This window comes from Melospiza melodia, chromosome 16, assembly GCF_035770615.1.
Source record: "Melospiza melodia melodia isolate bMelMel2 chromosome 16, bMelMel2.pri, whole genome shotgun sequence".
Lineage (NCBI taxonomy): Eukaryota > Metazoa > Chordata > Aves > Passeriformes > Passerellidae > Melospiza > Melospiza melodia.
This window is the reverse complement of record NC_086209.1, coordinates 15,869,983-16,012,662: the sequence shown is the minus strand read 5'-3', so window position 1 is coordinate 16,012,662 and position 142,680 is coordinate 15,869,983. Positions and strand designations below refer to the sequence as shown.

Here is a 142,680-nt window from a genome sequence, read left to right as displayed (position 1 = left end):
TATAAACAGAAGCTCTTTCACAAAATCTACTAAATAAAAGTCACAGCTCTTGAAAACCAAACTGATTTTAAAGGAAAACTTGATGTTTCCCCTCTGATTTTCCTATTGATGTTTAACAGTAGCATCAGGCTGGGTCCCTGGTGCTCCGTTACCATGTGGCTCTCTTTTATTATAACAACAATAATGCAATTCAGCTGCAAACGTGTGGTAAAACACTCCTGGATTTTGTGCACACCTTATTAATTATCCTAACTGCAAAATGATGGGGTCTTTGACAATCATTTCTATAAACTCTTTGGGTTTCTCACGTGATGGACTACCTGACTGGAGGTGGTGCTTGCCTGGCTGAGCAGGCGGCGTTTGGGGAACCAGGGCTGCTTGTGAGCCTCGTGCTGCTGAGCATCTCTAAGCCAGCTCTTCATCCCTTTGCTGAAATAAAACAGGAGAATAAAACCAAATCCACGCCAGGTTCTCCTCCCTGCTCAGGGTTTTCTACCCAAGGGCAGAACAAGCTGAGCTTCCAGCCTGGGATGAGCCTGTGCACGGTCTGTGCTCAGCCTCTCTCTCTGCAGGTCCTGCTTCTTCTCTTGCAAGGTGCAGCCTCAACAAGGTGTCCCGGGCACTGTGCCATGCTCAGGGCTTCCACAGGGCTTTTTCCATAGGATGAAAGCACCCAGGCAAAGCAGTGCACCCCCATTGTCACTCTGAGGGTGACACTGATGATGTGGCCACCAGTCACCTCTTTATGGAGTGACAGGAGAGCAGAGGAGTTGGAAAGTCTGATTCCTTACAGATTTTGTGTGCTTGTGCCATTGGCATTTCCATGTCCAGGTGGAGCGGTCAGGCAGGGGTTTGTGTGGCTTGCAGGTGCAAATGTGTGAACTAAATATAAACTGAATTACGACAGAGTTGTGACCTCTCCAACAACACCCATGTAAATTTGTTTGGGAATTTAGGGACATTATTACCGATGGATTTCCCTTTGCCCGTTGGCCTTTCCAACACTACACTTTTAACAATTCCCCATCACCAAGAGCTTGGAAATGATCAGTTTGGTGTCCCCTGATAAAAACAAAAACCAATTACTTGTCTTCTATAGCACATCCTCAAAGATCCTTATTTTAAACCTTTTCCCTGAAAACTTGACAGCCACATATTTATTATTTTATAAAAGAGAGCTGAGATCAATGGAGATCATATAGATACCATAAAGAAACTTCAGTACCTGGCTTAGAGATGCACCGTCGCCATCTTCTCCTGGTGTGGCCACCCCAAAGGGACAATTGTAGGGACAGTGGTGTCCAGCCCAGGGCTGAGATTCCAGGAGTGGCAGTCAGGACAATATCTGCCTGGAATATTTCTGCCTGCCTGCATAATCGTGCACAGATTTCTATTGTTCCAGGAGTTACTCAAGCATATAATAGAGTTTCAAGGAGTTCAAACCTCCTGTTTTAGATGGTGTTTTAGTGAGTTGTTTTTCTGCCTCAGCATGGATTAGAACTTTTTTCCCCTCCCAGTGCATGGAGAGAGTGTGAAGAAAATCCTGGATTTTAAATGCTGACTGCGCAGCTGTATTGTGAATTTTAAACTGTAGGAAACAAAAATATTACCTACAGTGCACCTTTGGTGTTATTATTATTGGTGCATTACCTACAATGTCTTCTGTCTGTGGTCAGAAATAACCTTGGGCCTCAAACACCTCTTGCCATGCCCAGATCCTGCATCCACAGGTGGAATTCCAACCTGGTGCAAAGGGATTTGTGAGCAGAGCCAGCAATTCATCCAGGGAATGGCAATGCCAGACAGGTTTTGTACCCTGCAGTGCTACCTGGGAATTTGATTGCAGATCCATAGTGATGCTTCAAGGAATCTGTTCAGTTTTGCTGGGATCACATAAATAGTCATGGGCAGAGATGCTGCATCTAAAGGATTCTGTCTCCTGAGATTGTGCTGTGTCCTCTGGGTCAGGTGCAATGCAGAAATTGCAGAAATCTATCATTCAGGGGGAAAAAAGGCTCAGAAAAAGAAATTTAGAAATCCATATTAACAAGGAAAAAATATTTAAAATAATACAATGACTGGTTTTGGACCTTTTTTGCAGCAAGTATTTTTATTTAAGTACACAAACAATTAATTCACATGAGGCAGGAATGGGAACACGGTTTGTGAGCCAGCTGAGGGAAAATCCAGTGGGGTGAGCTGATGGCATCCCCCTCTGCCAGCCTGCTGGTCCAGGGCTGTGTGCTCAGGCTCCCAATTCCTCTCAGCCAGGTTGGTTTAAACTGTTTGCATTACTGGTCCCAGCTACCCCCGCTGATTTTTTTTTTTTTTTTTTTTTTTTTTTTTTTTTAGTATTATTTTTTTTTTCCCCTGCCTGGAGAGAGTTAAAGTGCTCATTTGAACTGCTTTGCCAACAGATCTGTTCAAAACCTGCAGCAAGCAGCTTTTAATGAGCAGCTGGGGGAGCGACTCCTTCCTGGCACAGGCTGCTCCTAAAGAGCCTATCCATGCATATCCTTAAGACATTTGAAAAGACTGCGCATTTTCCTACCCTTAAATCACAGGCAAAGTGACTTCAGGTGTTGCAGCGCTTGAATTCGCTCGGTTCCTGCAGCCCGGTGGTGCCCACGCCCGTCATTAGCAAATCCTTTCATCATCAAGGCTGGGCCGTTCAAACGAGGCAGGGTTTGGGTCCCTTTGGGAAGCCAGCAGGACAGAGCTGAGCACACCAGTCCTGCTGCTTAATTAGATCCCAAAATCTCCAAGTAAAAACCAAGTGATGCTTTAACCAATTCTTGTATAATTGCTGTCTTGGTTAATTTATTTTATTTTTTTTTCTTGAGGATTTTCGACCTGGATTTAGGAGATTAAATCAGTTGTGCACTTAATATAAATGTGTAAATAACTTTATCTCTGCACGGCAATAATTTAGGCAGCCGTTAAATCATAGGAACGCTTTAGGAAAGGAGGTGAGTGTTTAAAGGTTTGCTCAACAGAGATCTAACATTAAACAGGTATCGTAAGCCTTAAAATGTAATTTAAGTAGATGGGTGTTCCTCCTAATGACCGTGATAAGATCAGTGAGGGAAGGCAATGGCAAAGTGTGTCAGATGCAGTGGAGGCTCTGGAGAGTGCAGGGATAGATTAGAAATTTCTCATCTCTCTTATTTTCCTTTTTCATGCGCATAAAAAGGGAACCTCATCCTTTTCCTCAGGTGAGTAAATGAAAAGGGCTGCTCTCCAAACAGCTGCACACAGCTTCTTTCTGGGCATTTGGTCACTAGGACAAACAACTTGTCTGGTGGGCAGATGTTTGAGAGACTTTTCTAAGCTTTCTCAGAGGGGAAAAAGTTTAAAAATAGGAATAAGCTTGCTAAGGGCTATATGATGAGTGGTGGTTTATTAGCCATTGTTCTGGTGGATGAGCCAGCTTTCTGCCTTAATCCATGCAGAGCAGCAAGTTCCTGTGGCTGAGGAATCGCAGACCTGGGCTGCTTGTCCTGGTCTCTCTGGTGGGCAGCATCCCATTATTGTCACACTCCTGGTTATGTTTATTGTGAGGAGGATACAAGCACTTTAAAAAAAAAAAAAAAAAAAAAAAAAAAAAGTCACTTCAGTGGTGCTCTCTGCATTTCTATTCCTGAATATTAAGTCCCAATTTTTATAGCCTTAGCTCGATCTGGGGCTTCATAAAACACCATAAATTGGAGCTTAGCTTTACAGGCAAGCAAGATGATTTGATAAGCATGGGATTGCCCCTACTACATCAAATCATGTTTCCTCTCTGAGCATCCCAAAGCCCTCAGTTATGGCTCTGACTCAGTAGCCAGCCAGGAGATGGAAGAAGCCCTCTGCAATTAACTCTTTGTAGTTTTGTAGTTTGGGGTTTTGGGTTTTTATTTTTTCTTTTTTCCAAGGGGAAAGAATGAGAAAATTTCTTTAACCAGGTATTTTCTTCCAATTTTACCTCACAGCAGAGTCAGCCAAGTGCAACCCCTTGTCAGCAGAACCATTATCTATAATTTACATGCAGGAAGCAACGAAGTTTTAGGGTGAAATGGCTCCAAACCCAGGAACCTCTGCCCATTCCATCATGCAGCCCTGCAAGCACAGGAGCTGTGTCAGTGACAGTATTAAGGGCTATTAAACTGGCTTTGATGTATTGCTGGGGTTTTGGATGGTTTTCTAGTTTTTATTATTCCTCTGACTGTCACTTGCTATTTTTAAATGGAATCTGCTGTTATGGGACACAAGGAGCCCGTCCTTCAGAGGGGACTCTGCTCCAGCAGCCCTTGTGCTCGTTGCTGCTGGGGTGTAGAGGGGACGCTGGTGATTCTCTGGAATTTGGGGGTCACAACCACCTTCTGTACAATTTATGATCCACAAAGGTTCTCTGCAGGCTGGGAGCAGGCACAGGAGCTGCGCATGGAATGGTTCTGCTCCTGCAGGGGTTGGATTTGGGCTGGTCTCCATCAGTGCCACCAAACTGGCTCTGCCCCAGCAGCTGCTGTTCTCCCCAGATTCTTCTCCTTGCTTCAATATTATTATTTTTTAACATCCCACCTCCCTCCATCCATGGTCAGGCAGCACTTGCTCAGCCACAGATCTTTCATGGCTCTGCAGCAAGAGCTTCCCGTGGAATTACAGAATCACTGGTTTGGGTTGGAAGGCACCTTAAAGACCAGCTGGGTTTTTGTGATGTTTTTCTACAAAGCCTTGCAGAGTTTTAGAATCACAGAAATCAGAGAATATCCCGAGCTGAGACCTCCGGGGACCAAGGAGTCCAACACCTGGCTGATTTTAAGGCTAATTCAATACCTGGGTGGCAGGTAGTGGTGAGAAAAACAATGAGATTGTTGAGAAAAGAATTGCATTTAATGAGCACTGAAATGTATTATTCCCTTTTTAACAGAGCTGCCTAAAAACTATTGATTTTGCTGCCCACAGATTTCTAATAATAAAAAATTTAAAGCCTTGCTATCATTCCCCCAAATCAGGTTTATTTCCAGCATGAGTGAACTCAGAAATTCTCCAGTTAGAACTATGGGAATTGGATCCTCCAAATTAACAAATTCCTCTTCCAATCTAACAAATTGTTGTGTTCATCTGCATCCTTATCCTGGGAGCTGGCACTGTTTGGTGAGAAAACTCAAAACTGGTTTGTCTTGATGTTCTGCTGCTTTTCTTTTTCTCTCTGGCTCAGCCACCTCACTGAACCCCTCCCTAAGGATATTTATTTTTTATACCTTAATTTATAAATATTTTTGACCAAAATTAGCAGTAATAATTTGTTTTATCCTTGCCTATCTCTTCAGTTAACCTCAGGTTAAACTTTTTAGGTCAAATCTGAGCTGCCAAGTCTTTAGATAGAATATCAAAGCTCTTCACCTGGTCCTTGAGCTCTGCTGTTGCAGCTACATCTGTGTTCATTTTTACTGATAATTTGGCTTTTTTTGGTCTTCATTTCACCACTGATAAGATGCCCACAAACACTTTTTGGCCAAGCTGCTGGTTTTCCTTGCAGCAGGGTTATCCAGTGTATTGCTGGCAGTGCCTGTAGGGGGAAATATATAAGTTTGAAATCAAGCTTCCAAAAAAACAAACAGCACTTCTGATTAGGATCTCATATTGTTATCCTTCCTGCTTCATTTGTTTTCCAGATGGGCGAAATAAAGGTCAACAACCCTAGGGCAATGAGCTGATTTGAAAGAAATGTGATTTCTAAAAGGGAAATTTGCAAAAAATAGCCATAACCAAGAAATGAGAAACATTTTAAGAAAGTGGCAGTTCAGACTAATCTTCCACGTAGTTTATCTTGGTGAATTGGTGATATTTTATTGTCCATGCAAATGTGCTGATAATCTAGTCCTGCTCTTCTTGTGGCGTTTGGAAAAACCATTTTTCTTTATTGGAGTTGGGGTACGACTGTGGCCATGAACAAGGGGATAAAGAGACCCGTCATGCCCTGGGCTGACAAAGAGGCACATGGAGGGCTGCTACAGCCACATCCTCCCAGAGGGAAAAATTGGAGCTGCCACATCCCCAGCTGGGATGGGAGCTGCTCTTGGCAGCATCCATCCCCTCCTGCATCCCAGGGGCTGCTCCTGCATCCCTGGGTCAGGCAGGGCTTCCCCAGGTGGTTTCTCTCTCCCAGCATCCCGCATTCCCCGTGGGGCGAGGAGCCAGAGCTGAGACCTGGAGCATCCCTTTTTCCCCATCCCTTTTTCCATCCTTTCCTCCTGTCCCTTTTTCCCCATCCCTTTCCCCCGTCCCCTTTTCACCCACCCATCCCCTTTTCCCTCATCCATCTCCTTTTTCCCTCATCCCTTTTTTCCCATCCCTTTTCCCCCATCCATCCCCTTTTTCCCCCATCCATCCCCTTTTTTCCCCATCCCTTTTCCCCATCCCTTTTCCTCCATCCATCCCCTTTTTCCCCCATCCATCCCCCTTTTCCCCCACCCATCCCCTTTTCCCTCATCCGTCTCCTTTTTCCCTCATCCCTTTTTTCCCATGTCCTTTTTCCCCCATCCATGCCCTTTTTCCCCCATCCATGCCCTTTTTCCCCATCCCTTTCCCTCCATCCATCCCCTTTTTCCCCCATCCCTTTTTTCCCATCCCTTTTCCCCCGTCCATCCCCTTTTCCCCCATCCCTTTTCCCCATCCCTTTCCCCCCATCCATCCCCTTTTCCCCCCATCCATCCCCTTTTCCCCCATCCCTTTTCCCCATCCCTTTCCCCCCATCCATCCCCTTTTCCCCCATCCATCCCCTTTTTCCCCATCCCTTTCCCATGGCTCTCCCGGCCGGTCCCTCCTGGATGCGGGCAGAGCCTCCTCCCAAAATCGGGGTCATGTCTCCCTCTAGGGGCTCTCGAGGAGGATGAACCCCCCCTTCCCCTGCTCCCGGGTGCTGAATCAAGGTGTTCCAGCTCCTAGGGGCTGGGACGCGACACAGACCCCGTGTGCCCGTGGAAAATGAGGCTTAAAAGTTAAATTTTAATAACATTTTCTGGAAGAAATTTGCTTCCTGCCTCCTCTCTGGGCGAGGAGGAGGCTGAGCGCTAAGTCTGTGTGGATGAAGGATGAGGGTGGTTGTGTCTTTGTCCCCAGCCTGGCAGGGTGACACTCCTCCCTCATGGGTGCCTGTCCCTCTCCTCTGCAGCATCCTCAGGCCTTTTGGAGGTGGCTGATGCTGCCAGCTGGGCAGAGATGCTCTTCCAGAGGTGCTGCTGGGTCTCTGATGCAGCTGCAGAGCAACGGCAGGGATGGGGACACGGGCATGGTCCCCAGAGCCGACCGCAAAGAGGAAAATCAGGTGGGACATCAGGCTTTTATTTCAATGTTAGCTGAAATGGGAAACCAGAAGTGTTTAATGGCCATAATGCAGCATTTAAACATAACTCATGAAGATGAATTTTGAGTTTGTTTAATTTGATGCCTTTGTGGACTTTCAGGGTAGTTTGTGTTTTCTGTTTTTTCCAGTAACAAGAGCAGTGGGAATTTGCCCCTGTTTAGTGGCCAGGCAGCCATGATAATCATTCTGCGCCATTGTTGACCTGATATTGATCTGAGAGTCTGGGAAGAAAAGAAGTCTAATAAATAAATATAAATCAATAAATTCAATCAAAATATAAAGGACAGTCTTCCAAGAGGCACAAGTGGGAATTGCAGGAATTGAAAGGCAGCCCATGTAATTTGAATGACTTGGCTGGTTTTGTGTGAGGACTCAAGTACAGCTCTCAAAGATCTCGTTTTACTTTGGGGACACAGAGATTCATTTCACCGATTTCAACAATCCAAAATTTAGGCTGAGGCTTCCTCACAGTCAGCTGAGAGCTGGGATGAGTCATGTTCTGGGGGAGGGTGTTCATTAGAGGCACTACATCATCGCATGGGACGTCAGTGCCCAATTTTGAGCTGGCCCAAGTTAGGAGCAGTTCATCTCATCCCTCTCAGCATCCCTCCCTTCGTGGGCTGCTGCAGCCTCCCCCCGAGGGGAACAAAGAATCCTCTTTACCCCAGCAATTATTTACATTGTGATGATTTCCCATTGCCCAAAACTAACTCATCTCTTGGAAATTATGGCTCTTCACTCAGCAAAGCCAAGGATCTCTATAAAGATTTCGTGGCAGTGTTGCTGAGAAAAATCTAAAAAAACCTGTGAAAGAGCCCAGACCAATTTGAATACAATTCCTCTTTGCTGCACTGCAGTGTAAATCAGGAATAGCTCCTGAACCCCCAGTTCAGGTCCCAAAGGCTTGGCTGCAGTTTGTGTAACACCGATGTGCCTTTGCCTCTTGCAGGATGAAATCACTGATGAAACCAGGATAAGTCAGATACACATATATAATTAGTAGTTGGTTGCTTAATTAACCCTAATTAGGGGTGGGAGCTAGATGATCTTTAAGGTCCCTTCCTACTCAAAATGAAACTGAAGCATTTGGGTGATTTGGGGTTTGAGGATATTCACACGGTCAGATTTGGGGATGTGCAAAAGGATAATAAACACAAGCCAGAGAGAAGGATGCTAATATTGCTTTAGGGATGCAAAGTGATTTTAAATGGTTTTAAATTCTTATGTTTAGTTACAGAAATTCAGGGTCAGATCTCGTGAAAGGTTTGGTACCTAAGCTGGGCTGTCCCATCTGATGGTGACATTTGCATTGAGGCCACACAAGGACAGTGCTGGGTGCCAGCATGGCAAGGGGACCCTTGTGGTCCCTTAGACCCATCAGGGACAAAATCAGCCTCTGGTTTCAATGGCAGCAGAGTCCCTGGGACCTGAGGAAGGTGGCCTGAGTTCAGCTGTCTCTGGCGGTGTTTTGTGGCTGCTGTGGGTGCTGGCTCAGATTTTCTGCTGATTATGCTGGAGCAATATTGCAAGGAATTTATGCATAATGGACATAAATCTCGCTCTACGAGCCACCTGAGGGGCAAGAAAAATGGTCTCTGTCAAGGATCTACACACAGAAATACATTAACCAGGAGCTCTCTGCAGAGCAGGAGCTCCAGCTCCAAATGCAGGTTTGGGGGAATAATGAAGAATAAAATTAGTGCTTTGGTAATGCATTAAGCCTTTTGGGGGGGTTTCACTGGCAGCTTTTTACAGCCTGAAAGGATAAATGGTGCTGATAATAAATTTTACTAACTTTTAAAGCCATCTTCCAGTGGAAGGTGCAGACAGCTTTTCCTGCACAGTTGTGGAGCGGGAAGAGCTGGGACTGCAGCCCCCTGTTGGAACTCCCAATTAGCAAAACATACTGGGAAAGAGCTGCCTGCGAGGATGGGAGGTTTCTGCTGGGTGGGATGGAGGGTTGGGCACACCACAGTCACAATCCTGCCCAGGAAATGAGTGGGGCTGGTTGTGAGATGTCCACACGAGCTTGGCCCAGCCGCGGTTCCCATCGGATTCTGTGGCTGCTCGTCCTCCCTTCAGCCAGGATGGTCTGTCACCCATCTCCCCTTCAGCCAGGGTGTTCTGCCACCCATCTCCCCTTCAGCCAGGGTGTTCTGCCACCCATCTCCCCTTCAGCCAGGATGGTCTGTCACCCATCTCCCCTTCAGCCAGGATGGTCTGTCACCCATCTCCCCTTCAGCCAGGATGGTCTGTCACCCATCTCCCCTTCAGCCAGGCTGTTCTGCCACCCATCTCCCCTTCAGCCAGGATGGTCTGTCACCCATCTCCCCTTCAGCCAGGCTGTTCTGCCACCCATCTCCCCTTCAGCCAGGATGGTCTGTCACCCATCTCCCCTTCAGCCAGGATGGTCTGTCACCCATCTCCCCTTCAGCCAGGATGGTCTGTCACCCATCTCCCCTTCAGCCAGGCTGTTCTGTGAGGCTGAGAGCTGCCCATTGGTGTTGATAAAATGAACTCAAAACCAACCCCACAAACCAACCAGGTGCTCATTTCTTTCCATGTATTTCAGGGCCAAGGGGAGCAGGATGTGATTAAAGACTCTTCCCTCCCATCTCCGGGGCTCTGGCTTTGTTATCCATATTCTCATGAATTATTTTGTTGCTATAGCAATACTTTTCTGTGGGCCTAATCCTTTCTCATTTACAGGGAAGCCCTTTACTTCGCTCTCTCAGTGCAGTGGGGCCTTCACTTTGGAAAATCACCTCTCAAATTACAGCTCGGGGTTACTTTTGCTTTTCAGCACTAATCTGGATTGGGGAATTCTTAATTTGGGTTAAAGTGGATTTGGAAATTCTTAGTAAAATAAGTGCCAAAGAATCACATCTGTGAAACTATAATATATATTGTGTGTGTCTGCATCTTTGCAATCATGAATCTTCTCACCCAATTAAATTTCCTGTATGGAGAGGAAAGTGGTGGGGGAAACAGAAATAAGTAAAAAACTGTATGCTACATGTTTGCAGATTTCTGAATTCCATTTTCATCATGACTCTTCTCAGCACTCGAAAAGTATCTCTCAGTCAAAACTTTTATTCCCAACTCTGTGGCAGGAGGAGAGCAGGGACATGGAGGAATGGAAGAGGCAGTGAATTCCAATGGGTCCCAGCACTGGCTTTGCTCCAATCCATAATTTTTCTTCTTTCTGTTTAATTTCTTCAATTTTTCTATTTTTGTGTGTACGTATCTACATATATGTGTGTATGATTTTGAGGTGTTCTTGGAGCAAGAATCTGCTGTCCCTCATGCTGGGTCATTGCAACTCTCAACAATGCTTTGCCCTGTGGCTTGTGGATCAGCAAGAGGGTTAAAAGGTTTAAATGACAAGATTTAAATGAAAAAATAGTTATTTTGGAATGTATATGTGGATGGAAGTCAGGTTCAACGTGGAAAGATTAACTTGTTTGCTTTGTATTAGTAATTCATATTAATTCATGATCTGTTATATTAATTTTTAATGGATATATTTAAGAAGGAGACCAAATTTTGGATAATCTTCCCTTAATACCCTATGAGAGTAATTAAACCTCAACTACATTGTCACAAGCTTGCAAAATCAGTAATTGGAGAAGGTTAATATATATAACTGGGGTTGCTGAGCTGCTGTTGGAGGGCAACAATGCTGGATTTAGATACTGTTACTTCAAATTTTTTAAATCCATTTGAAGTCCAGCACTGAACTCATTGCAAAGACTGAAATTCAGCCTAAGGGTCCTGGACTGCTGGCAAAGGGTGGCTATTGGCACACCTCTGAACTCACCCCAATCTATTCATGGCTGCTCCTACAGGCAAATCTATCCAGATGCATCCGCTCTCTCAGCTATTCCCATTTAGGAGCAGCTTCCAGCTCCTGCAGCCTTCCCAGCTGACACAGGCAGCTCTTCCACTGCTTCCCATGGCTTTGACACCCTTCTGTGCTTCTTTCCTTGTGGGTAAGATCATTCCTCCCCTGAAGTGAAGCCCTGGTGTCTCCCTGTGGGGATGCTCCTGGGGTGGGATGGATGGGGTGAGCGCAGGGAAGAATAATCAATTTATCAGATTTTTTTAAGAGATAGAAAGTTACAGAATAGTGGGGGTTCTTGATTATAGGGGGTTTTCTGCTGAAATCTGTTGTTTCTGGCTTCCTCTGACTTTTAAGAATAAAACCCCACAACATCTGTGGATAGGGAAATTATTTCCTTGGTGGCTGCTGAGTCTACACCAGTCTGTCCCACTGGAGCTGGGTCTCAGAGATTCAGTGGGATTGATGCCTTTTCTGGCTTTAATTGCAATTATTTGTGTGCCTGAACATTTCACAGATTTATTTTTTTTTCCCCAGGATCTAGCATTTCTTTTTCTTGCCCTTTCAAGAGACTCAGCTGGGATTATCCTGTCCTTATTTTCTGTGCCTTTGTTTTTGTTCACATTCCATAACAAGTGATGCTGGATTACAAAACCCACTTCAGGCTAATACACAATTGTCCATCGTTTTCCACTGAGATGGTTTTTAGTCAGTCCCTTCCCTCTTCCAGAACTGAGCTATTCTTGTGGCAGTCCCACGTGGAATGTCCCTGAGTCCTTCTGCAAGGCAGGAACTCCTCTGGAGCCACCACAGCTTTCTCTGGAGAGCTCAAATTTTCTTGACTTCAAAAGTCTATTTGTTATTTAAGGACACAGGATGTTCTCCCCATGTTTACAGAACACATTGTAACACATTTTAAGTGTAATTGGAAGGAAAGATCTTTGATGTCTATTGTAATAATTTCCCTCAAGGGCTGCAGGATTGGTCAAAGTCTACACCAGTCTCTGGATATTTCCCCTTTTTTTTTAACCCTCAAGTAATGTCTGGTTTTTTAGTTCATAAAATCCAAAACTGTGGATGTTTTATATAAGATTTAAATATTGGTTTAGTTTTGGGAAAAAAATGTCTACACGAGTATAAAAATATTCTGTATTAATATTTCAGAGGAACTATTTTATTTGTCTTCATTTCCCTCATGATGATTTTTCAGACTTTTTCTTCTGGATATTTCATAAATATATATTTAAATGTATACTCTGAGCGGGGGAGCTGCAGGGACCAAATTCCTTCTGAGAGTTGGGAACAGAAGGGAGGAGGAGTCTGTGCCTTGTTCTGAAACCTCCTAATGACCCAAAGCCCTTTCTGACATGAGAAAAAAAAAAAAAACAGCTTAAGCAAAAACCCACCATGTTCTGCTCATACCTGAAGTCCTTTTGTTAAATCCCTGCCCGAAGTTTGCAATTCCTGAGCTCCCATCCATCTCCATCACCTCACTGATAGCTTGGAGAACTTGATTGCATTTCTAGAACATTTCCAAATCTACATTTTTGGTGGCTGTTTTAGCAGTCTTCTATTTTTCATACTGAGTGTTCCTTGCTTTGAATACTAATTTTTGGTGACCAATTAATTTTTATCATGGTCATATCACTGAACTAAGATAAGCATCTTTTTTTGTTGTTTATTTCCCAATGCAACAAATCAATTTTACATTTTGAGTAGGAAGAAAACTAACTGAAGCTGGAAGAAATATAGATAACTGTGTGTCTTTGTTATGCCCCAAAAATAAAAGAGATCTCACAGCTTTTTAATAATGGATTCTCGAGGTCTATATTTAATATCTGGAATTTAGCATCATTAATTTCATAACTAAGTTTATCATCAAATTCATTAATTTTCATCAGAATGCAAGTGATGTATTGTTCTGGATAAATAATCATCCATCTATGCCATTGTTGAGAGAACAGTCCTGAGCTGGGCTTTGAGGAATTGGGAATCCTGTGTCCAGAGAAGGGAATGGAGCTGGCAAAGCGTCTGGAACATCAGGAGCAGCTGAGGGAGCTGGAAGTGTTTGCTGTGGAGGTAAGGAGGCTCAGGGGGAAATTTCTCACTCTTCACAACTCCTGACAGGAGGGTGCATCAGGCTCTGCTCCCAGGGGACAAGGGGACAATGAAAGACAAGGAAAAATGGACAGGGGAGGTTCAGGTTGGGCATTAGGAAAAGTTTCTTCACTGAGAGAATGGTCAGGCATTGGAAGGGGCTACCCAGGGCAGCAGTGGAGTCCCCATCCCTGGAGGGGCTCAAAAATGAGCGGACACTTCATGTGGCACAGCTTCCTGATGACTTTAGTGGCCACGGTGGGATTCATTGAGGGCTGGATTTGATGACTTTGGAGGCCTTTCCAACCTTAATAACCCAAGATTCTTCTTGCATGCAGGGATGGCTTGCCCAGCAGCCATCCCTGCTGCCACCTGGCACATCTGGCTGCTCCAGGCAGGTGCTCTCACACCTGGCTGGACACTGGGATGTCTCCCACCAAACCAGGGGAAAACCACCCGGGGCAGTTGGAGCCATCACAGCAGAGCTCCCTTGCTGTGATGTGTGCTACCTCGGAGCAGGGAATACATATTTATGGAGCATTATTTACTCTCAATCAGCAGAATATAGGCCAGCTTTGAAATGCAAATGAGCTGCTTCATCTCCAGCCCAAGCCTGCAAAGGCTGAACCCACCCAAATGCACCATTCCTGCTGTTCCAAAGGCCGAGCTCACCCAGCTTCAGCACTTTCCCTCAGGAGGTTTTGCGGGGGAAGAACAACCTCTGCTTTTCATTTGCTCTCCTGATTTCGAGGTTTCCTCCAGGTAGCCTTCGGTGCTCTCTGTTTATCAGCAAACTGATCCAGGTTCTGTGGGCAATCCCAGCCATGCTCCCTGGAGTCTCCATCCTCACCGAGCTCCTGAGCACTAACAGCTTCCAGCTGCTGGGACAATGTGTGCTGCACATGGCCCAAATTGGGCCTTTTCACACAGCCATCACATCTGCTTAGCAAGAAAGTTCCTTTCCTCCCCAGCAGAAACACCCCAGCAGCCCTTCCAGTGCCATCTGGGAAGAATAACTGGTGCAGCAGGGTAATTCTGTTGTCTCTATGCATCCAGGCAGAATTCCCAAGTTATTCCACCTGAAAACGTGTCTCCTGCAATGGCCATCAAATGGATTTCCAACATGTGCAGAGGAGCTGTAAGTGCTGTTTTGATTCCAGGCTAGCTTGAGCAAAGAGTGAGGGAATCCAACAGAGAGGGAAGGTTGTCTTGCTAACAGGAGTATGAGAAAAGAGGGAAAATATATCCAGGAGAGCTGATGAAGATGGATTATGAAAATGCTAGACTTGAATCTCCTCCTGGCTCAGTGGTATAAGAAAAGAATTGGCTCCTCCCATAAATATTTTCACTCCCCAAATAAAATTATAACTCAGTATTATCATATCAATTTATATTGATATGATAATAGTGAGTATATAATATATATATCATATTATTTACTCCCTAAATGAAATTATTACTCAGTATTATCATATCAAAAATAGTAGTTTCATAGGCGCATCCCCAAATGCTTAATTTTCCAGTCCAAATTTTTCTGCTTTTAAATGCTACTTGATGAAAAAAATGTAAATATTTTATATATATTTATATACATAAAAACTACTTTCTAAAATAAATTAGAGGCAGCTTTCTCAAAAAACCCAGTTTTTATAGTGCTTTTTCCTTACCATCCTTTATCCTGGGTGGTATTCTTGGCTGGAATTCCCAAAGAATGTCACAATTTAGTTGTATTTACCTTTATCATTCCCAAACTTCCCTCTGTAAGAGTCCAGCTGTGATGCCAGATCCTCTGCTGGGTCTGCCCAACACCTGTGCGACTCCAACAGGAAACACATCCTTTCCTCACAGGTGGCAACCCAAAAATGGGATGAAGAGAAACAAACTGGGTAACGTTGCATCACAGCACTTTCCTACTAGAAATGAAAATTCTTGGCTGTTAGAGTTAGAAAAGGAATTAAAGAATGCAGATTTATTAATCCCAGTTGTTCAAATTCCAGCTCACATAACAGCTCTTTTCCCATGAGCAAAGTTTTTATGCTAAAATTCCTCTTTTGGAAGTGTCTGGAATATTTTGCTATTACTTAGTTGCTCATGCTGAGCAATTGATTTTTTTTCTTGGCTCTAATAAGATGTTATTGCTTTCTCTTAATTTACTTTTATGGCTGTTTAATGAAGGCTGCTCCTAAATGGTGGAAAAGAATCCAGAGGATTTAGGGAGCTAGAAAAGCTCTTGGAATGTGATTTGTGGTGCATTTCAGGTAGGAGGGAGCAACTCTTGCTCTCCATCCTCCACCAGCCTGCCCAGCTCTGCAGATGAGATCATTTAGTCAGCTAAAAGTCGTCCCAAAGCAAAAACAACTTCCAGATGTTTCTCTAATTTTGCAGGACACTGAACTGTGAACAGTCGTTAAACTTTATCCCTTTTGCTTCCGGAGTTTTCCAAGACAGAAACAGATAAAAGAATGGAGGGGGAAAAAAAACCCCAAACCACTGCCAAGGGATAATTGTGCAAAGGAAAACTCTGGAGTAAATGTGTTTATTGTGGGTATGGAAAAGAGAAAAGGAGCAAAGTGCAAGGGCAAGGCTTGGAAGCTCAATCACTGTCCTGGAGGATGGGATCAATCCCAGTGCCGGCGGTGTTGGGAAAGTCAAGTGTTGGAAACCTCCCTGCAGAGAGGGATTTGTTTGACAGTTATCACCTCCCTAAAACTGGCTCTGATGGAGACTGAGAGCTTGAGATCTGTCAGGAAAAAGGGGTTTGCTGTTAAAATTAGTCTTTACTTGCTGAAGATGAGCTCCTGACTCGTCATCCTCCCTAACCCTGCATAGCTACAGTGAGAATCAAGCATATTTTCTCCTAAAATCCAGGACTGTGAATTAAATCCTCCATAAAATTTTGATAAAGATCTTGCAGCTTCAACTTTAGAGAGCATGTACTTATTAAAACTCCTCCGACTCGATGTTTAGTACAATATTGACACCCAGTAATTAGTTCATCCATGATATCCTTCAGTTCTTTTCTGCCAATTAGTGCTGCAGTTTTCACTTTTGCCTGGCATAGAAATAAACAGAGAAGGTACCCATTAGATTTTATTCTATTACTTTTTTTTTCTTTTTATGGTTGTTTTCCCATTTCTTTTTCATCCATTTAATGCTGGAAGATGTGGAAATTTGCCAATTGCCCCGACATCTATCCTGCAACACCTCTTGTTCTAGGGAGGAACAATTCAGCTCTGATCTCTCCAGATGATGCTGTCCATAAATTAAGGCAGGCTCGGTTTGAGGGACTTGATCTTGCTGCTTTCATTTCTCACGTGACACTTGAACAGAAAACCAAGTGGATTTTAAACAGCTCTAATTTGTATTTCCCAGTTAAGAACCAGTAAGATCAGTTGATGTGGTTGCAGCATTATTTGGAAAAGACCCAATACAGCCTTTTCCTATATTTTCCCTGTAAATGGTGTCATTTTACATTAATATCATCTCTGGTTTTGTGGAAGCAGCTCCTGTGTTTTTTTGTTGGTTCTCTGGATTAGACTGGCTGTTATGAATTTGACAACAGTTATCAAATCTCCCCTGCAGCAGATTGACTGTCAAGGATATGATGGTCAAATGTTTCACATATTGCAATCAAACCATTTGTGTTTGGTTTGAAGAATTCCAAAAGAAAGCTGTCAGCTAAGAAATGAAGTTGAAGTAGCCTGAAGCTTTTGGAGCATGTTGATCCAATTATGATGATCCACTCATATCCTTCAGCTTTTTTTTTTTCAAAATCAATTTTCATTTTAGCTCAGGGGACGGGTTTTTTTTGGTAATGCAGAGAAACATCTGTAAGGGTATTTCAGATGTGTTGTTTCAGGAAATTTCTTTTTTTGTGTGCAAGAGACCATTGAACTCCACGCTGATTTTGCAAGTGGCTTTTGTCTCCAGCGCGCACACATTTATTTTATACATTGTACATACATGTATAGAATGCAATATGTACTAACCTGAATGGGAATTTTAAATGAGTTTACACGTGTTTAATCTGGTTGCTTGAACCTGAGGAGAAAAAACTACAGCAAAACCCTGAGGGCTTAAACTGCCAGCACATAAGGATGGATGTAAAGAAACCTAAACCGTGAGCATTGTGGAAGAGATTCCCAGCTGGTGTTTACCAGGAAAGCTGTTTGTCACCTGCAGGGCTCTCTCCTGGACAGACTCTGCTGCCATGACGTGTTGACACAACAAGTCAGTGGTCAGCTCTCTCCTTTCACTCCTTCAGCTGAAAAATACCAGCTGAAACCACCCAGTATTTGTTATTCTGCTGCCAGGTGCTGTTGCTGGTGAGTTGATCCCTGTCCCTTGTGCAGCCCGTGGGTGACACCGAGCTGTGACAAGTGTGAGGGTGAGGACAAAGCCATGCCCACCCACGCCGTGCCCTGCCACAAGTGGAGCTTCAGAGCTGATCCGAGATTGCTGTGCTCATCCCAGACCAAGTGTCGACAGTGTTCTTTTCACATCCCACGGTGAGTATTTAACAAATGCCATTAACTAAGGAGATAAGAGTTACATCTGGGTGGTATCAACAGGATGATGGACACTGTGTTTGGGGTGATGCCCTCCAGAGTCCAACAGAGGCACAAATTCCCTGATGCTGGGAGTGGAGAGAGACCCAAACCAGGACCCTTTTGGTCAGCATTCCTGGTAGATCCAGCATTCTGGAGATGCCTACAGCCACAAATACCCACCATTCCCATAGCCTGGTTCTCTTCTTGCACAGGAGCTCTACAAATTCTTCAAACTGGCAATTAATTCACAATCCATACACCCACCAAGCTGTGAGTCTGATGACCTTTCAGAGAGCCATAAATGCTCTTCAGGAACCTCCTCTATAAAATCTCCCCAGCTTTATCCTTTTTTTACTCTTGGGTAAGTCCTCCAAATCCCCAGGAACTGAAATTTTACCTTTTCCTCATGGTCAATCTCCAAGCTTTATTTAATAATGATTCTGCTAGGAGAACACACTACCCTGAGATAAGGAGAGGCAGCCTGGCTGTTACAGTAAGAAATATTTCCAATTTTACCAATTATGTTCTGAAAGAGAAAAACTGTCTTAATTTTAATCACGACTTGTTAGAACCAAAGGTTTTTTGATGGGACTAGGTGCCCAACCACCACAAACATTCTGTGGTAGCAAGATCCATGAAAATATACTCCTGATACAGCTGGTTTGGGGGCAAATAGTAGATATGGCAGTTCTTGGGGCACCTGATTCCTTGAGTCATCTGACTATGGTGGCATAAAGTCTCTTACACTATTTGTCACCAAAGCTAAGGGACACCCTGCTCGTTCACTCAGCACAGTGAGCTTGGGACATGTTCAATTGGCTCTTTTGTCTCCTGAGCTACTGAAAGACACCAAAAACTCTTCGTTATTATCAGGTTTATTGAGGGGTTTAAGATCTTAAATGAGATGTTTATGGAGAAGTTAATCTTCTTGATTTTTGTGCCACCATACCTAGAGCTGAAGGGCAAATTTAACCACACTTTCAACAGTGTATTTTGTTAAATTGGGATATTAATATCGATTAGATGGCTGATTCTTTCCATGGTATAAAATAAGTCAAGGCATAACTGATGGTACTTAAATATCTTTGCACCTTGCAATACTGGATTTGAGAAATTATATTGACGAAATGCTGGTTTTCAGCAGAAATCAGGTTTATTTTCTTTTACTTCTGAAGCCCTGGAATTTCTCAAGGAAATGAAGAGTTTATTTGATATATCCCAAATATCCATGAACAGACTCTAAATGCTGACTTTACCAGAACAGAGCTGATTTGCACCAGTTGAAACTTTCAGCCCTTTCTCTCTCAAAATTTGCAGTAAGGGCAGTGCCCAATTCCCTGATGATTTTACAGGGAACTGGATCAGCTCCATAAAGTTACCTGGAAAGGAACAGACCCACAGATACTGAACACCTTGCCAAGCATTTTTATGAAGTGATGATGGAGAACCACACCAAGATCAGAGATCACTTTTCAAACCTTTTGGCCTAAATGTACTTTATCTTGGATTTAGAGTGTATCCATCAAACTTTGAAGTTAAAAAATGAACCAACTGGGGTTTTTTGAGTCCTTTCACACTGTACAGTAGCACTGCTGTTTGACAGAATTATTCCAAAATCATTCAAGGTTTTATTTAACTGTAAATATTTATTTTCCATCAAAGGAAGGGATTCCCAGAGGTGGCCAAGGCATCCAGCTGGCTGCTTTTCAACAATATATTAATTTTTTGTACACCCTTTTCCAAGCTGTGCAGTCAGCAGGAGTCAGGAGCTGTTGAAGACAAGGTCTCCTGCAAAGGGCACATTTCTCATGGATAAACACAAAGGGGCATATTCTGCTCTAGAAAGGATTCATCCTCATTTTCTTCTCCCCCTGACCAAGGGTTTGATTTCAGCATAAGGCAAAGCAAAACATTTGTTTCCAGTAAAAGCAAAGCATTTTGTGGGCTCCTGAATATTTCATTGGAGAATCTTTACCTAATTAAGGTAAATTTTCCGAATAGTTTATTTTTACAGTAGGACAGGAATGGAAGCTGGAATTTGGGGCTCCTCCAGGAGAAACTAAACCTCTGTGCTGGCAAACATGAGAACAGCACTGCACAGATGTTCCAGACAAGGGTGGACCAGCATAAACACAGGAAAAAACCCTGTCCAATCTCTCCAGATACTGAATTGTACAAGGAGCAAAGTACACAAAATTAATACGGCTCATGATACTGAAATAAGGAAAATGCCAGTCAAAGTTATGATAATATGGAGTGTCCCAGAATCCCAGGATTTGGACAAAAACCTGTGTCAGCAGTTAATGACTCACTCGCAGAATGGGGTGATTTATTATTTTTCTGTGTGACCACCCGAGGATGCTTTAGCTGTGGCCTGGGATGGATCTGTGTTAGTGCTGCATGACAGCAAACTCCAGTCCAGGATGAGGGACTGGGCTGTAATTAGCATTGTACAAGAAAATACCGAGCGAAATATTAATTGCCTACACATCGTAAATTTGACCCACATCAAATCATTCTGTGGCCATGCCAAGGAAGGAAAATTTCACAGCTGGAGTTAAAGAAGGATCCAGTCACTCTTCCTACATGTGTAGGGTTATTTGGATAAATGGAGAAAATAGGTTTCTTGAAGCTATTGGCATCCCAACATTGAACTGGGTGAGGTAGAAAAGTTCAGAGTTTGACTGGACCAGGTCCTCAGCATCCTGCTCTGGCTGTAAGCGGCAGATGGGCCTGGGTGGCACCTGGGGGTCCAGAGGGGTCCTGAGGAGACACAAAATGCTGATGGTTTGCTGATGGATGAACAGAGAAGGACATGTTTTAGTTGTATCACAGAGGGGAAAAAAATCTGGTACTTCAGCATAGCCTGGAGGCGTAAACACAGGGAGATTTGCAAGTGGATGTAAAGTGAGTATTGCTTAAAAACAGGCTGAGGAATGAAAAGGCAAATAGTGTGGTGGTATTTTCCACAATGTTTAGGTACTCATAAGTCTAATCAACCTGAGGAAGGAAGATGAATAATTCCCTTTAAATCACATTGAATACCAGAACAGGTGGCTACACAGGACTAGACAGACCAGGAGAGAAGCAAGATGAGCAGAAGGACCATGTGAGGTTGAGGTAAACCCACCTGACCACCACTGGCTGAAGCTCAGCCCCAGGATGTGTTTTTGCACCACAGCCGTGATGATCCAAGCAAACGTTTTGGGGCTGTCAGTTGGTGTTATCTCCTCTTTTAAAGGGAGAGGGAGGTCCTTGACCCTTCATGTTCTCTGCTTTAAGCTTAAACCCCCTTATCAAAACCACGCAAAAACATTATGCAACTTTCAGAGTTGTGTTTAGCTGCTTAAATTTCCAAGCTGAGCAAAAAGAATAATGTTATTTGTTTATTTATTTATTTATTTATTTCTCCCTGCACCGCTGCTTGGGGGCAAATACATCAAGATGGAGCATTTCCCACCGGAGGCTTTTGACTCCAAGTTTAGAGGAGTCATTAGTCACGTCACACATGCCAAGTCTGGTGGAATTTGGCAGAGCTGCTTAAACTTTAACGAGGGTGAAGGGATGAACCTTCACCTCAGCTGTGCCGATGGTTACAATGCAATGATAATTCATCAGGAGTTTAGTGCTCAGCTTCCTATTAAAACACCCCAGTCAGGCAGGATCAATCCCTACAAATCTGCCAAGAAAGATACAACTTGGATCAAACAATAGCGTTTTCACTCAGGCTGCACAGACACAGTTTGGCTCTGATGTGTTTTCCCGGGCGAATTACAAAAGCAGGATTTGGAGATTCTTCCGTCTCGGGAATTAAATGCTCAGAACTATTGGCTGTCAACTTGAAGAATGTTAGATCTGCATCTCTCCACAATTGTCTTGAGTTTTTTGGAATGGAGCCCAGCTATTAGCAGGGGGTAAATAAGACAAAAATTGACAACAATGTGCATTATAGGGTGAAGCGTGGAAGCTGAGGTTTAGATGTGAATGGTTAATGGATTTCTTAGAACTGTGGTATTTGATCTGAAGCTTACCATGTTTTTCAAGCAGATTCACCTCAGCTGATCTCTGAAACCTTAAAAAAAAAGAGAAGTATATTTTATTCCATTTGAACCACTGCAAAAATACAAGGTAGTGTTTATTAACATGGTATGATTTTGGGACTTGTGCAGAACTATTCTATGATGGTTAAAAATATGTTTTAAATGTGCATGGTTATAAGTTTGTGTTGGTCAGACTCAGTTTGGCTGTTGGCACAGACTACTACAGTAAAATGAATTCTGCTTGGTGAATTAGGAGTTAAATATCTGTTATTTCCAAGTGTGTTTGTGTCATTCCCAAACTCCAACTTTTGTTTTTACAACATACAGTGGGTACAAGGTTGTGAGGTCAGACTGGGAGTGATTCTGCATTTTCAGAGAAGTGGTTTTTGTTTTATTTTTTTGCTGCCTTATGTGTTTGGACCGTAAGAATGTTTTTTTCTCTTCTGTGGCATGAGCTGTGCTTTTTACCCTACAGCATCTTTACTAGGGATGAAAAGGCCCAAGAAAAAGTGATAATTTTGCCACAGATCCAGTGAATGAACAGCACAGCTAAAATAGGGCAAACTTGTAAAAGACCCCATTTCAACAAGTTTCTAAAGAGCACAAATACAAATACCTCCACACAGGCTGCAAGCAACATAAACAAACCTAAATACACATTGAAGCTCAGTTCAGCCAGGCACCTCAGCCTGAGGTTATTGAGATGTGCTGTAGCTCTCCTGAATCCACAGGTTTATTTGCATCCATGCACATTTATGGGTGTAAAAACTCTTTGTCCTGGCGAGCAAAGCCAAGCCTTTATTTCGTTCTATTTTGCCTTTATTTCGTTCTCTTTATTTTCCTGCTGAAGCAAATTTTTCTGCCTCTCCCTGGACTTGCTTCCTTGTGAAAACACACTCTGTGGTGTTTTTTCTGCAGGTTCTGGATGTGTTTGTGGAGTTTCAGTGAGTTCCCCACCCTTCCCCATGGTGGTGCTGCCTGAGCTTTTCTCCAAGCAGCTGATGATGCTTTGGGAGAGCTCAGCTGCCTTTGCACCAGCCTGGATTCCTTCCCGCTGACAACACCAAGTTCCTTGGAGACTGAGGTAGGTTTCTACTCAGATAAATCTGCACATAGCAGTGATGAATTTGGGCACACAGATTGTAAAAATGCATGCATATAATGCCTTCAAAAATTGACTTTACTCAGTTGGGAAACATCAGCCCCCAGCCCTGTCCTGTTTCCAGTAACTGTTGTTATGTCCCAGTAATTTCATTTTATATCTGGAAACCTCTGTTGTTTTATTTATACAAACAATTCTTCATTTTGGAATGAATGGAGGAATTTTTAAACTTTGTGTTCCCACGATTGCAGGTGTGTATAATGGCACTGGAAAGGAAATTACTGCCATGTATTTATGGCTGATGGAGGCTGTTCAGGGGTTGTGATGTGCAATGAGAAACTCCCAAAAACTTTGTCAGGACATGAATTTAGTAACAAACATAAACCTGAGCTTGAAAATGAGCAGCTGGGTTGTTCCATTTGGTGAGATCACACAGTCAGCAGGAGTTTGGCTGAGTTGGAGTGACTTTGGGTCTTGCTTTTAGCAAAATATCACCCACTTGGGCCTAAGACCCTGTACCAATATAAACTAATAGCTTAGACTCAGTGGTTTTACTATTTCCAGGTCATTGGGTAGAAGAAAATGCTAAATGGAAATAATTTGGAATATACCAGCAAGTCCCAGGAAAGTGGGAGAGCAGAAAGGTCCAGTGCAGCTTCCCCAGGATTCCTGTAAATGAGGAGTTTCCAGCTCCCATTGATCATTCCTCTTTGCACCATGTGTATAAAATAGCAATTTGAGGTTTCAGGAGTGTCATGTCTGCATGATGAGTCCATCAATTTTCTTTGGCTGCAGGTTTCCCTTCAGTGGCTGGGAAGTAAATTATGAGAAGCTGAAGGAGAAAGCCGTAAATTATTGGGCTCTGCCAACTTCAATATCCGCAGCCTGACGGAGCCTTGATTTGACAACAATCTGCTTGTCAGTCTCTCTTGCAAAATATTAACACGCTCAATTATCAAATGTGTTATCCAACTGTTAAATCTCACGGATGGAGCAGTCCAAAGTCCAGGGTCAGGCTCCGTTTCTGCTCCTGCAGCAAAGCATCTGCTCAGGCTTGGGAGCTGCTCCTTCTTGGCCCCTGACAGCAGCTTTCTTTAGGGTTAGTTGTGTTTTGTTAGGGAATTCAGGCTCTTTCTGTGAGAAAACTGGATAGAAAGGCACAAGTGTTGTTGCTTGGTTGCCCCGGGTGCAGTTGGAGTTTCTGGGAATAGTGCTCCCCAAATCAGCCACTTTGAAGAGGCAGAAAGCAAATTATGTGTTTTTAAAAGCCCCAAGTTTTGGAGGAAGCACCAGCTTATCTTCATGTAAGAGCATTTCACTAAATCGAGTGTATTCTAATCGCCAGCAAAAAAAAAATCTTTTCTTTCTCTGAAAGACCCTTTGGGAAAACCCTCCCACTTCAGTAGGATTTTATCCATCCTCCTGTACTTTTCCCAGGCAATGGGGATGAACATTAGTCTGTCTCCTCATGCTGTAAATTATGATGGGCCACTGTAGATAAGGGGTTTGTGCTAAACATTAAAAACAGTCACCTGGAAACAAATGAAAGCATGAGTAATAACCACATGCAAATTTCTCCCCCATTTATAACTTGCTAGTAAATGCTGACATTTGGAGAGAGGGAATGCAGTACAGGAGGAGGATGTTGGGTTTTGCAATTACAGTCCCAATCCATTCTCAAAAGATTAAAGTTTTACACAGTGGTTGTTCTCGGGAAATTTGCTGAATCCTAATATTTAAGATGAAAGCATAATGAAGGATGGCTTTTTTTTTTAAATTGTCTGATAGGCTTGATTTGCCTGTTCCCACTGAAGCAAAACTTTCCTCTGACTTCAATTATCAGTAAATTGTGTTGACCTCAATAAGGGTTTTTGCAGAACTGGACCCGTAGCATGAATAGGCTGTTCTGTGCAGAAAAGTGACTGCATGAAAATGGCATCTTCTTACTCATCAGTTCTGCCTCCCGAGGGCACACGAGCTGCTGTGTCTGGCTTTAATGACAGAAATGAGGTTTTGCTGCTCTTTCCTCCTGTGAGACCTCCAGAGCTGGTGGAACCAGGCTCGGAGTTGGTGCAAGAATGGCAGAATTTAGGTGGGAACAACTGTGTCCCCTTGGTCCTCCACACCCTTGGGCTGCACCCCAAAAAGGTGTGAGCCCCAAGGCTGTCCCCCAAAGGGGTGACAAAACCCAATCCCCCTGTCTGCACACGACAATGAATCAACCATCCTTTTCCCACTGGGCTACTCCAGACCGGGAGCTTTAAACGCTCCCTGTTTGACATCCTCCTGATTTATTGCATTTGTAAAGGTGACCTTAAATATTTTAATGGTAATAATTCTTTCAAGGGTTTAAATCAGTAAATGTGCTGTGTTCATATTTTGGCATTATATACTGTAGGCAATTTAATCCATATAAGCAGTTTCAGTGATATTAACACTGTAGGCAAACTGATACTAAAGTTTAAATGTCAGAGAGAGTTTCCATATTACATCTAGTGCAAACAAAGCATTTTTTCTCCAAGTACTGAGGCATAAAATACCAGGAGATAGTAAAGACAGAGAGTGCCAATGAGTCTGAAATAAATAGGAGGTGAAATTTATAGCATTTTCAAATATGTGCCCTAACCAAGGACTGCTGCAGCTGCACAGATCTATAAAATTAGAGATAAGAGAAAAACCTTGTAGCACTTCACAATAAATGCAACTCCACCAGGGTATCTATCAGGGTTTCTGTAACTCCTTGGAGATTTACTATTTCACCTTGGATTTATTTCCCACTGTGCATGGCATGGAGGGTGTTTCCTGTTTCCTCCATTGCCCCACTCGTTATGCAGTGGCAGGTCCCAGCTGAAATCACTGGGCAGGGATGTGGCACCATGAGCTCACCCCTAGCAGGAGGGTGCAAACAGATTTGGGCTGGGATGACCCCACCAATATTTACCCAGTGGTGCTACAGGAGCTTGGGATCAGGCAGATTTCCATCCCATGGCCCCCAGGCTCTGGGTTTCTTCTCACAGTCAATGGGTAGTGAAGACTTTAACTTTTGGGGGCAAAAAAGGCAAGGATTGGGTACGAAGAGGTGCCTTCCATGGTTTCCAGTTTGTGGTGAGGTGCTGGGTGCTGCCCATGTTGGGATAAATGATGCTGTGGCTCTCCAGGCCCTGGGAAGGTGCATCTGAGCCAGCCAAGCACGGCTCATAAAACCTGTGACAAATGGTCAAAAGGTTTATTGGCCATGTTCTGCTGTGCATGACCCCATAAACCAGCAAGGATGTGTGGAAACACGGGCTGTTTGTTAGGATGTTTGCTTGTTAAATAACCTGACCTGCTCTGAAATCTCCTCTGGCATCACTGGGCTGAAAAAGGGGGGCAACTCAGTAAAAATAAGTAAAGCAACCCATGAATGATGTGTAGGAAGTCACAGGAGGAGAAAGCACAAGTGCTGCCAGGGAGGATGAGAATGGAAGGGAATAACCACTGAGAAATAACGTTTATGAGCTAATTATGCTCTTTTTTCCTAAGGATCCTTATCCTTGATTTAATCCCTCTGGAGGTCTGGCACAGCTTTGGTGACCATGACTCCTGGGAATGTTCATCACCATCACTTAGGTGGCAGGACTATGGTACAGGCCTGGCAGTGCCTCTTTATCTCAAGGAATTTTGAAGGTGCTTCAGGCAACTTTAGGAAATTGGATATAAGGGAGAAAATCCTGCTCCTGCTGGGATGGTGGAAATCTCCTCAGCCCCCATCCTTCCCTTTCAAGCTAAGCCCTGCCAGGCCTTGATGAGATGTCCCAGAGCACACAAAAAGATCTCCAGACCCTATAGGAGGAAGGGACAGCCTCTGCCATGAGGAGTTTCTTTCACTATTCAGAAAATTCAAACACAAATAACACCTTCCCAGCTGTGTCATTGCAGCAAGGTGAACTTTCAGTGCTCCAGGCTGAAGGATTCCTCTGGAACAGCACTTCTTCCATCAGGAGCCCCTGGCAGTGTGATGTGACCATCACCTTCCCTGGCCACAGCTCCTGGGTGAACAAGTGACCCAACGCACGACTTGCAAACTCCAGAACCTGTCAAAGTGAGGGAAAAATGAATGTGCTCAAGATCTCATTGCAAATCTGCTGTAACAGAGCCAAGATCTTTAATTCATATTCACATCCCTAATCAATATTTCAAGAAAATCAAAGTGTAAAGCTCAACCTGTATAATCGTGGCTCTGCCTTCATCCTGATTGCACTTAATTTCATCAGGGTCACACTGAAGAGCTCAGGCTTGTTTAATTCTAAACTCCAATGACAGTCAGAGGAATCCAATTTTAGTTGTGGCTCTGTAAGATTTTTTTTTTATTCAAAAGCAATTAAATGGCTTTCTCTGGCCTCCTTAAATTACAAACCCTTATTTAAAAACTGTAAATGAGGGTTGTTTGTCCATAGGAAATGATACCACCATATTTAAAACCTATATAGAATGACTTGTAATAACTGCTACTACCTCAATAGATGATAAGCCAATAAATTAAAGTAACAGCACATAAAATGATGAATTCTGGTAGACTTAAGGTGATATAAAATAATTGGAGACTTCACTGCTATTTCCATTTTTAATGGGGTTCTGTGGCAGCACGTTCTGGCAGAGGGGCTGGAAAGGTAAATTAATCTTTATGCATCATCATCAAGCAGTGTAAACACGGCCAAACTTAATTAGGACATAATAGATTGTTAAGAGTCTGCCCCTCAGAGGTGAGATTGCTCTGGCAAGTGATTACAGACTCTCAGGCAAGGTCTTCTTTAAAAGACTGGTGGTAGCTCTCCCATGCCTCTGACAACAAACCCCATGAAAAAAAAAAGCCCTGCCAGAGAGGCAGCTGTCCACAGTCCCAGGGCCAAGCACAAATCTGCAGTGAAATATTGATGCAATGTGGCCTGAGGTTGTACTGCTTTGGTTGGAAAAATCCTTGGTTTACTGCAAAAATACCAACAGGAGTCACTGAAATCTCCACCAGGATGGAAATGCTGGGCATTCCCAGCTCTGATTCCCACAGCCATGGGCACTCCATCCTGCTGGGCTGGACAAGCATGGAGAGGGGAACTGGGCTGAAGTGGGTGCATAAAATAGCAAAAATCTTACTCGGCATACTGTGTTTTAGACATTATTGCACATTAAGTAGAGAAATGCAATGTAGTCTGTTTTTCACTTCTGATACTGGCTTTTGTCATTAATCCATTCCTGTGTGATTTTCTGAGCCTGTTGTACTGTGACCTCTCTTTCCATGGCAGCAGTTCAACTTACACTTTTATATATCAGTATTTATTTATACTTTATACACATGCTCTTGCTTCTTAAATGGACTGAGTTCACTAATCGAACACAAGGTGATAATTTCTGGTTTAAAAGTAGCTGCAAAATGTAGCTGAGAAATCTCAGAGCTCTTTGTGAGAAATACTGACAAAAAAAAAATCTGAAAAGAAAGTACGTTTTATTGAACAGTTTCAGTCTGGATTCAATGTCTGTACAGTGTGGACAGCAGAAAATTCAGGCAAGAAAACATATTGTAGACTCGGGGGAATTTTAGTTGTGTCTGCTTTAAAAGTCATTTTGTAGGATGGGTTTGGTGTGTCAAGGTCACGCTGCACAGTAGCATGAACTGGCCAGATGTGGAGACATTTTTCACACTGCCAAATACCAAAAGGTGTCTTAATAGCTGGGAATCAAACTGCAGCATCATCTTGAATGCCTTGATTACTCCAAGGCTGCTTTTGGAGTTCAGCATTCTTGATTTTATTTCCTGATAATTGTGTTAAGAGTTTTCTGCTGCTCAATTGCCTCAGGAATTAGGAGATGGTTTTGAGAGCAGGGGAAGGACTCCCCTGCTATCACAACTCTCCAGGGCAGAAAACATTTCTCATTATGGAAATTATCATGGATATTGTATGAAAAGGGGAAAAAAACAATTTCAGAGCTGTAGGAAAGGTCTAGTGCAGACCACCACACTGGACTCATCTTGTTAATCAGGATAAAAACAGCAGAGAAGACAAAAACTTTGAGTTCTCAGCTTTATTTGATCACTACCATCCTTGCAGAGGGGTTTTATGTACTTTAATTTCTATTTTAAGTCTTTAATTCACTTTTTAATTCCCTCTTTGCTAATTTAACATGTTTTGCTCTTTGTTTGCACCACCTAAAACTAAACCAGCTTAATCCATGTATATCTCAGAGTCGGACTCCACCCCTGCATTTGCTTTTGCATTTCCACTCTTTGGTAATAGCTTTTACAAGCAGACCAGTTTAAATTCTTAATTTTGTCTAATTCCTCTAAATGCACAATGATTCTTCAACTGGAAAGGAAAGAGAGCAGCTCAGAATGATCCATATGTTGAAGTACTGTATTTTCATCATTTAAATGATAAACTTCCCATCAAATATCCACAAATGTACATTCATGACTCCCATCCAATGATCCATTGGCCAGAGGCACATACATTGTTTTAATTTATTTTGGAGTAAAGGTGCTTTCCTGCCGAGTTCGGATAAGCTTGCTATGCACCAAACAGATGTTCAATAAAAGAGACTTTACTGAATATGACAGAGAAACTCAGGGAAAGAGGATGAAGGAGGGAAAATTACAGGATGTATGGATTCCTGGTTCATCAAACAAGAGGCCACGCTTTTAATCGGGGCTCTTTTATGGATGGAGCAGAGATGGAAGAGCAGGAGCGGGGATGTCTTGGAAGAAGGTGACACCAATGTGTTGCTCGTTGTGGAATTAACTTTGGCAAACCCACTGCAAGAGCACACCAAGTCACCCCATCCTCTGATGGGTCCAGTTCCTCCCATCGTGAGAAAAAAAAACTGCAAAAATTCAATTGCAGGATCTGGGAGAATTACAAGGTCTGGAGGTGGGCATGTGAGGGTTCCTTCCCATTGTGTGAAACACCCAATTTTGCTCTCGGAAGGAAAAAGTGATTCTTAAACCACCCAAGCCTTACATCTATTCAGGCTTTTCCTATCTGGAGAAAGGTGCTATTTGAGGAGGAGCTGAGGAGCACAAAGCCAGCCTGATTCATCCTGAGATCAAAGAGGGAATGCTGCCTTTGAGATAAAGATGGCTCTGCTTTGAAGGGTTTCTCCTTTGTTCAGGGATGTCCACCCACCACTGGGACAGCTCCTCCTCAGAGGCACCCACCAGGAGAAAAGCACCTCCCCTGCCTGCTCCAGGGAGCTTCACCTCCAATTTTTGGATGTCTCCATCAAAGAGAGAGTTCATGCCTGACCTTCTCCCTGCCTTGGAGCCCAGCAGGGATGGGTCTCCATTTGGGACAGAGAATTGACTCCACAATGTAATTTTATAACCTGGAAAATTTTAACACCACACTGGAAACTTTCTTATTCACAAGATGGGGATCCCAATCTTGATTTGCCAGGAAAGGGGAATTGACATTTTCCACCCAGCAATCTGCTATGCTTGTCCAGAGGCAGTTCATAGCCAGCTTTCCTCATTCTACCTTCCATTATGGATGTGTCAACGTGGTGAAAACTGGAAGTATTTAAATATTTTTGTGGGCATTTTGGTAAATTCTGATGGTATAGAAGGTGGAACAGCTTCTGCAGGTGCAGCTCTTCCATCAGTGCTCTCCATCCAGATTATTTGATGTTTTCAAGCTCAGTCCCAATAGTAGTGGAAATGCCTTGGAATGTGGTGTAGGGCAATCAACGAGTGACCTGGTTTGGCTGCTGAGGCTTTCACTTGGTTTAATGGAATGGAGAGAAAAGGTAACAAGGGGTTTCTGGAGAAGGGACCTTCATAATTGAATTTCATAAACTTTCATTCAGGAGGTTCTCAGCTTGGCTTAACTCTCCTACATTCACTTCTTTAGAAGGAACTTCCTTTCCACAACCTACAAAATGTGTATTTTCCTGTAGACACGAGCTAATAAAAGTGAGTAGGATATAAGGGGAAAGACAGCAAAAATGGATGGCAAAAGAGGATCTGAGGGAAAGAAAAGGTCTAAGTGGTAACTTGCATCAGACCTAACTTTATTTTTTAAGAAGCTGCTGAGATGCTGACCTGAATATTTACCAAGCTCTTCCCGGGCAGAACTTGCTGGTTACCAGCAAATTGAGATGAGAAATTACCTCAGCTGTGGGACTGTGATGGGCTTCTCCAAAATACACATTGAGATTTGTGAATATGCAACAGGGAAGCAACACTGTCCCTTTAATAATAAATGCTTGTATAATTTATTATTAAAACCACCAGCCATTCAGAACCAACGGTGAATAAACAGCAGTTTGCAACATGAAGTAGGATCCTGTGTAGACTTTCTGAGCCATTACTACGTGTGAGTACCTACAACCAGGAGCACCAAGTCTCCACTGCTGCTGATGAATTCACACATGATGCTGAAGTTTCAAAACACTGAAGCCTGGACAATATTTTTCACAAGATGGATTGGCATTTTTAATAATTCCCAGATCCCAAACACATATGAAATGAGCCCTTGATGAGAAAGGTCTGATTACAAATAACCTGCAGAGAGATGAAAGTTTGTTTTTAATATCTGCCTTTGACTTTCAAGAGGCTTCAAAAGAAGGCAAAGACTAGAAAACAGTTTGATTTAATACTGTTAGATGTGTGAAATAAAATGCTGGACAATAAGAGATGTAAAACAAGCAACAAGTGCAAATGACTTAAATCAAATTAAAGAGCTAATTGAAAATAATGGAATTAAACCCTTTTTTTTTGGTTATTTTTATTCATCTGGTTTTCAGCACTGTTTGCAACAGCATTTTTTTTTTATCTTCTATGCTTTGAAGAACAAACTTTCTCTGCCATGAAAGACAATGATTTTAATCAGGCTGTGAAATGTCATTCTCTGGGGATGTGGCTGTTAAATGCCAGCGAGGAAGAGAAGCTCCATCAACACAAACCAGCAGGGCAGCCACGGAGTGGAGCAGCCTCGGTGTGTGGAGCTCTGATACAACATCCTGATACTGAGCTCCTTCAGCTCCCATCTCAGTGATCCTCACCAACACAAGCTTGCTCTCATTCTCTCTATATCTAAAGGAATTCTTATTTTTGTAACACAGACGCTCACAGCTTCAACTGAGCAGACCTCGGACTGCAGTGAGGAACCACGAGGTGTCTGCTGGTAAATCTCTGTTTTCAGAACAGATGACCCAATGTGGAGTGAGCTTTTGTTGGTTTTGTTTAAGCAGCTGAAGGGAAATGGGGTTTGCATGAGGGTATTTGGGCGTTTTGGTACACATTAAAGCAGAGGAATGACCCCTCTGCAGTGGGGTTGGTGCAAACCTGCCTGTGCTGCTCATGGCTGCTCCTGGGAGAGGAGGAATCCCAGCAGGAGCACGACTGTCCTTGTGGTTCCTCACTGTCCTTGGGGCTCCTCACTGTCCTTGGGGCTCCTTGCTGTCCTTGGGGCTCCTTGCTGTCCTTGGGGCTCCTCACTGTCCTTGGGGCTCCTCACTGTCCTTGGGGCTACTCATTGTCCTCATGGTTCCTCACTGTCCTCAGGGCTCCTCACTGTCCCTGGGGCACCTCAGTGTCTTGTGACTCCTCTCTGTCCTTGTGGCTCCTCACTGTCCCTGTGGCTCCTGTCTGTCCTTGTGGTTCCTCACTGTCCTTGGGGCACCTCAGTGTCCTTGTGGCTCCTCATTGTCCTCATGGTTCCTCACTGTCCTTGTGGCTCCTCACTGTCCCTGTGGCTCCTCACTGTCCCTGTGGTTCCTGTCTGTCCTTGTGGTTCCTCTCTGTCCTTGTGGTTCCTCACTGTCCTTGGGGCTACTCATTGTCCTCATGGTTCCTCACTGTCCTCAGGGCTCCTCACTGTCCTTGTGGCTCCTCACTGTCCTTGGGGCTCCTCACTGTCCTTGGGGCTCCTCACTGTCCTTGTGACTCCTCTCTGTCCTTGTGGCTCCTCACTGTCCCTGTGGCTCCTCACTTTCCCTGTGGTTCCTGTCTGTCCTTGTGGTTCCTCACTGTCCTTGGGGCTCCTCATTGTCCTCATGGTTCCTCACTGTCCTTGTGGCTCCTCACTGTCCTTGGGGCTCCTCACTGTCCTTGTGGCTCCTCATTGTCCTCATGGTTCCTCACTGTCCTTGTGGCTCCTCACTGTCCCTGTGGCTCCTCACTGTCCCCTTCTCTCACCCTGCCTTGCAGTGCCAGGGTAACTTCTCCTTCCTCTTCTCTGCCCTCTCCAAAGCTGCCTCCTCATCCTCCAGCTGGGTTGGAGCTCCAGGGCAGGGATGGCTCAGGTGCATTTGCCCAAAGGGCCTGAAGCTTTCAGTGCTTAGAAAAATCCTGCTGAGCAGAACGGAGGATTTTAAGGGTTTTATCAAACTTAAATGATGATTCTGCGATTGCAGAGCACATCTGCAGGGGGATGTTACCCACAGACCTCGAATGAGACTTGGCTTTGCAGAGCAAAATTAAACCTGTTATAAGCATTTTGTACAGAAAATTCCCCCATAAAACCCTGTCATCAGCGTTCAGAAAGCTTCTCTCTTTTTTTGACTGCGTCTCACAGAAATAACTTCCCTGTGGAGTTCAGAGCTGGGCAGCACAGCAGGCTCAGCTGCTCCTTGGCTTTAGAGGTTATTTTTGCTTTACCCCATCCTGCACAGCAGCAAACCACACTTGGAGGAACCTGCTCTAGTGGAAGGTGTCCCCTGGAATGAGATGATATTTTAATTCCTTCCAACCCAACCCACTCTAAGATCCTGTGATTAACTTTTCTGCCTTTCTCATGGGCAGCTTAATTTTAAGACTTGCAGAAGAACAAGGGGAAAACCAACTGAGACAACACGAGGACAATTCCCCTGCATGTGGAAATGTGGGTTTTTTTAAATGAAATTATTTCCCCTGTGTACTGCTACACTGCCTCTTCATTAGAGGGACAGGAGAAGTGTGTGCTTGCTCAGTGCTGAGCTCTCATGGTGTGCAGGAATTGCATAGAAAAAATCATTCCTGGTGCTAAAAACCAACCTGACACTGCTCCTTGAGTTTGGTGAAATATCCAATCAGTCTCGGTGGGTTTTTCAGGAAAAGGAATAAAAAAAATAACAGGAAGAAAAAAAATAAAAAAAAAAAGAAGGGGGGAGAGAAGAGAGAAAACCCACCAACCCTGGTGTGTTCCCATAATAAAGGGTCTAAAAATGCCCCACTCATTGATGCAAAATTACACTTATTGTTTATCCTCCTTCTACTTCACACAGCTTTATACAATACACACGACGAAAAATACAAGCAAACAACCGGCACATTAGTTAAGAGACCTTCCATTTTACTTTGGCAGTTCACGATAATGGAATTTAATTGTGGAAAAAGCTGAATAATTTTAGCTGAATGTCATTTGGTTCATTCAAACTGGGAATCAGGGACATTTTTAACAAAGGTTTTCAAACTTCTTTTGAAATCAGGAAGCTGCTGTGCACAGATAAGGGGAGAGGTTTGAGGATTCTCTATCAGAAATTTCAAGGTTTTTTCCATCTGCTTTTTCACATTAACTGGTAATTATCCAGAAAGGCACATAATAGTGCAGAAATGACAGAAGCTGACAAAGGTTTTCCTAAGATATGTAAATTGTCAGTGATAGGCAAGGTGCAACAGAAAGGCTTTCTACAGCACAATTATTTATGCCAGTTTCATTTGCTTTTAGGTAGCACTGATGGTTCTACCCCACTGCCGCCTTTATCACAGGCACTGCACATTCCCTCACCACCAGCACACAGGGAAGGTGGCAAAAACTGAGCTTGGAGCTTGGTGGTCTCCTCCAATGCCTCTATTTTCTATTAAATACGTGCACAAGGGGCTGTGTGTGGAGATATTTCTGAGGTGGTTATAACCTTCCCCTTCATTCCTCACGCTGCTGAAATAAATTAAGGATGTGATCCTTCGCAGTGAAGCAGCTCCCTCATGGTGGTGGTCTCAGAGCCCACCTTCCTCACAGCAGCTGTTTGAGGGAGGAGGTGTTAGAAGGGACACTCAGCTGTTTGTCTCCGAGGTTCATTAGCTCTCTCGGCTAATTGCCTAATTGCAGCAGACAGATGAACCCCTCAGAGCTGCCCAGACAAAGCCCCTTCCTCCAGCTCTCCCTGTGCAGGGATTCTCCTGATGGGGTTGGAAAGGTGGGTGGTGGGACCATCACTCCTTTTGCCTTTGGAAGATCATTCTGGGAATGTAGAATTGTGGAATAGTGTGAGCTGGAGGGGACCTTTTGAAGGTCACCCCTCAATGAGCAGGGAGGGCTGATTTGGGTACCCTAGGTTATACTCCTCAAGGGAGGAAAAATCCCCTCTCCATAAATTGTCCACTCAGCCTCAGGAATTATTACCCATGGCATTACAAACATGCCATCCCCTTGCCCTGTCCCAGCAGGTCACCAGGCTAGGCTCCAGTTCCTGAACAGGGCTTTACAAGGATATTTTAAATTCTGTTGTACAGGCAGAGGGTTTTGATAAATGCCCCTTTGCCAAAGGAAAAGTTGGGCTGGACTTCTCAGCCCTTTTTGGAACTTAATTCTTATTTAAGTAGAGAGTAAGGGGCTGTGCTGGGAGAAATTCCTGCCTGACCTCCCCCTCATCCAGCTCATACCAGAATTACAGGTTTTAATTAACCTTTCCTGGAAATGGGACTTCCCATATAACTTCACATGTACCAAGAGTTTGTAGGATCTTTAATGGATGGAAGGACTTCACCTGCTGTAGTGGCACCAGAGGTGTTATGGTGGGATAATCCCTTCCCATCAGCACCTAAGTGATGTTAAAGTGCCCTGATGGGAGGAGTTTCCGTGTGTTTGTGGGGGTGGAATTAATTTTCTTTATGGTAATAGTCCCTGAAGTTAATGGGTGCTGAGAGAAAGGAAACAAGATGCAACACAACAAATTTGTATTTAAAAAAAAACCAACAAGATTGCATTTGAAAGTCAATGGGCTTTGTTATTAACTCTAAGGACCTTTTCTCCTATCTGGTGCTTTGTTTTCCCAAATCAGGGAGGTCAAACTCGAGTGAAAGGCTTTGGGAGGGATGGAGAGGAAGGATTTCACCACCAGAGCCTTTGGGCTGCAGCTGCTGCCCAAGGTCTGTCCCTGCAGGAACCAGCCTGGGGTTACTTGTTCTCCTTATTTTAATTGATTTTTTTTTAAAGACAGATTTTCTACCAGGGGCTTTTATGCCATAAAGATTCAACAAAAAATTCCAAGAGCTTCTTAGTCAGTGCTGAACTCCACCAGGGTGTGCCAGCTCTGAGGGTTTGGATGAAACATCCCAGCAGCCAATTTTGGAGGCTGCAGCCCCAAAATCGCTCCTGTGCTCATGTCCCCTTTTGTCCCCATTCGTGTTAATTCCCAGGACTCCTTCCTTTCCCTGTGCAGCCCCTGGTAGTGCTCCAGCTGCTGACACTGGGCTGTAGCTCCTCTGAATGCTGTGAAAGCAAAAAAAAAGGCATCAAATATGCCTGGGTTTAAGCAGAAGTTGATAAATTATTAATTGCAAAGGAAACCCCAGCTCGTGCTCAGGGGAGACCCCAGGACAAAATGAGGTGGGGAACGAGATCCCAAGCCCAGCTGGAAATGGATTTTGGGAATATGCAGGTGAATTAAAGGAGGTGTGTGGGCCAGCAGCATCCTGCTGATGTTCACACAGAGCATTTAGCATATTAAAAATTTGCCTGAGTGGTAATTACGTCCTTAAACTTTCTGGATTTCCTTTCATTTTACTTTTTTTAGGTTTCTTTTTTTAAAATAAAGTTTAAATTAGATCAAAAACCACCAGGCCTGTGAAGATGGTCCCGGGTGGTTTGTGCACAGCAGAGCTGAGGACTTTGGAGTTGTCATGCACAGACGTCAGGTGAAGGCTGGCAAAAAGCACTTTGAAAAGGCACAAAGGCACTTAAGGACAGAAACCCCAAGGATGCTCAATAAACAATCACAGGAACGGTGCCTGTGCCGTGAATGTGACTTTGTCATTGTTGCACATTTCTGCTCCTGTTTGTAATGACATTTTGGCCACTGTCTAAATACACAGAAATGGCCTGAATGCATCATCTGGATTATCTGATGTTAGTTTGTGTTTTTGGAGGTTTTTTTCTGCAGCCTCTTGGTAGACTTTGAAACAAGAAAAGGGAAAAAAAGTTAAACATATTTCAGAGTAATTGAACTGTGTTCACATTAACTTACACTAAAATTATTTTTAATTAAATGAACTTCCCCTGTTTGTAGCTGGAAGGTACTTGTGTGAGATAAAAACTCCATTCTAATAACGCTGAGACTCACCAGCACTTAATTAGCATCACAACTCAAGGCAGAGGGAGCAGGAGGGTGTGTCTGTGCTGCTGGGTGGGATTTTGGGAAGGGATGCTCAGCCCCCATCCCAGAGCCCACCCAGCGCCTCGAGGAGCACCAGGAGGGGAAATCACACCTAGGATTTGACACAGTTTGTGGCAAAAGCAATTATAATTAACATTATATTAAATATTAAGTCAAGATCATAAAATGTTGATTGGTACTGATTAGCTGCATAATCCATAATTAGAAATCACTGCACCCTTCAGCAGGTACTGTAGTGCCTTGCCTGTGATTTCACTGCTAAATTAAGCGAGAGTGATTCAGCTTTTGCCTTGAGTTTGCTCCTGCATTTCATTTAGGGCAGAAGCACATCCAGGTAAAGAAAGCCACAGGATCTGTTAGGACTCTGTCTGCTCTCAAATCACCCATCCTAAGGGCCGCTCCCCACCCTTCCCATGCCCATGGAGAAGCCATGGCCAAATTGCCCTTGACCACTCTCAGCTCTGCTTTGGATGCCTCTAAAAGATGTCGGGAGAAGCTTTGGAACTGCCTGGGATTTGTTGGAGTCCCCATCCCGGGAAGGGTTCAAAATCCACGAGGATGTGGCTTTTGGGGACATCGGGTAGTGGTGGCCTTGGCAGTGCTGGCGGATGGTTGGTCACAGTGATCTTAGAGGGTTCTCCCAACCTAATGGTTCCATGACTGGATGGAATTCTGTATCCTCTGAAAATTCCTTGTGTATTTCTTCACCCCAAACAGGGACTGCAGAAGGTCAGTCTGAGGCTGTGCCCTCCTGGCCCAAGCCAAAGTGAAGCAGCATTAGGCAGCTCCAAGATAATGATTTCTTTATGGCCCAAACTCAAAATACACCTCAGGACACCTCAACAAGGAGGGAGCAAAAATATATTCTTTATTCTGATTTGATTTTAGAAGACCAAACCCATCTGTGCCTCACTCTTTAATGGGGTGGAAACAGGGACCCTGTGGGGAGGTTGGTGGCTCTGGGCTGAGGAGCTGCTGCAAGAGGGTGAATTATTCGGGGTGTTTTCAAGGCTTCCTGCAGCAGCCCTGCTTTCCCCTAATTTTATGGGTCCATTTATCCTGGATATCCATTTGCAATGGATAAAGTCATCATCACACACTGGGAAACGCTCGAGTTTTGTTGAAGTAAAGAACAAAGTCCCCTAAACCATGAGGTTTTATGTCTTTCCTGATAATTTCAGTCACCGCCTTGGCTGGAGACCCAGCTGTGATTTTCCACAGTAGAGCTGGATTAAAATAATAAAATTTGGTGGATAAAATCCCAAGCCCATGGAGCTCCAGCAGCCTCCTTGCAGCTGAGCTGATCCAGAGGGACCCTCGGAGGCTGCGCCGGGCAAACCCAGGGCAGCAGAGAGAAAACACATTGTGGCAATTTCCTCTTTTCCAAAGGCACTTTGGAGTCCTAGGGATGAAATCTTTTCATTCCTTCTGCTGTTATCTTTGGCTCTGATTAGCAGTGCCTGGGAGTGGGGCTGAGGTTCTGGGCAGAGCCTCAATCAATTCAATCAATGCGGCCGTGACGCTCCAGCGATTCTCCCTAACCAGGGCTGGGTCTAAAGGAGGGCACAGGGAATCACAGGGAATGTGTGCAGGAAAGCTGGGCTGAAATCCCTGTTCCCTGTGCTGGGTATCATGGAATGCAGCCCTGGACTGCCTCAGGGAGGTACTTGCACTCATACAATCATTCCCACAACATTTCTCCCTATTGTATTAATGACTATATTTTTATTTCAATCAATATATTTAAATATATATATAAATTTTAATATATTGATATATTTCTATATTATATCTATTGTATATTTTAATATATATTTATATTATATATGTGTGTATATATATATATACATATATACATTTTTATTTTAAATTAATGAGATGGCACAGACCATATATATATAATATATTTCTATATTATATATTATATATTTTAATATATATTTATATTATATATGTGTATATGTATATATATTTATATTATATATATGTATATATGTGTGTATATATAGCTATATATATATATGTGTGTATACATGTATGTATATATATATGTGTATATATGTATGGGTATATATATATACACACATTTTTATTTTAAATTATTGAGATGGCACAGACCATATATATATATAATATATTTCTATATTATATATTTCAATATATATTTATATTTTATATATATGTGTATATATATATACACATTTTTATTTTAAATTAATGAGATGGCACAGACCATCTCCATTTTAAGATCTATTTTTGGCTACTCCAGGGAACCCTCTGCCCAGCCTGAGCTCCTCAAGCAGCCATGTATCCTAGGAAGATCTTTGCCCCATACAAAGCAGCCAAACACCTCTGACATTCTTCCAACAACCTGGAGACACCAGCAAGCACCAGAAAATGCTCCCAAACCTGGTGTGTTCTTTGCTGAAACATTGAGAGTGTAGGGGCTACCTCTGGCTGAGCAGCTAAATAAATAAGTTCAAAAATTTAAGAAGATTCCCATGCCATGACTATCAAAATCAAGGTATTTCCACTCTTTTGTCATTTTCATTTTAAAAAATAAATATTGTGTAAAAAAGTAAAAGCAGAATGTCCTCTCTCTGTCACCCTTCCCTGGGCAGGAGTGCAGGAGGTGCTGGGCACAGGGTGCTGCATTCCCAGTATAAAACTGGATTTGCATCTCCTGCCTGGGATGTACAGCAAATCCCCCCATCCAGCAGACAGCATTTTGGCTTCTGGAATACTGAAAATGTCTCTTTTTCTGCCAGCAGAACCAATGCATTAACTCTGAGAAGGGGCAGCAGAAGGAAAGCCTGGAGCTGGAACATCCTTTGAACAACAGCAAAGCAAGAGAAAGCAAAACCACCCCTCTAAGATGTCTGCAAACAGAAGGTCTCTGCAGCCCCTCCTTAAACACTGAAGATATTTTCATTTAAAATATCTACTTAAAGGCAGGTTTAATCTCAAAACGGTATTTTCCACTTTAAAAAAAAAAAAAATCACATGCACACAAAAAACCCCCACCTTCAAAAATGTCTTCAGTTATTTCTCCTTCAATTTTTTTTTCCAATTAAATTAATTTAAACAGAGTGAAAAATGCTTTATGCCCTGAGAGGCTGAAACCTCTGGTGTCAGCTGAAACGGGCACTTGTGCTCTCAGCTTCAGCCCTCGCTGCAGGCACCTCTGCTTTGAAGCCTTTGAAGTGTCTGTGGCACAGGAAGAGGCTCTCCTCAGAGAACACCAGTTATTTTACAGATATTTAATGTGTGAAGTGTGTGTGCCTGTGTTTGGGTTCGGATAACGGGGCTTTCACAAGGCAGGTGGGAAAACAGGGACGGGATCCTGACTTGCAGAGCAAAACTGAGGGGAAAACCACCCTGGGAGCATCTCTTCAGCTGCTTCCAGCCTTCACCAGCACCGCCCTGAAGATGCAGATGAAATTATGAAATTATCTGACCTTCAGAGGGACCAAAATATTTTTTTAGTGTCTTTAGAACTCAGTCAGTCTCCCAGCACCAGGATTTCCTTTAGAGGAAAAGATGCCACCAAAAAAAGCCTGGGGACACCAGGAGCAAGGGGCTGGGGGTGCCCATGCCCACAGGGCAGCTGGAACCACCCCTGAGCTTATTTTGGGGCTGTGATGCAAAAGTTTTGCAATAAATTTGATTAATGGCTTTATTTTTTAGTTAATTATTTAACTCACATAATGACCTTGCTTGTGATTTCAGAGATAAAACCTCTGCCTGAATTTCAGGGGGGTTGATGCAAAATCTCCACCTCAACACCCTGCAGGAACAATTTTGAGGCTGATTTGTTTAAATAGTTTAATTTCCCTTCTTTTTGTGGGGCAGGGATGCCCAAAGGTTGATGCCTCTGCTTCAGAACAAGCCATATTTATTCACTGTGCACTAAAATTATTCCAGCTTGCAACCAATGAGGTTTCATTAATATTAAAATTTTAAATCAGCCAGCCCAGCCAATGTTATTTGAGCACTGATGGTCTGTTGAGTATCTTCTCTCATGGACTGGTATTTAAATAGAAGAAAAGACAAAAAAAAAAAAATTCTTATACCTGAAATGGAAAAACAATTATGTTCTGTGACTTTGCAGAGTTATTTTTGAGGACATGTAATATATTTTTGCAGAGTCCCTGTTCTAGGAGAGGCTCTTCCTTCTTGGTGTTTGTTGCTTCTCTTAAAGTAAACACAAGGAAATATTGGGCAATGGATAGGGAGATAGTAGATAAGGAATATAGAATAAACCCTCTCTTGTTCAAACAATTGCCCTTCATGCTACTTTATTTTTAATTTTTCCAGCTTTGCTGCAGCTATCCTTGACTCACCAAGGCCAGGTGAGATATTTTTCCTTGTTTGCAGATCCTAAAGTTTATAAAGCTTCAATCTACTTTTCCATAACCAAATGTTTAGTACCTACCTGTTGTTTTCCTTTGGTATTTCTTTTTTCCAGTAGTCCCAGTCTTTAACCCACTGGTTCCTTTGGGTTGAACCAAGGGTTCATCTGATCCACCTGGAAATATCAATTTCCAGGAGATGAGAATATCACCTGCCCTCCTGACAATTTTCAAACTAAACGCAGTGCAGAATCTTGGCTATATCTAGAAAATAGGTGATTTTTCTTTTTTATTTAAAGAGGAGGAGAGAATACTTGTAGGAAAAAGAAAAACAAGATGAGGAGGAAGAGAGAAGATCAGTGAATGTCCAGCATTGATTTAGAAACAGGCTCTGCCAGGCAGGGGGAGAAGGAGCCTTTCCCAATCCATTCCATTTATGGTTATTAGTATTGATATTGTACTTCTCTTGGCTCCCAAAAGGAAAAGTGGGGAATGAATTAGGAAAAAAAAAAACAAACACTTTTCTGTAAATAATTTTTTCCCAATTCAGATGTTTTTTAGGAAACGAGGGGGGGAAAAATCTGCTTCTCAAATGTCAAGGACTTGAAAGACTAAAAATACATCACCGGAATAAATAAATTAACCCAGAAGACAGGACTGATGCTCTGCAGGCATCAGGGATTAAATAAATTCACTAAATTCAAAGTGGTACTGCAGATAAGAGCTCTTTGTGCTGCAGCATGTACAGCTTATTGATTCTGGGATTGAGGTGCTGTGCTCTCTTGTAAAGGGGGCTCTGCCTGATCTGGTGCGTCCTGCCCCAGTGCAGAGCGTGGAGCCCAATCCCCTCTCCCCATTTGTTTCAATTTGGTCTCTGCCTTCCTTTGCTGCTCCACATCTGTGCCTCCCGCCCTGCACTGCCTGGAGGTGCTGAGCCAGCAGGATGGGGCTGCTGCAGGAAAGGAGCCGTGGGCATCTTCCATAGGGAAGGAACGCCCAGCACGTCCCCTCTCCAGAGGGTTTTGGGGGCACTGAGAGGACAAAGGGTCCTTAAGGAGCAGCTCCAGAGGGGATCCAGGTTCTCCACACTCACATTTTTTTACAGGAGCCACCAAGGAATGTGCCTGACCAAGGTCAAAACAGGACCTGCACAGATAAGATGAGTTTTTCCGGACAACAAAAATAAAAAGTGGGAAGGTTTGTAATAAATCCCAGAGGGGCTGTTGCACACCCAGCTGGAATGAAGCTGGGAAAGTACCAACTTACCTGTTTTCCATGGCAAAGGGTGTTTTCACCTCCTTGGTCAGATGCTGAACTGTCAAAGCCACTTCACACGAACACAGAAGGACGTTTAATTCCTCCTTTGGAAGCTCACCTGGTGCTCAGCTCAGGTTTCCTCCACAGGTTGCTCTGAAGGGCCAGCAGAGCTCTCCAAACACAGAATTTCATGATCTCCCAAGGAAGAGAAAGACCTCCAGGCCTCTGGAGGTGTGAGGAAGCAGCTGGGCAGGGCAGTGATGCTCTCAGGGTGTGCTGGTCCCCTGTTCCATCTCTCCTTGGGTGAGGTGGAGCCAGCACCAGCACCTTCCCAGCCTTGGGGCATCCTTGGGTGCTGGCTTCCAGAATCATGGCAAAAAGAGCTGATCTGACCAAGGGGAAAGACCTTCCCAGCCTTGGGACATCCTTGGGTGCTGGCTTCCAGAATCACAGCAAAAACAGCTGATCTGGCCAAGGGGAAACACCTTCCCAGCCTTGAGGCATTCTTGGGTGCTGGCCTCCAGAATCACAGCAAAAACAGCTGATCTGGCCAAGGGGAAACACCTTTATTATTAATTGTTGTCTCTTAGGTACGAGGGAAGAGCTCCATGGCATGAAAGAAGTTGCCACGGGGACTTTTGGGTGACCTCTCCAAATTCCTGCATCTCCCTCAGGTTTGGCAAATCTCCCAGTATCTTTCACCAAAATCAAGCTCTTAATCTCAAGACACCTCTCCTACGTCAGGCTGCCTCCTGAGCACGATCCACAGGGCCCGTGTTTCAACACCCAGGATTCATTAATATTTCCTGCAGAGTGCTCAGTAAGTAGCAAATAAAGCAGGAAGTGTCCCAGATGTTGGAAAGAAAAAATGGAATTATTCATTGCTTACTAACATCAAATGCTAATGTGAGAAAAGCATCCTTGAAGAAATCCTTGACTAAAATTCATCAGAGTGATGTGAAATCACTGTTTTAATTATGCATTTTGAATGTATTTATTAGTCCCGGTTCTGATCTGACTTACAGATGTTTAGCAGTGATAAGGGTCTGCTGCAGCCTTCGGAATTACTCATGATTTATAATGACAAAACTTGGATCAGAATTAGGTCCTTGTCACTACTCTATAATATCCTTTCATCAAACTTCACATTCAACAGATGAAAGCGAACGTGGTTTCTGCAATTTCCAACTCTACCACTGAGCCCATGAGTTCCTTTTTTTAAAATTTCTCCTACAGAAGTGATGACTCTAACAGCAAATTTTGTCTGCTTGAGTTACACTAGCCATGAGAAAGTTGAGAGCAAAGGAATTGGAATCTTTAATCCACCAAAATGATGTATTTGGCCTTGTGCTGGCTGTAAACATGGAATTTTAATGGAAGAGTTAATTGCTTTAATTATGCAGCTCTACAATCTCATTCTTTCTTAGTGCTGTGACTATTAGATATATACCAAATATTGAGAGATTTTCCAAATCTTTGGGAAATCCAGGGATTTGATGAAGTTATCCAAAAGCTCAATACCAGACAACAATTGGATGTGCTCAATACCAGATATTTAAAATAAAAAACCCTCTGTTCAAGAATGATTCAAAGCCATGTGGTTGATTTCCAAAGAATGATGGAATTTTAAACTATTGCTTGTTCTAGAGCTGATCCAGAAAGAGCAGGTCTCCAGGGATGCTTTACTCCCCAAGGCATGAATGCATGATTAAGCTAAATGTATTCCATAAATGCCTTGATGACATTAAACTAAATTTTTTAAAGAACAGATGGAGAAAGTTAATAAATATTTCATTCTATAATATAAAACTCACTTCTATATTCACAACTTCAGGGATCCTCAGCTTCACAGATATCAATAAGTCTGATGGATTTCTTGCTGCATTCTCATTCTTCTGCCCTGGTGTCTCTTATGGGATCATCATTTCTGCATGCTTGGATTGTTTTATGGGATCAGTGAAAGGCAAGTGACTGTAAATCTTGACCTCTTCTGCTCCTGGATTGTATACTTTTATTCTTTGTGACCATAAGTGTTCATCTCCACATTGAATAGATAATTAAATGACAAAAATTATTCAAAGGGAATTTGTAGTGAGAAATTATACCTTGAAGAACTGATGGGGAACAGAGTTAACCCAAGGAGAATCAGGAAAAAAAAAAAAAACAGTTTAGAATGGCTAAATAAAAGACTAAAATCTCTGTGTATTTGGGAATGTCATGAAACATCCGTTCACTGGGAAAAAAAAACATTATTTTTTTTACCTGCACATCCCAATTCTATTCAAACAAAATTTCTGTTAAGGGAAAACAGTGTGGATATTGCTAAAGAACTGTAGCCCAAGCCTGTTATTCATATGAAAGAACTAATCTTTACATGGGGGAATTACAATTCCTCACTCTGTGTATGCCATGAATCTTGTAAAAGAATAATTAGAACTTGCTCCGAAAGGAAAGAAACGCCAGACTTGAATAATATTTTAGGAAGAGCATTAACAAACATTTTTACACTGCCAACAATCTTCAGCGCTTCCTAGCAGAGATTTACATTCCATTATTAATTAACTGCACTGAGTCAATAGTGTGACATAAAGCTCAGGAGATGTGAGCTGAGCACAAACTCTGACATCCACGAGAACGGCGCGGTTTGAGAAGTTTGATTTAAAATTTATGCAAATGAGCTCAGCAAACAAGGACCCAACAAACTACTTCAAAGCACCACGCTCCAGCCCAAAAAAACACGACGAGATCAAATCTTTGTCATTTCTCAAGTGTCTTTACAAACCTCTGCCTATTCAGGACAAACTATTTCACCCCCAGTACACCTGGATAGTTTGGTGGAGAATTAGGGGGTGATTGCTCTTCACAGGGTCACTGCCACATCAGCCTGGATGGCTGCAAGAATTTAAATGTACTTAAATGCTATATAATTTGTCATTTTAGATCTGACTCTTGTAGGTGTCCATAGAATACAACAAGGTCCCAGCTGAGCTGCCTGATAGAGCTGACCAAAACAAAGACAAAAAAATAGCAACTCTATTGTCCCCATTCCCATTCCTCCAGCTCCCACCATCACTCCACTCTTGGGCTGAGAAACTTCTCCAGATTGTGTCCTGGGAAAATATTAAATTCAGAGTAATGACAAAAACTATTCAAAACAAATTTATAGTGAGAAATTGGCATGTGAAGAACTGATGGGGCACTGGCACAGCCCAAGGTGATATCACAATATCATGCTATTGTCCCTCCTTTTCCCTCAACCAGGATCACCTCTCAGTTTTTGGGTTGGGAATCCCCACAAAACTGCATCCAGGGAAAATATTAAATGCAGAGTAAAACATTGCTGTAAAGAAATACTAATTAATTCATGTTATGTTTCAAGCCACAAAAGTTAGTTTATTCCCTTATTGAAGGTTAGGTTAGGTCCAGGTACATTTGTATCTTCAGAATCAGGGCTTTTAAGGAAGAAAAAAGTTTCTCATGTTTCCCGACATCCCATTAAAATGGTTGTCCTTTGACGTCAATTAGAGCTGGCCAAGGAAAAAAAATCATCCTTAATTGCTTTTTAGAAATAGACATTATTGCTTGCACCATCACAGCCAGATTCGATTTCCTTTTACAAGAAACCAGGATGCTGGGAATGCTGTAAACCTCCAGCTCTGCTGAATATGGATGTGGAGCTCTGCTGACAGAGAGCTGCTTTCCCCTGGGCTGCAGAAAAAACTGGTGCAAACCCCACCAATGTGCTGAAATATCTCCAAAGTGGAAAAAGGCTGGAGCTGGATCTCAGCTGGGGCTGGTTTGGGATGGGCAGTGGTCAGAGTCAGACTGGGAGGGCTGGGGGTGCTCACCTGGAGAAGAGAAAGCTCCAGGGAAACCTTCCAGGGCCTAAAGGGGCTCCAGGAGAGCTGGAGAGGCACTTGGGACAAGGCATGAAGGGACAGGACACAGGGAATGGCTCCCACTGCCAGAGGGCAGGGATGGATGGATATTGGGAAGGAATTCCTGGCTGTGAGAGTGGTGAGACCCTGGCAGAGGGTACCCAGAGAAGCTGTGGCTGTCCCATCCCTGGAAGTGTCCAAGGCCAGGTTGGTGGCTCTTGGAGCAACCTGGGATAGAGGAAGGTGTCCCTGTCCATGGCAGGGGGTGGAACAGGATGGGTTTTAAGGTCCCTTCCAACCCAAACCAACCCTGGGATTCTGTGGATGCTCAGTGCTCCATCCCTGCCTCCCCATGAGAGCGAGTGTAACCTATCCCCACAATCAGAGCCACAAAAACAATCAAACCCTCAAAACTTGGGTGTGTTTCTTTACCAGGAGCATCACCAAATTTTCTCAAAGCCTTTTCCACACTTGTCTTACTGCAGGGAATCCATAATGTCTCTGCCCACCAGGAAGAAGAGGAGTCCAGAGAGGAGCGCCAGGGGCACCCCGGCGGCGGCGAACATGAAGGACCAGCCGTAGTAGACGTGCACGGGGACACCATCCAGGCACCTCTCGCTCCTCTCCAGGAGGATGTACCTCTGGAAGTCAGCTGCAAACTCCTTCCACATCACAAAGAGAAACACGAGCAGGAGAAACAAACCTCCTGGGGAGAGAGAAAAAACTGAGTTATTGTCTGTGCAGGGAATACAGGAGTAAAGGGGAGAAAAGACGGCTGCAGCTTCTCATCCGTGCTCGGCATCAAAGCTCTGTGTGGCAGAATTTCTGCTCCTGATGTTGCTCTGCAGGTTCCTGGGGAAGCTGAGGCCACCGGCCGTGGACAGCCGCACACCACAGTGACCAGTTCCTGCCTCTGACACCTCCTGCTTTGACCACCAGCACTTCTGAAGGCTCTGCTTTGGCAGGATAAGGCCATGGAGAAACCACCGAAGCAGGGCTGATGTTCCCAGCAGGGAGCTGCCTTCCTGTCTCCAAGGTGGGATCTTTCACCTTTCTCCTTTTTAATTTCTCAGAGATTAATGAGGAGACACCAAAACTTACTTCTTCCTTTTTTGTATCTACCTTTGCAAGCAGGGTCATAGTCAACCCCCACCAGGAACACAGAGATGCCATGATCAATCCTGGTGCTGATGGAAAAATTTTGGCACTGTCACCCCCAGAGCCAGCAGAGCCTGCAGGGCCAGAACATTATGGGGTGGGAAAGGCACACAGCCATGAGATATTAATCTTAGGTGGGCTACTAAATACCAGAATAATAACAAGAATTATTACAGCAGCTTATGCTATGAAGATGAAAACAGATGACAAAAATTATAGTGGCCCAAATCTCATTTACTGTGTATCTTGAAAAAATATATATTTCTATGGTGCGTTTTAAACTCAACATCTATTAAAGCTAAATAGTGATGGTGTGTTGACAGGTCTGAAAGCAGTTCAGAAATATCTGATCTTGCTACTTCACAGGTAGAAGCTGCTATTTTTAAATGGTGCTGTATAACATATAGATATACACACACACACATATGAAAGAAATACATCACAGCTTATATTATTTTTATGGTTGAAGTGAACTGCTCGAAATTAATTTAGTTGACAAGTTACCACACAGTTCTGTGGATGTGTTGTGTCTTCTGCAAGATTTAATTTCTCCCCTTGCCATTTTTAAATCAAAGGTAGTTGTGGTGTATTTAATTATTCTTTCTGGCAGCTTATGCACTCCAAAATCCAGCTCTTGTGCTAAGGAAAGGGGTAAAGATTGATGTTGATTCATCTGCTTAGGGAGGCTACTGAATCTTCAGTCAGACAAAACACGTCCGTGTTTTACTGTGATTCTGTTTATAATGGTTATAAAAACATCTCAGAGACAAAAATAAGACTCACATGAAGGTAAGAGGCTTCAAAGTCCTCACTAGGAGGGAGATAGAAAAGTTGCAGTTCCCCACCCTAAGCTGTCACATCTACTAAACTGCCTCCCATGCCCTAAAAAAGATGCAATCTTACCAATCAAAAATTGGTGTAGCCATACAAATATTCTTTACATCACCCAACACTGAAATTCCAGCCATTCTCCCTGACGTGGAGGAGTCCTTGTTTTTCCTGGAGAGGCAGGCAAGGAGTTAAGCAGCAGCTGCTGGAACATTTGCATGTTCATTGAGGTTTTGATACCACTTGAAATTAAGTGCACAAATAAATATTTTACACTTACCATGATAGTTGTATGCTTAAAATACCAATTATTCTACTATAAGAAAGCGATGGTGTGTTCAAATTGTCGCATGTCCTTTACAAAATACAATGTATTGATAAGAAGGCAATTAAGTCTTTATTACTGATGTAATTTAAAATTAAATTAATTAGATAGCAACTGAACCTTGAAAAGTGCTCCTTTAAAGATCAATTTCTATTTCATTAACTTATAATACCTACCGTAAGAGACGCAAATGAAAGCGCAGCCCCGGTGGGATGGAGGACGTGGGTATGGAAATGTACTTTGGAATTCTGCTTTAAATAACCAGGAATTCTGTGCTGATTTCTCCCAGGACAATTTATATGGCCTAAGTCTCGTTTTTTGAAGTAATCAGATCAAAACCTTCCAGTTCTCACTGAGGAGGGTGTGGGAAGTCCCATGTGTGGGTGGCGCCATCCCCAACCTCTTCGGGAGATAAGGAATGGGAATTGGTCCCTCCTCTGGCCTCAGGAGAAGCTCCAGGTCCTGGCATGGAAGGATTTATTATTAAACAGGTACTGGAGGTGATGGCATGGCCATGGCATCTAAATTAAGAATGTTTTCACACTCTGGGCAAATGACAAGAATATGTAAAGCAAGCAGTCTTCTTCCCTGGAATAATTACAGCTGAGTGATGAAGAATCCCTGGGATTTACACGATGTTCTCGGTGGGAAGAGAAAATCAGAAGGGCAGGTGCAGGCAAATGATGGTGGGAGCTCAGGAAAGGCAGCTCACCAAAATCTGCTCAGCCAGAAATGCTTGTTTGGAGCAGTCACAAATGTACCTGAATCTGCCTAAAATTTGTCACACACCAATCAGCAGCCTCTTCATCATGAGAAAATAAGGATGTTTCATTCCTATGTTACCAAAGCGTTTGGCATTTTTGTTTTAAAATCTTGTTGGATATGGGATTTTTCATCTGTTGAACGAGTTTCACTTTACTCCCTCCTTTCTGGGGCTTTTGGACACAGCAGAAATTATCTTTGTTTCCTGACAGCTTTAGATGTAGAGACACAGATTCCTTCCTGCTTTGGGCAGCAAAATGAAAAACTGAAAAAATGTAATTTTCTGTCTGAAACAGGACACTGTCTTTGGCACCCACACCCGAGACACAGGGTGTGTGTTGGGTTTGGGTAAGTGAAGATCTCACCAAACCTCATCCCCATGCTCCTCTCAGCACCCTGTGCTTTCTCCACCAGAAAATTACCTGAGTGATTCCTTTCATTGCCTCCTTCTCCCTCTTTGCCTCTGTTCATCAGGGTGGTACTGGGAAAAATTAACTGCGAAACTCCATCTCCAGACTGATGAGGTCAATGGCATCTTCTGGGGAGGGGCTAATTGCCAGAAAATTGCAGTGGGGCATTAAATCTGTCTCCTTTGTGCACTGCAGATCTGGGAGCCTGGAGCTCCATCCCCCTCTCCCAACGGAGCTGCGTCTTCTGTGTGGGCAAATTGAAGTGGAGCTTTTCCTTTCTCTCACTTTATTTCCTTGTGACACCTTTATAGCTGCTAATTGTGGGGACAGGTGAGTGAACTCAATCTTTAACTCTTATTCTGGGGAAGCTACTGAATTTTTGTGTAATCTGCTAATTAGGAGAATAATGAACTTTGACTCGTTCTCTCTCCCGCTCGTTGCCTCTTAGGGATGTTAATAACAGCGAAATGGAGGGGTGACCTTCAGATGCCCTTCCATAACTGTCAGCCTTCCCTGCACGTGGGGAGCCTGAGACTGCCAAAGTGGAGCTGCTCCATTTGGGAAGCAGAATCTGAGCAAAAAATCCAGCCCTTTAACTCACAGGAGTGGGAAATCTGCCCTTTTTTTCCATGCTGTTGGGTCATGCTGAAGAACAGGTTGGTCCCACCATGGGCAGGGATGTGTCCCCTCATCCCAGGGTGCTCCAAGCCCCATCCAACCTGGCCTGGAGCACTTCCAGGGATGGGGCCTTCACAGCCTCCTTGGGCAACCTGGGCCACAGCTGCACTTCTAAGTTTGGTCTCTAAAATACTCAAAGGAAAAGAAAACTGAGGAGCACAAGGTAGGGAAAAAATGAAAGACCATGAGTAAAGTTGTCTCAGCAACTCAATGAGCTTCCAGAAGCTGCAGCACAGAGCTCACCCAGCCCTCTTGGTGACATTGTAGTGACAATTAACCAACCTCAGGCTACTGAAACAAAGGGACAATCAGGCACCAGGCAGGATCTGCACCCCTTGGAAGCACTGAAGCTCATTCCACAATGGCAAATGCTGGGAGGAAAGCAGCACACTGGCTACACTGGCTCTTGCCTCGTGTATTCCAGGTGCTTTAGGGAGAAGGCCGGCAGGGAAAACTGCTCAGAAAATGGCCTCAGCTGCAAAGGCAGCACCAGCAAATGTCAGATTGGCTTTGGCTCTTTCCAAAGCCACCCAGTGAAGAAATTCCAGAGAAATTACTCCAATGCTTTCAAAAGGCCCTCAGAAACACCTCCCAGAGCAATCCATTGTTTATTGGAGCTGGCACAGTCAGATTTGCCCTCTGGAATGTACAGTAAATAAAAGGCATCCCAGGGGGAAATCCAAAGGGATCCAGTTGAGCCATAACAATCCTCACCCTTTGGCACTGGATGGGACAGATGGACACACAACCCTCCTCAGGCTGGTCATCCATAAATGCCTGGGAATGCATTTGCACCTGTGGGGCCTTTAGAGCCTTTTGGTGGGAAAAGTGACATCATTTTGCAAGGAATAACCACAACTTCTCCCAAAAGCAGGGAGGTGGTGGGCAGAACAAAGCTGCTGGTGAAGGGTTCCCTGCCAGGCTGGGACATCCCGCAGTCCTGGTGCTCCATCTCCCATTCCTGCTGCCAGACCACATTCCCACTCTGCAGATTGCCAGCTTTTTCACACTTCCTCAAGGAGAGATCCTTTCTGCAGGGGAGGTTAATTAACACTGACCCGCAGGCCATGATGAGAAGACAAGAGGATCTTTCTCCTGCATCATCCCTGCACATCCCCGCTTCCCAAAGGAAAGGGATGGGCTGGGGACTCGAGCCTCTGTTAAATCCATTGTTCCTACTGCTTAGTGCAATTATGCTAAATATTTTTAGAAGGGATAATGAGAAAATAACCATGGAGGCATGCAACACAAATCCATCCAGAAGCCAGGGCCAAGCAGGATCCAGAGGTCTGAGATCAGGATAAGCCCCCCGAACAAAAGGATCAGTTGAAACACTAAGGAAACTTTGCTGAAAAACACATTGAATCCTTCTGCTATCATTTGAGTGGAAAATATAGCAGGAAGTGTCTTCCAGCTGAACTCATTCTCCTGAACGACTGTTAATAACAATGATTGCTGTTCAGATTGAAGCTGCATTAATACAAACTTCAATTTTAACAGCAGCATCTTTGTCTAATGCCAAGAGGTTTATGTGATGCATAATCAGCTCTTCCAAAAAGTGTCACATTCGAAGCCCCAGCCTTTTAATCAAGGAGTAGTCAAATAAAGTGGAAAAGCAATGAAGAAAAAGGAAAAGAAAAAAAAAAAAAAGGAAGACAGTTGAGTATTACTCAGCATCCTTTTCTGTGATATTTCTGCCCAATGTGCAGGCTGGACACACTCCTCAGGGACATCTGCTGCTCCTGGGAGCCTGGACTGCAGATGGGAAGGGAAAGCTTCCTGCCCTGGTACAGCCTTTGGATTATCCCTTATGGGATCACAACAACCCCATGGAAAACTACAGCCTTGGGAATCTGTTTGTGGAAAAGACACAGAGGGTGCCAACAGCTGGACATGAGCCCAGGGTTCCCAGGTGGGCAAGAGGCCAATGGCACCTGGCTTGGGTCAGGAATGGTGTCCAGGGGATCAGGGCAGTGCTGTCCCCTGTGCTGGCACTGCTGGGGCACCTCCAGTGCTGGGCCAGCTCGGGGACCCTCATGAACAGAGGGACATTGAGGGGCTGGGGTGAGTCCAGGGAAGGGAACGGAGCTGGGGAGGGAATGGAGCCCAGGAGGGGCTGAGGGAGCTGGGAGGGAATGGAGCCCAGGAGGGGCTGAGGGAGCTGGGGAGGGAATGGAGCCCAGGAGGGGCTGAGGGAGCTGGGAAGGGGCTGGAGCCCCAGGAGGGGCTGAGGGAGCTGGGAAGGGGCTCAGCCTGGAGAAAAGGAGGCTCAGGGGGGACCTGGTGGCTCTGCACAGCTCCTGACAGGAGGGGACAGCCAGGGGAGGCTCTGCTCAGGGAACAGGAACAGGACAAGAGGGAATGGCCTCAGGCTGGGCCAGGGGAGGCTCAAGTTGGAGATCAGCAGGAATTTCTCCAAGGAAAGCATTGTCCACCTCTCTCACAGGTTGCCCAGGGCAGGGATAGAATGACCATCCTTGGAGGAATTTAAAAGTTGTGTAGATGTGGCAGCTGGAGACATGGATCAATGTCAGAACCTTTGTTAAATATTTTCACTAATGTTTATTGTGGGGCAGCAGGAGCTGGCGAAGGATCTGCAATTAAGCAGTGGTTTTTCACAGAAAGACCTGATTTCATTACAAAGTTCTTCACTTGGCTCAGCTCAACTGAGTTCCAGCCTGTGGCTGCTTGAGTCATAAAAGAGCTTTTTTCTGAGTTTGAGTCACTGGTATAAATCAAGTATTTCTAATATTGAAGCCAGTTATAACTCTCAAATACAGAAAAGGAAAAAGCCCAAGTGATAATTCAGTGGAATCATTGGTAACAGCAGCGGGAAAAATGAATAAATGCCTATTTTTAATTCATTTTCCTGCAGTGCCATCGTTTCATCTTTTCAGGTCTCCTTAAGCCAGCCCTCCCATTTTGGATCATGGGGTTTGCCTTTCATCCCTCCGTGGGTTTCCAGCTCTATCAAAGCTAACAGCAGAGGAGCAGCCCAAATGCAAAGCCTGACTTTGGGGAACTGAGCAGGGCTGATGCTGCCCAGACTTAACACACCTGCAGGCTTTACTGAAATGAAAGGGTTGCATACAGGAGTAGTAAAAACAAAGTGATTTTCAAAAATCTCAGCCCTGCTAGGACTAAGGACTATCTTGCTAAAGCCTGGCTGAGCACAGAATGATGGAATCACAGAATGGTTTGGGTTGGAAGGGGACCATAAAGGAGGTCATAAGGACCATAAAGGCCACAGACAGGGACACTTTCCACTGGACCAGATAGCTCAGAGCTCCCAGGGGTTTAAATCCAGAAGGGAAGAGGGAAATAATCATTTGCTGCTCCCATCAGAGCCCCATCTCCCACGGCAGCCCTCCATCCCCGCCTGCCCCCATTCCAAAGCCACCCTGCCCCTGCCCTGTTCCTCACCTGAGAGCAGCAGGAATCCTCCCCCAACTTTGTAGGAGTGGGGGCTGGAGAAGGGAACCCCACAGACCAGCAGGAGCCCCCCCACGAGCCCGGCAGCCACGGCCAGCAGGATGAACGCCGTCCAAAATCCTCTGTACACTGCAACAGGAGCAAGGTCGGTCAGAAAGGAGAGGGAAAGAGGGAAATTACAACCTCAGAAATATTTTTTACTTAATGATGCCATGTTTAACTCCTGCTTTGGCAACAGTAAAAACAACAACAACAACAAAAAACCCAGCATTGCTGTGTCAGGCAGAGCTAAGGCTCCAGCCTTGCCAGGGCACCTGGAACAGCCACGGGTTCAGGGGGAATGTCATGGCCCACAGAACGGGACTGGAAAGAGGCCAAAGGGTTGGGAAGGTTTGCCAGGGAGGCACACAAAAAAAAAAGGAGGAGGAAAGGACACCGCTCTTAGCTGTGCTGGGGAAGGTTGGAAAAGCTTGGCAAGAAAGGAAAGAAAACAGCAAAATTTGGAGAGGTGGATTCAGACCACAGCTTTGTTCCACTTTTAATTAACACTTCGGGAAGGTGCCAGGCTCCTGGTTTAAAATAAAAGCAGTGTTTGCTAGCAGGACTGCAGGGACAACAGGAGCTCGTGAGCTCCCCCATTAATGGCCTTGTTAGGCTCTGGGAAAGAGCAGGGGCAGGAGAGCAGCTGCCTGTCCATCCCAGGAATCTGGGGCTATGACTTCATTCAACACCCCAGGCAGAGCTGAGCAAGCTTGGGCCCATCACATCCCACCAGCTGGAACAGGATGGGATGCAGCCCACTCATTCAAGTCTCCAGTAGCCAAGTGTCTTGCAGACCCTGCCACAAACCTTATCCAAAGGGAGTGGTCCTCCAGCAGAGACCCCCAGATACCCTGCTCCCCATCCCCTGATTTATCTCATCCCTTGGACCACCCCATCTCACCCCTCCAGTTGTTTTCCAGAAGCTCCAACTCAATTTAAGCCAAGCACAGGCAAGTGGGAAGTGCTGAAACGATTCACACTTGAAAGAAAAATGATACAGAGAAGATGCATTTTCCTCATTTGAAACCATTTTGTCAGGAGAGCCACTTAGGGAGAGATAAGTATCTTGAACTCTCCAAAACCACAGAATTCATTTTCATGTTTAACCTCCCGTCACCCGTTTCTCTCAGGGAGCCTAAGAGGATGCAGATAAGGCAGAATTATCTCTGGAGCAGGTAATAGCTGCAGGACCCCTCTCCTTGGGCTGCCTCCTGCTTTGTCAGCCCTGGCAAATGAGGAAGGGCTGGTTGGAAAGAAAAGGTGTCAGCGGCAGGGTGTTATCCCAGGGAATTGCAGAGGATTGGGGCAGGAGAGGAGCCCGGTGCTCTGTCGGAACTCAGCGCATCCCTCTGATTGTCCAGAGTTGCCAGGACCCCACAAGGGGGCTCAGAGACCCTGGCACGCAGCCCAGAGCACCAGGGAATTTGATTTTGACCCCTGGAGCAAATTACCAGCTTTGTATGAGGACCTGAAAGTCACAGAGGTTTGAATGGTGTAGTAATAAAATTATCACAGGGTGAAAATGTAGATTTTAGGATTTTTGGTATGGGGGTTATGGGGGCAAGATGGAGGCATTTGGGTGTGTCCAGCCTTTCTTCTTATTATTATTCTCCATTTTCTGCTGTGATGTTGGCACTTTGGGATTGGTTTAGAGTAGAGGTGCACTGTCTAGCATAGGTGATAGGTATTGGGAATTAAGTGTAAATATGATATACGTAGTTTGTAGTATAAAAGGACAACACAGAGTGCCTGTGGCTGCCTTGCTGAGCAGATCTCGGCTGGGCAGAAAGAAAATTTTATAGCTAAGAATTAATAAACAACCTCAAGACCGAAGAGTGAAGAGTCCAGACTCGTTCTTCAGTTGCACGGGCCGAAGCAGAGACATCCTGCACATCTCAGGGCAGCAATTACCAACCAAAACCCGAGAGTGCTCCATCCCCCTGAGCCAGCCCTGGTCCCCCGAGGTGATGGGGACAGGCAGTGCCCGGGTGCAGTCCCCACATCCCAGCACAGCCACGGAACCACTGGGGTGGGAAAAGAGCCCTGAGAATGCCGAGATGGTCCTGGGACTGTCCAGGGGACACATCTGGGAGGGTTCCACAGCCGGGGCTGACAGGCAGGGACAGGTGCCTCCAGCGCCCTTTATTAGGATGGAAAAATATGTGTGTGTGTGTGTGTGTGTGTGTGTTTATCAGCAGGATCATTCAGACCTGGGACGCTGTGCCCATCTCTCCCCAGCAGAAACAATCCCACTGCTCATCCCGCACCAGCTCCTCCTCCTCCTCCCTCCACATCTCCTCCATCTCCATTCCACACCCCGGGGCAGGAATTCTGCACAGCCAAAGAAATGAGCTGCCCTTCCTCGCATGCTCCTACTGACAATATTTTTTTTTGAAATTAATTTCTCATAGAGAACTAAAAAAAAAATAAAATAAAACTAAAAAAAGGTACTACTAAAGGCTAAGGAAAAGGTCAAGATGTTTATTTGTGCAGAATGCCTGCCCTGCATCCCCGGAGGCAAGGCAGACTGATGCACACTATTTAAAGAAATCAATTCATTTCAAAAAAGATCATTGAATTAATTCTAACTGCTGCCACCAATTTAGCAAATTAAAATTCCTAATAGCAACTGATTCATTAAAGAACTTGGAAAATATAGAGAAACATAAATAAAAAGGGACCCGATTGAAAGGAAGCTCTCCAACTGTGTAGTGTTCATTGCTTTAAAAATAAGCCAGTCACTTATGTGGGTTTTCTAACAATTTGGTTTTTAACCAATTTTCCAGTGCTTGTTTATTTTGTCTTGCAAAAAATCAACACCTGAGCTACCCCAGAAAACCAGATTCTGGGATGGAGTCAGCACTCAGGCTGGGTTTGGGTGGTTTGGCTTCATCTCTTCCCAATGAGAGAGGAGATGGGAGAGAATGGATTTACCCTCCTGCCCTGCTCCCCTGGAGGAGCTGAGACCCTTGGGAGAGAGCTCAGCCCATCCCAGCACTCCAGGCTGGAGGAGAAAACATGAGGGAACCTCTCAAGGTGGGCTGGGGCAGCCAAGGCAGCAGGACTGGCTGGTGAAGGAGCTTTCCAGAGGTCTTGGCCATGTGAATTTACAACAGGAGAGCCACAGCACTGACACACATCCCAAATGTCTGCCTGATCCCTTGGAAAAGGAGCTGCTGGGGAGAAGGAAAGAAACTCACCTGCAGTTGTGTCATAGGAGGGATGGGGGAAAGGTCCCACAGCAATGGGCATGGGGAAGAGGTAGCCATGCATGCAGAACTTGGGGTGGGCTTGGCTGGCTGGAAAAGATAAAGAAAAAGAAGAATTAAATCCCAGTTTGCTTTTATTTCCTGCAGAATCAGTTACAGTACTGACATGGTGATGTGCTGTCGTGCAAAACCTGCAAAGCCCTCAGTGAAATCAGAAGGCTGGGGAGGAAAAAAATATAATAAATCTCGGTTAGAGAGAAAAATAAAAATAGAAATAATAATTATGAAAGAGAGGAGATATCAGAGAATCTGAGACTGCTTCTTGCACATCTTCTCATCTTCATAACCTGACTCTGAGGTGGACAAAAATCATGAAAAATGGAACTACTGAAGTCAGTGTCAATATCCTTGCTGCTGTTTTCCTCTAGAGAATGTGCCTGACCACCTGGAAGGGCCAAAATGTTTGGGTACCAGAATAAGGCACTTCCAAGATCTCCAGCTGGTGAGAAGGAAAAGCACAATTAGAATGGAAGTGCCCCATCAATATTAATACCACTGAGGCTTATCATGATTAACAGTAATAGAATGAATGTTAAATGAATTAATTAATGGTTGGCCACTTATTTAAATATGTTCCCCAGCTCAAAGGAGCACTTTATAATAGGTGGACATTAGTTCATGCTAAATTGACTATGGAATACCTATTGAATTAATTATTACGTCCACAAGACCAGCAAATTAATTTGCCATGATCAATCCTATTATAATAAATACCTAAAGAAGTAGCAAAAAATTTGCCAGTTATCAGAGTGACTCATTTTACTTCAGGTAAAATTATATTATGTATTTCCATATAATGTAATTCAGTAGCAAACTCCCTGTCTCAAGCTTGTCCTTTTTTACCACAAATTTCCTGTGTGAAAAACCTCCCATTGTTGAGTGGTGGCGGGAAGTATTCCTGCAAGATTTTACAGGAAACAGGTCAGGGGCTGGGGGACAGCGAAGTCATTTGAAATTTTAATCGCTGCAGAGCAAATTTAGTATGGGAACCTGCACTGTTTGCAGGGAAGTGCCCTCTGAGGCGATTGTGCTGCTCCACAAGCTCAGGAACATCTTCCGTGGAGGCCTCGGTGGGCACAGGGCCAAGGTTTGCGTGGTGTTTGAGGCCTTTGCAGAATTTATTTAAAATCTGGGGTGGTTTTATCACAAATCCTACTGTAGAGTTGTGGTCCCCAGTAGCGCTGGTGCCAGGTGTGTCCTGGTGTGGTCTCACTCCTTTCCTATTCCTGGTGGGAACACCTGGTTCACTGGGCCAGCCCTTCACTGCACGAGGGACACCAGGGTGGCACCAACCAGGGTCCCTTCCTTCAATTTGTTTTTTAAGAGTGAATGTGTTTCCAAAAAAATTAAGGATTTTGGATCCCTCTCTGTTTATTCTCGAGTGTAATTTCAATGATCTTAAAAAGTAAAAAAAGTGAGAACTTAAAATAAAATGGCTTTCCATCACTGGTCCTGGCAACCAGGGACACCACGAACGTGCAGTTCCAGCCTTCCCAGTGCTGAAACCAGTGGGAGCTGGGAATGTTGAGCACCTGGAAGGCAGAAAACAGGGACAGAAGAGCAATGCCAGGAAGGGCATGGACTCACATTTACAGAACTTTGCTGAACACAAACATCAAGAGGTATTGGGAGGGATGGGGAGGAAGGATCAGCATCTCCTTGCTGGTGGAAGCCACCACTTCACATAACCTTGTAGGTGATCAATTAAATGGCCTCATGAGGTTGCAACATTTCAGTGAACAACCCTCTGAGAGCAAAATCCAAGTCAAAAAAATGAGCATAGAAAGGGCACAAAGAGTGAGCCAGCTTTGCTTTTGACAGAAGATGAGAATGACAAAAATGAAATAAAAACTGTCTCCTCATCCCTGGGAGCACTTCCTGTGTTTGTTTCCCATTAAGCTGTGATGGAGTGCTGTGGATAGGGAGTGGTGGCATTGTACTCACTGTACCAGAAGGTCCAGATGCTCTCAGGGTGGCCCTCACCAAAGAACCAGCACCGCCAGAAGAAACCCTCGTGGTGGAAAGTGAGGATCTCATTCCCAGCCTCTGTTGGAGCTTCAGCCTGGGGAGGAATGAAAGTCCAGGCTGAATCAGGGAACATCATGGTACAAACGGTATCAACTTTGCTTAGACAGACATTGATTTAATTTTTTATGGGGTTTTCTTTTGTTTCTTGAGTCAGTTTTGGAGGGATTGGGGAACACAGAGGAGCTGCTGTCTTTGACTTTCTGCTGTGTCACAGCTACAAAATGTTCTGACAACAAATCGTTCTGCAGCCTTGCACAAACCATTTGCCTCCTTTTCTCCTGTCCTTAAACCCCTGCTGGCCAGAGCTGCATGGGACTTTCAAGAAGCTGGGCCTCCTGGGTGTGTTCTACCCCTCAAACACCTTCCTCCAAACCCAAACCAGACCTGTGAGCACAAGATTTTGGTCTTTCTTGAAGGGACAATATTGCAAAGTCCAGTCATGGAAGATTTACCAAATAACTTATTAAAATTATCCTCAAAACCAGCTTTATCTTCCCCACACACAGTTTGGTAAAGGAGACAGGACTGTGACAAAATTATATTTTATGGTGGATGGGGAATGTCCATAGACGAATGGCCACAGAAAGGAGCTGGGACTCAGCAGGGAGTGCTAGAGATATTTATCCTGTCACAGGTTAATAGGTTTGGGTGGGAGAGACCTTAAAGCCCATCCATCCAGTGCCACCCCTGCCATGGGCAAGGACACCTTTCACTATCCCACGTTGCTCCAAGCCCTGTCCAGCCTGGCTTTGGTCACATCCAGGGGCAGCCACAGCTGCTCTGGGCACCCTGTGCCAGAGCCTCACAGGGAAGAATTCCTCCCCAGTATCCTTCTGGCAGTGGGAGCCATTCCCTGTGTCCTGTCCCTTCATCCCTTGTCCCCAGTCCCTCTCCAGCTCTCCTGGAGCCCCTTTAGGCCCTGGAAGGGGCTCTGGGGTCTCCCCAGAGATCTGCTTCCCTCTCCGCGATGTTTTATGTATCACATTATAGCAGCTTCTGACCTGATTCTCCTTTTACTTTCAGGATAAAACCCTGACTATGACAAGGGGAACATTCAGCCCTGAAACCTCCTCAGCTGGTGCCTCTGACTTGGTGCATCCACATTTCACTGAGCTTGCCAGATACTCAGCCCATCCTTATCTGTAAGGGACAGGATTTGACAGTTTAAGAAAGGGCAGAGAAGGTAAAAACAGAGCCTGTTATCCACAACCAGCAACAGAAATAATAGAAACAGTGTCTGAAATAGAAATAAAATAGCTCAGAGGGAAGAGTAAGAGCAGTTCCTATTTGTGCCTGGTGTTTTTGAAGTCACTGCCTCAGCGTCAGGCTCCCCAACACTTGGCTAAGAGCATCTCTGAAATGTTTGAGATGCTTATTTGTGTCGTGCAGTGCATCACCTCTGCTCTCTCCACTTTTAAAAACAACTAAAATGTGAAACAATTAACACTGTCACTTCCCAAGTACACAAAAAACAAGCAGCACTTCTCTGTCTCTGCCATCCTCAGGCTTTACTGAGCTGCTTGAAACTAAAGACCCTGTTTTCTGTTTCACTTCTCCAGGCATTTTTCCATCATAGTTTTTTTTTGTTTTTTTTTAGTTAGGAAAGTCATTTGGAACCATGACTCAAGCAAACAGTGCCCTACATTTGATTATGGGATTCTGAAATGAAAGAAAAAATATTTCTTGCTGGCATCATGATGCCTACCCAGGGTGACTCACTGCACCAGGAAAAAAATCAAACCTAATTGGATTGAACTTTGAAGTAACAAAAAGTCTGCACACAACGAGGATCTTCCTGTCATTCTGTAATGGAAACCACACATTGATTGGCACAAAAACATTTCGGGGGAGTGGGTGGCTTGAGGAACTGATCTGGTTGTTATTTCATTGAAGAGTTAGACAACAGCAAGTGCAGCAAGAATCCAACTTGAGGGATCTATAAACGAGTGACACCAGCCCTTAGCACTAAAATATCACGCTATTCCTTGAAAATTACATTTCCTGCTAACCAAAATCCTATATAAACCTTACTTTGAGGATATCCAGGCCACTGGTCAGATGGGCAGGAACCCATCTGCTCTGCTCTGTGTCTGATATTCTCTTTAGTTTGGTGTCTGTGCTGCAGCTGTGCCACTTCAGATGGAAGTGACTGCCAAGGCCCACACTTTTAAACGTGAACTAGTTTTAAATGAAAAAACTACAGAGGGAGAAATCTTCTAATGGCAAATATCAGGAGATATCTTTTGTCTTTAGAGGGAAATGCTGTCAACAGCTAAAGCTCTTACATTTTTGCCTTTCATTCTCTAATGTTCATATCTGCCAGATTACAGAGATCTCTTAATGCTTCCTAGACACAATTTACTCCAGTCAAAATGCTCAATATTATGGAAAAGCCGTATTGGATTTTAAAGAATTTAAAGTTTTACCTCAGGCTGACGTTTTACATTAACAGGTCACTTTCATCGAGCACAAACATTATCAGGGATTTCAAAATTTTAAGACCTGCAATCATTTAGGCGAGTTCTTTCAAAGCACAAGGATTCGGAGCTCACCCCAGCGGTGCTCAGAGTGCCGTTCCCATGCTCGAGGACCCCGCAGGTGTCGGTGGCCAGCAGCCAATAATCCGTGCCAAAGGCGATGAGGAAGAGCAGCACCCCGGTGCCCCCGAGGATCCCGGCTGCCAGGGCAGCGGCTCCGGCCTTCATGGGGCAGCAGGGGGGAAACCGGCCCAGGGGAACTCAGGAAAGGAGGAAAACCCCCGAGTTTCCCGGGGATCTGGGAGAGCGGGGCCAGGGAAATGCTATTTTTGGGTGTGGGCAATGATCTCCTGGCTGGTGTGGGTTTCAGTGGGTGGTGGGGCAGGACTAATAAAAGCAGATGACCTGGTGTGAGCGAGCAGCTGTGGCATTAAGGATCATGACAAGCAGCTACAGAGCCATCCAAGGGGACGCACGGCTGCTGCTGCAGGAGGAGCAGAGCCAGGAGCCTCAGAACACAGCTCTGGGTCACGAGTGCAGAATTCCTGGGGCACCAGGGAGTTACTCCCATCCCTCCCTGCACACACAAGCAGAGGTGGGCTCAAAGGTCTTCCCCACACCCTGGAGCCCGTGGTGTCCTCAGCCACTGTGGTGACACCCCACAAATGGCACTTCTGGCATTTGCGTCTCCTCCCTCCTCTGAGCAAAACTCTGCTGTGGCTTTTACAGAAAGTAACCCCAGGGATGCAAGAAAAACATGAAAACACTGGGAGATCTCAAATATCCCAGTGCTCCTGGGAGGGGTGCAACCACCACCTTTGCACCAGGCAGGTCCACACAGAGCTGGACAAGGAGCATCCAGCCAGGGGCACACAGGGACACACCAGGGATGTCCTGTAAGTGATGTTCTCCCTCCTGCCATGGAAAAGTGAATTAAATGGATCCATACCCCTCCCACCCACCCAGCCTGCTGTGGGAGAAGAGTCTCCTGGGAGCAAGGACATTCCTGCATGGAATTTCACTGCCATTTGCTTCCCAATGTTTTTGGCTTTTGCTGGAGCATCTGCTGTAGATCACTGCCAGGAATGGGATGCCAGACTAGGAAAATTATAATTTCTGTAGGGCAATAACGATATTCCTGTGGCATGCCAGGAGGTTGGGAGAAGAAATTTAAATTACAGTCAAAAATCAAGTTCTGATTTTCTGACCTTAGCCTTAGTCATGACCTGCTCTAAACATGGGGGTGATGATGTTGACTTCCCTATCCTATGGGAATTTGTGCTACCAAATTAATTTCCAAATAAATTTAATATTTAAAGTTACCTGTGAACATATGGGTATCTCAAAGCAACTGCACACTGGTTGGGGAACCTGGAGAGGACTGGGAAAAATTCTGACTACACTTCTTATTAAGGCATACAGAGTGATGAATGTTCTCAATCTTCTGTTGTGCTTCTATAAGCAGAACAGAATTTGAATTATAATAATTTATTTTATCCTCTGCATTGTCTTTCTTAAACATTGCAGGGGTAGCTGTTAAATAACACATCAGACCTCTCTCCCTCACTGTCCTGGGGCAGAGCTGCTCCTGGTTTAACCTGACCATGCGAGGAATTCCACAGGATCCAGAGCAATCCCTTCACTGACACAGGGAAAAGGAGAGCAGGGACAGGGTGCAGATTTACCATCATGCAGGGTCAAACTCAGCCACAGAGCTGGGATTCTGCAGGAATAAACACACCCTGTCCATCCCACTGCCCTGCCATGCCACTGGAAACACTCCCAGCTCTGCCAGGGATTTCCATGTAGGTTCTTGTGATCAACCCTCCCTAAACGTCCACCCACCCCATTCCTACACAAATTACTCCTTCCCACCTCATCCCAGCATATTCACTCTTTTCCCATAGTTTTGAACACACCCATCTCCCAGTCACTGGTGCTTCACTGCTCTCTTTGTAGTGAACATAAAATGGCTGATTAAATACAAAACACAACTTATCTATCACCTAAATAATCAATTGGTGCAATTCCAATCAGCCATTTAATCACCTGTCTGAAGTGGCAATGACAATTGGTTGCCATCTCCTCTTGTGATCTCCTCCTCAAAGCTGGGCACGACTGACAGGAGCTTTGGCAACACCCAGAGCTGGGTGAAAACAAGGATTTGCACACCAGGAGTGAGGAATTTTTCTGTAGCTCACACTGCAATTACATAAAATTAAAATGCAAAGTGGGCACTTGTGTATTTTTGGTTTAAAAAAGGGATCAATGCACACTTCCACATTTCTGGGTGTGTTTTGAGCCAGCTGTATTTGGCACTGCTGTTTTTGTGCCACTGCACATCCCGAGTCAGTGCCGTTTGCCATTTGGAAGTGTCCTCTGGAATTCTGGGTCCCACTGGCAGCCAAACCTGCGTGGCTGAGGCAGAACATTGCTGGTGCCCAGCCTTGGCTCTCCACAGGATGCCCTGTGCCCAGCCAAACATCCTCCAGGTTCTGAGGCTGTGAACAGGAATTGAGTTCCCAAGGCTGAAATGTCTCTCCATGCACTGAAATCCCACTCCTGACAGGTGTTTCTTTTCAAAGAAAGGTTGGACTGGCATTGGAGCAACCTGGTCCAGTGGAAGGTGTCCTTGCCCATGGCAGGGCTTGGAACTGGATCATCTTTAAGGTTCCTTCCAACCCAAACCATCCGGGACTCCAGGATGATTCTGTGGCTCCTTGTCACAGCCCCAAGCATGTCCTCATCACCTTCAGGATCCAAAAAACTCCTGGGCAATGAGACTGCATGATCTCTCCCACAGGCTGTAGAGAGTGGGAATGATATTTGTCCTTTGGAACCCGTGTTGGGATTTTGGGAATGCCACACCAAAGCCAGGGGGTGAATTAACCACCCAGCACCCCATTCCATGCAAATGCAGACACAAACACCATTTAACTCCCAAGGAACACAGCCCTTCCTTTCTTCCCTTGCCTCTCCTGGCCAGCAGGGACCTGCCTTCAGCATCCTCTTATCCAGAGGTCAAATGATGGTGCCACCATGGGCAGCTCCAGGACTTCAGTGGTTGAAAAGGAAACTTGTATCCTGAGCATTTTATTAATTCCTAATTGACCCTGAAGATTTTTTGTTGTTTTCACTTAAGCTTTAAACCAATATTGTGACTCTCCAAAACATACATATTCCAGCAAGGAGCTGGGGCAAGTCAGCTCAGATTTTTCACAGAATTGGGCGTTTTACCTTTGAATTGATCAAAGACTCCATCACCACAGTCTGTGTTGTTATTTCCTGTAGTTTGATCCGTGCTCACAGAAAAATTTACATTTTATGTAGATAGATCAACATATTTTCAGTCTCTCAAGCAGAAAGCAGAGGATTTCTTGGAATTTGATAAAGAGATGAGTTTCCAGGGCTGCCTTTGGAGATTTCTCTGAGTTGGAGATCTGCAGACCTTTCCTCATTGGAGCTTGGTCTGATGACCCTGGGTGGTGAAATCCTGGAATAGATGGTTCAGGGCAAGGGGAGTCCTCATCTCTGGGGGGATTTAAAAGCTCTGTGAATGTGGAAACTTGGAAACTTTCCTCACTTGGAAACATGGGTCAGTGGTGAGGGAATGGTCAGGCTCCATGGTTTCAAAGGGCTTTTCCAAACTTAATGATTCCATGGTTCTATGATCTGCCCTGCTCCAAAAGCATCCCATGTGGTGTTTCCTTAGGTAGGTCAGTGAATCTCTCTCAAGTCTCTTCTTTTACTCTTTTCTCCCCAAACCCCTGAACAAGAAGACACCAAGCACAGCAAAGCCAACCAGACCACAACAAGAGCACCCCAGCACTGCCAACTTTACCTTGGAACAGCCACCAACATCCCCAATGGTTGCACAAAGAGCATTCCCCCAGGCTGAGCAGTGCTGGAAGCGAGAGCAATAGATACCCATGCTGACATTTGCCCCTTTAATTCTGCATTAAAATGATAATCTCCAGTTCATCTCCATCACATGCTCCTTTTTCATCTCTCCCGTCTCCACGTCTCTTGGAAGAAGCACATAAGCCTGGATGTTGAAAGATCCTTAATGGTGCTTCTGAGGCTGAATCCCCTCCAGGACTTGATGTCAGTAGAGAAAAAAGCTCAAATTTGCCTCACCTGCTTCTCCAGCTCTGCCAGCCCTTTCCAGGATTAAGTCATTATAATCTCCTTAAGCAGTCATGAAATAAAATAAACACAAGTGTGGTTTTCTGCTCAAAATAAAAATACTAAAGTTCACATAAGGAATGCTTTTGGAGTTGAGAGTATAGGGGAGATTTTGCCTGATTTTCAAATGCAGCTGACTGATGTCTCTGCAAAGAGTTTTCTGATGTGGTTTTTGGGCTCTCGCTTTGCCATCGAGCTACTCCCCCTCATTAACAACTTTTGCCCATTTTAACCTGAACTTTCCACAGACTCCTGTAAACTTCCAGAGTAGGCACAGAGCAAAAACTCTCTGAACTCCTAAAGGAATCAAACTGATGCAATTTATTTCCACAGAACCATGCAATATTCAATGATACACTGAATCCGTGTTTTTAACACTTTTTAAAGGACTAAAACCCTGGAAAGAATTAATTAGGCATGCTCTGAAGCCTGAGCACTTAACAGTTTTCCACTCGGTTGTAGAATTTTAAGACCACCAACACTGGATACTGGCAAAGATTATCAAAGGTATTCTGGGCTGAAATACAAACTAGTCAGAGGGCTTGGCCACTGAGTGACTGGAAAATACTTCATGAAAGCTTTAGCCAGGCTATTATATTTTGTAAAGAAATTTTAAGAAAAAATCTGCAGTATCCAGAAGGTTAAATTTAGGGCAGAGTGACTCACTGGGAAAAAATGTCCTGCTGGGAATATTGTCTTCTCTGCAGATCAAGCAAATTGTTCATGCAGCAGAGAGGTATTGAAGGACCCAGCACTCCAAGTGGGGCTGGAAGGGAATGATGGACTGGGATCCATGAAGGATGAGCATGGGAATGTGGGGCAGGAAGGGAATGATGGGCTGGGATCCACGAAGGATCCCATGCCTGAGCTGGGAGATGCTGGCATGGAAATGCCCCTTGTGCAGAATTGAGATGAAAAGGTACTATTTTTAAAAAATGCAAACAATATATTTTTTTACCTTTTTTTCCACATCAGAAAAAATTTCCATTCAATTTTCTGGCATTCTTCCAACCACTTCTGGTCCCTACAGCAATATTGCAAAGAAATCTACCCCTGCCAAAAGAGCCACCATTAAATAAGGTCCTTGATAACCCACAATGATATTACAAAGAACTGATGGGAGTCTCAATTGGAGAAAGTTCCTTATTCAAGTGCCTGATACCCAGAAAAATGATGCATGCTGCACAAACATGACAAGGATGGATGCAAGACAAAGATGGTACAGACACCCAGGTATTTCAGACAAAAATAACACAGGTCAGATGCAAAAGCATAACAGCAAAATAAAAGAGTCAAAAAAACCCAAGCAAGAATTAGTCACTCACAGTTTCTATCCTTGATTAAAAATTCCTAGACAAGCAAATTGATTTAATTTCCTTTTTGGTCACCCTTTATAGAATAAAAACTACTCACCTTAGTAAACCCTCCTAGGACTATTTACCGAGCAGAATTTAAGGAGAAATTTTAAACACTGAGGACAAAACTGGAGGTGAACAGGGACATTCCAGCCCCAGAGAGCTGAGGACCTTCAGGTTCAGTATTTTTTTCTCTCTCCCTTGTATGCAATGGCTTTCACCAATGAACAACAACACCAATTTTATTTCCTTGTTACAATTGCTTTCCTCACTCGTGATCTTGGGATCACTGGCCAAGGGTTGAAGGGGCTGCTGGTCCAAGAGGATTGGCCTGGAATGACACCCAGAGACACCCCTGAGTGTCCCCAGCAGCACATTGAAGATGCAAGGACAGAATAACTCAGAAATTATCCCATAACACAGCGAGTTTAATTGAAACAGAAATGTAAAACACTACAGCATATTCATAAATATCTTAGATTGCATCATATATTACAACATACTCAAAAATGGGCTGTTTTCTAAACCAAGTGCAGCCAAACCCACATGGCTCCCATGGATTTAACTAGGAAACAAACCAAAATTGTAATAAATGGAAGATGACAATGAGCCTATATTAAAATCCATGCATATGTACATGTATGTATATACACCTGTAAAACACATCTATTGACAAAAGCTCAAATTTTCCTTTGCAATGAAATGAATTTCCAGTGATGGAGTGACCTTCAAGTGAACATGAACCACCTCAGCTTATGCCAGGACACCACAAAGGGTTTTTTTCAGAAGAAAAGATATTGGATTATTGCAAAGCAAATTTGCACAAATTTGTGCCTTGAATTTAAAAAGAAAGCCCAATGTACCATGCAGGGGTCTCCTAAGGGAGTATTTCTGCACACAGGAGTTTGGTTCTGCAAGCCCAAAAATATCATGTGGGGAGTCTGTGAATACCTACAGTTTCTTTTAATGCTGTTTCAAAAAGAGCCACTTGTTCAGATTAAACACTCTTGGATCAGAGGAAGGAGAAGAAAAAGAAAAATGTCAATGCAAAACTAAAACTTGTCCTGTCAGGTTCAGGAAGGACAAGAATTCAAAGGCTTGAACTTACCTGGAGTTTCAAAGAAAATTACCCAAAGCTGGGGCTGCCTGTCTTCCTCAGGCCCTATCCCCAGAGTTTTCCTGCATCTGCTGTGCAAAGGGCTCACACCTTTCCTGGGAGAAGCCACCAGGGTTTGGGTCACCCTCTTGGCACTCTCAAACCCCTCTAAACCCCCAGCTCCCAGCTATGGCAGCACAGATCATCCCAAAATATCTTTACAGGAATAATGCCACCAACCAACCACGTCAGAAACCTTTCCCATAAGGGCTGTCACCCTCATCTCCTGCTATCACCACTGGGTTTGGAGCCTCCTCATTTTAACTTCGGGGTGAATCTTTCCTTACATAAATTTTCAAAAACCAGAAAGAACATATTTCTCCCTTTTAATTCAGCTGCAATAATTTTTCATTAGCAGAACTGTGGCTGGGTGTGGGACGATCCCTCAGGTAAGACACAGCCCCTCACTGAACCATGTCATTTAACTTTGGGCTTCATGAGATTAATGTTTACACTCAGGATCCATCAATTCCTGATGAGAAGAAGAAATCTGTTGCTGTCTCTGCTCTTTCCTCCACCCCCTAATAAAACCTTCTTTGAGATTATCAAGCTTTTCCGAACCTATAATCCAAATGCTCCCTGCTGTTTAGCCTATCCCTGAAAACTAATGAGAAGATCCCATATCTCACCTTATTAAAACATCCTTCCTTGCAGTTGTAGGCAGTTTCAGAAATTTTCCCAGACTGAACAGGCTAATTTTTCCTAGAAATTCCTTAGAAATGTCCCCTGGCATTGCTGGGCATCTTTTTCCTCAGTTCCCACAGAAAACCCAACACTGGGCAGTAAGAGTGACTTTCCATGCAAACCACTCTGGATATTCCACCCTGTCCACGCTGTCCTTTCCAACGTGCATCTTATTTACATTATCTACACATCCAGCAGCCCCCACTGAAGGAGTCAGAGCCCTCATGGGGAGCCAGAGCATCCCTTGTGTTTGTACATGTCCAGAGTCAGCTCCTTCAGCCCCGTGCTGGGCTGGCGCGGTGGGATGGCACACACGGACTTGGAGCGGCTCTCCTTCCCCTCCCGGACCTTCTCCGTGTTCCCCACTGTGGGAAGAGAAACAGCACAAGAAACACCACGAGAAACACCATGAGAAACACCTCAAGAAACACCCTTCTTTGTGGTTCAGCAGGAATGAAGGACACCGAGCTGGCCATGTGCTCTTTGGGGATGAGCTGTTCCACTCCACTTCCCAGTTATAAAACAGGAGAAAAGAACAGTGTTTCCATGGAAGGAAAAGCAAAAAAAAAAAGGTGATTTCAATCCAGGTTTACACTTCAAAATACATAAAGTATTTGGATCAGTATCATCATTCTTTCGTCAGTCCACATCTGCAGCTTTGCAGAGCAAAAATTCACATTGGTGACTTCCTTAAAGCAGCTCTGGACAACGCAGGTGTCCTGCTGGAGCACCTGGAACGTCCTCTTGTCATATTATGGGACTGTTTGACAGGGATGAACATGCAGCCATGACAGAAGGGTTACAATCTCCTTCTGTTCTGACACCACTGTATGTCAGAGGCCATGGTGCTCGTGTTTTCCTTTGGGTGGAAAAAAAATTTACCCAGAAATAATGGGTTTTATCACTTTTCTCTGCTTACAGTCATGGTTTTCTTCAGGAAGAACATTACTGAAGTATTCCTGGTAAACTGTGGATTAAAACAGCTACATCCCAGGTTGGATGAGGCAACCTGACCTGGTTGGAGACGTCCCTGTTTGTGGCAGAGGGGTTGGATTAGATGGCTTTAAAAGAGCCCAAACCATTCACACCAACCTCAGGTGGGCTGAGAGGGGGCATCAGGGCTCTTCCAGCTCTTCTTGCTCACCCAAGAGGCTCATTTCAGGAGCCCAAATTTGTCCCACAACCTCCCTGTCACCTGCTGGGCCATTCCACGGGGATGAGGGAGGGCAGGGAATGAGCCCCAGCTCCCCCAACTTACCGGTGAGGGAGCGGCAGAGCTTGGGCTGCGGGCTGGGCTCGCCCTGCGCCGAGCACGAGTCCTCCTTCTGCGACTGAGGGAGGGAGAGAAGGACTTCAGTGCCCTGTGAAACCTGCCCACAACACTCCTGCCTCATAAACCTGCAATCCCTAAGGATTCCACTCCCTTTCGGTTCACTTTTGTCATGTAAAAATAAACAATAACAACAACGAAAAAAATAAGGATTGCTAAAAATAGGCTGAAGAGATGGCAGGAAGTATTTGCAGATGGTGATTTGGTACAACACAGAATCATGGAATGGCCTGGATTGGAAGGGCCTTAAAGATCATCCCATTCCCTCTGCTGTGGGTGGGAACACCTCTCACAGGACCAAGTTGCTCCATCAAAACTAAAGGCCTAAAACCCTTCCAGGGATGGCGCATTCACAGCTCCTCTGAACAACATTACAAGCTCTTTATGGAGCATCAAGAATTTAGAAATAAAACCGAGCCAGTGTCAGAGGCTTAAAGAATGAAAATGGCACAATACAGCAATTATGTTTTGAGTTCTGGAAGAGGTCTGAGCTCCCCAGGAATGGTTCAGCTGAGGATGGGAAGCCCTGGAGCTGAGAGAATGGGAGTGCAGAAGGCAAAGCTGTCCCCAGGATATGGATGTTTCTCACCTTGGCTGTTCCCCACGCTGGCTGCAGGCCAAGGAGGCAGGTAACGAGCTGGCACTAACGAGCTCCCTGTCCTTTCACTCCAGTGCTAATCTCCACCCTCCAGGACAAAAAAATCGGAATGAAAAAAAAATAGAAATCAGGTAGCACAATGCCGCCTGGATTGTTCGGCGCCTCTGCAAACTGGGAATAAGTCTCTCACACAGCTGCGATTTGGCACCTCGGTCCAGAAACCCAGACTGCCAAAATAACTCTGGACACCTCCCAGCCTGGTTTTCTGTTTTGTTTCGGTTCCTTCTCCTCCCTCCCCTAACGAGGACCGCTGCCCTGCATCCCTTGTTCTCCCTTTTATTGACCATTTTAATAACAATGCCTTCCCGGCTCCGGCAGCTCCCTGGAAAGCCATTCCCAGGGGCATTGAGCGGTTCTCAGAGCATGCTCCATGAAAGGGCTCTGACATAATTACCAAAGGCACTCTGTCATTTACGCACATGGCTCGCAGGCAGCTCCAAATAAGCTCCTTCTGGGGGAGTGCACTCCTGTTTTGGCAGCAGAAAAGAGGACCAAGTTGCCTGGCTACAGGTGCAAGGATTTTCTGGGTGCTCCGTGGTAAATAAAAGCTGTCCTGGGTCTCAGAATCTGCCCTGCCAGCTCAGGCTGGGCTGGATCCCTGCCTAAAATAAGGCCAGCCCCAAAAGCAGCCGGTGCTGGAAGCCAGCAATGATGCACGGCTCCAGGAAGCAGCAGCCTTCGGCAGGAATTTTGTCCTTAGGCAGAGGAAGGAGAACTTTCTGCTGGAAATAGATAGTCTTGGAGTTAATCCTCTGGGCTGTGGTTCAGAGCTGAAGTCACCTCATTCTCCTGCCAAGGTCCTTCTGCCTGGTGTAAATCATTTAACCTGCTCTGGAGGAAGGAAGGTTGTTCTTTTCTTGCTCTTTCTCCCTGTTTTGTTCTCCAAACTCTCCTTGGAGGAGGCTCCAAGAGCCCCCTCTCCATGCTGTAAAAGCCCCTGAAGTGAAGCCACCAACCCAAACAGGGATGTTCTCCCACACACCCCTGATTTTGTTTGGGGAGAAAAAAACCAACCAGCCCCTAATAAAATATGAGAAATAAAATATTTAACTGAGCTACAGGAGCTTCATATTTAACAGCAAAGCTCTCAGCACCTTCACTAAACAAGAAAAATGGGGTTTTCAAACACCTAACAGAAAAAACCAAACAGAAAAAAACAGGGTTTCTACTGAAGCAAATTTTTAAAATTATTCCCTTAGCTCCTAACGCTCAAGGTACCACCACAGCTTTTCTCCAGGACTGGCAGTGGAATTGCAGGAGTTTCACCAGCACCACAGGGGTTCCAGTGGCCCTTTGCTGGGAGTTTATTCCCCATCCCTGGATTTCCAGCTGGGCCTGCAAACACAGTTGTAATGCTTCCATCTCGTGGTGAGATATAGAACAGAAAAACCTGGGGAGCAGCAGCATCCAAGTTTTTCTTGCTGACTCAAAACCTGGAAGGCCAAACCCTTCCCTGTGGGACTACAAAAGATGGAATATGTGACAATCAGAAAAATCTCAAACACTATCGACATTTTTCATGAATAGCTTTTTTAAATCAGGAAAATACCATTTTCTTTTCAATTTGGCATGGAAGAAACACAAGTAGCTGCTTTTTTCCCAAAACCTGGTAAGTATTGAGCTGCTTATAATAGGCTAAAATCTACTTTTTAGCACACTGTTCCTTCTTTCTACTGACAAATTCTGCAATCTGTCCTCCTACAGAACAAAGTAACAGCATTCACCCACCCTCCTTAATATTATATAATATTATATATATAAAATTAATATGGTGTTAATATTTCAGGGCTCTATTAGAGCATTATCCCATCACTTTTGGGCATCATTTTATTTCTTTTCACAGTAAATGAGGCAGCTATTCTTAAAAATTAGCTGGAAAGCTGCTGGTGACACAAAACAGGCCTGGCTTGTCCTTTTGGGCACTGAGGGATGGTTCTTGGGTTAGAATCACCCTTACAGGTGTCACTGGGATCAGCTCCTGGTATTTGCTACCATCTCCAGGCTGGACAGGACATCCTCATCTAGTGGAAGGTGTCTCTGCCCATGGCAGGGGGTTGGAACTGGATGATCTTTAAGGTTTTTCCCAACCCAAACCATTCTGGGATTTACATCTGCTTCCCTTGGCCAGGCACAAAGCCAAGGTGGCTGCAGTGAAGGGCTGTGAGCAGCACCAACAAGTGGCTCCAGTGACACAACAGTATTCAGCATCAAATTGGCATTTTCCATAATCCACAGGGCATTTCCCACCCTCAGAGGGCATTTTTCCATCATCCACAAGTCAGCACAGACACAGAGTGAATCCTACTGCTTTTGCAATTCCCCAAAAACCATTCTGTTCCCCCAAAGCCCAGCTGCAAGCACTCAAAGGAACAGGAGGAACAGCTTTCCCAAAGCTCCTGGATTTCCCACCAAATGCAGCAGAGAAGGGGAAAGCAGGAGCACAAGGGTTAACAATCAAATATCCTTAAAGGAGGGAACGTCGTGCTCAAAATCAGCCGGAGTTTGATGTTGCTCTTTTGAAGTTTAATTATACCAAATGTTCTACAGGAACATGCCATGTTCTTGCCTATCTATTCTGAATTGTAAGTACCAATCAGCATGTAAATGATCAAATTAAATCTTTTAAGTTGTTTGCAAGAGCCAGAACACCTTTCTGGGGAGGAAGGGCTGAGCACCAGCAGTGTTTGGTGCAGTGCTGCCGCTCCCGGTGGGCTCCTCCATGATTGGCATTTCCACAAGGAAACTGGAGTGGAAAAAAGTCCACAGCATTCCTGAGTTATTGTGCTGTCATGGAAAATTACTATCTAAATAGGGAAGGGTGATTTGTTTCTTTCTAAAAGGTCATTTTGTTCTCATCAGTGATGGAGCTTGGCTGCTCAGATTAGAGATCACAGCTCACACTTGGACAGTGCTCCAGCTCAAGCCATCAAAACCTAAAATTCGGAGAAATGAGTGAAATTCAGGAATGGCTCAGCAATTACTGCAAGCACCAGCCCTGCCAGAGCTCAAAGAGTGTTTGGACAACACTTTCAGGCACAGGGTAGGATTTCTTGGGGCTGTCCTGTGCAGGGCCAGGAACTGGCTCAGTGATCCTCATGGATCCCTTCCAATTCTGAATGTTCTGTGGTTCTGCACTGCTGCTGACCTGGGCATTTGGGAGCAAAATATGACAAGGGTTAAATGCTTTTCCTCTAAAGAGTTACAGAGGATGGGAGGAACTGAAAAAAACCAAGCCTGCTCCTCATGCATCATTCCTGCAAACCTTTCTTTTCCATAGCTAAATGCCGGCCCAGCTTCTCTCACCAATCTCCAAAGAGCAAAAGTCTTCACCAGGCACAGACGTTGTATTAATCCTGTTTCTCCTCTGATTCAGAACATAAACCAACACAGAGCTATGCAAGCAGTAAATTGGAAAAGTTTTCATTTCTCACAGGAATCTGGTAAGCAAAACTTCCTTCTATTTTACTTCTTTCAAGTCTGCTCAGAACTGTAGATGTGTTTAAAAACAAAGAACTCACCCCCAGAATGCACAAGAAAGATCACAAAAATGCTTCTGTCCTTTCAAAAGAGTTGAGCTGGGGGGGTGGAAACATTGAGCAGTTTCAAATATTTACACTCTGGACCACTGACAATGGGGGAGACAAATTCCTGTGTTCGATGAAATCTCCCAGAAAAGAAAACACGGGAAAACCAGACCTCAGCATCGACAGAGTGAAGCCCAGTCAGTGACATTTGTAAATAGTAAAAGTAAAGAACTTTCCTAGCATGGGTGGAAGTCACAAAGCACTGAACAGGGCTGTGCTCGGGATGGCTCCTTGCTTTGCCAGAAGCTGGGTTGGGGGCAGTTCTTCCCTTTCTATTTTTCCTATTCACTGGAATGCGATTTGGGATTGAGAGCCTTTTTTAAGTTAAAATAACAATATTTGTGTTTCGAAGGAAACAGCCTCAGCAGTGAGCAGGCTGTGGGGAAAGCAGCCTGTGCTGTTGAGAGTGTAGCTAAGAATTGGAAAAGTACAAGGCTGTGGCTAATTCCAAGTCCTGCACCTGCAAGATAGTGTGTCCTTGGGCCTAGCTGTAGTATGACAACAAATAATGAAAGAGACATGAGAAAAGAGAGATGTAACCCCTAAAGAATAGAGAAGAGCTGATGTTGCGGTGTGGCCAATAGACGGTGTAAATTACACAATATTCACGAGCTTATTACTTGCTGTATAAGTCTCTGATGCTCTCTTCAATAAAAGAAGCTTGCTGATCTCATATTGAGCATCTCAGGTTTTCCCTGCACCCGACAAATGGCTCATTCTGCAACACAGGGCTGGCTCTCACCTCCTTCCTGGAGCTGCTGCAGGTGTCGCTCCCACCCAGCTCCACCAGCAGGCTCTTGTGCCGCAGGATCAGGAGCTCCTTGGCGCGCTCCGCGGGCTCGCTGTCCCCGGGCAGGGTGTGCCTGTTGTACGCCGGGCCCTGCAGGGGACACACGGAGCTGCTGGGCACGGGACATCGCTGCCATCCTGCAGGAGCCTCCTGCCCTGCAGCCAGCCCACCCAGCTGTGCATGCAGCGGTGTGGGAGACGTGGGGATGGGAAGAGACACGGAAGGGAGATGGGACTCTGTAGGAGCGTCGGGGGTAGGATGGTGGGGACAGACGGAGACGAGAGATCTCTGGAGCCAGGTCGTGGAACTTGGGTTGATTGCAAAGGGCCTGGGTGCAGGGCCCTGCTGTGATTTGGGGTTTATTGCAAAGGGCCTGGGTGCAGGGCCCTGCTGGGAGCTGCCAAACACAGCTCAGAGCAGGCCTGAGAGAAGAGAGGGGGAGAGAGGATGAGAGGGTGAGAGAGTCAAAGGGCAAGAGAGTAAAACGGGGTAAGAGAGTGAGGTTCCCATTACAATACAATAAATCTTCTTCTGTGTTGAATATTCTGATTCTCACTAATCAATCTAGTACAAGCTACAAATCCTATAGCATTTACATACAGCCTATAAGATCATTACATTACCATACTGTGTTACATTTTAAACCCTAAAAACTCCTCTTTGGGCCCCTTCTGCCAAGCTGTAGGGTCTTCTCTGCCCCTTGGGCCTGTCTGCAAGCAGAGGGTGTTGTTCCATCAAAGGGGGATCACCTTCAGCCAGCCACACCATTGTTTTCTAGTTGTTTAGTAACTGAGGTATCTCAAAGCTTGCTTTCATTTCAATCTCGCTTATAGTTTCTATATTCTCAAAATCTTTTGCCAGACAATCATATTTATAAGGCTTTCCTGTTTCATCTTCTCCAACAGGACTCCAAACTTCTTTTTTTTTTTTAGTTGAAATCACCCAAGAAATCCCTGAATGACAAGACTGAGGTGGCATCCAGGTGTCCACAGTGACTCAGCCCGAGGTGCCTTCACAGCTTCAGCCCCCAATGTTTTGTATTAACACCACCTTCCATATAAATCATTGGGAATCATAAATCCTCCTTCAAAACCCATCACCCAGCTTGAAATATCCGACTGGAACCAGTGGGAGCTGGGATAATGCTGTCTCTACAAGGGGTTAGGCTGGATTAATGCAGGACTAAGCTCAAACTGGACCTGTGCCTTCATCTTCATCCCTCCACCATGTCCATAGGTTCTTCCCAGCCTTATCCCACTGTTTCCCTCAGCTCAGCAAAGGGACAGGAGGGGAAGGCTGATCCCTCTGTGCTGAGCTGCCCACACCAGCCCCACCCCTGAGCACTCTGTATTTTGTGTGCAATGCATAAAACAAAGGCTTAGGTGGACTTTAAGGCTAAGTCTCCCTAGGAACAGCAATTCCAGGTGCTGTGTGAAACCCCAGACATGATCCATGACTCTGTAAACAGCAAGTGGGGTTTATGTCCTTTAACCACTGCTACCAGTTCCATGGCAGAACTCTTGAGTGGATTTAAAAGCTCTACAGATCAGTTGCCAGTCACAGCTCTCTTCCATGGGGAAAAATGTACCATGAGGATCACCCCATCCCTGCTCTGCCCTAGAGCTGCTGCTGGATGTGCTAACCCAGTGCCTGGAGTTCCACGTGCTCCTCCTTTCTCCTTTTCCCTGACGGGTACCGATGCCGAAAATATTCCATGAAATTATAGGCTGACTGGGTGAACCTTTCAAAAGCTGTCAGGCAGCAAACAGAAATGTGCCACTGACTTGGAAACTGGATCTGGCTCCACACAGCCAACTATTCTCTCCTCACAAAGAGACATCCTGGGTAATTATGGAAATATTCATAACATCTGCTCAGGCTGTTCGGATAACTGAGGAAATTTGTGTCATTGGACACTTAAAATATGGATGGAGGGAGAAGTTGTACCGTCCTCCTGATCCGGTACAGGTTCCTGGCCAATATTTCCTGCATGTTGTCCAGGACATCAGGATTTGGAGTGTCCTCCAGTTTTTGGTCTGTTATGACAGTCCTGTCGCTGCTGCTGCAAAGGAAAGCAGAAGATCTTATTTTGGAAGTGTATCCCCAAATCTCAGTGCCCCTTTGGGATCCCACCACAGCCAACATGGCCAGCAGCTCATCTCTGCAGATGGAGCTCGTGGCAAAGCAGGAATTTGGCACTTGCATCAGAGCTGGGCTGTCCATATGCTCCCTGGTGGATAAAAGAGCCACGGGGAGCTGTGGCAGAGCAGAACCATCTGTGAGGTCTGAAGTGGCCATTCAGAACATTTAACAGTGCAAACCCATCCAAAACTGGGCAGGAGCCTCTCCCTCAGAGCACCATTTCCCTGTAACTCGTGGGGATACAGGTGGCCCTCCACGTGCCACCATCAGTGCTGGGTGATGCTCACCCACCCCATCATTTTTAGCCCCAGCTGCTGGGTTTGAGGTGGTGTTTGCTCACAGGAAGGAGGGGTGGGCCAGGCCGTGGCCCAGCTGCCCAGCCTGGGCCAGCTCCATGGCGTGCTTGCGCTCCAGCTTCTCGTAGAGCAGCACAATGCTGGACTTGGGCTGGTCGTACTCCCTGAGCAGGATCTTCTGCAGGTATTTGCTGTTGAAATACTCCAGCCTGTTGGAGAACAAAATGAGATGGGTTTGGCCTCTCCCCTGACTCCCCAGCACCAACAGACCTGAGCAAGGCACAGGGTCACAGCCCACGAGTGCCCCATATTCCATTAAATTCCATTATATCCCATTAACAACTCCTCAGAAATCGATGGTCCAAGAGGTCAGTCCCTAATTATTTCTGCATTACAGTACATGAGTCAAAATATTAAAACTTCACTAATTAAAAACTCCCCAAAAGTACCAGATATATCATGAACTCTTCTAGAAGTGCTACATCTGCAGTAGCCACAGACGTCAACACTTCCAGATTCCCTCTTGAGCCATTTCCTCTTCTTTTCTGCTCAAATTGTTGAATAATTTAGGTTGGAAAAGACCTCTGAGATCATCAATCTCTCTAAGATCTGCTCACAAGGAGTTAGGATGTTCCTCAGCAGCAGTGTCTCCCATACCCTCTAGTGGCACTTCCAAGCATGGGCATTCCTAAAAAATCTCTACCAGCTGCATCTGTGTCTGGACCACCAAGGAATTAAACCTGGTAGATAGTCTTTTTTGTATATTTTATGGTATTTGTATTTTTTAATAAATTCTAATAATAAATTAATAAATTTAATAAATTCTGATGCCATTTTTAAAAAATCTAAAACGTACAAATTCCCAGAATTTAATGAAAATTGAACACTTTGCTACAGAAATCTGTAGAGATCTTCTGTAATTTCAGTCCACAACAAGCAGTGCTGCAAACTCAGCTCTTTAATGTTAACTGGGCACAGGCTGTGTGTCATGGCCATGGCACTTCCAGCAGATATCTTTGGGCAAGAAGGGACAAACACAACAGGGGAGGAGAAAGAATCTTTTTAGGGTGATGCAAAAGAGGTGTCTGCAAGCAGGGAAGTGCCTGAAAACCTGGTGTCCTCTTGCACAAGGAAAAGCTGCCCCTCTGTCCCCTCCCTCATGGATGAGCAAGGCCCAGCTGCCCACAGCGGAAACTTTGGGAATAGAAACCAACCTCCTTTTTTTCCTACACGTGTACACAGTTGTATTTTGGCAAATCCTTACTTGTCTTTCCAGTAATACTGTCCCCAGTGTCCAGATATATCTTCAATGCCAGCCAGCAAATGATCCAGGAACTAAAGAGGAGAGAGAGAGGATTTCACTCTACGCCGGCTGCATACGCGACGAACGCGGCCAGCAAACAGCAAAAGCCACACACACACAACAGGGCATGGGCTGCTTCCAGCTCGGGATATAGAGCTGGGAAACAAGGAGAGAAAGCACTGGGATAACTCTCCATGCCCTCATCCATTGGTGCTGGAGTATGAGTGGTTTGCTTTCAGGCGTGGGCAAGCAGAGGATAAATGCAGAGGGCCATGAATCTGCTCTCAGTGATGGGGACAGGAGGGCTGATGGCTCCCATCTTCTGGGCCTTGGCCAGCAGGAAAGGCTCATTTTTGGGGTTTTGAGAACAATTTGTCTCAGGGAATCAGTATCTTCAGGATATAAGTGTAAGTAACCCATAAATGTTAATCTTGAATAATAAATACTGCCTTCCCCCAGACACTTCCCACTAAATAAAATAATCATATCATACTTTATATGAATACATTATTATTGTTTAAAATTATGTAAAAAATCCCAGCCTGGTTGGGTTTTCCACCTCAAAGTTAAATCCCTGTAATTTCCCAAACTGCTTTCCCTCCTAATGGCATCTCTAAAGTGGGAGAGGGCTCTGCTCTGCTGCCCTCCACACTCAGGTACTGATGATCCTGGAACTTTCTACAGGTCTAAATTTTTTAAAACTATCTTTCTGGGGAGTCAGAGACAGAAAAGTTTCCGAGCAGCTGGCTCAGCCCTGCAGCCTGGTGTGGGTTTAGTGCCCTCACATGGCTGCTGGCAGCTGTGAGCTCCACGAACACAGCACTGGAGGGAAGCACTGAAGTGTCCCATCCCTGGGAATGTCCCATCCCTGGGAATGTCCCATCCCTGGGAATGTCCCATCCCTGGGAATGTCCCAGGCCAGGCTGGACAGGGCCTGGAGCAACCTGGGATAAGGGAAGGTGTCCCTGCCCATGGCAAGGGGTGGAATGAGATGAGTTTTAAGGTCCAATCCAAACTATTCTGATTCTTTGGAATTACACTCACACACTCTGATCATCACTCCCACGAGCAAGAATATCCCAACTATCCAGATGGCAAAATAAATTTGAGTAAGAAAACTGCTTCTGGCTTCTGCATCCCTGATTTCCAACTATCTGCATTTTTACCTTCTCAACTGAATTGGTGCATGGCCATTTTCAGCTCACAGCTCCTAATAAACACATTTCTGAGATGATTTACCACTCACATCCTAACAAAAGAACAAAATCTTCTCTGCTCATGACTGGAAAAGTGTGTGTTAACCTCAGACAAAGCCCTGCAGTCCAACCCCATTGTGAGGATGCCAAACAGGTTTTACAAATGTCCTCAGCCCCAATGGCTTTATCGCTAAAGAAACAATGACAATAATATTCCTGGAGGAGCCATATCCACAGAAACGTGGCTGGGATTGAACAATTAGATTCAGAAATATATTAATTTTCCATTGAATGCAGATGAAAATGCAAATGCTCAGGTGAGTGGGAGAGCAGCTGACCTCATGGAGCTGAGCCTCTCCCTGAAGTTCTCTATGACTACAAATACCAACATTGGGGTGGTGAGAACAAGGGGAATGAAATCCCACCTTTGAGTTATGGATGTAGAATCACAGGTTGGATGGGACCTTACATCTCATCTCATTCCAGTCCCTGCCATGGGCAGGAACACCTCCCACTATCCCAGATAGCTCCAATCTCCACCCAACCTGGCCTTGAATAATTCCAGGGATGGTGCACTTCAGAGGTTCCCTCCAATATAGCACCAAACTTATCTTCCCTTTCCTCATTTTTCTGTAAAAATATCTGAACCAATGGTGGTGATGGGACTGGAGAACACATGAAAGTTTCTAATCCTGAAAGCAACCAAGCCTCATTTTCTTTCTCTTGTTCCAGAGACCAGAGAAATTTGAGTTAGGTCAGAGCTTAAAGTTTTGGGTGAGAAATCATCTTTTTCTCTCATGTTTGTGCACTACCTGATGTTACATCAGCCTGACTGGTGCTGCTCTTATAATGCAAAAAAACCCCCATGGTTAGGGAGCTGAACAGGACTTCTAACATGGAAAGGGGCTGGTAAAACTGCAGATTTTGCAAATTTGGGTAAAACTGCAGATCTGCAGCATCCCTGGAGACACATACATTGCAGGAGATATCAGAAAGCTCTGAACACGTGCTGATGGATGCTCCACTTACCCTGATGTGGATCTGCTCCCCCACAGTGGGAGCACTCTCCCTTTTCCTCTTGACAGCCAACAGGTCAACAAGGGGACGGATGGTCATTCCCTGCAGAGTAACCACAGACACAGAAATCAGCCTTTCCTCACACCCAATTTTCCTGCATTGGTACAAAAGCCAGCAGCGTGGGGCTGAGCCACAGTGACCCTGTTCTTGTGTCTGAGCAGCCTCCCTGACCTGCTCTGCTTTCCTGGCAGGATAAAACCTGCCAAGCTTCAACAGGACTAGAAACTGTTCCCCCAGGTGTACCCCAAACACTTTGTTTGCTCCTGGTAGGAACCTGTCAATGGAGAGGAACTCACAGGGAGGCTTCAGGATGGAGGGAAGAAACTTCCACTCGCCTCATCCAGCCTCTCTGAGACCACAAAAAGCCAACCAAGAATTCCAAGGTCAAGCCTGTGGTTTGCTGTTGCTGTGTTTGTGGTTTGCTGCTGCTCGTGGCCTCCCAGATGGAAAGGGGCTCGAAACAACCCAAGTTCAAATGCCTGAAATGGGGATAATCCCTGAGATTTCTCAGCACGGAGCCTCCGCCAGCAATTGTCTGCTCACTCCTTCAGCCCTGTGTGTCACACACCATCATTCCAGAGATCTCTGATGGCCAGACAGTGGCTGAGCTTCCTCATCAAAGCATCCACCTGGTGGGAAGGGTCAAGGAAAAGTTTTAATATCCTTTAAGCCTCGTAAGAGAACTAAAATGCTGCTGTGGTGTGTTTCTTAGTCCGGCTTCCGCATGAAATGACTTTTCTAGGACATGTTTACAGCAAAAATGATGGAGTAGTTGATGTTTATGACTTCTGAATGTCACAAATGCTGGCACGGAGTTGAACACATTTTTAATTGCAGAAACAATTAATGTGTCATTTTAATAGCTAACAGCAATAAAAAAATGTGTCGCTATTGAGTCAATAACACAGAACTCACAAATTCCAGAATAACAGATATTACAAAAATTAAGCAGAGACTCTGCAATTTGGCCTCTTGCCTTCCTGGATAATCAGCTGCAGTTGTTTCCATTTTAAAGCAGTATTTGGGACTGTTATTCCCATGTGTCATTCCAGCCACACATCATTTCCCAGCACACCTGCAGGTCCCCTGTGCTGCTCCTCCATCCACCAGGGAAAACTCATCCCAGGGAGTGTCTGTCAGCTCCATCACAGCTCACACAACATTTTCCACCTCCAGAAATCCAGTGGGACAGTGCAGGCATCAAACAACCTGCCCCTTTCACAATTATTACATTTGCTCAGAATTTCATGGCAGAGGTCAGGGGCCAGTAAGTTGAGGGCGTGAACTTCCAGCAGTATTTGATTTTAAAACCACACCAAGAGACAGAACAATGAGGGGAGGTTTGTGACATTCCAGACAAGCCCAGAGAGCTCCCTGGAGAAGTTCCTGGTCTGCATGGCACACAGCCAGCCTGCTTGGAAGCACTGAGGAGCTGACAATGGCTCAGGCAACCTCCTCAAAATGATTAACCAGGCTTGTTGTGGGAAGAGCCTTATGCAACTGGGTTAGGAAGGCCAAAAGAGAGGAGTTTCCTGGCTTGTGGAATGTTCTGATAGAGCCACGGGTGGCCAAGTCCAGCTGCTCATGGGGTGGTCATTCCTCTGTGGCAGGAGGGTTTCCAGCCAGCAGGGCCAGGATTTCCAAGGGAATCATAGATGTGGAGGGTTTGAGCACTGACAAGATGGCCCAAACCAGCCTAGAAGGGCTCAAATCACCTCTGCCTTGGTTTCTGTCCTATTATTATTATCTGTCCCAGACACTCCCCAACAAGTCTATATTGAGATTGTTGTGAATACAGAGAAAACATTTGCATAAAACAAGAAGAGAAATGTCCACTATGCACTGCAGTTGTTTCACAGCCAATATTTCTCTTGCCCTTTCCACACAGAGCGACCACAAAAGACTCTGGGATGGTAAAATTATTTCCTCCCCAACAATGCATCCATCGATGTGTCTGGCAGCAGCACCACAAAGTTGATTTGCAAACCCAGGTTTTTGAAGCGTCTGTTACATTTACCCACCTTTTTCTGTGCTGACTCCAGCAATATCATTCTGCCTCAGATTTTAAGTAATTTTCCTGTTTTTCCCTGCCCTGTTGTGGTGGTGCCCTGGCACTGCAGGTCCCTGGAGCCCAGCTCAGCCCTCTGCAGACACAGAGCTCCTGAAAGGCTGAGGGTCAGGGGGGGCTCCCCAGGGACCCTGTTTAACTCTCACCCTTTTGCACGGGGCTGACATCACCAGTTGAGCTTTGAGATTACACAAAAGCCCTTGGATTTCCCAAAGCCTGGAGCTGCTGCCTTGGAACAACCTTTGTGTGAGGCTCGGGAGCGGGAGCGGCCTGCACGATCGAGCGGGCATGCCTGGGGACCGGGGCTTTTCAATGTCTCACCCACATTTGCATCTTAAAACTTGTCAAGCTCCACCTAAGCACATCCCCGATGCCAGCCTGGCCCCTGCTCTCTCCTTTCAGGCTGAGGCTGTGCCCAGTCCCACTGCCCTGCAGCGCCCAGCTCTGATCCCATTGGCACAACACGCTCTGATCCATCCTCCAGCTCAGGATGAGGATTTGGGTGGATGTGGGGAAGCAAAACCAACCCCAACACTCCACATTGTCCCAGTGCTTGACACCCACCAGAGGGGTTCAGTCAGGAAAAGCAGAAGGAGTTTGCTCTGAGGGTGATGCTCAGCCATGGGGCCACTCTGCAGCTGCCACCATCTCCCAAAGGCGCAGAAACTCCTCTGCTCCTGGGCAACAGCTCCTCATGGACCTCACCTCCCTGACCAGGAGCTCACAGGGAGCTCTTCTACATGAGATCTTTCCCAAACATCCACATCCCACTCACTTCAGCCCTGTGGAGAACCACTCTTTACTTTTTAGGATAAACAGCAGGTGGACATCGGCCTAGCTCACTCCAGCACCTGACAACCCCAACTTTTCCACCAAAGCCTCCTTCAGATGTGGCTGTGTTTGCCAGAGGAACCAAGAGCTGTACTTTAGAGAAGCCCTTAGTGACCTGCTGCTGGTCAGAGAAGAGCAGGGACACATCCGAGATCCCACAGAAAGCTGCAGGAAAGGTTTTACCACTAGATGTCACAGCAATGCTGAGAGCTGCTGCTCCTCCGAGCCCTGGAGCACCACAATTCCTCAAAACTCAGTGTTGGAGCACCAGAATTTACAGCCCCAGCGAGAGGGAGAGGAACCTTCTCCACCAGACCCTGGAGGGGACCCAATCCCGAATCTGAGCCCAACACTGGTTTTACCTGCACGAACACGGTGAAGAGGATGACAACAGTTGTTGCTGCAATGAAGAGCTTTTTCCTGTGGAAGTCGGGCAGCAGGAAAACCAAGGAGAAGCAAATGGCCCCTCGGAGCCCCCCATAGGCAATGATGAACTGGTCCTTACTGGTGATGGTGTTCACGTGAAATCTGTTCACAAAGAAAGTCAGCACAAGAACCCCTGGAAAGCAGGAAGGTAGATTGAGGTACATCAGTTAAATAGAACAATTAGAGAAAACTCAATCTTAGATTTCCAGTAAAACATCACAGAATTGGGAAACACCAACTACAAGGAACAAGCCAGGGCACAAGGGGGTATATTCCCAATACACCACTGGAGAACTTTTCTCCCAGTCTGATCCAACAGGTTGAAATTTGCTTTGTGCAGATAAAACTTAATCCCCAACATATTTCTAATTGGAGAGATTACAAATATTGACTGGCTACAGTCCTGAAAAATTAATTGATTTATTCTAATTGGTGCTAACAAATGACTGAATTGCTGAGATTACAAATGCTTTTGAGGCAAATCAACAGCAACAACTTAACCACAAATTGCCCTCCTATTTGCCAAAGTTTCCAAGCAGTAGCTTGGATACGTAGCTATATTCCACTTGTGTTAATGTTATTTCTTTCCCTCAGATTTATACTACACAAATTGAAGGCCAGGTGAGGTGACACAGCAATTGCTGTGATTTACAGCCATTTGCAAATGCACAAACAGATGCAGAAAGGTACAAAAAGTCAGGCCTTAAATCAGTAGGCCGTGATTTTAATCCCAATGGATGTGATAAACATCCCATTTCCCAAAGATTAACAGCCATTCTGAGAACTGATGGCACCTCCTGTCACTGACTTTTGTTAGGAATTAGCTGGAGCCACAGCACTGTTGCTTTTCTAGAGGGTGTTTCCAAAAGAAATAAAAACAGTGCATTTGTTATGTACATATCAAACATCTTCCCACACACCTCCAGCTAAAAATAGCTGAACTTTTACTGTACATTAGAGGAGTGTGAGGAAAACAAAAAGCTGGGCATGTTTGGGAATAGGGAACTCAGTCAACTGAACCCTGTGGCACCTTCCCCATCTCTGGAGCTCTGCAGAACTGGTGCCCAGACCAGCAGACAGGAAGCACTTGGGTCTCAAGGTTCTTTGCAACTTAAAAAATAAATAAAACAAAGCCTCCCTCAGATCACATCCACCCCTACTCTACAGCTCAGGCAGCGCCGATGATTTAAAGGAACAAAATTTACTTGAGCTGATATCCTGGCCTTTGTCTTAATTTAATCCTTCCTCATAAATTATTATTAGCATTCCCTAAACTAATTCAAGGCCAGTTTGCTCCAAGAGATGACATACAATTAATCATTCTGAGCAGAATGTATTTTCTGCTGCAGATACCTTGGGAAAGAGCAGGAGGAAATCTCCCCAGGGCTTGGATATCAGCAGAGCCCCAGTGCTGCCATGCAAGGGCTCTACTTTCCTTTTTAGATGATCTTCCTCATACCAAAGGAATTCCCCAGGTTTCAGCAGAATAATTTCTCAAACATTTAATGCACTGAGAGTGTTTTGTGAGGGACTGGGGTACAGTTTACACACCAATCCCAGCATTGCCCACCCAAAAATCCCCAATTCCTGCAGGGAAATGTGGGGGCACCTCCTTTTTATGGATCAGTGCCTCAAGCACCTCCAAAATCCTGGAATTAAGACTGGATAAGTCCTCCAAGATCATCAGGTCCAACCATTCCTCCAGCACTGCCAAGGCCACCACTAATCCATGTCCCCAAGTGTCACAACCACACATTTTTTGAACACTTCCAGGGCTGTTGTCTCCATCACTGCCTTGGGTAGCCCATTCCAATGTTTGGCACCCCTTTCCACAAAGAAATCTTCCCAACTATCCAATTATTAATTAATTAATATTAATTAATTAATCCAGAGCTGCTGGATGGCGCAGAGCAGGCCAAGGTTTCATCTCAACCACTCCAAGGAGGAGTTTCCCTGTCTGGCTTGGTGCAGCCCCTTCCCAGTTCTCACCCTCCCAGCTTGCCAGGAAGGTGCTGCAGGACAGAACACCCTGCTCAGGACCACCCAGACAATCTCCAGCCCTGGTTTGTGTGTTCTTATTTAATTCCAGGGAGATTTTCACTGGAAAAGGGTGGCTGCAGCCTGAGCCCTTCCCTAATAATGTGCTGCATAATTGAAGCTGCTCTCAGAAGGGCTGTGCTTAGGGAGGATTTTTGGGGTACTTTTGTAGCATTGCTATGTTCTTATAGCTTGCAATGAAGAATTTTTAAAGTTAAAAAAAAAAAATAAAATAAAATCAAATTCACTGAGAACTCCTTTTATCTGAGCAAATAATTTAAGAGAAATCACTTAATGGAAATAAAACACATGAATGTATAAAAAACTGACTAATGAGCACATTTCCAAGTATGGTGCACAGTTATTAAAACAAACTTTGGCATGTCCTAGCAGCTAATAAACCCCATTCTGCTCTGCCTTGCTAATCATGGCCTAACCTATTTAAACAATTTCTTGGAGTGTCTGTCAAATTCGAGTTCACTGTTTGACTTACTGGTTTGTAAACATAAATCCTGTCGAACGTTTTTAAGCACTCGAATTCTTTGCCAAAAATGTGTGCTGTTATTTTCACAAATATTGTTAAGATATAAAAATACCCATAACTGAGGCACTCATTAGGTGCCAAGCACCATAAGAATGGAGGTCCAGCCTCTCCCAGCATGGAACCACCACAAGATGCAACTGTGGAGAATGGAAACAAAGCACATCTATTTTTTTTGGTCATTTTCAATGCATGAAAATGGGATCCCAGGGAATCCTGGAACCAGAAGTTGGGTTTGCATTGTAATTGTGGCCAAAGAAACTGCAGAGATGAGTTATCAGGAGAGTATTTTCCTGCCTTGCCCCTCATTATCACCAAGCCTTGATCTCTTTATCACTGTGAGGTTGGTCACACACCCTGATGAGTTTTCCAGGGATGCTGTAGACTCTTCATCCATGGAGATAACCAAAAGCCACCTGGATCATTCTTGCCTGTCTGACCCTGCTAGGGCAGGGGTTGGAGCAGATGATCTCCACAGGCCCCTGCCAACCTCAGCAATTCCCCAGTTCTGCCACTCTCAACCCTAACCTGAAATTCTTGAGTAGGAGAAGGAGCATCCTCACAGTTTAGGTCCCAAATCTCATCTGGAATGAGAGCTACTGGAATGTTCCTCCAGCTTCCCAGTGAAGGATGCTGCTGTACATCAGCTTGTTATGAATTAAATCCCTTAAATTCAGAGGATTTTCATGGATCTTTCACCCCAAGGTATGTATCTACAAGCTCCCTCCTGCTGGGGAGAATACCAAGGAACTAAAAAACACTGAAATGGAAAAGGAGATCATGGCAATGAAGGAGGGTAAAGGAAGATCATGGCAAAAAAGGGACATTGATAAAACAGATCTCATGAAAGCTTCTATCCAGCACCAATGAGTGCAAGAGCAGGGAACTGCAGCCAAATGCAAGATTTGGAATTGAGTGAGATGGAGGAGCAGGAAGCATTGGCTGGGATGTCCCAGTCCAGTCTGAGCATTCCCATCTGGAATAATCACACTGCAGAGTGAACAGGAAAGGAGGATGGAGGGGCAGAGCACCCTCTCATCCAAAGGAATCTCACTCCTCACTCCCATAAACAATAACAGACATGAAAAACCAAGATCTACAATTTCCCCTACCAAGTGCCCTCCAAACGAGGCAGAAAATAACTGTGAAGCAAATGTAGGGCCAGTTCCACTCGTGGTTTTCTCCAATGGTGGAAACTCCGAGGAAGATGAAGATGAGGGTGTCGCTCACGCTGCTCCACATCTTCATGAAGTACTTGACTGTGGTGTGGGACTTGAGGGAGATGTTGGCCTCCACGTAACGCTTCATGCCCATGGCACAGGAAATGATGCTGAGGAAGTGAAAAATAAACAACAAGAAAATAAATATGTTTCAAATATGAAATGAAAAATATGTTTTTCTACTTTAACACAGAAAATCAACATATCAATTATAAAAAAAACGGGGTTTCATCAAGTCTTGGACATCTGCAGACATTTCACTGAGGGCTGAGTCACTTCCTGCATCAGGCCAAGAGTATCAGGACCACTAGGACAATAAAATACTTCATAGGTTGCCCAAACTGTCCAAATCTGGATTTTAGCAGGTGAACAATTCATCACCTGTTGCATTTTATCAGAGCACAAAGCAACACCTCCAACTAACACCCAACTCTTCCCATCCCCACACGCAGTTTCCAGTTCTTTAACTTTGCCAAACTCTGACCTTACAATTGCCTGGCAATTTTTCATGGATAATTGGTTCTTCAAGTTCCAGGGAACATGGCATTAGCCTAATTCATCAGCTTTTCAAATCAATGTATTTTCAGGCCAGCAATCCTAGGAGGTCAAAAATCAATACATATGCAGGCCAGCAATCCTAGGAGGTCAAAACAATTGAGCGCTCAAAGTGCTGAAACTCTTTTTTTTATATTTTAATCTGGACCAAAACATTTTTCTTCTAAATATTGCAACAGGAATAGAAAAAGGGCTTTAAATTTCCAAGATCTGACTTGTAGTGCCATTTGGTAAAGCCATCCATATTTTTATTGCACTGAAAACTGATTCCACAGGGAACATCACAATGTTGGATCACAGAAAAGCCAACAGAGAAGCAGATCCTTGGCTTGTCCCTGGCTCTGGGTGTGACCAGGACAGGTAAGTGACCCAAACAAAGGTGTTGAGAGAGGTTGTGGCTCACCCAGAACTATCAACTAAGAGATGCTCAGAGAGCTGCCAGGCAATTACTGCTTTGCACTGAAAATGCCCTGTTTAACCCCAGAATTTCACTAACCTTTTGCATTCTTTTGAAGACATAAACATTTGGGTCTCTTTGAATTTAAAACTGGGCTTTAGGGAGAGGATTTGTGGCAAAAGCAGAGGATAGGAAAGGTCAGAATTAGGAAAGTCACAACACTTTTGCTGAGGAATGGGATCCTGTGTTTTCCAGCAGTAGGAGACAAAGATTCAGTTCCCTTTTTCACCAAATGTTTGAGTTCACATCTTTCCTCTCCTAAGAAAATGTACCAGTACATAAAAATATTCTAATACAGGTCTGGTTTGATTTATCCTTTTTAGGTCTGGCCTACTTTGCCAGAAAGAGCAACAGGGACTGAACCACAGACTGAAAAAAAAAATAAATTCTTCTGTTACTGTGTCTGCCTCAATAAATAGTGGGGAATATAGTTCCAGTTAAAAACTAAGAAATCCAAGTACTTATGGGCAAGTGATTTCCAGAGCTGTGGTTTTGGGGAATGCTTATTGGAGAATGGACAGGGGATCACAGCACAGTCACAGAAAGAGAATAAACTTGTCTAAAGATGAACACTGCCACCAAAGCAAGGGGCAGGGAAAAAGAGAATAAGAAAGGAAAAAAATCCAACTAAAACCCATTTGCAGAACAGTTTCACAGACTGAGCTGTATTCAGATTTTTTTATATTTTTCTGGAGTATGTAGAATTGATTTTTTTGGCAATCACATTATTTTTCAAAGACACAAAATGCCAAAAGCTGCTTCTTATAATACAGTATTCCCTGGCCACAACAGAATGAATTGTTTGAACTCCAGATCTATAAGACAGGCATTTATAATTTGGCAATTAGAAGGGCACAGTGCAGGAATCAGCTGCCTTTGCCATTGTTTTGCTTCAGAAAAAAATGCATTATTCAAAAGAACAGCAAATGGGTTCCATAATGGGTACAGCAGATTGTGATTGATAGAAGGAGACACCATTAGGATTGAATGTTTTCTGCTCCATGATGATTATGCAGCATATTTATTTCACTGTTCTGTCTTGCACTCCTATAAATAGGCTTTTCCTACCTATTCCCAGAGCTGGAATTGTTTTCAGTAACACTCAAATATTGCTCCTATTAACCAGCCGAGGAAACAAAATCTGCAAGACACAGGGATGGTTTATATCCAAAGCAACATCATTAGTTTTAAAATAGAAAATAGATCTCCCAGATACTTCTGTGCTGAGTTGGGAGCCCACTTCATTTTTTATTTTCTTTTTATCTTCTTTCTCATCAGCTGCACAGTTGTTTACACTGCAGCCACTGATGCAGGGTAGGTGCATTTTGGTGTCTTTGAGGGAATATTAAATGGTTGTGATCCTCAGCACCAGCTGACTCAGTTTGGGCAGGAGAACCACACTCAATAGAATATAGGGCTGGATCCCTCTGGTTTTCCTCTCTCTCTGCTTTCCAAGGTGAGATTTTGGTGAACATTGGGGTCTTTCTGGCTATTTTTGTCTCAGCATCTGCTCTGACAGTGAGATGTCCAACGAGGTAAGCACAAAGCTTAATTAGTCCCTTAAATCTGAATGATCTGGCTCAAAATTATTCATTTTATTAAAAGATCTACCCAGGTAAAAGAAAATTAAATGAGCTGAATTATCTCTGACAGCTTTGGCTGAAATTGGCCAGCAGATTCCCAAAGTTACTGGAGACAGAGGTGTTGGTTGACACCTGAGGCCAGACATGAGCTGTGTCTGAGCTTCTGGAGCCAAGTCAGAATCTCCAAAGCAGAGGTTTCCATTAGAATCCTCTGCTCCCAAAAAAACAGGAATATTTCAGGCTTCAGTTCCTGTCCCATCACTCACTGCTGTCACACCAAGGGCTGCCAGGCAGGACATGCAGATGGGGAAGGGGATGTGAGAACAGAAGTGCTGCAAACCAAGATCAAACCTTTCCAAGGAGCTGACTAAATTCTCCTTGTAACTCTTCCCATGTTGGTTTTGACTGGGCCATGTGGAAAATAACAAAATAAACTAAGAAACTTCTTCTGGCTCTGCCAAACCTGCCAGACCTCTCACTGTTGGAACATCCAGCCTTTCCAAACAAAAACCATGGAGCTCAAACAAACATTCCTCAATAACCTACATAAATCCACCATCAGCCATTGTTGTGCAATTTGGGAAACAGAATGACACTTGGAGAGGGGTCTGCTCTTCATTATACACAGATTTCCAAATTTTAAAAGTGTTTTTGGGTATTTTTCAGTGAATATAGGCAGGGAGTTTCCCTGGAGAGAGGAGCTGCAGGGTCTGACTTACGCCACGATGCCGGAGAGGTGGAACATCTCTGCAGTGAGGTAGGACAGGTAGCTGTACAGGAACACAAACAGGGGCTCGATGACACGGATGTCCTTGGTGAAACGTGTGGTGAAGGCAGCAGTGAACCCAAAACTCAGCCCCACTAAAACTCCTCCCAGCCCAACCACGAAGAATTTTCCAATTCCAGCAAAAACATCCACGCTTTTGATGGTCGGCATCTCACAGAAAGAGCGAAAGAGTTTGTAGAGCACCTTGGGGGAGAAGGACAGAGGGAAACAGCTGTTAGTTAACTGGATGTTCATGAGACGTGGTCATGACACCAAATACACATACTGGGATTTCTGCCAGTGCAGTGTCACCTCCTGCCTAGGAGCTCTGGCTCCCACCAGGGGACTGCTGTGGCCCTCACGGACATTTCTGTCCCCAGACACAGAGTCAAAGAGAAACCTGAAAACTCCTAAGTTCATCTGAATGCTGCCCAGGACCTCATTGCCAGAGAATTGGACCAGGATCCTCTGCTAGATGGGGTTGTTGATGACTTTTCCCTCAACAAATCACAGAATCATTGAGGTTGAAAAAGCCCTCCAAAATCATCTAGTCCAACCAATAACCCAGCACTGCCATGTTCACCACTAAACCATGTCCCCAGGTGCCACATCCGCATGGTTTTTAACACTTGCAGATGTTGTAACTCCACCACTTCCCTGGGCAGCCTGTGCCAATGCTTGACTGCCTTTTCCATGAAGAAATTTTTCCCAATGGCCAATCTAAGCCTCTCCTGGTGACACTTGAGACCGTTTCATCTCATCCTGCCATTTGTTCCCTGGGAGAAAAGATCAACCCCCACCTGGCTACGACCTCACCTCAAGGAGCTGTAGAGGGAAATAAAGTCTTCCCCGAGCCTCCTTTTCAGCAGCTCTTCCATCCCCTCACTCAGCACCACCCTCTGCAGGTTACACACCCCAGCTCAGGCTCATCCTTACCACGGTCACGGCATCGTTGAGGAGGGATTCCCCAAAAACCAGGATGTGCAGCTTCTCGTTGACGTGGATCTCCTCAAAGACAGCCAGCACGGCCACGGGGTCCACGGCGGCGATGAGGCTGCCGAACAGGAGGTTGTGCAGCAGGGACACGTCCTGCAGCCGGAAGGATTTCACCTGGCAGATCCCATACAGGGAAAAGCCGATGCCAAACACGTTCCAGATGGTGCCCACCACGGCGTAGAGCAGGATGGTGCCGATGTTCTCGAAAAAGGGGCGGCTGGGCATGAAGTAGCCGGCGTCCAGCACGATGGGGGGCAGGAGGTAGAGGAAGAAGATGTCGCTGTCCATCACTGGTGGGGATCTATCGTTTAACCCATAGATGATTCCCCCCATGATGAGCCCCACAAAGATCAACAAACAGCTCTCGGGAACGACGGAGGGCAGCTTGTTGTAGAGGTGGAAACCTACAGGGCAGGGAAGGATAAAAGTGGTGTTACCTCACCAGCCCAAACCCTCCCAACACTCCCACTGTCAGCAGGTTACACCTCGGAGTAGCACAAATAAATTCACACAGTGAGGGTGAAGTTGCTCAGAAATTGGTTAGAAAATCTGAAAGTTACGGAAAATACCAAACTTTCTCAAATTACTGCCTGTTCAGACCTCATTTCATCATAGCATAAGGTTAGAGATATACATTGAGGTAATAAACAAAAAGTAATAATCTGCATTAAATAAAACAGTATTTGGAATTATTAATTATGTAATCTAGTCAGCAGCCCATCTTCAGCGCTAACAGAAATAGCAATTTCTAATTTTAAACACAATACAGTTTCTATACATTTAAAAAAAAAAATCACACAAACCCTTCCCATTAATTATAAAGAGGTCCACTTTTAATAGCATTTAATCATTAGCATTTAAAGCTAAAAAATGTCCAATCAAGCCTGTCTTGTGCAATGCCCAACATTAGAAAAAACACCACAAGTACAAGGTGAGTTATTAAAAGAAAAAGTCATTGAAACAAACCTAATTAGAACAAAAATAACAATTTTTAAAAATCTCTGATCATTATTATGCCTTCATGCATGTGACTAGAATTAGGGTCTCATTATGAAGCATGAAATTAGTCAGACAAAAAGACTCTTTCCATCTGAAAAATTCTAATCAAACCCAATCTTAGAAACTTCTCCATTCTGAGGAAAAGAAATACAAGGGGAAAAAAAAAAAGCCTTAAGATAACTTTTATAGCAGTAATTTAACAGAATTTAAGACAATTCCTGGAGAAAAAATATTTTTATATAATTTTCACTTGCCTGTGCCCAGTTTTTCAGAGGAAAATAAATCCATCTTAGATGACCTTGCATAGACAATCAACGCACAGAGATTTTATTTTAGGCAGCCTGGACATGGATGCAATTATTCCCTGGCCAGACACAGGGCACTTTTAGAAGAATAAGCAATCTTCATTTTAAGATGAAGATGTCAGTGGACCACCTGCACAGAGTGTGGCTGGCAAGGAAATCAAGGTGAACACACACCGTAGTGCATCCTGCAGTTAAACCAAGCTGCTCCTCCTGGAAACTCGGTATTTCTCCTCCTAACAGCAACAGCACTCCCAGGTGTGAATTTCTAGATGGAAAATCACCATTTCCAGATGGAAAACCACATTTCCCTAAAATGCAACTTGTTTTCCACCCGTGCAGCGTCTCTGGCACACAGCGTGTGAATTCCGAGGATTTGGGACGTTGCCTCAGATTCTAAAGCAGAGCAGACATGGAGCAAAGGCCACACCACCTCCACAGGCTCCCCATCCCTCCTCATCCTCTCAGGAGGCCTCACCTATTTTGGCCAGGGAGGCCAGCATGATCCAGAGGGTGATTTCAAAGGGCACCTGGACGTGCTGATAATCCAGAGAGAAGAAGGCGTGCTCCGAGGATTCATTGCCCGGCGCGTCCTCGGCAGCCCAGCTGATGTTCTCCAGCCCCACGTCCTCCAGGGCTCCCACCATGCAGGAGAGCCAGGAGCCAGCCAGGACAGCTGCAGCTCTGCACCCCTGGCTCTCCATGGCCCTGGAAGCCGCAGCTGCTCCTGCTGTGGTGGGTGAGTGGTTGGAAGCACTGCTGGAGGCACCAGAGCTCATGGGGGAGGATGCAAAGCAAAGGGAGGAGCAAATGTTCCACCTCAGGCTGGTTTCACTCCCTGGTCCATCAGCTTCCAGCTGGGAGATCCCACTGGAGAGTGGTGCTTTTTGGTGCCACATGCCCAAATAGGGGCTCCTCCTGTGGATGCTTCATTGAGGAAATGCCTCATGTGCCCTCAGACCAATGGTACAACTCACGTTTTAGTCCCAGCTCTTGATGTGTTTTGGCTCCTAGTCCCTCACAAACCTCTCTTGGAGGGAACAAAATAACCTTCACTGCTGTTAGAACAGACCCACATCCCATAAAAAATCCCTATCCTGAAACAGCTCCATCACACACGGGGCTTCCCTGGATTTCTGCAATGTCCACGCAAAGAACACAACACAAACATCACTGGAAATCGGTTTTCATTTGGTGAAACAAGCAAAGCACCCAGTTTGTTGTGCTAAATACAGAGCTGCAGGAACAGAGGGCACCTGTGTGGGACAAATAAGGCTCTACAATTGCTTAAAGCTTCCTATAAAAGAGATTAACAGGAAAAGTTATTTTCAACTCTCTTGAAAACAGCATCAAAAACTGAGTTGCTCAGAATCACTGGAAAAATAAAGGTAGTTGCAACAGCGTTTAACAAAACAGTGGAGGAAAAACGTATTGGGTCAAATTCCTTCATTTTAAAGCTTCATTTAGTCTGATGGTGCTTCAAGAGGCACAGATTTAGCCCAGAGAACACTGGTAATTAAAATCTGGGGCTGCTGCCAGACGGATCGATGGCCTATTTGCTCCCTAAGTGACACCAAAAGGGAGTGCCAGTGACAGGCTGGTGACTGACCCACTTCTGAGCTGTGGGGCCCAGGACACGGATCCTCAGCACCACTCCCTGCTCCTCATCCCTTTGCAAAGCAAGAGGAGGATACACTTTGGAAGGCAGGAGGGATGCAGTGACCCCCTCAAGGAGCAACTTCTTTCTGCTTTACCAGGGTTCACTTGGATTTCATTGAATCTGACAATGGTTTGGGTTGGAAGGGATCCTAAGGCTCATCTCGTTCCAACCCTCCATCCCTGGGACATCTCCCACTGTCCCAGGTTGCTCCAAGCTCCATCTCCTGGCACTTCCAGGGCAGCCTCAGCTTCTCTGGAAAACCTGTGCCAGGGCCACACCACCCTCACAGGGAGGGAATTCTTTCCAATATCTAACAAGAAATCAGTCATTACTCTGAAGAAGGGAGAACAGTGCTCTTGACAGCAATTAAGAAGTAATTAAGGAATTATTTAGCCAGAGGAAGAGCAATGGAAGCAGCTCCGAGCCTGGGCTCACGTCCCAAGCCATCATATTTTCCTCTTTCTGTTGAAATATTGGGTGTTAAACTTAAGGGTTTGAGGATTTGTTCCATTTGGCAGCATGGGAAAGGAGTTCTGCCAACCTCCCATTCCCCTCCATCCCCAAATGATCCATTTTGTCTTTTGCTATTCTTACAAAAAAAAAAAAGGCAAACAGTTAATGCTCACCTACACTTTCCTTAAGCCAAAATCAAAATGTTTGCATCTTGGAGGGGGGAAAAGCCTTGCAGTTCAACAGCATCCTGGAAACTGCTTTTGTGTGTAGAATCTATATTTATTTAATGATGGAATCAGAAAAAAACCCAGCAGAGCGGGGACAGAATTTGAGGAAGGTCAACAGGGAGGATAATTTTAAAATATGCTTCATTTTTCAAAGAAAGCTGCCTTATAAAGTCATTAAGGCTGGAAAAGACCAATAAGACCACTAAGTTCATTATATATTACCTACAAACAAGCCAAAAGCCAAAGACAAAACGTTTTTCCAAAGTTCTATGATAACAGAATTCGTGCTGTTCCTCTGGTAATGGCTATTGATATTATTGATCCACTTTTTCATGTGAGCAACATTTGATCTGATGTTTATGGACAGGCTTTCATTTTTCCCCTAATGTGATGCTCTTCCCTGCATTTTTCAGTCTCCAGGCTGGATTTTGATCCTCACAATTGTGCTGATGGGCACCTTGCTCCTGGTGGAATGAAAAAAGAACGGAGATATTGTGGGATGCGATATCAGTGCCCAAAATTCAGACTCCTGCTCCTCTGGGACAGATATTTGGGAGCACCCAGGAGATGTTTGAGTATTACCACCTTCTTTTTTTTTTTTTTTTTTTCCCCTTTTTAGAAGTAAACATTTTTTATTTTTTTTTTTAAGCTTACCCTAAAAAGCTCCAAGCCACCCATCCCACTTCCCCTTCTGGGAAGGATCCCACCCACAGCTCTTGGGGGCAGCGGGAAGAGGAAACCCTGGAAACCCCCGAGGCACCACGTGGGGCCCGCCAGCACATCACAAGCCATGGGGACACTGAGAAGTGACCTGGGGCTGCAGACAGTGGGGAGCCCTGCGGGCGCCCAGGCAGGCTGAGGTTCAACAGAGCATCAGGGATCCCAGCCAGAAACCTGGGTTGGAGGAGGATTCAAACAGAGCTACACGGAGCAGCTGGAATATTGATAAGGAGCAAGTTAAAAGAATACATCTCAGCAGAGGTGTGAGCACATTCTGCCTCCTTTATAATGAGATCTGGAATATTTAATTAAAGGATTTCACCTCAGGGTAGACATCAGTTCCCATTTATTGGCTGCCCCCGGGACACCACACCCTGGTCCCACACATTGTCAGGAGAAATCCAAACGTTCCCTGAATTCTTTTACCAGCCTTTTGTTTCTCTTAGTGGAATAAACATAAGCAGGTGGTTATTTCCAAGGATGCTTTTGTTATATAAAAATATTCAATAAAACTGTCCCCAAGCCATTTGCCTGTGATCAGTGACCTGTCCTTGCTGTTTGATGGCTGAGCTGGAGCAGAGCTGTGCAAACATCAGCACCAATATCCATACACAGCATTTCACACTCTTGATTTGTATTAATTTAACGTGGGCAACATGAACGTTTTGCTTTCTATTTTAGGAAGGGTTTTTTATAATTCAATTACCAAGAAAGAGGAACAAAATTTGGTAGTTTAAAACTTCAAGGCAAGATTTTTAAGAAATTAATTTGCAGTTCTGTTCCCTATTCCATTGCATTCATAAATCTCACTGATTTGAAACAAAGAACCAACACAGCTTAAGGAAAAAAAAAAAAGTGATAGCAGCAGGTCTGGATGTTCTCTCACTCATCTTTGTTAACTTTTGTTACCTCTCAGATTAGTAATTAATTATTGAAATATCAACTTTGTATGGTTGAGCTACAAAGAGAAAGGGAATAAATGGTCCATGGGTCTTGGAAATTTGGCAATGGAAAACAGAAGTGTGTAATCACTGCAGATGGGGAATGAGAACAAGAAACAGCAACACAGCAGATTAGGAAATTGTATTATTGCACAAAATTAGAAACTTTTTTGAGGAGGATGAAGGATCCCAAAATAGCAAACCAGAGCCCAGGAAAGCAAAGCCTCTGTGCCCCAACACAGGAGCAAGAGGCAGGAAAACCCTTCCTGTACCAGTGTGGGGAGAAAGAGAGGAAAGATAAAAAAATCATGGGATGGCAGACTGGTTTGGGTTGGAAGGGACCTCAAAAATCATCCAGTTCCACAGATCCCAGAGCCACACTTAGGGAAGATGCTGTTCCCACTCACCCTCAAGGAGGAGCAGCAGTGGTGGGACACAAAAAACCCCTGCAAGCCCCAGTTCTTCTTCTGGGGGTGGTTTCAGCCCCAGCTCCTCAGGGTGCTGCAGCTTCCCTTCTCCAGGGGAAGCTCCTCACTCACCAAAGGAACCCCCAGGAAAGTGCTGAGATGCCACATTGTTCCCAAGGCATTGCAGTTTAAAGGGCTGTAAAAATAGCAACAAATTCCCTGCTCCAAAGAGAGCCCCAAGCAAACATCCCGAGCAAAACAAAGCCTTGATGGACACAGATCACACAGAACTCCCAACAAGTTTCAATAACTCAGCTCCACACACAAATCTGCTCCCACTTTGCTCCAGTATTTCAAATATTCCTCCAGATTTTTTACCTTCCCAAGAGCACAGCTCCCAAATGAAGGGGAATATCCACAAGCCCTACATGCACCAGGATGGAAAAGGAAAAATCTTCAACCTCCTGGGATTCACAGCTCCACACTAAACCCTTTTATTTCCCCCCCCCCATGATGGTGAATATGGGAGTGAAAGGTTCATTAGCACCTGGGCACTCATTTACCAAACAACACCTGACCCTCACAAGTGATTTATATTCCCAACAGATTTGTGGGATTATCACAAATAAATAAACTCAAAAGAAAAGCAGGCAAGGATTAAATGGTGAGGATGTTCTGGTAAAGAAAAGAAAATTAGGGTAATTACAATCAAATATCTGGATTGTTGAAATCTGTATTTAAAACAGGAACAAAACAGAGCAGAAAAAAAATCAGTTTTGCCACGCTATGTATAAACTGGTGGAGAGCAAGAAAGAACACTCTGCTAAAAAGCAGATTTCAACCCACTAAAAGTAGTTTAATATTTTACATTTCAGGTGAAAAAATAAGCCACTCAGATTTAGCTTCATTTGTTTAACAGCTTTTTCCTGATTAAAAGAGAGATGAATGAAAAATACAAATATTTGGTGTTTGAGATTTTTCTGACAGTCAGAATTTTTTGTCACAAAATGAAGGGTTTGGCCTTGCAGGCTTTAAGTCTTTCTTTATTTTAACTGAAATAGAACATTAATTGATGGAAGTTGTTGTTCTGCACACCTGGGCATTCTTTTTATGAGAAATAATCCTCCCTCCAGAGAAAGACAGACTTTGAGATTTCATTGCAAAATGGTTGTAAATCCCTGGAAATCCTGACCTGGAAGGTACTAAAGGAAACCACCACTAGATATCACCATTTGACTATTTAATAAGTCTCAGAAAAATTGGTAATGTATAAAAATCCTAATTATCCTCCAGGTTGATGAAGTCACTTTCTAGAGGGGTTTAATTCCCACAACTGAGGCAGGCTGGGGAACATCCTGTCTGCAGGATTAATTGGGGAAATGTAAATAAAGAGTCCAGCTTTCTACAGGGGCTGGGTCCCAGGACCTGGTGAATATTCCTCTGTGGGAACACAGAATGAGAGCTGGATATGAAGGTAAAAATTCCCTGCCAGTATTTCTCCTCCAACGTCAGATTTTCTGGCATGGGGATAAAAATCAACTCCAGGCAGAATCTGGCCGTGGATGTCTGCCCTGTAAAATATGGCACTGCTTTCCTTGGTAATGGATTCCAGCTGCTGCCCTTCAGCAGGCTGGAAAAGCACCTTTCCAGGGATTTTCCCCAAGGAATTGGAGTTCACTGAGGCATTTTCCTCCTAGTGAAAATGGGCACAGCTCCAGTGCAGCTGATGGAGTTTTACTCAAAGTCATAATGGGACTTAGCATCTTTCAAATATAAATAAATCCAAAGCAGGTCATGGATTACAACATGTCAATTAAAATAAAATTGAATTAAAACAGTATTTAAGTTAGTAATAAATGTATTTGTCTCATCTTTTTAGAAATTAACAGATTTTGCCCCTAAAAGTATTCTGTAGCAACATCTTTCTTCCTACAGAGAGAAATTAATTTTGAGAAGTTACTTAAATTGTGGGTTAAACCAGTTTAACAAATGCTGGGGGGAAAGAACATGGACAGTATTTTTCCATGGGCAAAACTACATAAAAATGAATAACAAAATACAATGTGCTTTACATTAACAATGTGCATTTACCTGCACCTCCATTTGTGCTGTAAAAACACAGGTCATTGGGGTGGTCTAAATTACCTATTTTCCTCAAAACACTGCTGTTATGTGGTTTTATTTTCCTTCCAGCTAAAATTACCCACATATTTAATAAAATTAACTTAAAAACAAGTTCTGAAACCAGTCCTAAGAAGGGCTGGGATGAACGCAACTTCCCAGCGACCTCAGGTTTTGGTGAACTCTCATTATTTATGTGTTGTTTTCTCCTGTGCCACTCCATTTCTGTCCCGGGGATGGAGCAGCAGATCCATCAGGGATTGCCCCATGGTTTTATTTTCATACCAGCCAAAATTACCCACATATTTAATAAAATTAATTTTTAAAAAAGCTCTGAAACCAGTCCTAAGAAGGGCTGGGATGAACGCAACTTCCCAGCGACCTCAGGTTTTGGTGAACTCTCATTATTTATGTGTTGTTTTCTCCTGTGCCACTCCGTTTCTGTCCCGGGGATGGAGCAGCAGATCCATCAGGGACTGTCCCAGAGCAGCAGCTGCTGTTGATCCATTGGTTTTAATCCCTGGGTTGGGGCTGGGGAGAGCAGCAGAGCAGAGAGGGCTCCTCCAACGCATTCCTCAGCGCTGGCAAGGACAGAAAACCACCCCAGCCTGGAGCTCAGGTTTAACCTCCGACTTCCTCATTTCCTGAGGAAGAACCTCGTGCAATTAACTCCTTTCCAGACTTTGGCTTGCCCTGTAAAAGGATCCCAGGGGGAAGCAAGGGCTGGGGCACGGCAGCGCAAATGGCACGGAGCACTTCTTGCTATGGTAATTGCAGAGCCTTTGGCTGCTGCTGCCCTCTGGAACATTTCCCATCCCAGCCCCAGTTAAATTGTTCTCTGCACCTCCACCAAGGAAATCTGGAGAGCTCTGCCCACCCTGCGCTCCTCTGAAATTTAATGAAGTCATTTGGCCTCTTCCAAAGGACTCCTGGCCTGATTTTGAATGCTGAGGAGGAGATTAATGAGACATACATGGAATTAGGGCAACGCAAGGGAAGCAAATCATCCTTTTCCTGCCATGCTCCTAGAAAGCAAGGATGGGATTCAGTACTGCTCACACTCCTTGCACCAAGGTCAGTGGGAATTTTGGATCAGGCAAGGACCAGTCACGTCTTGGATGTGTATGAGTCTGATTTTATTAATTTGTTTCCTTATCAGGAATTATCTTTCCCTGTCATTTTAATAAAGAGAGAGAAGTCCTTTCATTGCCCACTCAGATCACTTTTCCCTCAGGAGCAGTTTTTTCTCAGTCCTGCTGATATTTTCTTTGAGTTCACAGATGATTTTAAGAAATGCCCAAGAAATAAAGATTAAAACAAACAAACAAAAAAACACCAACCACAAGCAAAAAAACCAACAAGAAACTTTATTAGGAAAAAAAAAAATTCTGCAGAGCAGGTAACAGTCCAATTCATCTATCATTTTGTAGTGGTGACATAATGAATAATTTCCAGCTGAAATATTTGCTGAGAAGCAAGAGCAAAGGGAGAAAATGTGTTTCAGTGCTAAACAGCAGTATTTCCATATGAAAATCTGCATTTAAATTTCCAAATGAAGATGCAGGAATCTTGCACTATTTTTTCAGGAATGCTGCAGTCATCTTTGCTTGCTGATTTTGCAGAAAATTAATGCTTTTATGTGTGGATGTGGCACTTGAGGACATGATTTAGTGGTGCTGTGTTAATGGTTGGACTTGATCTCAGTGGTCATTTCCAACTTCAACAGTTCTATGATTCTATATATATTATAAAAACATGATTAACCAGTATTTTTGAGAGAAATTAATTTCAAATTCCACATTAAAAACCAGAAAACAATGACCTTTACTTGTCCTCCTACCAAAGGGGTTTAAGACTTAAAATATTAACTAGAACAAGTGTAGTGTGCAAATATTTCCATTTCCCAACCTAATCCTTGCAGTGAATCACTCATGCCTGAATCCCATCCCTCTCCTGAGCTGAGCAGCTCAGTCAGGATGTGAATTCCACCCTGCAGCTCCATTTTGCAGCCCCTGTGTTGGAGATTTGGAGGTTTGGGGTGCTGAACTCGGAGCTGTTCCTGTTGGGAGCGTTGCGGGAGCTGAACAAAGCCAACGAGTGCAGGAGGGCTCCTCTGGCTCTGGAGGTTTCTATGTTCTGCTCCTGGGAGATCTGAACACTTATCTGGTCCAGGCTGTTCCTTATCCAGCTGCAGGTCAGCAGGTTTGTTATGGAACCACACCTGGCCAGGCTTTCTTCAAAAAACTGTTTGTAGAGCTCTGCCACTTTGGCTTCCATGTACTTGTTGAGCGCGGAGTTGGACAGGGGCTCCTCGCTGAGCAGGAGGCTCCTTTCTCCAGCTTCATCTCCAGGCAGGGACACCCCAGTGGGCTTTCTGGGATGCTCACAGAGAGGGGACTGACCCAGGGGAATGTCTATGGAGAGCAGCACAGGCCCATCAGGGAGCTCATCACACCCGTGGTCCAGGACACAGCCCGAGTCACACGTGGGGCCCCCCACGCGGTCCCCCCCGATCTGCAGGTCAGGGTAGTTCTGGTAAATGCTGTTGCATGGCCAGGACCTGTACAAATCCACCTCGTCCAGGCTCCCTCCTCTCCTGGGGATGTGTACAGCTGGGGATGCAGTGCCTTTAACCAGCATTCCCTGATCCTTTGCAGGCTCCTTCCCTATGGATCCCCATCGGGGGCTGCTCCCGGCTTCCACTTTGCTGCTTCTGGCAGAGAGCTCCTCCTGCTTCTCACATCCATCAGCAAAGCCTTTAATTCTTGGGATGTCTACAAGTTTCTGTCTCCAGATTCCCTCTTTGGCCTTTTGGGATGCAGGGGATTTGCGAGGCTTATCTTGATGACAGCTTTCTCTGTAGATGAGCCTCGTTAGGATGCCTTCTGCCAGCATGGTGACAAGTGTGAGCAGCAGGGATCACCAGAGTTCCATGGAGCCCTGGAATGGAGAGACAGGCACAACACAACAGCAACAACTATTATTCAACAACTATTATAGAATAATTATATTATTATTGTTGCTATTATTGTTATTTTTACTAATCAGGAAAAATCACTGTCTTTGTGAGAAGTGCACTGATGACCAGTGCACTTCTCACAAAGACAGTGATTTTTCCTTCCCTCCCAAGCATTTATTTTTAGCAAACATTAAGCTGCATGCTTTTCCTCTTTACCATGTCCACAAAAATCATTCTGAAGGTACAGGAAGGGCTTTAATCAGCTGCTTCATCTGTAACATCCCTTCTGCTGCCAGGTCTCTTCCTCATCGTGGCTACTTCAGACAGATTGCACTTTGTAAGCTGTAAAAATCAGCAGAATCATTTTACTTGTCTGTATCAATATCATCAGTAATTAATCAATGTTTTCCATTACAAGACAACCATTTCTAAGACCTAAAGAGGTGACATAGAAAGGAAATAAAGACTATATTTATATTTAGAGGCATTTCTGACTTGAGCACTTCTGTGAGGTGCCAAGGAGCTTCAAAAGAAACTGAGAGTTCTGCAAATAGAACAAAACTGTATTCAAAATGCAGATCAAATGTGTTTAGAGTCCCTCTTAATGATGAACTTAAAAGACAGAAATAGTTAATTTGCCTTCCTCAATAGTGATAATAGTGAAAAGTGTCTCAAAATAATTTACTACACTTAATGGTTCCTTATCATCCCTTTCCAATTCACCTACTGTTAAAATCAATGGGAATCTTCACATTAAGAGTCTGACCTGAACCACTGCTCTTATAAAAGAATGGGAAACATGAACATAAGAAAATCATTCAGTTATTTTAAATATCCTTTAAATCTCTGCATAATTGAAGTATCCACAGACCCAAAGCGTGCTTGTGGCTCAACACTTTTCACCATGCCCCTATACTCTGGTATATTTGAAATTCCTCACTACACTGGGTCACTTTTCAATCCCAATGCTCCTTCCAGGAAATATTCTAAAACTTCAGTTATTTGAGAGATGGAAATTTTCACCTTTCCCCCAAAATTTACACACTGGCACAGCACAACTGTTTGTTTTTTTTTATTTTTGTAGGGTTCTTTATTTTTGTGATACAGAAGGTGAAAGGAACACAGGAATTTCAGGCCAAAGCAGGCAGGAAAGGCAGCAGACCTGGTTATCTACAGAGTCATTTACATATGCATAAAGCAGGGCAGCACTTTCTTAAGCACTTATGGGAACTTGATAAATCATTTTCCAAAGAAAGAAGAATTGGCAGTCTAAATCTTGCTAAAGATCCATGGAATTTGGAAAGCTCTGTGCCCTGTAGGACATGGGTAACCAGGTCCTTACCCTGCTCTGTAGGACCTCAGGGTACCCAGCTCCTTACCTGCTGATAATTTTGGTTTATTGCTTTGAAAGTGCTCATGAAGAGCTAAAACTTGGCAATCTTGGAAAAACCGGTCTCCTCCAAATGAAATAAGTGGTTCCTGTGTTCTGGAACAAAGCATAAGGAAAAGAAAAAGGCACAAAAAGCCCAACTCACCAAGCCCAGCCGGGTCCAGGATGGATTTCCCTGAGCCCAGAGCTGTCCTGCAGAGCTGCTGGGAGGGGGCAGACGGTTCCCCAGCCTTTCCTCACTGCTGCCTGTGCAGAAGAAGCCTGACGTGCTCATGATGCAACTCCCCAGCATTTTGAACTCATAAAACAGAAGTGATCCCGCTGGGAGAGGGCGCGGTTTTTGAACACAAAGAGAGGGCTGCAGCTAAAAGAGGATGTTTGAAAATGAATTGAGATGTTCCTGACCACGGTGTGATGCTGAGGAGCTGCTGACAGCCAGAACGGGGCTCGGGGAAGGAGCAGAGAGTCGGGGCTGAAATCGGAACCGAATTCCACCAACACTTCCACTGGCAGGAGCTCAGTGCTGCTCAGCTGACCTGCGGACTTGCACCACTTCCCCTTTGGAAACAGGCAGCTAAATTTAGAGTCTGGTGATGTGCCACTCATGGGGAGGAAGTTGGCAACTTCCTTTCCCCCGGATTTTGGTGAGATACCCTGTGTCTGTGACTGGCAAACAGGACAATGTGCCAACCTGAAGGCAGCAGCCAAGGGACAGCCCTGCACAGTCGTGATGCTCCTTGACCAAACCTGCTCTTTAGGGGTTAAAGAATTACCTCTGGCACTTCCCATGGTGGTTTTAGGTGTCCTCTTCAAGCTGAAGCCAAGCTCAGGCACTGAGCCCTCCCCTCAGCACAGGATCCAGCCCACAGACAGTCTGGAGAGTTTTCTGTTGGTGACTTTTCGAAATTTCCTTTTTTCTCCGAATTTAAAAAAACCCAACGAAGCAGAAGCTGAATCTGGTCTAAGTACAAGACAAAAGATTCTAAAAATACACTGTTTAATGACAGAAGCAAGACAAAAATTATCATCAATGCCATGGGCAGGGACATCCTCCACCATCCCAGGCTGCTCCAAGCCCTGTCCAACCTGGCCTTGGACACATCCAGGGATGGAGCAGCCACAGCTTCCAGGGCAACCTGTGCCAGGGCCTCCCCATCCTCACAGGGAAGAATTTCTTCCTAATATCCAATCTAACCCTGCCCTCTGTCAGTGGGAAATCATGTTGTGCCTTGGAAATTAGGTTTGGAGTAATTCTGGCCATACAGGTTCAATGAAGTCTGTAAAGTTATCTCTCTTCCCTCATTTTCTCCTGCATTTCATGAAAAACTTCAGGTTTTTATGGAGGCAAAATGAAAGCCATTTTTACTCCCACCAAATTGATATAAAACTCATTTAATATTTAAAAGCTGTTCAAAATTAGCTGATTTTTTAATCATGTTACATGAGCAATTTCTGCACAGAAGGTGTGGCTGGGACTCCAGCAGAGTCACTGCCCGCAGCCCTTGGGGGCAGGAACCAGGGTGGATCAAATTCCAACCAGTTTTAAAGCTCACCAAGCTTGCAATTAGTGCCAGCTGCAGCTGGAATTTTTGTGCAGCTGTTTCAACAAGACACAAAAGTAACAGAGAGGAAGAAATCAAGTCAGGTAATTTGTGCGGGGTGATTAAAAGCTAATCAACTTCCATTTCATACCCAGCAATGTGATCTATGGAATGTGTCCCTGCCCATGGTGGGGGTGGAATGAGATGAGCTTTACCATCCCTTCCAACCCAAACCAGTCTGGGATTCAGGTGGTAAATGCATCAATAGCCAAGGAAATCAATGTGTTCTCTCAATTAGATCTCACCAGAAAGTAATTCCCTTTTATTTACAAAAATAAAGTCAGAATGAGATAGAACCAAAGTCCGTTCAGAAGCTGAGAACAAATTGCACTTAGGATAAACAGCAGACAAGGATGTCACAATTTAGAGCTGACTATACATTGAAAAAGAATAAAAAATTACTCATATCATTCATATATGGAGAAAATTCTACTACACTGAATGATACTATATGAACTATGGCTGCATGTAAATGAAGTCTCCTCTTTCAGCACAGGCTGTGCACTTTGCATGCACATAAACATGACACAGATACTGACTGGTTTGAAAGGTTTGATGTGAGAAATCGTGTCGTATGTTGTGGTTTTTCTCCCAATCACGGCGGCTGCGGCGCTTTATTTCCCATTCCAAAGGAATTTCATTCCAACACCGCCCCCCCCCCAGACGAACTCCTCCCACACAACCCACCGCACCCGGCGCGGCTTAAGTAGAAGAGAGGCGGGGTTTAATGATGACTGACAGCGGTACCACCCAATAGAAAGGAGGGACGAGCCCGCCTCGGCCGCTGAGTGGCCGCTGGTTGCCGCAGCAACGGCGCGCGCGGCGGCGCTGCGGGCCCGGGCGCCATTGCGGCCCCTCAGAGCGGGCGGGCGGGACTCGGGCAGCTCCTGGCTGGGAAATGTGTGTGCGATCCACTTCGCTCCGTGTAAATAAAATAACCTTCTCTGCCTGCTGGGAAAGGGTTCCGGAAAGAACTGAGGCCACGTGGGAATTACAGTGATGCTGACAGTGGATTAATGATGTGCTGGTTTCCTTTTATTAAGGATTTTGAAATAGTGAGCAAATTAAAATGGTGAAATGGACGAGTTCCTGATGATATTTACAATAAACTAACCTTTAAGAGAAGGAATCACAGCATAAGAATTATATATTACTTACTATATTCTGTATGTGTATAAATATTTATAAATATATATAAAATAATATACATAATGAATTACTGTATATTCGTGTTACAAGATATACAGGGCCAAGTCTGATACCTCATGAATACAACACTTATATTTTCTACTAAATATGTGTGTTTGCCACTAAATATATGTATTTTGCATACTCAGTACTCACTATTGTGCTTACCTGTAGTAATCCAGCAATTTCAACTTCATCACCTTAACTTTTAAAATTCTTTTTAATTTCTGCAAGTTTACCAATGCAGTCTAAAATTTTTAATAATAAACTTCAAAACCGTCATAACGAACCCTTCAATCTAAAACATTCTACCAAGATCCCAGAATATGGATAAATCACAGAATATTTCTGCAGGAAACTCAGTAAATGGTAACGACTGAGAATGATTTATTTGTGCCATGGGATCAGGATCTGAGCAATGTGGTGTAGGGAAAGTTGTCACACATTGCATGCACATGTGTAGCTTGGTTTTTAAAGATTTTGGGAAACTATTTTCATTGAACTTTACATTAATGAATAACAACTGGGTTTTTAGGATTTTTTTAATTAAAAAAAAAGCAAAGCAGCGATTTTTCTGAGTTGCATGAGTGGAGTGGATACACGGGGGGTAAATGGGATTCATTACAACTTAGAAATGGCATTGCTGGCCCTTTTCCCCTGTGCCTGATGGTGCTTAGCTGTGCTTCAGCTGCTCACACAGAAGCTGATCCTGCACAAATTACCAACCACTCTGGAAAAAATCAGGTTATTAGTTTTCACCAGACAATGCAAACTGAAGTCTGGAGTTTGGGCAAACCCCAGGGCAGGTCAGAGGCAGCGAATGTGGTTTCTGTAACTCTGCAGATCTCGCAGGTGGTGCAGAACTTCAGCACATGAAGCAGGAAGCTGACCTACCTGGCAAACAGGGAAGGTGTAAGTGAAGTTTTAGTTTAAAATTTATCCTGCACTGCCCTGTGGCAACACAAATAGAAAACAGCACAGCTCCCTGCTGGGAGCAGCACAAAGCTAATTAATTACAGTTTGTGAATGAGCAGGGGAGGGCTGGGTGAGCTCTGAGTGTGGGAGCAGCTGCTGTGTCCCAGCCACTTCCGACTGTCCCTGCCCTGGGGAAGGAGTGGGAAAGCAGAATGAGGAATAACCCAAACCTTGACACACTGCTTTGGGTAGGTGCATCCTCAATTAAATCCCATTTAGTAATTAAATCCCATCAGCTGCAACAGGTGAGAGATCCAAACTTCACTCTCAGCAGCAGATCCCTGATGTTCACCTTGTATAAATCCTGAGCTTTTAAAAAGCAGTATTTCCATCTGAAAAATTCACTTATTTCAGCTTCAAACTGTGAACAAAACATGCAAACAAGTCATGGAGTGAGAAAGTGTTCTAAACCAACTTTATTGGAATGATACAGGAATGGTTAACATACAGGTTAAATCCTCAAGGCCTGCTTTCTACATAGGAAAAAAATAAGAAAGAAAAGAACAAATTCAGTTCTTGCACCCATGGAAACAGAAAACCAGCACAGAGGTAACAGATTCCTGGCACTCCTAAAGTCATGCAAGAGATCTGCATCAAAAAACTCAAGTTTTACACACACAACAAAGAGATTTTGGGTATTTTCAGTTTGTGTTGGTGCCTTGTTCCCCGGACAAAGGAATAATTCAGCCTGGCTCGCCAGAGCTGCCTTAGGAATGCTGATACAGTTTGAATGCTCCCATATGGCAAGGGGGGGACAGACGAGGGCAGTGACTTTGCTTTCTTAAACTTGGCAATTCTCTTGACCGTTGAGACAGGGATTGACCTCGTTTCAGAATGTTTTGGGTCGCTGAACTGACAGAATTTGGCAGCTACTTTTAGTTACAGCTTCTCCAAAATAATGGCTGGAATTCACCAAATGTGCACAGGAAGCACAGCAAACTGCTGTGGGTACAGAGACTTGTGTGTCAAATCCCACTTTCCTCACCACCCTTCACTTAGTATTCCCAAAAACTTGAGCAGGAATTTAGACACAGAGAAAGATTTTGGCCAATATTAAGAAAGAAAAACAACCTCGTTCAGAAAGATGAAATCATAGTGAACAACAATAATCTGATGCTGGATTTAAAACATAACGAAACTTCCATCCCCAAAAGGCCTTAAATTTCACAGAACTGCAGTAACTCCTGACAAAAGGTGTTAATAAAAAGCACAGTTTTGTGTGTGTTAATCTTTAAGGTAAGGCAGCATCCATCCATCCATCCATCCATCCATCCATCCCTCAGCCTTGTGATGCTGTGCTGCTTTGTAAGCACAAGCTTCCACCTCCTTCCCAGGCTCCCAAAATGATAAATCAGGAATTAAAATATGGTCAGGAATTACAGGCTCCCTCATGAGCACTGGGAGAACACACAGGTTAATATTGCACGTGGTAAATTCATCCACACAAGACTCTGAGAGATTTGAAATTCCTATTATAGTTTTATGATATGGCAATAAGAATGGAAATTAAGTTTTTATACCTTAAAAAAAAAGAAGTCTTGTTTAATTACAATAACTTTTTGCTATTCAAACATTTATTTCTTCATTTGAAAAAATACTATATGAACCTAATGGCTACTTGAACATGCAGTGAGATGTTTAATGCTCTAAGCAGTGTGAACTGGTATTTTTGTAGAGAAATACATTAAAGGCTTTCACCCTTACACAGGTAAGGAAAGGCCATTTCTGGCTGTTTTGGCTTGTTTGCAACATTGAATCTTGCCCCAGATGTGTCATTGCTCGTGCTTAGGCAGCTGGAGGGACCTGTGTCCATTGCCCTTTCTGTCCAAAGAGCCCACACAGATCCCTTAAATGAGAGTACATGGGGTTTGTGGGGGGTTTATCACCTGTACAACTGTGTAACAATACAAACCTTAAATATCCATTCTACAGAAGACAAACACAACTTTCCAAAGTGACTACAATGGTTAAACTACACAGTACCACCTACAAATTCATCTGAAACCAGGAAAGACACTGAAAATTTACTGTGTAACTCAGTAACATTTTTGAGGCAACTCAGGCACTAAATTAGTATCTGACGAGGTTTTAGATGCTGTTTTCCATAGTTTAAATAGTTGGATCTCTAGGTAAAACCCATCTGCTTTTTTAGTACTAAAATAGTTTCTTTAAGTTTACACAAAATGGATGAATTGCCAGGACAGTTTAAACTAAATGTAACTCATTCATGTCTGATTGCTTCAGCTTCCATCAGAACCCACTCCTGCTCCCTACCCTGAAATTCCCATTTCCATCCTGTGTTCAATTTGTGTTATGGACAGTGAATGCTGCAAGCACCAATCAAATGTTAGAAATCACATCTACATTTCTTGAAGCAGAGACAGTTGGACTATTTTATAAAAAGCTGTGGAAATTCCCTTTACAGACATTTAAGGCAGTTGAAATTCACGCTTGCTGCTTGGCCAGTGCTTCAGCTTCCTGAAACAGCAAAGAACAATTACATGTTAGTAGTTTCTCAGCATGTTTCCAAAGGAACACTATAAAACAATAACCTGCATTTTTCAATCTTCTTTCAGCCTTTGTAAGGTGATCACAAATGGGAACAGAATGACAACAGAAGAAATGCAGAAGGAATTTCCCTTTGGTTTCTCCGAGTGTACTTTTGACTGCAGATTAATTTAATTACCTGCCAGCAGCACCATGACCTAGAAGGAAATGAATCAGAAATGAATTCCCAGTGCCCTCAGTGCAGCACCTCAGTGGGGACAAGCCTGGTTTATTTGAAAGGACAAAGTTCAACATCTGCCAAGATGTGCTGGAGCCATTTGCTTTTATGACTGCACACAAATCCTCAAGATAACAGATTCAATATCATTGTTCCATGACCCAGCATTGCTACATAAACAAAACAAATGAGGAGAAAGGACTAGGAGGGGAATTTCCAAGAAGTCTGTATGATTTTTTTAGGAGGAGACACAGTGGGTGACCCCAGCCTGCAGGGCAGGAAGTCCCACGTGTATCTCTGTATCTTGGATGTGTGGCTCACTCTGGCTGTCCTGGCTAACTGCCCTCATCCTGCCTTTGAACCCAGGGCGTGGGAAGAGCCTGGCTGGAGCTGCTGTGCTCTGCTGTGCTGGTCTGTGCTCTGCTCTGCTGGCCTGTGCTCTGCTCTGCTGGCCTGTCATGGCTCAGAGAGCAGGGCCAGGATGTCACCAGGGCTCAGATGTCACCGTGCACCCACAGGCCTCGTGTGAGGACATCCTGGCCATCCACAGCACAAAAAGCAGGTGAGCAATGAAAAGAAGATCAAAAAGAGATACAGAGCTGGAAAAAAAGCAGTGTGTTTGATACTCTCTAAAAGACAAGTGGTTCTTTGAATGGTAAGAAAGAGGAGAAGGTTCCCTTGGCTTTGTAACGACTCCTGTAACCAGCCCAGGGCACTGCAATGGTGGCACCTCACTGGTTGGGGTTTTTTTTCAATACAAAGTACATTTCTTCAGAACAGGCACTGGAAAGCTGGAGAGGATTCCTGGTATTTCCCTCAAGCCCAGGAAGGTTGGAACAGGTAACCTGCTAACCTATTTTTCTTGGACATCAAATTCCATTTCCTTGGGCATAGGCCTCCAGGTTATCTGGGAGAGGCTCAGTTTTCCAGGCCTGACACTGTCCCTCTTTCATACTTTTCCTTATTTCTCCCTCAAGGCCCCTCACTGAGCATCCTCTCAGTCCTTAAATCCATAATAAATAAATAATTAAACATAGCTTTTAACTCACAAAACCCTCTCCCTTTAAAACCCACTCATATTGCTTGAAGTAGAGATGTTTAAGAAAAACTGAAGGCCAGCCTTTTCCAGAGTTTGTAGATCCAAAGGACAAACCAAACCACCAGGGCTCAGAAAATAGTTACCTGAATTTACCATGCTCATTTCTGAACCAGTCCTGTTTAGCACTGATATCAAACCTTTGTGTTCAGAGTCAGATAACTTCCCAAATCTCTCCTGATGGCATCCAATGGAGGTTTCCTGCCAAGGCTGCTCCCAGCCTCCTGCCATTTTCTGCAGTTACCATGTCATTCCCTATAGCATTATATCCAAGCTGTACACAGCTATGCAGGAAACATCATTTTCAGCACCTACAAATCTCTGTACCCCCCTCAGCAGCCTGCAACCAACTTGACTGGACATCCTAATTGTGGGAGGGATTCCCAAAGTCAGCCCCAGAGCAGGACACAAGGGGTACAAGGTCACTGCTGCAAAGGTTATTTACTGTCATCAGCCCAACACAAGATGGAAATTCAGCAGGGTACAGCTGTGCTCTATCTCTCCTGTTTAAAATTCACCTTTTCCTTAGGTGAGGACAGAATTGGAGCATCCCTCAGGACAGAAGCAGAGCTCCTGCCAGCCAGCGGGTCTGGAAGCAGCGACGTTCCCAACGTTACTGATACAGGTGACCTGATTTGTTATGGCAGCAGCTGCTCTCTGGTACCACTGCACTTCCCAGGGGAAAGGCACGAGCTTCCCTGCATCCCACAGTCTCAGGATTGCTCCCTGGTTCCTTGGCTCCATCCTGCACACTCTGCTGAGCAGTGAAGTGCAGATGTTCCAAGGAACTTCACCAGGACTGTGGCACTGTGTGCAGCTGGTTTGATGCCAGCAGTGGGTAATGCTGGGGTGCAGATCCCAGCTGCTCTGGGCAGCTCTGCACGAGGCAATTTTTTCTCATCACACCATCCCCAGTGGAGCTACTGCTGGAAATGTGGCTCCCAAAACTGCTTCTGTCTGCCCCACAACCTGCAGTGCTCCCTGCTCATGGGTCACCATCCACCTTTAAAATTAGGTCTCTTAGTGATGTGCCCAGCACGACCTTCGGCTCGTACATGAGTAAAGCTGAAAGGGAGCGGCGTGTTAATCCACTGGAACAGGAAAGCTGGAAGTGACCTGGAGGATCCTGCTGCTGTCAAGTGAAACGTATAAAGCAGGCTTGTCTTATCCTATCAAAATCAAAAGGAGAATTCCAGCCCATTGCATCCACAAAGCAGTAACCCAGTTCGTAATTGGCAAAGGAAAATAAGCTTTGGATAACAAGCCAGAGGAAAAAATTACTCTGAAGCAAGACCATGTTATTTCAGAAACAGTGACTCTGGTTTCAAGGGATTTTCTAGTAGAAAAATCTCATCAAAATTTCACATGAATTAATTTTTTTTACTGAATTGAAAACATTCTTTGATTTTGTGGTAATTTTTTTCAGCTAGGTTTCTTATGCATTCTTCAGTACAAATATTAAGAAACTTTTGAAACTGAAGCCTGAGAGCCTCTAGAATATGAGTATCTCCCAGGGAGATTGATGGGGGCAATGACAGCACATGCACCAGATCCTATTGTGAGCAGAGGAGGAGGAGGAGGAAGCCACAGGCTCCCTGTGAGGAGGTGCTCACCCACCTTTGAGCCAGGAGGGGCAGTCAAGCCCAGGAACGCGTACACAGCGTTGTTCTCCCGCGCCTCGAAGAAAGCATCGTAGTCCTTCAGCATGGCAGGAGGGAGGGGGAATAAAAGACAGAGGAGTGAATTGTCAGAAATAATCTCAAATCAGTTCAGGGTGTCACCCAACCCACACCAAGCACACTGCTTCCTGTGCCCAAATGCAAAATCCAGCATCAGCTCAGCACATGGCATTAGCACTAACAGCACACAAACTGGTCAGGCTGGAAAGGACAAGATGGGAATTCATTCTGTGTCCCAATAAGATGTTGCTGTGAGGTGCTCCAGCCTCTCCCAAAGGGACAGACTCCACACAAGGCAGGTGTTGTCACTGGTCTGGTGTGGACATTCCCCTAACAGGAGCAGCTGAGCCTGGACCGTGGCATCAGAAACCCTGACGTTCCCAGATGTCATTGCTGACTCCTGATAGGGATGGCAATTGTGCAACTGGGACTCCAGCTCTCAATCTGTCAGAAGTTCAACTGGAACTTTTACACAGAGTGCACCTTTTACACTGAGAGTGCACCTCTCCCATCACATTTCCCACTAAGGATTAGTCTGTGCAAGTGAAGGCAATGGGGTGGCACTCTTTGCTCACAGTGCACTACAAATGCCCTGAACACACACAGCCACTTCCCAGGAAAACAAAGGTAATAAATAAATAAATAAAAAGAAATGCCAGTTGCCAAACTCCAACTAAAGGAACCCACAAGTTTTGTGCAAGCTCACTGTTGTCCAAGTTACCACACAATTCCCTCACTCTGACTTCTGAACTCAGCAGGGATCAGTCCAATGACTTTCATGCTCTCCATTTTTGAGTGACTGTAACTTTACCAGCTCCTCCAGCTTTCCTGGGCAATGTTTGGATGCAGAGTCCTGGCTGGGAAGCCCCAGGGCAGGCAGCAGCTCAGTCTCAGGTTGGAGTCAGGGAGAGCTGTTTAGGGCATGGTGCTCTGGGTTCCTAACTGTCTGGGAGACAAAAGCCTAAGGAGCAGCAGCTCTAAGGAGAGGCTGCTGCAGCTGGAGCAGAACAAAGTACAGCGAGCAGAAGATTCCAGCAGCCTGGACTTCAGGGATATCAAATTATTGCTCCATTTGCACATGCAGCACTTGCAGGCTGGTTTGATAAAAATGTGTGTGATTATGGTAAATCCTCCCTGAAGCCCTTCTGTTGACAGGACTGGGGCTGCTTGATAACAAAGGGATTGTTTATCTGGCTGGTGCACAGGCCATGAGCCTGCTCCACAGCATCTCCCAGGACAGGAATGCTGGGCCTGAGGAGCAGGGCTCATGCCAGCCCACACAGCATCTCCAGCTCAGCCTCTCTGCCGTGCACGGGCCAATTTGCTCTTTGCTCTGCCACTTGTGCTGCATCAGATGGAACAAACAGGGAACTTCATGCTTGAGAGGCATCAGATAAAGACAGAAAGAGGTTCAAATTCTGGGCACAGAATTAACTTTTACTTTCCTGAAAGCTGAACTGTAGCAACTTGAATCCAGCTACAGAAACTGACCAAATTTAAAGAGTTCAACATGACATCAATCAAAATTTTGGGGATGAAATAAAACCATTGCAAGAATCTTGCAGACAACCCCTTCTCAGATAACTACTGATCCTTATGTCTGTCACTCCAAACCAACCTTTTTCTTTATCACAACCAGTCAGTAAAATTTTGAGAGACAAGTGGCACAACAGTTCATTGTGGATATTATTTCAAGTTCTGCTTCTATTACAAGCAAGAAAAATTCTTGGCACATTGAGAATAATTTCTTTCAGTAGGCACAGATTTGTCTCACAAAGGTCCAGAACTGGCAGGTCCTGACTTACAGACTGTGCAGGTCAGAAACAGACTTCAAAAGGACCAGAGGAATGCACACTGTGAGCTCTGTTCAGAAGATACTCAGTTTTAAAAATAAAACTAACACTTAATCTAATAATCATTCAAGCATGGCCTGCTGAGTACAAGTACTGCAGGGCAACTTACTTTTGATCAAGCATTAAAATAATTACATAGGATTTTTGTTTGCAACACGAGTTTCAATCTGCACAAGGCACTGGAGTTAGTGAACCACAGCAGTACACAGAGCTCATCCCAAGAAGGATCAGAAAACTGATTTATGATCATGGCAGACATCAGTTCATGAGATCTGGGATTCACATGTACTGGCAAACCCCACATGGGCAGAACAGATCTCTGAACTTGCTGCAGAATGTAAGCTTGGTGTAAAAGGGCCAGATTTCTTTGAGGTGTTAGTTCACAATCATGGGGGAAGATGAGGAGTAAAAAAACCTGGCAACTTTCAGAGCCATAAAATGGGGAAAAACCCACAGGAAAAGAAAATTAAGTATGTACTGCAAGGTAGGATCCAAATCAAGAGGTCTACATTTAAATCTTTCCTATGGTGTAACTGGAAAACTCAAGAATCAATTATAACTAAAAGCCAAGATGGGAGGAAATGTCCAACACTTCCTACAGCCTCCCCAGTTTGGGCAACTGCAGCTGGGCAAGGCCTGCCTTGCTCCTCACTGCAGTGAGGCACAGGCAGCAGCAGTGAGGAAGAGGAGTGGGATGAGCACAGCAGGCTGGAGCTGAGGGGACAGGCACAGGAGGCTGGAGCTGAGGGGACAGGCACAGGAGGCTGGAGCTGAGGGGACAGGCACAGGAGGCTGGAGCTCAGGGGACAGGCACAGAGGAGCTGGAGCTGAGGGGGCAGGCACAGGAGGCTGGAGCTCAGGGGGCAGGCACAGGAGGCTGGAGCTGAGGGGACAGGCACAGGAGGCTGGAGCTCGGGGGCAGGCAGGGGAGGCTGCAGCTCAGGGGGCAGGCACAGGAGGCTGGAGCTGAGGGGGCAGGCACAGGAGGCTGGAGCTGAGGGGGCCGGCACAGGAGGCTGGAGCTCGGGGACAGGCACAGGAGGCTGGAGCTGAGGGGACAGGCACAGGAGGCTGGAGCTCGGGGACAGGCACAGCAGGCTGGAGCTGAGGGGACAGGCACAGGAGGCTGGAGCTCGGCTGGAGCTCGGGGACAGGCACAGGAGGCTGGAGCTCAGGGGACAGGCACAGGAGGCTGGAGCTCAGGGGACAGGCACAGGAGGCTGGAGCTCAGGGGGCAGGCACAGGAGGCTGCAGCTCAGGGGGCAGGCACAGAGGAGCTGCAGCTGAGGGGACAGGCACAGGAGGCTGGAGCTGAGGGGACAGGCACAGGAGGCTGCAGCAGCCTCACCCCCAGGTAGCGGCTGTCGTTGAAGAGCCGGGGGGGCAGCGGGTTCCCGCTCGCTGGCCGGCTGTCCTCGGGGACGTTCTCCCGCATCCATTTCCGGTTCTCCTCGTTAGCTGCGATGTCCTTCTCCTCAAATTCAATTTTGTTGGCTTCCAAGAAGCCTAACACATCTTGCTGCTGCTTTTTAATCTGTCACAAAAGAAGGAGGGAGGGAAATAAGGTAAACAAAATCAGTGAAATAATTTTTGATGCCGCTCTGGGGTTCGATGCAGAAATCAGGGGGTGAAAATCAGGTTGAAAATGGGAGTGGTAAGAAACTTATTAGAACCAAAAAGTATCTTCTGAAGAGTCAGAGCTGGCATCCCACAAAACAGAACAGGCTGAAGCTTAAAGATGCTGTCTCTACACAAATGTGAGTGTTGTGTACCTTAAAGGCGCCCACCCAAGAGCAGAGGTGTGAGCAGAGCCCTTGTGCTGGTCAGATTTTACATTTAACTACTCAGGGGAACGTTGTTTTCTCAGGTGCAGTGGAGTTTGCTGGAGGCACATCTGAGGTACAAACTGCTTCCTTGTGGCCTTGGAAGCACAGGCTGAACCTCCCCATTCCTTCCCAGAGTCTTTTGTCCGCCTCAGCGACAAAAGAGAAGTGGTTCACACTTCTTTGCACAGACACCCCTCTCCCGTTGTGTCCTTGGTGTCTGCAGGGCAGGCACAGTCTCTGGAGAGCTGTGACCCCACATCCCCATCCTAACTTCTGTCAGGGAAGCTGGGTGAGGTCCCAACCTGATGCCATCCATCTTGTGCACTCACACAGCATCCAAGGGAAAAGCAGGATCTGTGTGGCAAGCACAGTGCTGGCTCTGCACAGGGAAGGAGGTTTTTATTATTGTCATTATGAATTACTGACTTATTGACACAGAGATGTTCTGCTTATGCTCTGCTCTCCCTTTGCATAACTTCAGCACCACAAAGGAGATTATAATGATGCACATACTAACAAACAATAAAAAAATGGAATTTGATGGAAATTTTGTTTTCTTCAAATTGCCCCCTTCACTGCAAAGCCAATCCAAGGGCTGGCTTTACCCTAATGAGCTGGGAGCCCCAGGAGCAGCGTTTCACACAGATGTTGCTGGTGCTAACTCAGGTCAGCCGCAGCTCCCGGAGCAGCCGCTCCATATACGGCCACAGGCAAACCCGGAGCTGCCGGGGTCAGGGACAGCCAGCCCGGAGCCAAATATGGAGCCCGGGCCCCGGCTCGCACAGCCCCGCACCCACGGGCACCGGGCCCGCACCCACGGGCAGCCGGGAGCAGCGGGAGCAGCGGGAGCAGCGGGAGCAGCGGGAGCAGCAGGAGCAGCAGGGAGCGTGATGGAGGGCGCTGCCCTGAAGGATGTGGGCTGGGGAACAGAGCCCAGCACATCCAGAAGGGAATCTTCAGGCACTCCCTGAGGCCTGGAGCTGCTCTGCCCATGGCAGGTTCAAGCAGAGCTCGGGAGGGACCCATCCTGCTCTCCCGACACAGGGAAGCTCCTGCTGAGAAGCCAGGGCGATTCCTCCCCCCCTGTCAGCACAGGAGCCGCTGGACTCTGCTGGACTCGCTGTGTGAGCACCCTGAAACACAAGGATATTGCTAATTTTCATCATGGCTAAAAATAAATCAAACTGGAGGAGTTAATACTGGCCTGAGGAAATAATTTGTGTAGAGGATGTATAAAAACATTCTCAGCAGACTCAAAGCTCTGGGTAAGAGGTTTCCTTGCCTGCCTCTATCAGCAGCAGGAGGGGAAGCTTTTTCTGTTGTGCTCTACAGGGGGAAAAAAGGGAGCACTCCCTTCATGAACTCTAGGGCTAAACTAAGGGAAGGTCTTTGGAATTGTAAACTCTTTGGTCACTATGACCCAGCAGTAAATGTAAATTTTTTTCCTTGGACCAGTTACATGGTTAATTAACCATTTCCTACAATCTCTAAATTTCAGATCCAAATAGTTTTTATTACTCTCGGGTTCTTACCTTGTCCAAAATCCAAAATGCTTAGTGAAAACATTTTGAGATGCTCCAGAATTATAAAGGAATTAGAGAAAACCAAGCCTTTACCCACTCTACCATTAACCTATACACTCTGCCACATAAAACAAGAGCTCTGAGTCTCAGGATATCATCATTTTGATATCCTGAGAAGTCACTTCATTTTTTTAATAATCATTTTGACTATTAGATTGTTTTAGCCACACACAGATGCTCACACCCTCCCAGCATCTCACAGTCTCTGGGTTGTTTTTTCAGCTCCAGGAGGTACAACCACATCCCAGATTGTTGACTGTGGCTCCAAAGGGTGATCACAACCCCCTCTGCTTGTCTTTGAAGAGCTGGCAAAGCTGGAAATGAATTTATTTCTGCTATAAAAGGCACCATTGTAAGGCAAGCACGAAGTTTGGTCTCTGTTGCTCTCGGGCCGTCTGTAGTCAAGGGAGGTAATTCTCTAGAGAACTCTCCAGAAAAGCAAGGATGGTGTTGATGCATGAGGAATATTAGTCTGGTACCCTTGTTTTCTGGCCAGATAAAAGAAGTTGGGAGATGAAGCAGCACTGTTTTCTCCCAGCTCCTCAGACAAATCCTCCAGCCATGGTGATGAGCACTTCCACAAGAGCAGTAAATGCTCCAGAGAAACAGGGCACCAACTGCTGGGCAGCAGGGACACCGAGCTGCCAGATCCTGTTATTTTACGGGATTTTATTTAGAAAACTTCCATTAATCACTGGGAGGGAAGGGCTGAAAATAGAGCAAGAGACGTCTGCTGCTGCTTCGGGGTGTTTTGTCTTACTTGAAAGGGCACACGTTCTCCTCGGGACAGAGCTGGAGACGGTTCCTGCTGCCCATGTTTGGGAAGGAGCGAGGAGCCGGCTCAGGATGCGCCTGTCAGCAGCGGCGCTCGCTGCCCCAGAGCCTCCCCCGCGTGGAGAGCGGCCAGCGCCCCCCGGAGCCCGCACCTCGGCCCGAGCATAAACAACTGTCATGTCTGAGACCGCCCTGGCCCGTCAAGGGCAGCTCACTGCAGTTGGCAAACACGAAAATCCTTGTTTATCCCGAGTGCTCCTGACACATTGTGCAGGGCCGAGAGCAGCAGCAGAGCCGGGAACGTGCCCGGAGTCAGAGCAGGAGCTGGGGAGCCCAGCAGGGCCCGGGGCTCGGGACCAGCACTGGTGGGGCAGGAGCACTTATGGGGAGCACAGGAAGACAGAAATGAAAGTAGGGATGGACAGACAGCTGTGAGGGAAGAGGCTGGGGGCAGGAGTGGAGGGGATGAGCAAAATGGATGGATAGCGATCAGGGGAAAACCCCTGTGGGATGGAGGCAGAGGGATGGAAGGAGAAGGGGTGGGAGCAGGTGAAACCAGGGCTGCATCCTCTGGAGTCCCCCCCGCCCTGCCTGGTGACAAGGATGCCCTTGGAACAGCCCATTGGGCTTCACCCAGCCCCAGAAACAGAAACACATCCTGCCTCAGCACACACTCGGGAGAAAAACCATTCCTAAGGTGAGCGGAGATATTTTACTTCTTGCTGATGTTCCCAAGATAATACTGAAAGGAACATTTAATGAAATAAATCTATTTTCTCTTTGGTTTGGATTTCAGGGCCTGGTTCCAGGACAGAAACAGCTTTATGGCAGGTTATTGGTGGTTAAGCAAAGTCTCAGCACACACTGTGATCTTGTGCTATAAGATCCACTGGGTATCAAGATTCCCTTCTCTTCCAGTTACAAGCCAATCACGAAACATTAAGTTTCACCAGAGCATGGGCACAAAATAACATTATAAAAATGAGTGTAGAATTGTGAACAAGTATCACCCCTCACTTGAGTACACATCAGAAATTCAATTTACTGTTCTTAATCTAACTCCCATCAGTGATGTCAGTAACACAAGAGAAACCACATCAAAGCTGCCAAGAGTACAAACAGGTGATGTTTGCCAACAAATCAATCCATCAAAAATAAAATTTTAACCCCAAAGTGGGAATAAACTTTCTAGAAAATGCTGCAACATTTTAGATTCTCTTCCAAATCTTTAATAATTTAGAAAAAAAAGTTTTAAAAAAAGAACTCAGCTAAAAGATAATAAGGAGAAAGGAGGCAGGGATGATGCTGCAGAGCCTTGGTCCAGTGAGCAGGCAGCATTCCAGCCTCAGCTCCAGCCAGGACTGTGCTGGCTGTTCAAGAGCCAGCTTCTCCCAGCACCACCCACTGCAGGGAAACACTCATTTTAAACACTTTTTGGAACTGAACTTCACAGAGGGTCTATCTCATTTGGTGTACACAGGCACACACACACAGCACAGTCCAGTCCACACTGCTGGCCAAGAAGGGGTTTGGGTTGGTTTTTTTCAGTCTTGTTATTTTTTCAGTTTATAAATAAATCCCTGGTTGGACAATAGACATGTTTTGGAAATCTATTTATGGACCACTGGAACTCAAATTAAGTTTACAGTCTGAGTGCTGCTGTTTTGATCCAACACAAACTTACTGACTGCAGCTCTGCCATCCTGGCCCTTGGCAGGGGCTTCTCCAGCACTTCTGTGGCTCCTGTGTCCCAACCTCCATGCAGGGGAAAAACATAGATTTTATTAATTTCTTTCCCAATGATGGGATTAAATGGCTCATGCTTTATTGTGAGGATTTAATAGAATTATAAATGGATTTCTTATGATGTTCCCAGCCACCATTGTATCATCAGTTATAACATCAGGACAAAAGGAATGGCCTCAAGGTGCACCAGGGAAGGGTCAGATTAGGAATCAGGAGAAAGTTTTTCATGGAAGTGGTTATGGAGCATTAGAACAGGCTGCCCAGAGAAGTGGTGGAGTCACCATTCCCTGGAGGTGTTAAAAATGTGTGGATGTGGCACTTGAGGACATGATTTAGTGATGAACATGGGGCTGGTTTATGGTTGAACTCAGTGACCTCAAAGGTCTTTTCAACCATAACAATTCCACGATTCTGTGATTCTCTCCAGCTCCTGCTGTGTGTCCTGAGCTGCCTCTCCCACCCTCACAGCTGGGATCCAGCACCAGGACAGCAGAGAAGCAAGACCTTAGAGCAGATCTTACATTTCATCTTACAGATTTCTCAATTCAGTTTCAAGACAACAACACATTTAAAAGGGGAAATTTTTTTCCATTTCCAGTTCCAGAACATTCAGGGTTCCAGATAACCAAAATCAAGTCCAGCTTTAAAGCAGTTGTATTGTGTGCCAATGATGGTTTTAAAGATGCTGCTCCTTCCTTAGTGGAAGTAAACCTTTAAATCCCAGAAGCAGCTGCTTTGTGCAGGAAGGTGAACTCCAAACTCCAGGTGATGCTACTGGTTGTGGCCAGACTTGCAGCCATCAGTTCTCCAGAAGCTTCAGAGTCTCCTGAAGATGGACAAGCTGAAATGTAAGCAGTGAATGGGAAAAGTGCAGTGCAAGAAATGCTGAGCAAACTCCACTGGCAGCCAGCAGCAGCCAGGTGGAAACCCCAGGCAGGGATTTTCCTGGGAGGAGTGGGCAGCATGAGGAATGCCAAGTGCTGCCATGACAAAGGGACTTGTCACAGGGTGTGACCTGTGGTCTGAGCTGGGGCCACACTGCCACAATCCACTGCCACTTTCTAGAATTAGAGTAAAAACTATTGGGGGCTTTGGTTTTTATCTGTCTCACCTAATTTCTCAAATGACCTTGCCTTCCTCACCCAGAGTCCCTAATGCAGAAGCTCATCCTCACAAATGAGCTGCAAAATGCTCAGAATTTCTGCTCCCACTACAGCCTAATTTGTAGGAGTTCAACAGCCCAGCAGCTCAGCCGTGGATTTAAATGTCACAGATTCCTGTCGGCCCCCTAAGCTCATTCCCACCCCAGCACATGGCAGGGCTCCCTTCCCAGCAGCCTCAGTCCTGCCCTCCATCACACTTTTCCTTGCTATTACTCTAATATTCCACAAGATTTTTTTTTTGTCTAGAGTGATTTTGTTGGATTTATTTATATGAATAAGCCATTTCCCCCCCTATATTAGCTTAAAAATCCAGAGTGCCAGTTCTGGTGGTGCCACTGTAAATGTGGTCAGAGGGTGGGGAAGCTGCAGGCAACTCCAGCCATGACCTGGCTTGATCAGAGCTTTGCCAGGTGTCTCCCAGCAATTCCTGTCTCACTTTTATTTCTCTCTCTCTGGTACAATGTCTGCTTATTTTTAGGTCTGGGTAATTATCATCACAGAGCTGAAAGCACTCCTTTGTTCTGGTTATTTTAAGCAGAGCATCACACGAGCGGTGCCATCGTTGTCTCTCCCGATGGATTCTGGTCTGCAGGGAATGAGACTGAGGGCAAACACAGCAAAACCACCATGAGCTTACAGCACCTCACTCAAACACAGGAGCCTGGAGAAGTTCACACTGGACTTGTGCTGCTCTTTTTTTACATCTTCCAGAAGTTCAGCAGTGTCCAGATGGACTCCATCTGTCCTGACTCTCTCCCTGCAGGGTCCTTTGGGAAAGCCCATGGCAATACCCACATGAGTCCTGCACAGCAGAGCTGGTTTGATGTGGTTAGACCCCAACAGCTTCCAACTGGTTTATTTGGAAATGGTTTTTACCACCAGGCACCCAATGACCCTGGGCTGTGTCAGCATCACCAAAGCTGGGGCAGGAGGAAAGAGGCTCCAGCTCCCACTGAGAGCAACACCCACACTCCTGCTGCTCACGTGTGGCTTTGGAAGACACCTCCTAAAAGCAAGAAAAGGTGAGAGGATGCAGTGACCACCACTCAAGAGGGAGGCCAGGGAAAAATCCAGGCTACCAAAAGGGTTTTGCAATTTAACCTGGAGGTTACATCATGTCTGGCAGCACACATGGGCTGTCTGCAAAAGGGCTTTAGCCTGGCATAAGGTACCACCCCATAGAGCAGATTTTGGAACACAAGCCAAAAATATAGCTGGGACAAAGGACAAAGTCTGCACTTCCCAAAACAAGACCACTACTTGCTCCAGAAACCATAGAAAGTTACATAAATGAAAAAGCTGATTCAGGAGAACCAAAATAAAAGCTTCTCTCATGGATTATAATGCCATTGTAACTGCATTCATTCAATAACCCAAAGCCTAAAAACTTGTTAAATCCCACACCAGCAACAGCCAGGTCCAAAGATCCTTGTGCACAGAACAAGTTTTTTCCTAGCAGAACCAAACAGGAAAGTTCACATCACCTCCATGTGCTGAAGTCCTGGGGAATCAGGGTTCTCAAGGGAGCCAAGAGTGCTTAGAGACCAAACTCCCTCTCACTTTTATTTACCCTGACACAGACTGCAAAGAGAATAAAATCCCAGGGGGATTTGCCATTTAGCTCCCTTGGGCTGCTTTGGGAAGTTCAGCCAGCAACACTGGCCTGGCCCCTCTGGTTGGCACAGCCCAGCACAGTGAGCAGGTTCCTAAGGGCCACTCTGCCAACTTGCTCTTGGAGATCAAGGAATTAGTTAAGAAAAAATAAGAAACATTTTCTCTCTTGCTGCAGCAAGGAGGGTTTGGGTTCAGTGTTCCAGCAGAGTTTTTCAGTGTCACTCATTTAGTGTCAGACAGCACAGCCAGCTCCACCACACCTCGACTACAGTCAAATTCTAACAAGATCCTGAAAGGCCCCAGATAAGTCAGAACTGTCTTGCTGCAACATCCAGGGTCTGTTCAGCTGCTTTCCTCCTGCAGTGGCCCAAAGCAGATTCCTCTCCCCATTAGTCAAGCAGGAGGACAAGTAACATTTCCTTATTTATATCTCCCCAGCTCCTGGCACTCAGCAGCAGCAGCAGCAGTGCCCAGCGAAGCCCTGATGGCTTTTTAATGTGTTTTAGGTCTGCTTTCCATGAAGGCACCTTAAGGATTAACATTATTATCACAGCTTAAGGCAAATTCTGCTTTAAACAAATGATAGCCAAGCACTGGGGAGATGAGTGGGGGTGAATCCATTCATCCTTCAGCACCTGCCTGTCAGGGACCATTGTGGTGTCACCAGGATTCCAACAGAGAACATCTTATCAACAACACCTGAAACCCATGGTTAAAAGTACATTTAATAAACTTCACATTTTGTTCCAGTACATGAAAATGGTTCTGTCAGCTGAAACCCCACCTCTTTTCCTACTGAAGCATCAAATTCAGAAGAAATTTTTCTTTGTTTTTGGCTGCAAGGAAAAGGTGGTGGGGCACTGAAATCCTTTTCTGAAGAAATCCTTTCTTCTCTTCTTTTAGAATAGTTTTAATGTAATATATATCATAAAATAATAAATCAAGCCTTCTGAAACATGGAGTCAGATCCTCGTCTCTTCCCTCATCCTGAGACCCCTGTGAACACCGTCACAAAGGGTGACTTTGGTTTTGGGGTACTGAAGCTGAGTAAGACATCTCTGGCTTCCACCTCCTGAGGAAACAGAACTGAAATGGCTTCCAGGGAATGGTCACAGCCCCAAGGCTGCCAGAGCTCCAGGAGCAATTGGACAATGCTTCCAGGGATTGTTGGGGTGTCTGTGCAGGGCCAGGAGCTGGACTTGATCCTTGTGGGTCCCTTCACTCAGGATGTTCCATGATTCCATGAAAAGAAGGGTGACACAGGGCACTCTCCTCAACTCTCCTCCTTCCTGCCTGCTCCCCAGCACATTCCAGTTGCTCACTCAGCATCTCCTGGCCTGTCCAGGCTCCTGACTGCACTGGCAGCATCCAGTTGTTCTGCCCAAGAGCCCAGCTCAGTCTCACACCCACCAGAGATGCACAAAGTGCTGGGAGTGCTCTGGGGCTGTGCAGATCAGATGCACCCTCCTTTGGTGAGAGTGTCTGTGTTCTCAGCACAGCCAGAAATGACACAGCCCTGTGCTCTCTGCTTAGATGCTTCTGTTCATTCTGTGAAAGGCTTACAGAGGTCACTACTGCCAAGCCAAAGTCATTCACAAGTCAGGATGTGCCAAAGCTCCTCCCCACAGCAATCGTGGCCTGCTCAAAGACTGCCTCCCAAAAAACAGACTCTGTGTGCATCCAGAGACTGACTTGCTGTTTCTCTGGGATTTTTCCTTCCTTTTTTCCTTTTTTTAAAGTTCTGTGAAAAGTGGCAACAATACCCAATGGGATTATTTGCCTGGATTTCAAAACCAAACAAACCCCATGCAGCCAAAACTTCCATTTGCAGGGATTTTAATACAAGATTTTAACATTTAAAACCTCATTCCATCATGAACCAAAAAACAGAGATGTTTGCTCATGGGCAGACAGTGAGCCTTTTTTACACTGCACTTCCATGCACATGGAACACAAGATCCCCAGCAGCTGGGCAAGGGAGAAGTTAAACCCCAATAGTCCAAGAAGTTTTGGCAGCCCTTGAGCTGGTACCAGCAGAGGCACCAAACCTCCCTGCCTACTTTTTGTAGACAACCCAAGAGCCTGAACACAGAATAACAGTGAATGCAACTGAAGCTTCCAGCTGCTGAACACTGGAGGTGTCCCAGGTCTGGAGAGGTGTCAGCTGTCACTTGTCCCCTCAGACAAGGAAGGTTTGATCAGCACGGAGGGTGCCTGACCCTTCACTCTGCCCACGCCGGGCTCCAGCCCCAGGGACAGCAGCAGGAGTCTCCCCTCCCTCCACGTGGCCTCTGCAAACAGCCCCGCCAGGAGCTGTGTTTGATGAGGGATGGACTTTGCACAGAAAGCAGCCTGAGTCTCTGGGGAGTCTCTGGGCACTGCCTGGCAGCAGCTCCAAACTCCACCAGCCTGACCCCTCCAACATCCAGAGCTGCCCATCCTCCTGCAGGGGCTCTGCCCCCAACCCTGCCCTCATCCAGCCAGGTCTGGGCAGGATTGCCCAGGACAGACGGACAGGGAAGCTCAGCCCCTGTCCAGGACCATACACACTCAACCTGCATAGATCAGGAATATGGAAAGGGGCCTTCTCCACCAACTCACAGACTCACAGAATACCCTGGGTTTGAAGAGACCCTCAGGGTGCAGCTCCTGGCCCTGCACAGGACGTGCCAACAATCCCATGCTGTGCCTGGGAGCACTGTCCAGGCTGTTCTGGGGCTCTGGGCCTGTGACCATTCCCTGGGGTGCTGTTCCAGGGCCTGAGCTCCCTGTGGATGAGGAATCTCTTTCTGACATCCAGTGTGACCCTTCCCTGACACAGCTCCAGCCGTTCCCTGGGGTCCTGTCCCTGCTCAGAGAGCAGAGGTCAGTGCCAGGCTGTGCCCTGGCTGGGCTCCATGGAGCTCTGGCTTGGGAATCTCCCCCAGCTGCTCTGGGGCCAGCCCAGCTCACAGCTCACGGGGGATCCTTGTGCCATCACAAGCAAAGGGAGGAGATGAGCCAGGGGAGGCAGGACTGCCTCTCCCAGCAGCAGAAAGGACTGAAAGCAGGGATCAAGCCATGGCCTGGGGTCATTCCTGCTGCAGGCTTTTGCTTCCCTCAGCAGCAGGAAGGACTTGAAAATGCAAATATTCACATATCAGGATTATTTTTTTTTACTTTTTTTAATGACTACTTTAGTTATCCAGAATAAACATCTTGCAAAATCAAGCTTCCAAACCTAGGCTTTCTCTTGCTTTCCTTTAGGTGAGGATGTAAAGAAACATTGATGTATGGCAAACTATAGCTGTAACCACTGCTGACACTGCAGCACCCAGAATTGTCATCATCCAAAGGAAAACACCAGCATTGCAATACTAAATAAATTGACCCTTGGCAATTTTCTAAGTCAGTCTTGTGGCATTTGACTTTTATAAGCCTGAAAACTGCTTGTCTGGTCCAAAACCAACAGAGAGCAAGCTTCCTACTGTGGAATACAGGCTCCATTATCTCAGTTATGCACTGACAAAGCATAAGCAGCAGCAGAATCTGAGCTCTTCATTTATTACACACAGTTGTTTTCTGCAGCAGATGTGGAGCTTGGCAGGCTGAGTTTCCCTGGAAGTCTCCATGTGCCTTGTCATTGAACCCAGGGCTGGGTTAAATAAAAACAAACAGATCACCCCTCCCAAAGCCCAGTACAAACCAGCAGCTCCTGCACAGCACAGGGCTGAGAGTGGCAGGGATGGGAGCATCCCAGCCACCAGGCAGCTGCTCTGCTGTTCCTGGGGCCTCACCAGCCTCAGCATCTCACTGGCCTCTCTGACCTGAGCCACAAAACAGAGAAAGGGGAACTTTTGTTATGTGGAAGGAAAAAAAAGTCCCTAAGTCCAAGCCACCTCTGTCACAGACTCCTTGAACAATTTCCACCTCTCAGAGCTCCCTTTCCTGAGTCATCAGGAGTAATTATTTTTCAAATCACTGCTTATTTACTTTCAGGGATCATTTCTGGCTCATTCTACAAATGGCATCAATACACCACAGCCCAGCCCCAGACAGGCTTTGCACACTGTAAAGCAATTTACCACACAGAAAACTGATCTCCAGCAGGACAGTGAGGCTCAGTATCACAAGATGCAGACAACTCTCTGACACATGACATATTCCTCAATACTCAAACATTTACCACGTGGCTGAGAGAAGCAGGGAAAGGCCCTGAAGGTGCTGCTTGGTCACCTGAGTGCTTGCTGTGCAAGCTTTAAAAAGTCCGGACCTCGCCTCTGTTGTCAGGTTCTGAACCTGTTTTTTTTCAGCCAGCCTCTTTCTGAAAGCCAGAAGAATTATTTCTCCTCCACCTTCAGCTTCATGGAGATCCCAGGACGGGTCAGTGCAAGGCTGGCAGCAACCCCACCCTGTAAGCACTGCCACAAACTGCCAGGACCCCTCAGTGCCCCTGGCACTCACCCTCCCCACCAGCCCAGCGCTCCATGGTGGTCCAGGGAAGCAGCCTGAGGTAACAGCACACCCAGGGCTGCACTTTGGGGCTTTATTGAAACAGCTGCTCCTGGAATGATTTTCCAGAAGCTGTGGATTTCTGCTGGTGATGAGGAGCCCTGCACAGCAGAGGGAAACCAGGTTTGGTTGTGCTTGAGTGAGGAGCTGAGCTCAGGCTAGGGAAGGAGTTAAAAGCACCGAGAGTTCTGCATGAGGCCCCTGTGGTTTACAATAAAAGCAAAGTTTATTTCCTGTATGGTTTAGCACACAGAGCCTAAATTAACTGACAGGAGTAAAAGTTTACAGCATTAATTGCTGTTTCACTGCCTTTATATTGCCAGGCATTTATTCTTTAAATAAAAGACTACTTTAGGAAGAAATACAACATGGCCTCAGGGATCCAGGTGCTTCTGATGTGCATTACTTTTTATCTTTGAAGAATTCATACACCACAAATCTCAGTTAACAAAGAGTCTCTTTGCTGACTGCTGTTCTAAAACTAAACCAAGTAATTCTTTAAGAGAGAACAAAGCTTTTTTCTTCAACTAAAACACCTAAATATCATAATACAAAGGAAGAGAAAAAGCTATGGATTAAATACAAATATTCCTCCTCTTTGCAAGAAGAGCCTTGAGATAGAACAGCATCCAAAAAGCTTCCTGGAGAGGAAAGATTCAGCAGAGCACAGCACAGCCTGTATGGACAGCAGTTTTCTGACCAAGTAATTAATTGCCCTGGGTAACATTTCAAGTGTGAATAATCCTGCAGGCCCCAGATCCTTCTCTAAGTTACTCGGACAAAATATTGTCTAAAAACTGTGTCTGTAAGTGGGAGAGATAAATTGTTCTCACCAGACCTGGCCACGCTGCAGTTTCCAACACTTTGGGCAGCTGAAACAACACAGGAGTTGCCAAGCTCTGCCTGCCATGGCCAGGAAGGCCAGAGCTGGGGCTGTGCTCTCAGGGCTGCTCAGGAGACACCCTCAAGTGACTCTTTCAGGAATGAACAAATGGAGCATTTCCAACACAGTGAGGTTGTTCCATCACCAGCTGCTCTCACCCACTGCACCCCCACAGCCCCCAGGGCAGTGCCACCTTCACCCCAGAGCAGGAGCACTCACCTGGATGCTGCCCATGCCTTGGACACGACCTGGAGCCACTTTGCAACTCCCCACTGTCTTTTAGAAGTTTTATAGATCCCTCTTGTCACCATGGTATCTGCTTTTTTTTTTTTTTTCCTAAACCACAAGCTTCCTTCTGCCTCAGTGCAAGCCAACATCTGCTTACCCCAATCAGAAACCAAGATAAATACACACAGCATTTTATTTTTTCAAAGTTTAAGTCCCCAGCTGTTTATTTGCTGTAGGATGGAGTTCTGCAGGCCTGGGCAAGCAGCCAGGTTTGGTTTCATTCCCCTGCTGTTCCTCAGGCTCAGCCCAATGCTGATGGCTGGCAGTGGGAGGTGGTGGCTCCCAGTGCCCTCCAAGCTGCCAGCCTGGGTCCCAAATCATTCCATGGAGGGTGGAGCTGTGTGTCCAGCAGCTCCTCAGTTCCTCCAGGTGTGAATTCCTGAGGGGAACATTCCCAGGTCAGCCTTATGGATTTCCTTTGATCTTTCTACAGCAAGCACAACAGAGCCCAGACCTGTGCAGGTGGAGGGAGGCTCTCACAGGGACCTCCTGGGACACTTTAATGGGATGGAAGGGAACAGAAAATTGGAAAGATTGCTCAGACACAAAGGTTCCATGGACTGAGCTACCAGAACCAAGGGACTTGTTTGTCTGCATTACAGGGTGGAATTTCCAGTTCTTAATCAGGATTATCGGGGCACTAACAAGGAAATTTGCAAACCTGCTCCTTTATATTTCCATTCACATATATTGTGTTTCTTGCCTAGGGAAATCAAAATCCACCAAACATCTACTAGCCATAAATCAGCTTCACTTGAACCTCATTTCTATCCATATCCAGTGAAATGTTTTGGGATATATTTTAATTCAGTCACGGAGTTATTCTGCTCCTTTCCTGCTCTGCCAGTTGTTGTGCAGCTGCTGCTCTGGCCAAATACATTTGCAACATGTGCACAGGAATGTCTTGGATAAGCAGCATTAAGTATTTCCTAAGGAATCAAATCTTGTCCTGCTGTAGTCCATGGCAGAATTCCCAGTGATATAAGCACAGCCAGAGGTTGATCCCATGAGGTGAATACAGATGTGCTGTTTAAACCTGCCTGGCAACAAGTACTCCATAAAAAGCGGGGTAGATGTGAAAACTGCCTGGATTTTTCCCAAAGGCTTCGTGTTTGCTGTTTCCATCAGGCTTTTCCAGTTGACTTTGATCTGTGCCTAAGGCAGGAGAGGTGTCTGATCCCCTACCCTGAACACGGGCTGATCATGCAGTGTGCCAGCATCTGCACAATGCTGCTGGCCTTGGAATCCCCAAATGCTGTTTTGTATGTAAGAAATGCTGAGACACCAACCCAGCATATCCCAAACACACACACGTGTTTCTTTTCCACCAAACATTTTCCTGGACAACATGGTCTTAATTTTTTTAATGCAAACTGTTAACATCATTTTGGGAGCAGAGCCAATTTCATTCAAGAAGAGAAGAAAGCTTTACTGGGTTGGATCCAAGACTTGTCTAGCCCAGTCTCCTGTGTGCACTGGTCCCAGATGCCAGGGAAGAGCACACACCATCAGGCTGAGCACAAAGAGCTGCCCCACATCCAGCTCCCTTCCCAGGCTGCTGTAACTCACAGCTTTGAGTCAGAGGTGTACCAGTAATGTTTAATACCCTTAATAGACTTTTCCCCTTCATTTGTCTCACTGCTTCCCAAGCCCATGCACCTTCTGCTGCACACCAGGTCCTCTGGCAGGGAGCTCCTCCCTGAAATCTGTGTTGTCAAACAAAGCATTTCATTCACTCTGAACCTGCCACTTCCACTCGCTCTCCCTGAGTCGTTCCATTAGGGAAAATTATTAATAATCCCTTCCTGTTTGTTCTCCCATGCCTGGCGTGGTGTTATCACATTTCAGACTTTTTCACTCTTTCTTTCTCAGCTGCAGAATTCACAGGATCATGGAATGGTTTGGGTGAGAAGGAACCTTACAGACCATCAAGTCCCACCCCCTGCCATGGGCAGGGACACCTCCCCCTGTCCCAGGCTGCTCCCAGCCCTGTCCAGCCTGGCCTTGGGCACTGCCAGGGATCCAGGGGCAGCCACAGCTTCCACCTCATCATCCACAAATTCTCCATTATTTGGTTGTTCCTCCTACAGTGGAGGAACACCCTACTTCTCTTTTCTCACCTTCCTATATCATTTAAAGACAACAATTACAATCTACTAAAGACAGACTCACCACACATTTATACAGTGATTTTTTTTTCTTTTGCCCTTTCCCATCCTAAACATTCCTGACATTCTGTTTGCTTTTCATGGCCATGAAGAAGGTATTTTTGTAGAATTACCTACTATGACTCCAAGACCTCTCTGCTAAACAGTATTTTAGCAGAGTTTAAACCTCATTCTTGCACAGGACAACCATTGTTGCTTCCTAGTTTTTCAGCTGTTCTTGCAGTGTTTTCTTAGATTCCAGCACAGATCTCTGTGAGAATCTTGTGGTAATTTCTGCAAAAGACTGAAAAAAAAGAAGATTTTTTAACCTGGCTAACACTTGTCCAAAACTTTCCAGAAATCCAGGGATTCGATGCTATGGATGCCCTCCCTGCCATGCTGCAGGCAGCTCAGGTGTGAGGCACAGCTTTCCCCTCTGACCCTGCACTGATTCTCCTCCCTGCTCTCTCTGTCCATGCGTTTGCTGGGAGAGAGCCCAGTGAACAATAACTCCCATTTGTGCAGCACTGGAAGATGCTCACAGTTCCCACATCTCCCTGAGATCCTTTTTCAAACCACAGCTGCCTCTGGCTCCTCTCCTCACTCCAACACTCCAGCAATCAAACACAGGTAGTAGTTAAAATTTTACACTTGAGCGCCTTCAGAATTTTAGAGAGGCTGATTCATGCACAGAAACAGCCCCAGAAAACTGAACTCCAGATCATTAATTAAAGAAATAAATCACCACATCCACATCTCACAGGGGAAACCATGGCCAGGAAGGAGCTGTAAGTCAGGATGTGAAAACAACTTCAGCTGTATCCTGAGAGCACAAACCTCAGTCAGGCCAGTTGGATGCTGACCTTTCACATTTTTTCCTGGTGCTTTAAAGCTCAGTCTCACCCTGCTGCCTTTTCAGTGTTAGGAAATGGCCTTAACATTGAGCTGGAGGTGCTGTCCCAGGAAGGACAAGCTCCTGCATGGAGGCTTTTATTCTGGGACAAACAACAGTAGATAAGAATTACAATCAAAGCTCCTTCAGGCTCGATTAAATACCTGACCAACAAAAGCATTGAAATTTAATCATAAACTGAAATCTCCCCTGTGTAGGGCCAGGGTTAAACAAATGGCATTAACACCAAATGTTCATGTTTGAGCAGAAACATTCCTGAACAGCAGAATGTTGATATAAGATGAGGATTTGGTTCAGGTTTCCAGCTCTGCAGTCAGAGCCAAGAACTGAGATTGGTGCTTCCAAGGCTGGGGAGCACAAGGAACAGGGAGAGCTCCCTTTGGCTATGGCAATGATGCATCCTTAGCTCTTGTTTTCCTCTTAGAGGGGAGTATTTCAATTCTGTTTTGAATTCTGAACAGCTGAATTCTGTCAATGCTGGTGTAGTTCCCTTTGTCTCCCCTCTCCCCAATTCCTCCTTTCCTGGAAGGAGACAGAATACCCTTGCAGAGACAAAAGTCTTGGCACCCTCTGCTCATTAACACAGATGCCAATTCACTGACTTCTACAGGAATTCTGTGAGTGTAACTTTAATGCCCAGGACAAGGAAAGTTCCGTGCTCAACTCTATAAATATTTCTTTAAAACCCACAAGTGCTTGGCTCTGCCATGATGCTGTGTGCATCCTGTCTCAGAACGTGCTGTGGTGCAGGGTTAGAGGGAAAGCCAGCACAGGCTGACAGCATCCAGCCTCTCCCCAAAATCTGCCTCTTCTCCCCAGGCACAGACATAATCCTGATGCACCCCCTCAGAATAAACACTGTCCTACCTGCATATACAACCTAGAAAAATTCTCAACAAAAAGCCTTTCCTGGCTTTAACTGTGGAGTAGAATTTTCCATCATTCTCCTGCTGTCAGAAACTGGTTTTAGTTAAGCACAGTAGAATGTTTTTTATTTTGATATGTTAAAACTACTGCAACAACTGCAGCCAGCTTAATCTCTGGCTCCATTAAAAATTTGAATGCAATATTTTAAGCAAAATATTTGACTTATCTCGAGTTTGGAACAATGACTGTACAGAAAACAACCAGGAAGCAGATGGAACCCATCCGAGCTTGAGCCGCGTTATGGATTTTGTCTTCCATCCCAAGAGCTCGAACTCAGAACAACTCCTTCCATTTTATTGAGAGAAACTCTGTTTGGTGAACACTGGGTATCCAAAAAGTCCTTCACACATATTATGTTTCCACAAAAGAGGGGTTAAATATCAACACCTAGCTTAACAAGTCACCCATGGCATGTAAATTGCATGAACTGAGTATCATGAAACCACACATACAACGTGAGATTGTTTTTAACTACAGATGCAGCTTATTTCCCCATAATACGTGAGTTTACCTCAACTTGCATCACAGTACCAGACTATTTACCAGAGATTTCTATCAGCGTTTTCTTCCCACAGCCGCTGCCCTGCCAGGCAGCCCAAGCAGTTCCCGAGCCGCTCTGCCCGTCTGTGCCGCTGCTCGGGGTTTCCGCAGCACAAACGCGACCGCAGCGTCCGGGCGGGGACAGCGCCACAAGGGACACTTGTGATCCACGCTGATGAGGCTGCGTGCACAGAGCCACCCTGCTGTGGCTGCATTTCCCTCCGAGCCACCTCCTGCCACAGCAAAGCCCTCGGACTCCGTGAGCTCTGAGGCCTTTCCCAACCTGAACGGTTCTCTGACTCCATGAAAGCCCAGAGCAGCCAAACCACACAAACACAAACACAGACTGGGCTCATTCTCTGTAAGGGTGACATTATTTGTATTTATTGTGACCATCTGAGAGAATAGGCCCTTGAGGGATTTAAATGCAAAATAACATTTTTTATACAATCTCCATCTCTCCAAGTTTTACCTCCCTGGGATTCAAACTTCAGAAGGATGAAGCAGCCTCACCAGCCCTCCCAAAGCACTGAGCTGTTGAACAGGGACAAGAGCTGGTGTTACACATGCTCTCATCATTTCCAACAGCTCTCCTCCCCTGGAATGCTCCAGGAAGCCCTTGGCACTGGTTATAAGTCTCCAGTAGCACCAGCAAGTTCTCTGGGGCCTTACTGGGAAAAGAGAAGAGTAATTGCAAGCAAATGTTCTCCAGACCATGGGCAACTCTCATCTTCACTTCCTGGGAGAAGACCTAGAACCTTTCCCAAGCAAGAAGACAATACAAGAAAAATACAAACTCCCCCAGATGCTTAACTTTGTGAATGAAAAAGAAATTATAATTTCCTTTCCTCTCTAAAACCATCCATAAACAGCAGCAGGACTGTGTCACACAGGACTCTGACTCTGGAGATCATCTCTTCTTTCTGCCATGTCTGCAGTCGCAGCAGGAAGCAAGGAAAGAAAACCACTCACACTGCCATCAAAACAGAGCTGGGAGAGATGGAAATGTGGCTGTAGATCACACAGATGAAGCAATTGGCTCCACAGAGCATCTGGACAGCAGACATTTGATGTGGCAGTTTTCACAGCACACAGCAGTGGCACTGGGCAGAGCTCAGCCCAGCACATCCAGCGCTGGCACTTCAGTCCCACAGCCACGGCCTCAGTGTCAGCCATCCCCTGAACTGCAGGGGGATGTTGGATGAACAAACTCTCTCAAAGTCCATACTCAAGACCTGTGCAGTGGTTGGCAACAAATGCACCCTTGTGAGACCAAGAAGAATTTAAGCAGCTGGCTCCCTTCCACATGAGATCAATAAAATGGGCAATGCAGCTGCCTCCAGGAAGAAAGGGATTCTGGTGCTGGGCAATCTCTTGCCCCAAAATCAACAAAATAACAAAATCTTGTGGAGAAAATCACACACTGGATTTGTGCTATTCAGCATTTTCCCTCCTGATATCCTTTTCTACCAAAAGCAAGAGTTTAATGACTCTTAGGCCCCTCTCCCTTTCACCCCTGAAGGACTGGAATGGGAGGTTGCAGTGAGACCCCTCTCACAGGCAGCACAGTCCCTGTCCTGCAATGCTCCCATTTGTGTCTCATTTCTATCTGCAGCCTCCAGCACTGTCCCAGGCTGTGGAACACTGCTCTCTCCCCCTGTCTGCCATGCAGGAAGGCTCCTGAGAGCAGCTCCAGCCTCTCCATGACACTCCATTCCCACGTGGGTGTCCTCACCTCATCTTCATCATCACCATCCCCGTGCGTCCCTGCCCAGCCCACAGCTCCCAGCACAGCATCCACGGTGAGGAAGATTAAATACAAGGGGCCTCTTCCCAAGCAAGACTTTCAAACACTGCAGGAAACCTGGTGCTGGAACTATGACAATGTGGAGTGAAATTCAAGTAGGAGGCCAGACAAGATGTCAATCATCCAGAAATCCCTTGAAACACACTCATAAAATGCCTTTGCTTAGACATGAGCTTCACACAGTGGTTTTTTCCTCACAGATACATCATACTGAATATAAACATTGTAGAGAACAGTGCCTTGGGGAAACATTTTATACATTGTGATGTGGCAAATTATACCTTATAGCAAAGCAGGACTTTGCCAATAAGAGACCACAAAATTTGGGCACCCTGCAAGACTCACAGCCCCAGGGCATGAGGTGTGAAGCAACCTCAACCCTTTTCTGTTCAGTGGGAGACACTTCCAGTTTCACAAAAGCTTCTTCAGCTTACAGAAATGGGGCAGGAAGGAGGAGATTTGATACTTATTTCTGGTTTGCTTCTACTCAAGCAAATTAGCATTTAAAACCCAAAATAACACAGTGCTGAGTGTCACTACAGTACAAAGATGACTTAGCAGGAGTGAGAGCCCTTCCCAGGCTGATGTTACCCAGTTCAGTCACTTTGTTGCAAACAGCCTTGTCTCTGTTCCATCTCTCTGTAGCAATCTTCTCTGATGTGGATTTTCCATTCCTGGAGTGGGTTATTTCAAATTCAGCACCCAGAAAGGCTTCTCTGCTGCTCCATGCAAAGCCTGTCTCACCAACACTTTTAAGAGCCACAGAACCCATTCCCATTCCCTCCAAAGAGGTGCCTCTCTGTCTTACTTTAGGTTGAAACATCGATTAAAATTCTTGTACTGGAAAGAAAACATCACCCAGTGAGGTGCTGGGCTGGTCCTGCCAACAGAAACACCCTCAGTGTACGCAGGCATCTAAGAATGTGCAAGTCTTGCTCATTACCACAAGATCCCTTGAGCTGCTCCAGCTTTAGACACAGGCATGAGTGTATGTGCATGTGTGTATATATATATAAATGTACACGTCATAAAACTGGCAATCATGTGCACATTGCACTCGAATTCCCCCAAAAAACAGATTACACCAACGCTACATTCAAAATTCCACAGGCAGGGATGCACAAAGGAGCCTGAAAGGCAGCACTTAGTCAGACTGGAGCTTTGTAATGTGTACAACCCACACAAGGACCAGGCAGCACTGTAGAAAACACTAACCTAATAATTAAAAACTTAACTTAAAACCATAAAAACACAATTGGGATTGAGTGCTGTGCTTGCACCCCTGGAGCTCAGTATCACCAGACAGACAGAAATCAATGGGTGCCATGAAGAGAGTGCTGATAAAAATCTATAGCAACTGAAGCAGTCAACTTGAAACCTATTAACAGCTGCATTAGAAAGAAAGGATTACTTTTCCAATCTGCTGCTTTCCTTACAGATGATCATTCTGTAGAACCCAGCAGAAATCCCTTTGGATCCCTTTTATGAATGAACTACTCAGGATTTCAAGACCCTCCTCGGTCAGCATGAAATAAATCCTCTGCTTTTCACCACCAGCACCAGCACTGTCAGCGCTGGCATCAAGTTTACTAAAAATGACCCGGGAAGGGAGGGACAGCAGGGACACCTGAGGCACAGGCTCCTGTGCCATCTGCAGCCCGTCACCCCAAGCTTACCAACTGCTATGTGATCTGCTGAAGCCCACAGACCAGTGGCTGCACTCAAGCAAAGAAGGATAATGCAGTGAGGGCTTGTTTTTATCTTCTGTACATCACTGTCCTCCCAAAGTTTAGGGACCTGAAGCACGAACAGTGACAGGAAAAGGTCATCAAACAGCCACAGCTCAGACTCTTTATCTCATCGCAGTAAAAGTCACTGATCATTAACTGCAATAGCTGGCATTTTCTGAGTCCCTGGCATTTTGTAGTTCTCCAGCACATCCATACCAAGTGCAACCAAATCCCTCGGATTTCAGTCTCGGAGCATGTCCCACACAGATCAAAGAGAAACCAGATGATCCTGAAGACATAGAGCTACACCTGAATCTAGGCACAAATCCCGCTATTTCTGTGTATCTCTTTATTTTCCCTTTGAAAAACACACTCCGAGCTCTGCCTGTAACACACTGGGGCCACGAAAAGCGAAATCCAGTATTCCCAACAGGGCAAGAACCAGAGGCTACTGGGACAGCGGCCACACACGCCTGCCACAATCAACGAGGAATAAACTCATTAAAACCAAACGACGGACGACACATTTAGAATTGAACTTCAAGAACAACAAAAAAAACCCCAAATAGTGGTGGCTCTGCCTTCCCAGCACAGGGCGAGGGGTGCGGGATCACCGAGGAAACGCCGCTTTTCGTCGGCGGCAGCCGCAGCACCGCCCGCACAGCGCCGGGCGCCGTGAGGGGACCGCGGCTGCCCCGGCCTCTCCCCACCCTGCCCGGCCGCCCCCCGCGTCCCCCGCCCGGCACAAGTTTCCCTCGGGGGCTGCTTACCGCCGTGGAACCGGAGGAAGAAGCGATGTAGACCTTGATGACCATGCTGGGAGCGGCGGGATGCGGAGCCGGGCAGGCGGTGGGTGTGTGAGGGCGGCTCGGGCGCGGGCTGGGGCTCAGGCGGGAGGGCGGGCGCGGGGAGGCGGCGGGAGCGCTCGCCCCGCCTCGCTCCGCAGCTGCCACCGCCCGGGCCCGGAAGGGCGGAAAATGTTTTTTTAAAAATTAATTAAATAATTAAATAGTAAAAAAGGAAAGGAAAAAAAAAAAAAGAAGAAGAAAGAAAGGGGAGAGGAGGAGCGTTCTCGACGAGCTGCGCGAGACGTGCGGGGGAGGTGGGGCGGGGGAGCCGTGGCGGCGCGGCCGCGCTGAGGGGACGCGGGGGCTCGGGCGGGGCGGCCGCGTCATGGCGGGGGTGACAGCGGCGGGGCGAACCGGGGAACACCGGGGCGGGAGACAGAGAGAGGGAGGAAGCCAAGCGTGGGGGGTCGCCATGGTAGCGGCTAGTTCCCCTCAGCACCAAGTCTCCTCATGGCGGCTTCCCTCACGGCCGGGTCCCCTCATGGCCGCTCCCCTCACGGCCGGGTCTCCGGGCCCGCTGGCGCCGTGCTGGGCTCCATCGTTACCGGCTGCCCTCCAGCTGCCATGGCCATGCCCCGCTCCCGGGCGAGGGCAGCGGCGGCACCGCCAGCCCCGTGCCTTGGCCGCTCACCCTGTCTGGGGCACAAGAACTCGGGGGTGGGCGGCTGTTTCTGGGAAATGGTGTTTAGAATTAAGAATTTCCCTTTAAAATCTATTCCAGCGTGCCCAGGTGATGTGCCAGCCCATGCCAAAGGACAGGTGGCGTCCAGTGGAGTTCTTCACGTTCCTGTGGTTATTGTAAAGTATCGCCCACACACAAAAAATCCCATCAAATCCCCCACATTTTTAATGGCTATAGTCATGGTGACATGTTATTGAAGGAAATTTATATCCAGCACCTGTCTCCCACTTGCCTCTGGTACTCCAACTATTACCTCATATATATTTTATTATCTGTTCCGATAGCAGGTTCACAACAAATGGAAAATATGTACAGTGATAAGCACAGGAAGCTGCAATTTTACACCTACAAGCTAAGATGCAAGTGAGATGTTTGTTCTGCTCTTGGCAAAAAACAAGGAGGTATTTCTGAAATGAGTTTTCCAAACAAGCTTTCCTGTTTCAAATTATTAGTTTTTCTAACAAAAATTAAAAACACACTTAATAAAAAAGAATTGGATTAAGTAATCTATATTTGCTTTATTAATTTGACAATAGTAAAAGAAACTGTTTTGAGGAGGATATGCCTCAATTTGATATTACTTATGATACTTATCTGAATCTTTGAAGCAGTCATGAGTTTTAAGCATGTTTGAAAAAGCAATAAACCAAAATTGATTGAGGATGGTGGTACGCCATAAAAATTCCCTGATTCAAGGAATTATAAAATTTAATAAAATAAATGGTGTACTTTTCAATCTGTTTAAAACAAACTGACTTAAGTCCAGGAGATTAAAATTCTTCAAGGAATGTTTCTTCAGTTGTGTTCGTGCAGCCCCTTCCCAGCTGTTTGAGAAACACCCTGGGAATTCCTGTTGGCTCCAGCGTGTAACCTGATTCACGGCAAGGAACGGAACGCAGCAGGGAGAAACCCCAGCTTATCAGAAAGAAGGAAAAAGTGCAGGTGGAGAACGGGAGAGGGAGGGTCACTTGAACTTTGGGCTCCCCTGTCACATCCCTGGCTGGCTGCCAGCTCTCCTCTCCTTGGAGAACTGGAATCAGCTCCTCAGAGGTGAGATTCACCTGGAGCGAGCTGCGCCTCGTCCTCCTGCCTCCTCAAAACGCTGCTATCATCATTACTCTCAAAAGTGCTCTCTAGGAGGCATTTTATCTTCATGAAATGAGATTTATTAAGTTAAGAGCAATACACGAATCAGGTATTGTTGACACAGCTTGGTTTTCTTGACTCATAAAAGTAAATTTTCTACTTTATTGATGGGAAAGTGTGATGTTTTCTATTCCCACGCTACTCCAGTAAAATTCATGGTGGTGTTTTTGTTTTCACCGTTAAACACTTGGAAAGCTATGAAATATCCTTCTCAGACAGACCAAAACCTAAAGCAAAATGACCAAATTTTAGGTGCTCCCCAAAGGGGAGCACAAGGGATTGGCCATGGCAGAGTCATCCTGGGATTCCACAGTGAAACACTGCCAGTGATGGCAAGGATGCCCTTGCTTTTTCCTTAGAGCACAGGCAAGGATGGAGCCTTCCTAGTGCTGGCAAATTAAGCTGTTTTAAAAAAGAACTGTAGGAGAATCTCACACTGAAAGATACACCAGTAATCATCTGCAAATTCCCTCTCATCCAAAAGGTCAGGAAGAACACACTCCACATGCTCCACAGCTGCTTTGTAACCACTGAGAGAAATGAGTCCAGAATCCACCTGTGAGTAACGTGAGGCTGTGCCAGGGTCTGCTCTTGGACCTTGTGCCAGAGGAGATGATATGGATCTGTGTGAAATGGAGAAGGTGTGATGGGCCAGGGACGTCAACTCAGCGCTCTGAACAGGAAATCAGAAATCCCTGCTTCATTCCCGGCCCAGCCTGGCAGTGACTGGAGCCAAAGGGCAAACCTGACTGAGAGCCGTGCCCTGCTGCATCCCATGAACTGCTCCCTGCTCCAAAGACTTCCTGGGAGCAGGGGGGGA

General features: G+C 45.3%; 4 protein-coding genes and 1 long non-coding RNA gene across 6 annotated transcripts; 1 reads left to right on the top strand and 4 right to left on the bottom strand.

Moving 5' to 3' along the window:
- The first annotated feature begins 21,460 nt into the window (after positions 1-21,460).
- LOC134425936 (uncharacterized) lies at positions 21,461-40,385 on the top strand. Of its 2 annotated transcripts, XR_010029809.1 has the most exons (4): positions 21,461-21,753; positions 22,798-22,963; positions 39,594-39,848; positions 40,096-40,385. It is a non-coding gene; the product is annotated as an uncharacterized LOC134425936 (long non-coding RNA). The 2 variants fall into 2 exon arrangements; XR_010029808.1 differs by lacking the exon at positions 39,594-39,848 and having other exon boundaries at positions 40,096-40,371.
- A 5,915-nt stretch (positions 40,386-46,300) lies between these two features.
- Positions 46,301-62,555, bottom strand: LOC134425825 (transmembrane protein 182-like). The gene is made up of 5 exons (XM_063170806.1): positions 62,296-62,555; positions 59,660-59,777; positions 57,647-57,745; positions 54,396-54,533; positions 46,301-47,517 (listed from the first exon to the last, which is right to left on the bottom strand). The coding sequence occupies exons 1-5, from the start codon at positions 62,446-62,448 to the stop codon at positions 47,288-47,290; spliced, it is 738 nt and encodes a 245-aa protein (XP_063026876.1). The 5' UTR covers positions 62,449-62,555; the 3' UTR covers positions 46,301-47,287.
- A 5,623-nt stretch (positions 62,556-68,178) lies between these two features.
- On the bottom strand, positions 68,179-95,461 carry LOC134425935 (sodium/hydrogen exchanger 2-like). The gene is made up of 12 exons (XM_063170954.1): positions 95,236-95,461; positions 93,397-93,860; positions 92,414-92,664; positions 88,992-89,209; positions 85,238-85,434; positions 81,929-82,018; positions 79,665-79,735; positions 78,445-78,609; positions 77,910-78,024; positions 75,915-76,052; positions 70,859-70,931; positions 68,179-69,965 (listed from the first exon to the last, which is right to left on the bottom strand). Exons 1-12 carry the CDS (start codon positions 95,459-95,461, stop codon positions 69,823-69,825), a joined length of 2,151 nt encoding a protein of 716 aa, XP_063027024.1. The 3' UTR covers positions 68,179-69,822.
- A 7,218-nt stretch (positions 95,462-102,679) lies between these two features.
- On the bottom strand, positions 102,680-106,502 carry LOC134425934 (TLR adapter interacting with SLC15A4 on the lysosome-like). The gene is made up of 4 exons (XM_063170953.1): positions 106,409-106,502; positions 105,781-105,999; positions 104,462-104,587; positions 102,680-104,226 (listed from the first exon to the last, which is right to left on the bottom strand). The coding sequence occupies exon 4, from the start codon at positions 104,179-104,181 to the stop codon at positions 103,258-103,260; it is 924 nt and encodes a 307-aa protein (XP_063027023.1). The 5' UTR covers positions 104,182-104,226; positions 104,462-104,587; positions 105,781-105,999; positions 106,409-106,502; the 3' UTR covers positions 102,680-103,257.
- Positions 106,503-109,792: 3,290 nt separating this feature from the next.
- Positions 109,793-140,101, bottom strand: SH3BGRL (SH3 domain binding glutamate rich protein like). The gene is made up of 4 exons (XM_063170805.1): positions 139,955-140,101; positions 118,101-118,286; positions 114,838-114,918; positions 109,793-111,877 (listed from the first exon to the last, which is right to left on the bottom strand). Exons 1-4 carry the CDS (start codon positions 139,997-139,999, stop codon positions 111,845-111,847), a joined length of 345 nt encoding a protein of 114 aa, XP_063026875.1. The 5' UTR covers positions 140,000-140,101; the 3' UTR covers positions 109,793-111,844.
- Between the last annotated feature and the right edge of the window lie 2,579 nt (positions 140,102-142,680).

What these genes read in the sequence shown, in the direction of transcription:
- LOC134425934 (XM_063170953.1), bottom strand. Translation starts at nt 104,181, where the DNA reads ATGCTGGCAGAAGGCATCCTAACGAGGCTCATCTACAGAGAAAGCTGT.
- SH3BGRL (XM_063170805.1), bottom strand. Translation starts at nt 139,999, where the DNA reads ATGGTCATCAAGGTCTACATCGCTTCTTCCTCCGGTTCCACGGCG. An exon ending in CTTCCTCCGGTTCCACGGCG is followed by an intron (nt 118,287 to 139,954) that starts GTAAGCAGCCCC and finishes CTTTTGTGACAG; the next exon opens with ATTAAAAAGCAGCAGCAAGA. An exon ending in CTGCCCCTCCTGGCTCAAAG is followed by an intron (nt 111,878 to 114,837) that starts GTGGGTGAGCAC and finishes TTGCTGTTTCAG; the next exon opens with GAAGCTGAAGCACTGGCCAA.
- LOC134425935 (XM_063170954.1), bottom strand. Translation starts at nt 95,461, where the DNA reads ATGGAGAGCCAGGGGTGCAGAGCTGCAGCTGTCCTGGCTGGCTCCTGG. An exon ending in TGTACCGGATCAGGAGGACG is followed by an intron (nt 76,053 to 77,909) that starts GTACAACTTCTC and finishes TGTCCCCTGCAG; the next exon opens with GGCCCGGCGTACAACAGGCA. An exon ending in GCTCTGCCGCTCCCTCACCG is followed by an intron (nt 69,966 to 70,858) that starts GTAAGTTGGGGG and finishes CTCTTCCCACAG; the next exon opens with TGGGGAACACGGAGAAGGTC.
- LOC134425825 (XM_063170806.1), bottom strand. Translation starts at nt 62,448, where the DNA reads ATGAAGGCCGGAGCCGCTGCCCTGGCAGCCGGGATCCTCGGGGGCACC. An exon ending in GCACTCTGAGCACCGCTGGG is followed by an intron (nt 59,778 to 62,295) that starts GTGAGCTCCGAA and finishes ATTCCTCCCCAG; the next exon opens with GCTGAAGCTCCAACAGAGGC. An exon ending in AGGATTCCTGCTGCTCTCAG is followed by an intron (nt 47,518 to 54,395) that starts GTGAGGAACAGG and finishes CTCTCTCCCCAG; the next exon opens with GAGGTTTGTTTCTCCTGCTC.